This window comes from Pongo abelii, chromosome 3, assembly GCF_028885655.2.
Source record: "Pongo abelii isolate AG06213 chromosome 3, NHGRI_mPonAbe1-v2.0_pri, whole genome shotgun sequence".
Taxonomy (NCBI): Eukaryota; Metazoa; Chordata; class Mammalia; order Primates; family Hominidae; genus Pongo; species Pongo abelii.
Window position 1 is genome coordinate 41,328,705 of NC_071988.2, and position 131,128 is coordinate 41,459,832.

Below are 131,128 nucleotides of genomic sequence, written 5' to 3' on the forward strand. Positions count from 1 at the left end.
TTATGATAGTGAATAAGTCTCACTAGATCTGATGGTTTTAAAGAATGGGAGTTTCCCTGCACAAGCTCTCTTTGCCTGCTGCCATCCATGTAAGATATGACTTGCTCCTCGCCTTTTGCCATGAGAGTGAAGCCTCCCCAGCCATGTGTAGCTGTAAGTCCATTAAACCCTTTTTCCTGTATAAATTATCCACTCTCGGGTATGTCTTTATCAGCTGCATGAAAACAGACTAATACAGTAAATTGGTACCAGTAGAGTGGGGTGTTGTTGAAAATATACCCAAAAATGTGGAAGAGACTTTGGAACTGGGTAACAGGCAGAGGTTGGAACTGTTTGGAGGGCTCAGAAGACAGGAAAATGTGGGAAAGTTTGGAATGCCCTTGAGACTTGTTCAGTAGCTTTGACCAAAATGCTGATAATGCTATGGACAATGAAATCCAGGTTGAGGTGGTCTCAGATGGAGATGAAGAGCTTGTTGGGAACTTGAGCAAAAGTGATTCTTGTTATGTTTTAGCAAAGAGACTGGCAGCATTTTTCCCCTGCCCTAGAGATTTGTGGAACTTTGAACTTGAGAGACATGATGTAGGGTATCTTGTGGGAGAAATTTCTAAGCACCAAAGCATTCAAGAGGTGACTTGGGTGCTGTTGAAAGGCATTCTGTTTCAAAAGGAAAACAGAGCATAGACCTTTGGAAAATTTAGAGCCTGACAATGCAATAGAAAAGAAAATCTTATTTTCTGAGAAGAAATTCAAGTCAGCTGCAGAAATTTGCATAAGTTATGAGGAACCGAATGTTAATCACCAAGACAATGGGGAAAATGTCTCCAGGGCATGTCAGAGAACTTTGCAGTAGCCCCTCCCATCACAGGCCTAGGAGGAAAAAGTGGTTTCGTGGACCAGGCCCAGGGTCCTTGTGCTGTGTGTAGCCTGGGGACTTGGTGCCCTGCCTCCCAACTGCTTCAGCCGTGGCTGAAAGGGGCCAACATAGATCTTGGACCTTGGCTTCAGTTGGTGCAAGCCCAAAGCCTTGGCAGCTTCCATGTTGTATTCAGCCTGTGAGTGCACAGAAGTCAGGAATGGGGGTTTGGGAACCTCTGCCTAGATTTCAGAAGATGTATGGAAACACCTGGATGCCCAGGCAGAAGTGTGCTGCAGGGGTGGACCCCTCATAGGGAACCTCTGTTAGGTCAGTGTGGAAGAGAAATATGGGGTTGGAGCCCCCACACAGAGTCCCTACTGGGGCACTGCCTAGTGGAGCTGTGAGAAGAGGGCCACCATCCTCCAGACCCCAGAATGGCGGGTCCACCGACAGCTTGCACCCTGCACCTGGAAAAGCTGCAGACACTTAACACCAGCCTGTGAAAGCAGCCAGGAGGGAGGCTGTAACCTGCAAAGCCACAGGGGCAGAGCTGCCCAAGACCATGGGAACCCACCTCTTGCATCATTGTGACCCAATGCAAGGCGTGAAGTCAAATGAGATCATTTTGGAGCTTTAAGATTTGAGTGCCCTGCTGGATTTTGGATTTGTGTGGGGGGCCTGTAGCCTCTTTGTTTTGGCTAATTTCCCCATTTGGAACAGCTGTATTTACCCAATGCCTGTACCCCCATTGTATCTAGGAAGTAACTAACTTGGTTGTGATTTTACAGGCTCATAGACGGAAGGGACTTGCCTTGTCTCAGATGAGATGTTGGACTGTGGACTTTTGAGTTAATGGTGTAATGAGTTAAGACTTTGGGGGTACTGCTGGAAAGGCATGATTGGTTTTGAAGTGTGAAAACATGAGATTTGGGAGGGGCCCAGGCGGAATGATATGGTTTGGCTCTGTGTCCCCACCCAAATCTCATCTTGTAGCTCCCATAATTCCCATGTTTTGTGTGAGGAACCCAGTGGGAGATATTTGAATCATGGGGTTGGGTCTTTTCTGTGCTGTTCTTGTGATAATAAGTCTCACAAGATCTGATGGTTTTAAAAAATGGGAGTTTCCCTGCAGAGGCTCTCTTTTTGCCTGCTGCCATCCATGTAAGATGTAACTTGCTCCTCCTTGCCTTTTGCAATGATAGTGAGGCCTCCCCAGCCACATGGAACTGTAAGTCCATTAAACTCTTTTACCTATATAAGTTACCCAGTCTTGGGTACATCTTTTATCAGCAGCATGAAAATGGACTAATACAGTGCCATTTTGACTTCATTTTACCTTAATTACCTCCTAAAGACCCTCTCTCCAAATACAGACATACTAGAGGTTAGGGCTTCAACACAGAAATTTTGTGGGGGCCTACTCAGTCCATAGCATATGGGCTAGTGTTCAAGAAACATATGTAGAAAGTATTTTATAACTAAGAAAGTGAAACTTAGGTGATGGTGGAATCCTACTTCAGAATATAGTTGTGATGTAGCACTTTGTGAGTTACAGAATCTGGCTGTGTTCAAGGATGGATGTTAAAGTGCTTTGTAAACTCTAGTGCTATTTAAAATGTTTGGTGATACTACTAGATTACTATGTCTTGCACATAGTGCTGAAAATAAATACTTTAAAAAATGAGTTTGGCATGGTAATGATGATATATTTTATTACATGCATCAGATAGTGTTGACTCTAAAGTTCTATATCAATATATCAATGTTGGGGGTTTATAGCACCACTAATAATGTTTTAGTACATATTTCTGGCTTTTGATTCTTAGAAACCACATTAAATCATATATGCTAATTCTAGTTGTCAGAAGCATTAGGTCATCAGAATGTCCCCAAAACAATCCATGAACAAACTGTGTCAGTTATACCTTCAAAATATATTCAGAAATACCCAGGCACAGTTTGCACACATGTAATCCCAGTTACTTAGGAGGCTAAGGAAGGAGGACTGCTTGAACCCAGGAGTTCAAGACCAGGTAGGGCAACATGGTGAGACCCCATCTCAAAAAAACAGAAACAAAGAACAAACAAACACAAATCTAACATATATCCACAATCAGATTCTCTCTTCCCCCAGCTCAATTATCACTGTGAATAAACAACCTTCATGTCTTACCTCGATTATTCCAGTAGCTTCCTGACTTTTCTGCTTTTGCCTGCCTCTCCCCAATTTGTCTTGACACAGCAACCACAATAATTCTGTTAAATCATACATCAGAATATGTCTCCTTTGCACAAAACCCTTCTGTGGCTTCTACTCTCAGAGCTCTTGCAGTGACCAACAAACGCTTCTTGATCACACTTCTTGTTCCTCATCTCCTACTACTTATTCCCTCATTTGCTGTGTTCCAGCCACACTGGCTTTTTGCTCTTTTTTGAATTTGCCAAGTACAAAAGTACTCCTCCTACCTAGAATGTTGTCTTAGATATCAATTTGACTCATTCCTTTACCTCCTTCAGATCTTTATTCAAATGTCACCTTGGTGAGTCCTCTCCTCACCTCCCTATTTAAATACACTACACCCACTTCCACACTGACATTTCTTTTTTCCTGCTTAATTTTTCTCTATAGTACTTACTGCCGTATATTGCCTATCATAATGCACATAGCATTATCACACATTTGTTTATTTTGTTTCTCATTTGTGTCCCAACCAGAGTGTAAGCTTCATTAGGACAAGAATCATTTTTTGTTTTGTTCATTGTTAAAAACCAGTTCCTGGAATGTAGTAGGCACTCAATACATACACATTGAATGCTTGAAACAAAACTTACCTTAGTTAAACAGAAGAGGAATTTTTTTTAAAAGGATATTAGGTATTTAAAAGTCTGGACAGAGTAGGGAATCAGGCTTGGAAGCTATCTAACCAGGAATAATGCAGTTTCCATTGGGAACAGTCACCACTATTACTGGGACACTCCCCTGGACATGTGTCCTTACCACCTCCACTGGTTGCATTTTGCCTTACGCCTCTTCCCTTGCAGAATATGTTCCTTGAGATGCCTTACTTTTCCCATTACTTTATTTCAAATTGTAGCCTCTCATAGATATTCTGATGGTTGGTTGGTGGTTTGTCATATGCGTGGGCCCTTGCTCCAAAGGAGCCCAGGAGAGCAAGTTCCAGCCTTCTACTTTGGGGAGGTAGGCTCACAAGGTAGGACATTCCCCAGATATTGGAAGTATGTTCAAAATATGCTGTGCAGTCACAAAATATAAATGCTCTTCACTGACACGGAGTGCTATCATTAAAAAAAAAAAAAAATCTAGCTCAGGAGACCTGAAGTTATTTTAAAACTTTATGTGTAATCCAGAATCCATTTCCCATAGCAATTGTTAAACAATCTGTCTGCTTTCAAATTTATTATTCTTCATTCCTGACCTTGTTTCTAAGCTTAACCAATCACATATTTTCTCATTTGACATCCCAGTAATTAATAGCTGGAACCCATTGCCTGGAGAATGGTTTCCATTGTGAAGTGGTACTCCTTAGCTGGAAAGTGGGATGAACAGGCAACAGAATGCTTTATTTATGGAAAAGGAGTAAGAGTGTGAGTCCATTATCAGAAAATGCAGCAAGTGTGTAAAATATTGGGCTGCCATGTTAGAGCTCACCTGTTACCATAAAAACCTCTGTACTCAGCAGCTAGGTCAGTGGGAAGCCTGCTGCACAGTACAAATGGTATATTGAATTATATGACCAGTCTTGGCATCAGTTTACCATATTTTTAAATAACTTTTATTTTTTCTTCCTTTCTTTTAGTTCCTTTTTTTTTTCTTGCAAGTAGGAAGCAGGAATGACTGTTCAATTATTAGATATTCAAGTTTAGAATTCACTGTCATTACTGCACAATTCATTTGCTGAAATAACAAGTAGCAGATGCTACAGTGCAAGTTAATGAATAATTCTTATTTGTACTCTGGCCTTTCATTGCAATTCATTTGTTACATACATGTGGGCTTAGTAATTATTATTCTCACACTTTCTAAAATGTTTTTAGCTTTTTAAAAAGCATTTTGCTCATTTTTTATTTCCTTCTGTTTGTTTCATTCTATTTATTAAATTCTCCCATTTATCCCAATTGTTTGGGAAGTCTCACGGCTCTTTATGGTTCGCTTCTGAAGAGGAATATGAAATACTTCAATTGATTTGTTCCTTATTGCAAATAAGCCAAAGCCATGGCTCATTTACCATTACCGGGTTTGTTTACCATTTCACAGGCACACTTGAGGCCTCAGCTTTCAAGGGCATGTTTTCAGCCTGTTACAAACCATGCTTGGCCTTCCTTGTCTAAAGTCTGCTCCTTCCTAACCAGGAAACATGGCAGGAATGGAATTTTCTTCCCATTCCAGTTTCTCTTTAGTGCTTGTGTCCAGAAGTTGATATGGCATAGCTAAAATTAATACCTGAATTGACCCAGTTCACCTTCTGTTTAGAAACAACAACAACAAAAAAAATTGGCTAAAAAGTAAAGGCCTGGGTATTTTTAGAAAGAGCAATAATTAGTGTAAAATGTCACAGAAATATAATACATTTAGATTAATGTCAGACAAAAGTTATTTCCAGCAAGCTTCTCAAAGACAAGAAAAGGGATGTTGGAGATATTGGGAAAAAGTATAGTGAAATTGGTAAGAATAAATAAGCTGCAGTGAAGCCTGTCTGAAGCATTTGGAATATGACTGCAAGAGGCTCAGAATAGAATAGAGTAGGAATCTATCCCTGTTTATCTTTTTACCTCCCTATCCGTCTTGTATAGATATTGGAGTAAAAAGATGAGGAATGTTGCCCCTTGTTCCTCTCTCTGTGACTCACAACAGTAATGCTAACGTGAGGAAATGGCTTCAGACATGAACAGAGGTGGGGAATGGGAAAAATGGTCAGTATTAAGAGGCATGTGGCATGTGTGAAGATTTAGGAATTTAAAACACACACACACGGTGGAAGCTGGTAAGCCTTGCCTTTTATACACATTTCTGAATTTTAACTCTGAGAGAAGGAAGGTTTCTCAATAGTGGCACTATTGATGTTTTTTGGGGTATAATTCTTTGTCGTAAGAGGCTGCCCTGTGTGTTGTAGGATGTTTAGCAGCATCTCCAGCCTCAACCCACTCGATGCCAGTAGTATCCAGTTGTGAAAGCTAAAAATGTCTCCAGATATTGCCAACAGTTGTCCCAGGATGAGAACCACTGCTGCAAAGGTCACACGATGTGGTTGGGCAGGGTGAGTATGGGACCTTGAGCTGGGGTAAGACCTGAGGGGCAGAGTTGTGAGAGTTGTGGCGAACGTTTCCAATTTCTCCTATGGAGAAACGGGAAGAGATGGTGGATGAAGGAAATGGAGTGGCATGGTAGGAATGGAGTATGTAAATTCCTAAAAGAGAAGGAAAGAATCCTAAAGGCTGAAATAATTTTTTAAGACAGTAGATAAAAAGTCATGTAGCATTTAAGGAGACTTATTTTTTCTAGAAGGTTGATTTACATGTTTATTGAGAGGGAAGGAAAGTTAGTTAATCAGAAAAAGAAGGGGGAGGTGAGGATGGTAAATGAGTAAAAAAAAAAAAAAAAAAAAAAAAAAGTTAAATAATGAATAGGACTGGCCAGGCGCGGTGGCTCATGCCTGTAATCCCAGCACTTTGGGAGGCCAAGGCAGGCGGATCACAAGGTCAGGAGTTCGAGACCAGTGTGGCCAATATGGTGAAACCCCATCTCTATTAAAAATACAAAAATTAGCCTGGCATGGTAGCGGGAGCCTGTAGTCCCAGCTACTCGGGAGGCTGAGGCAGGAGAATCGCTTGAACCCAGGAAGCAGAGGTTGCAATGAGCCGAGATCGCGCCACTGCACTCCAGCGTGAGCAACAGAGCAAGACTCAAAAAAAAAAAAAAAAAAAACACACAAAAAACGAATAGGACCTACTATTTGATAGCACAACGGGGTGATTATGGTCAATAGTAACTTAATTGTATGTTTTAAAATAACTTAAAAGAGTGTAATTGGATTGTTTGTAACTCAAAGGATAAATGGTTAAGGGAATGGATACCCCATTTACCCTGATGTGCTTATTTCACATTACATGCCTGTATCAAAACATCTCGTGTACCCCATAAATATATATACCTACTATATATCCACAGAAATTAAAAATTGAAAAAAAGTGGAAATAGATTGAAAGCTCTCTCTGTAGAGTAGAAGTTGGATAGATTTTGCAGAAATAACCTTAATCCCTTATTCCTCTCAGTGAAGGAGCCTATGAAATAAAGGAGAATTAAACATGTAGTTCTTATAATTTTCATTCCTTCATTCACTTACCTATATCCTATGTCCCATGTACTATATTATACACTAGACAGTAAGGATAGAAAGATGGATGAGAAACAATCCCTGTCTAAAGATGTCCACAGTATACTAGGGTAGACAAAGATGTGTAATCAGTTTGATTGAGAATCTTACCTCAAGAGGCATAAGCTTGAAAGTCTCATCATTTCTACACTTGGTATTTTGTCAGATTTCATTGCTTCAAAGTATCAGCCTCCTTAGTTATTAAAACTTTCATTCTAGGTATTGAGATTAGGTTCTACTGATTTAAAATATTGGTCTCATATTTATTTCAAAAACTTCCTCCATGCCTTCCAGAGCAGACTAGACCTGTAGTTCCAACTTTCTTTACACACACCCCTCTTTTTTCCATGTGCCTGCTCTTCCGATGGTGGGGTCAGGAGGTTTAAGAAGGAAAACAGACAATGCCTTAAATGTCTGACTGCCGCCATGTTGCTATCTGCTTTCTGTAGGTCATTGTTAGTGAGAATGCATGGGGTTCCTAACAGCCCCACTGATAACTCAGTATCAAGCAGTCCTCTATGCTTTGATGGCCCTTTGCAAGACTTCTGCATCTGTCAGCTGACTTCCATTTGGCAGTGGTGAAACACATTCTTCTGATACATAGAAATCCCTTGTCCCATGTTATGTTCCATGGCAAGTGTGTGGGCCTTAATCTCCTGTGCTCTCTGTGATCCCAGCTCTGGGGCCTGTAGATTCCGACAAGATCCATAGTCCAGATATCACCGGATTTCTCTGTAGTCCCTACCAACTCTCCCCAGTCCTCCAAAATTCCTGGAAATTCATAGCGTAGGGGGAGTCAGCAAGCTTTGTGGCAGAGGAAACATCCAGATGGGGACTGGAGATATCAGTCTCCTCTTGAAGACACCGCAAAACTTTACTAGTATCATGTAATAGGTACAAATGTCCTGAACAGAACACGAAAGACACTAACCATTAATGAAACAAATGGACAATTTGGACAAATTCATAATTTATTTACTTATTTTTCTTTCTTTTTGAGACAGGGTCTTATTCTGTCTCCCGGCTGGGCGGGAGTGCAATGGGGTGATCACTGCAGCCTCAACTTTCAGGGCTCAGGTGATTTTCCCTCCAAGACTCTAGGCTCAAGTGATTTTCCCTCCCAGTCTCCTGAGTAGCTGGGTCTACAGGTGTGCACCATGCCCCGCTAATTTTTGTGTTTTATTTATTTATTTATTTATTTATTTATTTATTTATTTATTTATTGAGACAGAGTCTCGCTCTGTTGCCTAGGCTAGAATGCAGTGGCGCGATCTCGGCTCACTGCAAGCTCCGCCTCCCGGGTTCACGCCATTCTCCTGCCTCAGCCTCCCGAGTAGCTGGGTCTACAGGCGCCCGCCATGACGCCCGGCTAATTTTTTTTATTTTTAGTAGAGACGGGGTTTCACCGTGTTAGCCGGGATGGTCTCAATCTCTTGACCTCGGGACGCGATCCGCCCGCCTCGGCCTCCCAAAGTGCTGGGATTACAGGCGTGAGCCACTGCGCCCGGCCTAATCTTTGTATTTTTTTAGAGACAAAGTTTCACCATGCCGCCCAGGCTGGTCTCTAACTGTATTTTAAAAATACAGGCGGCCGGGCGCAGTGGCTCACGCTTGTAATCCCAGCGCTTTAGGAGGCTGAGGCGGGCCGATCATGAGGTCAGCAGATCGAGACCATCCTGGCTAACACGGTGAAACCCCGTCTCTACTAAAAATACAAAAAAAATTATTCTAAGCGTGGTGGCGGGTGCCTGTAGTCCCAGCCACTTGGGAGGCTGAGGCAGGAGAATGGCGTGAACGTGGGAGGCAGAGCTTGCAGTGGACCGAGATCGCGCCACTGTATTCCAGCCTGGCAGACAGAGCGAGACTCCGTCTCAAAATGAAAAATAAAAAAATAAGAAATACAGGCAGGGTGCGTGGGCTCATGCTTGTAATCCCAGCACTTTGGGAGGCTGAGGCGGACAGGTTGCTTGAGCTCAAGAGTTCCAGACCAGCATCGGCAAAGCAGGGAGACCCCATCTTTACAAAAAAATTAGCCTGGCGTGGTGTTGTGAGCCCATAGTCCCAGCTAAGTAGGGCAGAGGTAGGAGAATCACTTGAGCCCAGGAGTTCCAGGCTGCAGTGAGCCGTGGTCGTGCCACTGGACTCCAGCCTGGGTGAAAGAGCAAGACCCCGTCTCAAAAAGAGAAAGGAAAAAATTTAACATGAAGAACTTCCTTTCATCAAGACCCCACTGAGAGAATACGACAACCCAAGGAGTAGGAAAAGAGATTTGTAATACACATCTGCAACAATGAACTTCCTCCCAGAATACAGAGGATAAAAAGTAGCAACACTTCCGCTTGCACCCGGACGGAACTTCCTGTCACGGAAAAGAACATCCTGTCACGGAGAAGAACATCCTGCAGAATTTCCTGTCACGAGGAACATTCTGCAGGAGGAAATGGAGGCTGAAAGGCTGCGACTCCTCGAGGAAGAGGCCAAGCAGAAAAAGGTAGCCAGAATGGGATTTAATGCATCTTCCATGCTCCGAAAAAGCCAGCTAGGTTTCCTCAACGTCACCAGTTACTCCCGTTTAGCCAACGAGCTGCGTGTGAGCTGCATGGAGCGGAAAAATGTCCAAATTCGGAGCTTGGATCCCTCCTCTTTGGCGAGCGACCGATTTAACTTCATTCTGGCGAGTACCAACAGCGACCAGCTCTTCGTAGTGAACCAGGTCGAAGTCGAAGGCTCCAAGTACGGCATCATCAGCCTGCGAACTCTGAAGATCCCTTCGTTCCATGTGTACGTGCTCAGAAACCTCTACGTCCCCAACCGGAAGGTGAAGTCCCTGTGCTGGGCCTCGCTGAACCAGCTGGACTCTCACGTTCTGCTGTGCTTCGAGGGAATCACAGATGCTCCAAGCTGTGCAGTGCTGCTCCCAGCGTCGCGGTTCTTAAGTGTTCACACAAGAGTAAACCAGCCTGGCATGCTCTGCAGTTTCCAGATCCCAGAGGCCTGGTCCTGTGCCTGGTCCCTCAACACCCGGGCATATCACTGCTTTAGTGCAGGCTTGTCTCAGCAGGTCCTGTTGACCAACGTGGCGACGGGACACCAGCAGTCATTTGGTACCAGCAGTGATGTCTTGGCCCAGCAGTTCGCTAGTACGGCTCCCTTGCTGTTTAATGGCTGTCGCTCCGGGGAGATCTTTGCCATTGATCTGCGTTGTAGAAATCGTGGCAAGGGGTGGAGGGCCACTCGCCTGTTCCATGACTCAGCAGTGACCTCTGTGCAAATCCTCCAAGAAGAGCAATGCCTGATGGCGTCAGACATGACTGGAAAGATCAAGCTGTGGGATCTGAGGGCCACTAAATGTGTAAGGCAGTACGAAGGTCACGTAAATGAGTCCGCCTATCTGCCCCTGCATGTGCATGAGGAAGAGGGAATTGTGGTGGCAGTGGGCCAGGACTGCTACACGAGAATCTGGAGCCTCCATGATGCCCACCTGCTCAGAACCATCCCTTCCCCGTACTCTGTCTCCGAGGACGACATTCCCAGCGTGGCCTTCGCTTCTCGGCTCGGGGGCATCCGGGGAGCAGCACCAGGGCTGCTCATGGCTGTCCGGCAGGACCTTTATTGTTTCCCCTTCAGCTAATTCTGCAGGTTGCAGTGCGGCCGAATGTGGATTTGACTTAAGGAAGTTAAGAGTATCTTATTACCGTTTCTGTGAGAGCATTTTAAGAGACGGGTTGTATATAGATCCCATCCATCCGGCTGCCAGGGGTAAGGTGTTAAGAGTTTTATGTGGAGACATTTTTGTAAAGTTATTTCAGTTAAACTGTGGACTTAACTTGAAAGTCTTTTTCATAAAAGGTACCTGTTTCCTGTTGTTGAATGCCTTAGAACAGTTAACCACCTCCCCAACCCCCTTTTTTTTTTTTTTTTTAATAATTAAGACTTTTCTAAGGACTGAAGATTGGCAAAAACTAAAATAAATTAAAGCAGCTTCTTTCACTAGTAGCCCTTTAGAGAAGCATAATGGTGGTACCGGTAAGACTGTTTGACTAGTCATAGAGGGTCCCAGGCATCTGCGCTTGAGGAAGCCAGTGGGAGTGGAGACAAGGGAGAGGTAATTTCTCGGAGTCTCTACAGACATATTTAAGGCTGGAGTTTGGAATCATTAAATTAGGCCTACTCAAACTCAATAGCAGATCTCTTAAGATTCTCCTTTTATTGTTATCATCCATAGGCATTGGAAGGAAAAATGGATCTTTTTAAATACTTCTAAACAGTCCTTAATGTGCTTTTGTTGAGGTACCTTTCAGAATGTAAGGTACAGCAGCTCTGGTTTCTATTATGGTGACTTGAAGTTCAGATTCAAGGAATTGGCTTTGACTTTTTGTAATCTAGGAGCAGCAGTTTGTGAGAGATTTATTAAAAATGTTAAAGAGCCTGTTTTTCTACTAACAAGGAAGAAAAAAAAGTGTAATAATGTTAGTTGCTACTTCTTAATAGCCAAAGCCTGGAAATAATCTGAATTTCCAAAATGCTAAAATTCGTGCTATAATCATAAAATTGGATACTGCATAATAATAGAAAATAAGGCACACTTGTTACGTGAAACAGTATGGACCAATCTCAAAATGTTGATTGAAATTAGGTAGAAGTGAGTACAAACTGTATGATTCAATTCTAAAGTTCAAAAGCAGTAAAAACTTGTCTATGGTGATTAAAGGTAGAATAGTAGATACCTCTAGAAAGAAAGGATTTTTTTTTCTTTTTCTTTTTAGGATGTTTGAGAAGTGACATGGGGAAGCTTTAGGAATGCTGAGTTTTCTTTATCTTGACACTTGTTACAGACGTAATTCATATATCTATATGCTTCACTTTTTATAGTTTACTGTGTATATGTTATTCCTCAAAAAATAAAAATAAGCAATTAGGACACTATTGTAGTTAGTCAGGCAAGGGACAATGATGCCTTGGACCTGCATGTGAGAAGTAGAATGATCAGAAATGATTGCATTGGAAGATCATTCAAAGGTAGTATTATTGTTAAGGCTTGCTGATGAGAGTAAACTAGAAAGTGAAAGAAAAAAGATGGCAGCTTTTTTTTTTTTTTGAGACAGAGTCTCCTTCTGTCGCCCAGGCTGGAGTGCAGTGGCGCGATCTCGGCTCACTGCAAGCTCTGAGGATGGCAGCTTTTTTGTTAACTTTAGAACTGGTAGATGATGGTGTCGTTTACTAACCTGGGGAGGATGAGGAGAAAAACTTCAGGTGAAGGGAATGATGCTGAGTTTTAGACATCTACTAAACCTCCAATTGGAGATACAAAGTATTCTGTAGATCAGGGTTCATGTCACGGCTGGTAATACAAATTTGGTGACTTCAATACATAGAATTAAAATAGATGGGATAGATGTGTCTTATATGACATAGATGAGGTTAATGTAATTACATATTGATAGATGAGTAGATCAATAGAGAAGATATGGGAGTGTGGTTAGGCACAAATTTTTGGAATCCTTTCAGTCAGTTTTTGATACTAACTTGATATGTGACATGAGAAATTGTGTAAGCTTTACTTAATGTTGTTTCTTCAGTGTAAAATGTCTTAGATAATAAAACTAAATGATAAAGTAGATACAGGGTTAAAGGATATGTACCTTGTCCCTTTTACATTGTAAGCATTCAAAATAAAACAATTAATGAAGAAAAGACATTGTAATCATTCAGTAAGAACTAGCTGCAGACATATATATATATATGTCTGATACTGATATGTCATTTATTTGGCAATTGACAAAAAATGACTACATAACTTGATAAACTGTTTATCCTCATTTGCAAAGAAAACAAATGCAAAAAAAAAAAATCAGTAAGAAAAACACACCTAAAAGAAAGGTAGGCAATAGTCTTGAATGGGAGAAAAAGAGGAGATCCAAATGGCTAATATACATTTGAAAAAGGCATCCAACTTCATTTATTGTCAAGGAAATGCAAATTAAAACCACAGTGCCACACCACTTTCACTATAATGGTTAAAATAAAATAGATCAGGTGGAGTGACGGGAATTAAAAAAAGAGAAGCAAATGTTGGTGCAGTTGTGAGCAAGTAGAACTTTCATATACTATTGAGAGTGTATACTGGTACAAGCACTTGGAAAAGTTAGTAATTGCTAAAGCTAGAAGTTTGCATACTCTATGACCCAGTAATTTCAGTCCTAGGAATATATTAATCAGAAATGCATACCTGTGTCCACCGTAATTTGTTAATAGCTCCAACTGGAAACTACCCAAATGTTCATTAATAGTAGAGTGGATAAATTGTGGGATATTAACACAATGGAATCCCTTTTGCAATGAGAATGAACATAGCAGTATGGACAAATCCTGCAAACATAATGTTGAAATAAAGATGCCAAACACAAAAGAGCACATATTGTACAACTAATGCACATAAAGTCCCTAAACAGGCAAAATTAATCTATGTTCTTAGAAGCAGGATTAATGGTATAGTTGTAGGACAGAAGAGTAGTGACCAGAAGAAGATTCTAGGAAGCTAGCAATGCCCGTGTCATGCCAGACCCCTAGTGACTCCGATAGTAATGGCACTGTGTCCGAGAGTCCAAAGAAGATGCGTAGACAGCAAACAAGACTTGGGTTTATTGGGGGAACTTATATATAGGGATGGTCCAGTGGTAGTAGGCTGGACAGAAGAACCACTACTGTTTGTAAAAAGCATGCAGTTTATATAGCATTTTCATTTGCACACTCCACCTAGCAACCTCCATTTAACCCAAAGCAAAGGACCTTGATCCCCTATATTGCCTGTGTTGTAAGGGATGGGCTGGAGGTTCAGACGTCCTTCATAGATAAGGAGTGAAACTCAGGGTTAGTCGCTCCTGATTCCTTAGTTTGGGATTCTGAGCACACATTCGTTTTAGATCACAGGGTCATTTTCAGAGTATGGTTGTTATTGCTGTCAGGTGCATCCGCTGTATAGCGGGGTACTGGCTACACAGTTTTTGTTCACTAGTGATAATTCTTAGAGCTATGCCTTTAGTATATGTGTCTTGTGTGTATTATACTTCAATAAAAAGTTAAATTTTAAAAAACCTAGTAAGACTTTCTCTTGATGCCCCCACCTATGGCTTCGGGGAAGGAACTGACTCTTCACAAATGCTACCCTCTCTAAAAATATTACATCTCCATGCTCTGTCTCAGCTTAATTCTTCTCAAGGATAAAGGTTATCAAACAGTCTCTTGCCTCCAGGAGTATTTAATAACTCAATTATTCCAGCTGTAATATGAATCTTGTTCACTGCCCTCTAAGGAAAAGGTGTGTGTGTATGTGTAATTTTTTCTCCACCATACCAGGTAAGTTGCAGAAGGAGCTTTTATTGGAGAAGCTAAGAAGTGTTGAATAAGAGAGCTATGATCCAGGAATACAGTTATCATTGGAGAAATCATTCTCCTTTTCTTGGATGGAAGTGGCAAAGAGTGAACCTAAGTTTAATGGTAGTGGAATACTAAATGGCTATTTGACAAGATAATTGTGACAAAAAAAAATCCCACAAGTAATTTCATAGGATAATGTCAGGGAAAACCTGTAAGAACAAGCCACTCCTTCCTTCTCTCCTCCTCTGCAGTGCTCACTCAACCATGTAAATTGATTTGGAGTTAGAGGACCTGAGTCTGATTCCATCTTCTGTGACATTCTTGCTAAGTGAACTGTAGAAAAAACCTTTCACCTCTCTGAAAAATGGAGATGAGGATTAGCAACCTGGTCAGAAACCACAGCAGATGCTTGTTTCATTTCTTTTGCATGTTTACCTTTACAGGCCAAATGTGTCTGTGCAGACCCTTATTGCTTCTGACCATTGTTGTACAGGAGACGGGGTGTGACCAGATAATTCTTTTTACCCATGTATAAGCCACTTTTGTTTTCTGTTTGTTTTTTTGGTATAGATGGGATCTTATCGTGTTGCCCAGGCTGGTCTTGAACTTCTGGCCTCTTGCCTTAGCCTCCCAAAGTGCTGGCATTACAGGCATGAGCCACTAGCACCTGGCTATAAGCCATTTTCTTTCTTGCTTCTTTTTTTTTCAAGACAGAGTCTCACTTTGTTGCCCAGGTTGTAGTGCAGTGGTATAATCTCGGCTTGCTGCAACCCCCACCTTCTGGGTTCAAGTGATTCTTATTCCTCAGCCTCCAGAGTAGCTGGGATTACGGTGTGCGCCACCACGCTCAGTTAATTTTTGTATTTTTAGTAGAGAAAAAGTTTTGCCATGTTGGCCAGGCTGGGCCATTTTTTTATTGAAGTGTTCAGGTGGGCAAGCTCCTTCCTCCCCCACTCCTAGAGGCAAAGAAAAACAATCGCCAAAACGTAATGACAACAAATATGTCTGTGTTCAAAATTAAATTTGTGTTCTTGGTAAGCCTCATGATAGAGCCACTTACTTTATTTTGTAATGGATTATTGAAGTCAGTTTTCCAGATAACCAGACAAGTTTGTCTCAAGATCAGAATTATTTTCCCAAAGCTATAGACAGGATGAAACTAAGCAATAGTAGTTAGCTCAATTGCACAAGCAAATTTCTGAAAGATGTTGGAACTTCTTCAGAGTTAATGGAAAACCTTGCAGGAATTATGGTGTATGGTAATAATCAAATGACACTTCACTCCTTTCCCACTTCTATCTGACTTAATAGTTCCCTATATTTAGGCATCTATTTATATCATGAATCCTCATGAAACTTGGACAATTTTATACCATGTTGATCACATAAAATGAGTAAAAAATATCTGGGGAAATTCTCTCTTAACCTACATTCCAGGAAAAAAAAAAATAGAAACACCACATTATCATTCGAGTCTTTTGAGAAGACCTCACATTTTCTTCCAAAGGCAAGTACCCACTGACTTAGAAAGAGTGGTGTTTAAGAGCAAGATCCTTGTGCCTTGGTTTCTTCATCTACCTATAACTTATTTAAGGTATTATGAATGAGACAGTGTACACAGAGGGCCTGGCAATTAGTAAATGATTAATATTACTACTGCTGCTATTAGTTTTAAATTATCAATATGTTTGTTTATAAATTTGCTGCCTCTTCCAATAGAAATTAAGCCCTATGATACTAGAATCTTACCTGTTTTGTATAGGTAGGCAACGCTGAATGTGTCTCAAATGGAGCATAAAAGCAAAGTCTCTTGGTAAGGATGGGATTTAGGGTCAAAGGAAATTCCCCTGAGGAACTCTAAAACTGACATTATCTTAAGTTTTAGCACTTGGGAAGTTTCAAAGACTTTCCAAAAGGATAAGTGTATCATGATATGTAGGTATAAATACCAAGACAACCGCAGAGTTATTTTAATCCAAGTCTGTTGAGGCTTTATTATGTGATACAGCATTGTGAGTTAAGGTAACAGAAAATGATACACTTTGTTCTTCAAACTTATTTGGCAAATCAAGGGTACTGGAGGTTTATGACAATCAGTAGTGTCTAAGTCAAGTTACACCCCAACTATACCAGGAAAAAGGACAGGAAAGAACACACTGTGAAATTTTACTGTGCACCAACATTATATTTTACACATCAGGTGGGCTGTTATGGAAATTAAGAACTCTGCACAAAATGTATTTTTTTTTAAAAGTTAGAAAAGGAACATTTTCTTCTAAAAATTAGTACAGCTAAACAAAATAAAAATAATAATCCTATCACACAAATTAAAAATAAAACTTGGGAAGTTTTGATCAGGCTTGCCTAAAATGAGTTGAAACCAGAGCCATTTTAAGAATCCAAAATATGAGATTAGTTTTGTTCAAAAAGAATTGTCCATAAAAGTTAATAGATGTTTGCATAGTTACCATAAAATAAGAGGTAAGCCTTTATGTATTTTTACTTCATAAAGTTGAATTTCTATTAAAATCTATTACAAGAAAGGGAAAGTAACTTTCCAGTAATATTTAGATTTTTTAGTAATATTGAGCCTATATTTATGGGACATCATTTTTTAATGTTTGTTCACTGCATATTTTGTTATGTTTGTCATAGGAAATTAAATTTGCTTACCATTGTTAACGATAATTCTCTTTCCTCATTTGATTATGCTTATCTCAATTAGTATAAGAGACTTGTTGATTTTTTTAAAAATTAAGGACATACTAAATTTCCCCGAGATAGTTATTTTGCAGTAATATAGATAAGCGACTCAGATTAACTTTAAAACAAACCACCATACATTCCATTCAATTTATTTTTGCCAGGCATTGTTTTAGCGTCTTTATACAGCCATGTACAAAATAGACAAGATTCCAGCATCATGATGCTTATTTTCTATTCTAGGACACAAAATAGAAAAAAAAAATCTCAAATAGTGGTAAGCGTTTTGAAGAAAAGTATATAGGACAGCGGGGTAGAGAATGACCAGGCGTACCATAGCTAGGGTGGTCAAGGCAGGCCTCTCGAGTTTAAGAGCTGAATGAGCATGGCAGAGAGAAACAGTTAACGTGGATACTGTTCAGGTTTCTTTCTCCCTGGGACCAAAATGTTTCGAAGTCTCCATATCTCCGTTTACCCTAACTTGTCATGAACATAACCTCTTCTTATGTTACAGGCAAAAATCTGAGGTTCACAGATTAGTAGGGCAAGTAACTGATTACGAAGTGTGTACTTGCCTTTATGATACTGGATACACACTGGTGTTAAGGAGAACGATGTACGTGGCAGAGGTTCGGAGAGTACTGGACATGTTGATTCCAACTTGGGTTTATCCTGGCAGGCTCTAGGTAGAGAGGCTCAGAAAACCTGCGTCCATCCTTCCCATGTTTCCTCCCATTTCCGAAACCATGGCCCCGGTTTCGAGTCCAGAAAAAAGGAATAAGTAGACAGAACTCCCAAAGGACAGCTTTCCTGGCTGACCAAGATGTAAACAGTTTACGTGATGACTTCCAACCAAGCGCAAAAGTACAAGTGCAAAAGAAGACGGCAGACACTAAACTTCCCCTGCAGCCACGCCCTCCCCACTTTGGGAGTCTGGGTCCCCGGGAGGGAAGGCCTCCCTGTTGGTGTTCAACGTGTTACGTCACTTCCTCTACCTCCACGGCAGGCGTCGCTAAATGACGTTGCCGTTTCCGGGTCACCGAGGCAGCCTGTGGAGGCGAAAGCATCGGTGTTCGCTGATGTCCAGTCTATGGAGTCAGTTGGTACCGGTGGCGGCGCGGAGGCAGAAGGCGGTGTCCGAGTAGGGGCCTCTGCCCCACCAGGATGTTACCGGGCTTGGCCGCCGCCGCCGCGGCCCACAGATGTAGCTGGTCCTCCCTGTGCCGGCTCCGTCTGCGATGCAGGGCGGCGGCCTGTAACCCCAGCGACCGCCAGGGTGAGTGTCCCGCGCTGGCCGCTGGCTCCGTAGAAGCCGAACTGGAGGGCCAGGCTGGGTTCGGCGCCTCGCCTGGGGCAGTTCGCCCACTTGCCTTTCGCCAACCTCAGAATCTTCCTTTCTGGCCTCCGCCTTTCCAGTTCACCCTGCGCAGCCCGCGGGGGTCCTGACAAGTCTCTGACTCTGATGCCTTCTGCAGCCCTAGCATGGCCCCCGCGGGAACTTATGGGCACCTCGCGGGCCGGATTGCACCTCTGAAGCCCACTGCTTTGTACCAAACAAAATGTTACGTGCGCATCGCGGTGTCCCGCGGTTACTCACCTCCGCGGTGTTCCGCGGTTGGAAATTGCGGACTCCGCAAAGTTCCAGGGTCTTTGGAGCTTTCCAGCGCACCTTCATTTAGCGCTTGGTTGAGATTTTCTTGGCCGCCTTTTTCTTATTCTCCCAACTTGTTTTCTTAAATTTTCTAAAAGGAAGGAGGGGTGCTACTCAATACGGATCTTTCGGAAGAAGTACGAAAGTATCCGACAATCATTGAATGAACCCAGTTTGGGGCCGAAAAACAAAGGAACTTTCAGTTCGGCTGAGCAGTCTTTTTGGTGAAAAGGTGTCAGTTGTAATTGTAACCCAGAAAAAAAGGTGGTTGAAGAGAATTTTCGTCTCTCTCAACCTTCTTTTCTGACTCAAATTTCAATGGTTTCCAAAATAACATTGAACTTCTAATCAGGCTTACCTTCGTTTTTGCCGTAGTTTCCAAAATAACATTGAACTTATAATCAGGCTTACCTTCGTTTTTGCCGTAGCTTGACACACGTTGCTTGACACAGAACTGATAGGAACTCTGAGGGAGAAGACAGAATTAAGTCCACCCTTAATCTAATCCCTCCATTCTTGGGATGCAGAGTATTTACCGAAACATTCATGTTCGAAGCCAGGTGTGGTGGTGTGCTCCTGTAGTCCAGCTCATCGGGAGACTGAGGCAGGCAGAGCTTTTGAGCCCAATAGTTCTAGGCTAGCCTGGGCAATATAGTGAGCTGTCTCTAAAAACATATCATGTTTGAAAAAACCTGTAACATGTTTGTGACCTCCTGAAAGAAGTCGGAAGTTGCAGTCATTCGAGATTTTATGTAATATAAGCTATAGTAACTATGCTGTGGATATAAATTAGAATATATTCGTATCTTTTATTTGCAATAAATGTAAAAGCTGACTCTTAGACTATCAAACGGATAAGTTTTAACAGCACTATTCCCAGGGCTTTTTTGGTAGTGATAGAAAAGTGTTAACTGTTGAGTTTTTCCATATTGGCAATATACTGCCAGGTTCTCTTATGGACAAAATGAATCATCGGCTGGGTGCAGTGGCTCATGCTTGTAATCCTCAGGAAGATTGTAAACCTTAGGACGCTGAGGTGGGTGGATCGCTTCAGCCCAGGAGTTCCAGACTAGCCTGGGCAACATGGCAAAACTGCCTCTCAACAAAAAATTAGCCTGGTTTGGTGACGCGCGCCTGTAATTCTAGCCTGTACTCAGGAGGCTGAGGTGGGAGGATCGCTTGAGCCCAGGAAGTTGAGGCTGCAGTGAGCCTTGAGCATGCCAGTGCACTCCAGCCTGGGTGACAGAGTGAGACCTGTCTCAAAACAAAAAAAAAAAAAGAAAAGAAAAAGAAAAATGAATCATATGTTTATACTGTACTCCAGAATCCCCAAGTAAGTTTCTAACACAATTGTTTCTATTAACCAAGCAATTTTGGCATTTTACACTGAAGTTACAGTGGCTGTTAAATTTAGTCTAAACTGCCCTTTAAGTGTTGGCAAAAAGGAGTAGAAACAGTGTAATTTGTAATCCCTCTTCTGTGTAGCTGTCATCATGTTGAAAATTATATATTCTTTGTCTCATCTGTCTGTGAAACACAGATAATTATTACCTATCTTAGTGGTCAAAATGACTTTGCGAAGTTGTTTGGAATGTTTATTACTGCAAAAAATTAAAATGTTTTTTCACACTTAAAAATGCTTAGTAGGTTTTTAAAAATAACTGAAAATTTAGTTTCAGTAATGAAGCATTTCTTAAAAGGGCAACCATTATTATGGCAAAATTTAAAAATCATTTAGAAAAAGAGTACTATTTAAATTGGATGCATGTGAGAAGACTATTTGAAGAACTTTTGGAGAAAGAAAATCTAAAAACAGTTGTTTTCATTTGTCTAGAAGTAAGGTTTAGTTTATGCTTCTAAAATGCCTGTGGCTGGGAAAAGCTTGTAAAGCAGAAGAAGAGGAGGAAACCTTGAGGGATTGCTTGAATACTTAAAAATGAGAAATGCCTTTAAAGGCAAAATAGAAACTGTCTAAAAGAAATATGAGAGCCCTGTTTGTAATTTTGAGTTGTCTGATAGCCGTATTAAAAAAAGCAAAATTAAAGATGAATTAATTTTAATATATTCTAGAATTAATTTTAATAACGAAATTAATATATTTTAATAATATATAAAATTTTATACTATTTTATTAGGTATATTCAAAATATTTCAACATGTAATCAATATCAAAATTATTGAAGTATTTTACATCATCTTTTTGTACTGTCTTTAAAACCCAGTGAGTATTTTACACTTACAGCACATCACAGTTCAGACTAACCACGTTTTAAGTGCTCAGTAAACAGTGACTACTCAATTAGATAGTGTAGTTAGAGTTAGTATCTAAGTTATAAAGAATTTTTACAAACCAGTATACATTCCAGTAGGAAAATGGACAAAGGAATTGAATACAAAGTTCATAAAGTTGTTCAAGTGGCCAATAAAAATGCAAAAATGTTCCATACTTACTGAAAAACAGAGACTTTAAAGGGTTTTACTTCTCACTGCCTATTTCATTTTGGCCGAATTTTTCATAATGATGATACCTGATGTTGAGGGTGTGGGAAAACAGCAGCTCTCTTAACTACTGATTGAAAACATAAACGGTTTATGCCCTCTGACCTAACAGTTTTTACTCAGAAGGATTTACTTTAAAGAAATAATCAAAATACATATTAAAATGTTTGCATAAGTTTATTATAGTAATAAATTGGTAGTTCATAGTTATGGAGAGTTGGAAACTGAAATATATTGTGATACATTTATTATGGGCTGGTGATGTATACAACCATTTTTTTTTAAAATTATAATTCAGGGCCGGGTGTGTTGGCTCATGCCTGTAATCCTAACACTTTGGGAGGCCGAGGTGGGTGGATCACCTGAGGTCAGGAGTTCGAGACCAGCCTGGCCAACATGGTGAAACCCCATCTCTACCAAAAATGCAAAAATTAGCTGGGCATGGTGGCAGGCGCCTGTAATCCCAGCTACTTGGGAGACTGAGGCAGGAGAATCACTTGAACCCAGGAGGCGGAGGTTGCAGTGAGCTGAGATTGTGCCACTGCACTCCAGCCTGGGTGACAAGAGTGAAACTCCATCTCAAAAGAAAAAAAAAAAGAAGTTATAATTTAGAAGAATAGTGACATGGAAAATACTCTTGTGTTATTAGGTAAAAACTGTAGAAAAATACAGTAAAAATATATACTGTGATATTAACAGTGAGTTTCTCTAAAAATTTTTTTATTTGTGTTTTACAAATGATCTATAGTAGACATATACTTCTAAAGAATAAAAATGTTACTTAGTTTCTGTAGTAAGTATATCCTTTTTTATAAAAAGTTCTTTGGGTTAGGATAGAGCACATATTTCTTTTTTTCATGTATTTATACCTTGCCTCATTTGGCAAAAATTCGAGAGGGGAAGACACTTAAGTATACTAGATGAACACTGAAATTAATAAAAGTGTAATTTTTAAATAGAAAATAGAAATCAAACATACTCTGTTATTATTGTCTCTAATCTGCTAGTATTTATTGTCATAAGAAAAGTAGGCTGAGAATTTAACTTTTATCCCCAGCAGAGGTCCCTCCTCCTCCTCAACCTCTTTAAATAACTAAGAGTATTGACAGTTACAAAAGACCAGCCTCGCCAACATGGTGAAACCTCGTCTCTACTAAAAATACAAAAATTAGCTAGGCATGGTGGCGGGTGCCTGTAATGACAGCTACTCAGGAGGCTGAGGCAGGAGAATTGCTTGAACCTGTCAGATGCGGTCTCAAAAAAAAAGACCATTTAGACTGTCAATGCTCTTAGTTGTTTAAAGAGGTTGGGGAGGAGGAGGGACCTCTGCTGGGGATAAAAGTTAAATTCTTAGTCTGATTAAGAGCATTGACAGTTATAAAAGACCATTTAGGGCTGGGTGTGGTGGCTCACACCTGTAATCCCAGCACTTTGGGAGGCCGAGGTGGGTGGATCACCTGAGGCCAGGAGTTCTAGACCAGCCTGGCCAACATGGCAAAAACCTGTCTCTACTAAAAACACAAAAAAATTAGCTGGGCATGGTGGCAGGTGCCTGTAATCCCAGCTACTTGGGAGGCTGAGGCAGGAGAATTGCTTGAACCCAGGAGGCAGAGGCCGCAGTGAGCCGAGATCGTGCCATTGCACTCCAGCCTGGGCAACAAGAGCAAAACTCCGTCCCCTCACACCAAAAAAAAGACCATTTAGGCAGGCCGACAGGAAGATTCTATGCAGATCAAGTTCATGATAGAATTTATTGTACTTAAGTATAAAATGAAGCTAACTGTAGTATGTGCCTCCTAGAGTTTTTGTGAATGAGAATCATTCAGCATTAGATGCCAGGCATTATAGTTGCTGATAGTGTAGTGCTGAACAAGGTGGATGGTTTCCATCTTTCTTCCACCAGAAATAAATATATTTAAAGTGCCATAGAAGAGATAGGCAGGATGATGGGCTAGAAAGTAGCCAGGACGGGCTATTTCATTCGATAAGATGGCCTGGGACTCCAGCTTTTCTGAGGTGATGACTGAGCCTAGGCATGAAAGATGAAAATGAGCAAGCCATGTAAAGGTCTGGGAGAAAGAGCAATTTGGGAAGAGTAAAGAGGAACTGTAAAGATCAGACTAGTATGTATATATGTATGTGTTTTTGAGAAAGGGTCTTGCTCTGTCACCCAGGCTAGAGTGCACTGACAAGATCACAGCTCACTGCAGCCTTGACTTCCTGGGCTCCAGTGATCCTCCCACTTCAGCCTTCTGAGTAGCTGGGACCACAGGCTAGCGCCACCATGCCCAGCTAATTTTTGTATTTTTGTTAGAGACTGGGTTTCAACGTGTTACCCAGGCTGGTCTCGAACTCCTGAGCTCAAGCATTCCACCCATCTCTGCCTCCCAAAGTGCTGGGATTTTAGGTGTGAGCCACTGCGCCTGGCCCAGACAAATAGTTTTAAGAAGCAGAAAGAAACCTGTTGTGTCTAGGGTATGGTGGGGTGGTATGAAAATAAATTTGAATTTTTTTATTTTTTGTGGTTTTTTTTTGAGATGGAGTTTTGCTCTTGTTGCCCAGGCTGAAGTACAATGGCAGATCTCGGCTCACTGCACCCTCCACCTCCTGGGTTCAAGCAGTTCTCCTGCCTCAGCCTCCCAAGTAGCTGGGATTACAGGTGTTAGCCACCACGCCTTGGCTGATTTTTGTATTTTTAGTAGAGACAGGGTTTTACCATGTTGGTCAGGCTGGTCTCAAACTCCTGACCTCAGGTGATCCGCCTGCCTTGGCCTCCCAAAGTCCTGGGATTACAGGCATGAGCCACTGCACCTGGCCGAAATTTGAGTATTTTATGCCATAGGCTTAGAAAAAGAGGAGTGTTTTTAAAATATCACTCTTGCCCAGGCGTAGTGGCTCACGCCTGCAATCCCAGCAAAATTTGGGAGGCCAAGGTAGGTAGATAACTTGAGTCCAGGAGTTTGAGACCAGCCTGGGCAACATGGCAAAATCCCATCTCTACAAAAAAAATATTTAAAAATGTAGCCAGGTAGGGTGGCACACGCCTGTGGTCCCAGCTACTCAGGAGGCTGAGATGGGAAAACCACCTGAGGCCGGGGAGGTTGAGGCTGCAGTGAACCATGATTGCACTACTGCCCCAGCCTCGGTGACAGAGCAACACCCTGTCTCAGAAAAACACATCTGGGTGCGGTGGCTCACGCCTGTAGTCCCAGCACTTTGGGAGGCCAAGGAGGGTGGATTACCTCAGGTTAGGGGTTCAAGACCAGTCTGGCCCACATGGTGAAACTACATCTCTGCTAAAAATACAAAAATTAGTCAGGCGTGGTGGCACAAGCCTGTAATCCCAACTACTCGGGAGGCTGAGGCAGGAGAATCACTTGAACCCGGGAGGTGGAGGTTGCAGTGAGCTGAGATCACGCCACTGCACTCCAGCCTGGATGACAGAGTGGGAGTCCATCTCAAATAAATAAATAAATAAATAAATAAATAAATATGAAAAAATAGAATTAAGCAAGGCAGTAGAGATGTATGTCAAGATGCAGTCTAGGAAGTTGTCATCATCTCCTATTGTTTCCTAACTCAAAAAAAAAAAAAAAAAGATTCTCTGTTTCTTACTCTGCTCTGGAGAAAAGTTACATCAGCAGTGGTCTTCTAGACTGAGCTACTCCATCCAGGTCACACTTTTGCTTGCTACATGATTAAGGATAAAAAGGATTTTCCTGTAGTTTTGGCTAGCTGAAAGGATTAAAGTAAACCAGAGATAGTCAATCTGTTAATGGTAGACTATATTACAAATTGTGATGATGATGTTAATAAGACCTTAATGAAGTTCCAGATGATTTAGCCATGGATACATTCTTAGGGTTTTTTTTTTATTATTATGAGCATCTTTTTAATACAGGGAAAGTATAAGGTATAAAGTAAAAACTATGCATAATTCAGATATTTCACCACATTTTTAGTAGTTGAAATCATACTGTATAAGTCTCCTGCTTTTTTTCACGCAACATTATAACATGAGTGTTTTTCCTTGTTATTAAAAGTTTTTAATGAATACATAATAAAAGTATAGTTATCTGCCGTAACTTAATCATTCTTCTATTAGGGAACATTTGAGTTGTTTCTGTTTTTTCCTGTGATAAGTAATACTATGAGGAATCATCTTTGCATTCTATATTATGTATTTTAAATTCACACTTAATAACCTCTTTAAAAGGTTATATAACCTCTTAGTAACCTCTTTAACAGTTATTTAGCTTTCATATATTACTGCCTTAGAAATTTTGGGAAAGAATTATTGACATAGTCTCTTAAGTAAGGAGACTGAAATCTAGAAGACAGGCTGCAAGCTTGACTCTGGCTCTGAAATTAGCCAGAAATAAACTCACGTTGCAAGAAATCTTTTTGTTTATTTTTAGTTGTTGTTGCAGAAGCAACATATACAGTAGACTGAGTTGTCAGTTTGTATGAGAGAAAAGGAGTGTCTTTTTGTTGTTATTCGTAGCCTAAAAATGATGGCCAGATTTTCTCTGGAAGCCAGAGTAAGTGGTAGGTGACAAACCAGATTGGAGAGAGAGAGGACAAGTAGTGATCACTGGCAGTGGCCATTAGGTCACTAGCTACAGAGGCCATGAGAGAAAAATAAACATGGAGAAGTGTGGCTGTTCTGAGTAGACTGATGATAAGATACTAGTAACTCTGCAGTCTTGAAGACACAGCCCTTGTATACACAGCCATAAGAAAGTTCTTGTCCAGGCCAGTAGAATAGTAAGTGCCAGAGTAAAGACTTCGATGTGTAGCTTGTTTAGAAGTCACCTTGAAAAAACAATATTAATGGTGGGTAATATTTTTCACTATCTCTTTGCTTACTGGAATTAATGAATTCAGCAATTCTTTTTTTGTTGTTTTTGAGATGGAGTCTTACACTGTCACCCGGGCTGGAATGCAATGGTGCGATCTTGGCTCACTGCAACCTCCGCCTCCTGGGTTCAAGTGATTCTCCTGCCTCAGCCTCCCGCATAGCTGGGATTATAGGCGCCCACGACCACGTCTGGCTAATTTTTTTGTATTTTTAGTAGAGACGGGGTTTCACTATGTTGGCCAGGCTGATCTCGAACTCCTGACCTCGTGACCTGCCCACCTTGGCCTCCTAAAGTGTTGGGATTACAGGAGTGAGCCACTGCACCCTGCGGAATTCAGTAATTCTTTAACCAGTGGTTGTGTTTCTGTTGCTATGTGTTAGGTATTATATTTGTTTTATTGAGTTAAATGTGCTCCAGTATAGTTTTTATAATATACAGTATTAAAGGTGGTAAATGTATGTGCCATTTTCTGTCTTGTATAAATGCCAAATGTGTACTTTTAAAGTTGCTGTTACCTGAATTTCTACTGGTGTTAAAAATTAAGGACTTTTCAAAACAGCCAGCAAGAAAGCTATCAAAGATTGTGAAGATAGTGTCAAAAGCACTTAGGAGTCAATTTTAAGAGGCCTCTACTGGCCCAAAATAGAACAGTTTGAGCATTAGTCAGGATAATGACTAAACTAGATTGAAAAATGCCAAGTAATGTTTAAATTTATGAAGTTGTAATGATATACACACAAATTAAAAATGTGTCACTATTACAGGACCTTGGGTAATTAACGTATTATTTTGAGAACTGGTAAATAAAGGGAAAGAAGCATTTAGTCTGACTTTCCTATATGAACTACTTTTCTGAATAACCAATAAATGATGGATATTTTCTCTTTGTAGAAATATTCTGAGTAGTAAATGAAGGAGTAATAAAATTGGTATCATCATTTTGTAACCACCTAATGAATAAATGATTCTAAGCATTGAAGAACAGTAGACACTATTATCACAAATAAATCAACCAGTTACTGTGTGGTTCCTGATGAAAGAACTCATCACCACTTAACAAAGTAGTGTTGGCCTAATAAAAAGAGCCTGAAGTTAGATAAAGCCTTTACAGCCATTGATTTATAGAACATACAGAAGAATGGGCTAAACAATACCATAGGAATTCAGTCAGCAAAATTCAGCCTGGGAAACTACCAGGACAAAAATTCAGGACAAACAACCTGGCTTTTTCAACATAAAAATTGCAGTTAAAAAAGAAAAAAAGGCATTCTGTAGCTTAAAAGAGACTTAAGAGACATCTCAATTAGTCCCAATATGTGGACTTTATCTGGACCTATTCACGTAGAAACTGGAAAAAAATTGTAACATTTGTAACAAGTGGAAATTTGAAATTGAGAATATTTGATATTAAGGTTTTTTTTAAATTTCTGGTAATGGTGTTATGGTTGTGTTAAAGTTTTTGTCTCTTATAAATACATACTGAAATATTTATGGATGAAATTATATCTGAGATTTGCTTCAAATTAATATTGGTGCAGGTAGAGATGAGATGAAATTGTCCATGAGTTGATCATTGTTGAAAGTAGGCAATGGGTACGTGGCGGTTTATTGTGCTGGTTTTTCTACCTTTGCATACGTTTGAGATTTTCTGTAACATTTTAAAAACAAAAGAGAACACTGAAAAAAAATCTAGCATCAAGTCATGGAAATGGGTCGTCTTCCAAGGAAGGACTTTTAAACTGTGGAGTAATCCCTCTTTAAACATCTTAGCACAAATTCTATGAAAATATTTCATCAGTGTGTGAAAAAAAAAGTTAGTGGCATATTGTCTTTGTCAGGTAATAATTACAGAAGATATTTTGAATAGGGCTGAACAGTCAGAACACCAGTGGCCAGGATGAAGAAGATGCTTTTCTGGAGTGTGTTTCCTATGAAAATCTGCTTTAGCCCATATTTACTGTTTTTGCTAGTAGGCAGCATATTTTAATGTGTAGGAATCTTCTGCTGTTATATTTGCTTTACTGACCCTTTAAAAAATAGACACAAATGACCAAAAACATTATAGGGCCTTCCACAGTTTCCCAAATAAGTAAAAGAATCAGTTCACATCAGAAAGTTTTTCAAGAAAATAAGTTCTAGGCCTGAAACTTGAGTGAATACTTATGTTCCCTTATGCCCTTTGTGCTTTTCATATTATCTTCAACATTCACAATAATTTATGTTCCTGATGAATTCTCTCAGCCATTAAGAAATGGCTTTTCTTCCAGAATGCATATATCTGCACACACAATTCATGAATTAACATTTTTGGAAGATCATTATTAAGCAGTTAGAAAAGTTTCAACTCTTAAGTGCTCAACCCTCCATCCTTGGAAAAACTTGACTATCTGTAATGATGTAATTTGATTTCACCTAAAACTTTACAAAATATATGAATGCTATCTAGATAGGGTTTTTGGGTTCTTTCAAAAAGAGAAATTCTCAGTACTGACAGTAAAAAATAAAAGAGAAGGAGGGTCGCAGGAAGATAGGGACAAATTTGGTTTTCTAGTACTTGGGTAAATTGTGCAATATATTTTCCTTCTGTATTTGAGCCCTTCAAAGCTCGCAGTCAACCCAGATGAAGCAGCTGAAGTGCTTTGTAATTAGTCTTCTATTCTTCACTCAATTAAAATTCCCCATTTACTGAGGCATCTCACCAAATGTTGATCTAATTATCTGATTAAAAAATCGGTGACAGTATGAATGAATGATTAATATAATTCACTTATTGATTGTGAAATGAAAGAGGAATAAATCTTTAGCTAGTGGAAGAAGGACACAGGATAATTTTGTGTAGGAAGTCTTCCTGACCCAGAGTCCTTTATTCTGAAAAGTAATTATGCCAACATTTTTTTAGCTTGCAACCAGCATGCAAAATAAAGAGTATCTATTATGTACTATATACCTTTCAAAATACCTGAATAGCATAAATATTTTATTTGATTTTTTATATTTTTTAAAATTTCCAAATAAGTTTACAAGTTAGAGAAAATTAGAATGTTGTCACTAATTTTTCTTTACAAAATGTATTTCCTGTGTACCTAGAAGCAGTGAAACACCTCTGGAGAGGGTGGCTTGGCAATTAATTATGCAGCTAGGACTTGGTTTGAAATTAAAGTATATATATTTTTTCTTTTAGAGTGGCAGAATTTAGTGACATTTGGAAGCTTTTCAAACATGGTTCCCTGTAGTCATCCATATATTGGTACACTGAGTCAAGTAAAGTTGTACTCCACAGATGTTCAGAAAGAAGGACAGGGATCACAAACACTCAGAGTGGAAAAAGTACCATCATTTGAAACAGGTATGTGTAATTTTTTTAATGTACTTTTTTCTGTGTATTGGAATAGTTTGTGTAAAATTATTTGTTCCCTGGATGTTTGATTGAACTTACTTATAATACTGTCTGGACTGATGTTTTTTTTGTGGAAACTATTAAACCACTTATTTAATTTCTTTATTTTTTCTATTTCTTTTTGACTCAGTTTTATACAAAAAACTATCTACTTATCTACTTAAACTAAAATTTTAATTTATTGGTATAAAGTGTATAATAATATTCCCTGTTTACTCCCAATAGCATGTGTAGTTATGTCCTTTTTTCATTCCTAATATTTGTCTTATTTTCTTGGCTAGTCTTCCCAGAGGTTTGTCTTTTATTATTTTTCCAAGTAATTTTTTTTACTTTGAACCATTATATGTTTGTATCCTATTTCATCAATTTTCGCTTTTTAATTATAGCCTCCTTTCTGCCTTTTTTTGGGTTTGTTCAGTCATTGTTTTTTTCTTTGTTTTATTGCTTTATAACTTCAACTTTTATTTAGATTCAGGAGGGTACATGTGAGGGTTTGTTACATGGGTATTTTGTGTGATGATGAGGTATGGGGTACACTTGATCTCATCACCCAGATAGTCAGCATAGTACCAAATAGTTTTTCAACCATTGCTGCCCTCTCTCTCTCTCTCATCTAGTAGTCCCCAGTGCCTATTTTTGCTATCTTTATGTTCATGTGTACCTAGTGTTTAGCTCCTAGTTATAAGTGACAATATGTGGTACTTGGTTTTTTGTTTTCTGTGTTAATTTGCTTAGGATAATGGCCTCTAGCTACATCTATGTTGTTGCAAAGGACATAATTCATTCCTTTTTGTGGCTGCATGGTATTCCATGGTGTATATGTACCATATTTTCTTTATCCAATACACCATTGATGGACACCTAGGTTGATTCTAAGTCTTTGCTATTGTGAATAGTGCTGCAGTGAACATATGAGTGCATGTGTCTTTTTGGTAGAATAATTTATTTCTTTTTGATATACACTCTCTAATGGGATTGCTGGAGTTCTTTGAGAAATCTCCAAACTGCTTTCCACAGTGGCTGAACTAACTTACATTCCCACTAGCAGTGTATTAAGTATTGACTTTTCTCTGCAGCCTCACTAGCATCTCTTGTTTTCTGGTTCTGTCATTCTGTTATTAATTGTCAGTTAGATACTTAGTTTATTAATATTAACCTTTCCTTCCTTTCTGAAGTAGACATTTAAGCCATGATAACACATCCCACAGTTTTGATATATAATATTTTTATTATTTGTAATTCTAAATGTATTCTTATTTCTATTGTGATTCTTCTATACTTTTTAGTTGTTAACGTATCATTTTAAATTTACAGAGAGATGGAATTTTTGTTTGTCTTTTTGCATTTAATGTATTTCACAAAATGTGGTCTGTATTGATTCAGTCTTGAAATTTGTTGAGTGTAACATTTTGGTTTAGCAGTTGGTCAATTTTTCTGAATGGTTTTCCTGTGCTTGAAAATAACGTGTATTTTTAATTGCTGGTGTGGTGTTTATACACATCAATTCTTATTTTTAGTTGTTCAGTACAGATCTTTGTCCTGTTTTAAAAATTCATTATTACCAAGGGAGATGTTGGAGTATCACACTCTGATAGTAGATTCGATGGTCTTTTTTTATGGTTCTGTAAATTTTTGTTTTTTATAATTTGAGGCTGTCATTAGATACATACATATTTAGAATTATTACATAACACTGATGAATTATACCCTCTATCATTGTGCAGCTACTGTTTTTCTTTAGTGAGCTCTCCACTACATTTCTTTTGGTTACTATTTTCCCATCCTTTGATTTTAACTTAATTTTGTCATAATATGATCATCTCTGTCTTTTAACTGGAAGTTTAGGCAGTTTACATTTACTGTAATCACTGATATAGTTAAACATATTTCTACCATTTTATCATGTTTCCTTGTCCTGTTTTCTTAAATTCCTTTTTTGCCTTTAATTTTTTTCTCATTCCATCATCCTTTCTCCTCTATTCTCTTTCTCTTATTTGAAAGTTTTAGACCTGTGTCTGTACTTCAAAGCCTAAAGTTAATTGATAAATTTACTTTCCTTCTGAAAAACACAAAAGCTTTAGAGTGCTTTAATTCTGATCACCTCCTCCAACTTATGTGCTATTTGTTGGCTAATATTTTCTGTCTATTCTGCTCTTTCTCTGCTATAAAGTATACATTGTTGCTTGCTTAGATTTATTCAGAATCTTTGTTAGCCACCTTTTCTTATGTCTGATCTTCCTGTCTGATGCGCATCCTATAGAAGTTCATTTAGGTGAGGATCTTTTATGGGAAAGGCACATTTAAGATGTTACTTGATTGTTTTTTGGCTTCCACTAATTGTTGAGAAGTCAGATATTATGCCTTTGTTTGTATATTTTTTCTATTTGACAGCATTTTAAAATTTGATTAACTTTAATTTGAAAGTCTTTTTCTTCGGCATAAATGGCAGTTTTATTATGAAATAACTAGGTATGTATTTCTTTGTATTTATTCTACTTGAGATTTGTTGGGCTTCCTGGATCTGAGGATTGATATTTTTCTACAATTGTGGAATTCTACAGTTCTCTTATTATCCCTTCATATATTACATCTTCCCATTTCTGTATTATCTCCTTCTGGAACTTCAATTAGAAATACGTTACATCGGCCGGGCATGGTGCCTCACGCCTGTAATCCCAGCACTTTGGGAGGCCGAGGTGGGTGGATCACGAGGTCAGGAGATTGAGACCATCCTGGCTAACATGGTGAAACCCCATCTCTACTAAAAATACAAAAAATTAGCCGGGTGTGGTGGCGGGCACCTGTAGTCCCAGCTACTCGGGAGGCTGAGGCAAGAGAAGGGCATGAACCCGGGAGGCAGAGCTTGCAGTGAGCCGAGATAGTGTCACTGCACTCCAGCCTGGGCGACAGAGCCAGACTCCGCCTCAAAAAAAAAGAGAAATATGTTACATCATCTTATGTTTTTCATGTCTCTAAACCTCTCTATCATATTTTCTATTTCTTTACCTTTCTGGCCTGCATTCTGTATTATTTCTTCAGGTCTACCAGGATCACTAATTTCCTCTTTAGTTGCCTCTAATATGCTGGTTGATTATGTGTGTTGGGTTTTTAACTTAAATGATTATATTTTTCTTTTTTTTTGAGACCAAGTCTCATTCTGTTGCCCAGGCTGGAGTGCAGTGGTGTGATCATGGTTCACTGCAGCCTTGACCTCCTGGGCTCGACCTACCTCAGCCCCGTAAGTAGCTGAGAAAACAGGTGTGTGCTGCCATGCCCAGCTAATTTATTTTTATATTTTGTAGAGACAAGGTCTCCCTGTGTTGCCCAGGCTGGTCTTGAACTCCTGGGCTCAAGCAGTCCTCCTGCCTCAGCCTTCCAAAAACTGGCCATATTTTTCATTTCTAGAAATTGTTTTTTTACCTTGCTTGGTTGGTCTTTAATTCCTTGGTTGTATTTTCAGACTTAACTTTTATTACATTAGATACATTAAACATAGCTATTTTATATTTTTAACAGAAAATTCTGCTATATGAAATCTTTTTGTTTCTCACTATATGAGGCTTTTCTTCCCTTTTTTGCTCTTATTCATGATGTCATACCTGTGTTTTATAACTGTGAGTTGTTCATTTTCCATGATGTTTTTGTATCTTGAAAGTATTTGATGTTTATCTGGACTGAAAATGACTTTCTGCCTGGAAGGGTTTGTTTTTGCTTTTGTGTGCTACTCTCCAGTAGCATTATTGGGACCACATTAAATTCAGTTCTCTGCTTTAGATTTACATTGTGAATTCAGACTGTAACTTGTGTTAGGGTTCACTTGTCTGTAGGATTTTCAGAGGAGTATTTTTTCAGAGGAGTATTTATTTCTTCACCAAAATACAGATAGGCCAGTTTACTTGCTGTTCCCTTCTATGTGTATTATTTATTTCTAGTTCATAGTGATCCCATGGATGTGGCTTTTTACCTCAGTGTCCCCTGTTAGACTCCTTATCTTGGGCAGAACCTAGTCTTATTCTCTGGTCTTCCATGCCCCTTGTAGCTCTGGAGGTAGAAATAAGCTCAAAGAATCCAAGCTTCAGTAGAAATCGGGGGAAAGCTGGCTTTGATGTGTTCATTTATTCTGTAGAGGTTCTGCTTTCACTTCATTTTTGCCCTTTTCATGTCATTTTTTGCTAGACTGACAATACATTTAAAAAGATTTTGCTTGGGGTACAATAAAAGGAAGCATTAAAGGAAGTCCTTTATTCATTTATTCATTAATTTACTCAAGAAGTATTTATTGAGCATTTTTTGTATGGCAGCAAATGAGAATGACTCAGAGTTGATTACTGAAGCAGAAAATTAAGCAAACAAATATTGTATTGTAACATTTAGCCCTGTATTCATGTGTTCTGCATCTGTGGATTCAACCAAACAAGGATTAAAAGATTTTGGGGGAAAATGGATGGCTGCATCTGTACTGAACATATACAGACATTTTTCTTGTCATTATTTCCTAAACAATACAGTGTAACAACGATTTACTTAGCATTTGCATTGAATTAGGTATTATAAGTAATCTAGAGATGATTTAAAGTACATGGGAGGATGCGCATAGGTTATATGCAAATACTGCACCATTTTATAAGGTGGACTTGAGCATCCATGGATTTTGGTATCTACAGGGAGGTCCTGGAACCAATCCCCAAAAAATACTGAGGGATAACCATACTGTGATAGGGGAAATTCATTGTGCTGCAGGGGCACATAGGAGAGGCACTTAACCGAGTCTTGAGTGGTTAGCAAAGATTTCCATAAGGAAATGATACCTACTTGGAGACATGAAAGAAAAGTAGGTATTGGGCAGGTGTGGTGGCTCACGCCTGAAATTCTAGCACTTTGGGAGGCCAAGATGGGTGGATCACTTGAGCCCAGGAGTTCGTGACCAGCCTGAGCAAGGTGGTGAAACTCTGTCTCTACAAAAAAGATACAAAAATCAGCTGGGCATAGTGGTGTGCACCTATAGTCCCAGCTACTCAAGAGGTTGAGGTAGGAGGGTCACATTAGCCTGAGAAGTCAAGGTTGCAGTGAGCCATGGTAGTGCCACTGCACTCTAGCCTGGGCAACAGAGTGAGACCGTGTCTCAAAAAAAAAAAAAAGTAGGTATTGATATGTGGTGAATGGTGGAAAAAGGAGGTAAAATTCCTGCAATAGTGAATAGAGGATTTGGTGGTGGGGTTGGTAGTGTTGAAAGTACAAGAGACGGTGATCCAGCTTCCATATTCCTTTTAATTTTTTTCTACTGTTCTCTTGCTTGCTCATTATGTTTCAGCCAAAGCAGTCTCCCTTTTTCTCAGCCATGTTCTGAGAAAATGGCAAGAGTTAAGCAGTAGTCAGATCGGGGTCTTGTTTGGGAGTTTGGACTTGTTTTGTAGGTAGTGGGAATAACAGAGTATTATTGATACAAGTAGCGGAGGTACTTGATTAGATTTAAGGTTTTAGAAAGATAACTAGTTGCAAAATGTCAAACATATTGCAAAGGAGGGAGATTGAATGTAGTAATACAAATGAAGGTCTGGAGTAGGGTAATGATAATGCTTTTTTTTAAAGGAGTAGATGACCTTAAGAGATCTAGGAGCTGAATAATTAGGACTTAGTAATTGAATTTGAGGGATGAAGAAGAGGGTCAAGCCAAGGGCAATGCTTGGTTACTGTCTAGATGATTTCATTGATTTCTAAAATTAGGAGTACCAGAGCTGGAGGATATTTTAATGAGATGATGGCTTGGTTTGGACATCCGAATTATAGGTACCTATGGAAGGTCTTAACAGATGATGCAGTGACCAATAGGCAGTTGGTTATCCAGTGAATCTACTAGTCACTGCATCATCTGTTAAAATGTCACACATCAGGTCGGGTGCGGTGGCTCATGCCTGTAATCTCAGCACTTTGGGAGGCCGAGGCGGGCTGATCATGAGGTCATGAGATCAAGACCATCCTGGCTAACCCGGTGAAACCGCATCTCTACTAAAAATACAAAAAATTAGCCGGGCATGGTGGCACGCACCTGTAGTCCCAGCTACTCGGGAGGCTGAGGCAGGAGAGTCACTTGAACCCAGGAGAGAGAGGTTGCAGTGAGCTGAGATCGCGCCACTGCACTCCAGCCTGGGCGACAGAGCAAGACTCCATCTCAAAAAAATAAAAAAAGATGTCACACATCTTAACTACTATCCTACTTCAAGACATCATTATCTCTTGTCTGATTTACTGTGGTAGTATTCTCCTTGGGATCTCTGCTTCCATTCTTGTCCTTCTGTAGTTCATTTTTCATATAACAAGTGTGGTCTTTTTAAAAACAGATCATGTCACTTTTTTAATTAAAACTCTCCATTGGCTCTAGTTACCCACAGAACAAAGCCAAGACTGCTAGAATAAAATTAAAATTTACTATTCTGACTCTCTAAGTTCTCTCTAGCTGATCTGGCTTCCATATTCCTCTTTATTTTCTTCTGCTACTCTCTTGCTTGTTCATTATGCTTCAGCCAAAGCACTCTCCTTTTGGTTCTGAGAAAATGGCAAGCTTGTTGTTATAGGGCCTTTGCTTTAGTTGCATTCTCTTTCCAAGGTGCCCTGCTTCACATGGCTCAACCTCTTCTGGTCATTCATATCTCAGTTTAAATGTCAGCTCTGCATAGAGACATTTTAAAATCACTCAACCTAAGGTAGCCACCCAGTAAGTCTTTAATACTACTCTAATTTAATTTTTGGCCTAGGTAGCACTTACTCCTGATTGATGTTTTCAGTATTTTATTTCCTCATCACCTACATGTTTGCAAGCTCCATGACAGCATGAACCTCAGTGTCTTGCTGATAGCAGGGACATAATAAATATTTATAAGTGAGTGAATGCTTAGAGTTCTAACCTGGAACTAAAGATTTAGGAGTTTTTACCTATACATAGATGGTAACTGAAGCCATGGGTCTGTTTGAGACAGTGCAGGGAGAGTGTTTAGAGTGAGGAGAGATCTTCTAGTACAAAATCCCCCACATGGGTGAGGGACAGGTAGAAGAGGAGCCTGCAAAGAAGACTTGAGAAGGAGTGGCTGGAGAAAATCCAGACTATCTGGTGTCAGGAGAGACAGTGTTGGAAGAATAATAAACATTTCAGGACCATTTTTCCTTTAGTCAGATGTCTTTCACAGGGGAAGATTTTACAGATTCCTTGAGAAACCTGTATACATTTAATGGTTCTTTTTTTCATTCTTCTTCCTAAGCCTCATCCTCCCTTTGGGTTTACCTGTGCAATTTCTTCTCTTTCTTTTGTGGTGATGGAGAACTGCTGGGGTAAATATTGATTGAGAGTTTGATTTTGTGCAATGAAAGAATGCAGAGTGTAATGAGTCCCTAAGTTCCAGAAATAAGCATGTTTATTAGAACATAGTTAAGGGAAAAGAAATAGTGATGAAATAATATAATTAAGGGTAAAATATGTTATAATGCTCTGCAGAGGTGAACACAGACTCAGGGGAAAATATTTAATACGGTTCCACCATTCAGAATCTTTCAAATTGAAATCCATGATTAAGTTTCTTTTTTCTCTGCTGACTGGAATAAAAAGGTTAGTTTATTTTCTTATATTAGAAGTATATTGTTTATTGACAGTTTTATTTTGGGCTCAATTTTTCAGTACTTGCTTAGGCCACATTAGACCTTGTTAGCCATCAGATAGAGTGCAAGTAATTGCTTGATTGAAAGAAATTTGTATATTTAAGGATTTGAGATTGAGTTTTGAATAATTCAAATCCCATGATAAAGTCAGGAACAGCTCATTAAGAAGCAGAGACTTGCTAAGGAATCCTTAAGTTTTTAAGGAGCATTCAGATGTGTTAAATTTTAGTAAAATTAGTTTTAATTTTGCTAATGACAGCAGATGTGTGGCAAACAGCCAGGGTTTGAGCTTAAAACAAATGTCTGGAGATATTCATGGATAGAATGTTTGGTTACTGATTGAAATCATAAAGATTCTACTCCAGTGATGCAGTGTGAGTTTATTAAGTTGGTGCTATGTAAAATAAGTATTCATACATGTGTTTAAGCCATTTACTAGCATTCTTGTTTGTGCTGTATAACACTATATATTTAGTAACATCTAGACAGTTTGTAGTGAGAAGAATATCCAGAAATATACAGCTTAAAGCAACTCATTTTATATGATTAAGTTCAATAACTTTGAGCATTGTAGAAACTAGGGTTGTTTCTGAAACTTTTGACAGTAGATATCAGTTGTTTGGACATTAGGTAAGTTTTGAAAATATATTATTCCACCTTTTTCCCTTCACTCTTCTCTGCCCTGCTCTCTGTTTCCCAAAGCTAAATTGTAAGAAATGGATATGTAGGTTCTGTAGATAAAGATACTTTAGAATTTGCTTGCTGTGTAGTGAGACAAAAATAAAATCATGATAATTAAATTTTTTAAGGTCAAATGTAGTTACTAAATAGAAGTGTTTTTAAGCTTATCTTCAATTTACCAGTATGACATCGTAACCTACTTAGGATTTGGCAAACACTTAAAGCCTTTTTAGATTTTCTGTACATGCCTTAGATATCAAAACATAGTGTGTTTTGGTCAAGTGCAGTGGCTCACACCTGTAATCTAGCACTTTGGGAGGCCAAGGTGAAGGATCCCTTGAGGTCAAGAGTTTGAGACCAGCCTAGGTAACATGGGGAGACCCTGTCTCTACAAAAAATAAAAGAATTATCCAGGTGTGGTGGCATGTGCTTGTAGTCCCAGCTACTCAGGAGACCGAGACGGGAGGATCACTTGAGCCCAACAGGTTGAGGCTGCAGTGAGCCCTGATTGTGCCACTACACTCCAGCCTGGGCAACACAGCAAGATCCTGTCTCAAAAAAAAATAAAATAAAATAAACACACACACAGTATTTAGTCATTTTCCCAGTGGTTTTCACTGAAAAACAATTGCCAAGAAATATACTAAAAATTACCTGTAAAATATTTTGCTTTTATTTCAAATAGGGCTTTGCTTTTGTTAGTGCTGAATATATTGGCATTTAATTGCTTCGTACAAGCCTTGAAAGAGGTAACTCAATGGATAGGCAGAACTTCTGATCACAGTGGTATTGTGAATACATACTTTGAGGCACCTGTTCTACTAACCACTCATTGGAATAATAGATAAAGTATAAAAAGAGAAAATTGAAGACATAGTTGGACTAAAAAAAGACATGTTATATCAAAGAAATGGAACAGAAGCATCTGGACTCTGGGTCTGTAATCTGGGAATGGCAGCTAGGAGTTTGGCTTGTTTGGAGTAATATGCTACATGTGCTATTTGAATAGCAAGGTACTGGAGTCAGACTCACTATTTGAACTTATCCACCCACCCCATAGAAGGAGGCTGAAAATAGCTAATTCCAGTTGCTACCTGAGGCTGTGTCTTACAGGAAGCTGTAGGCCTAGGGAGGCAAGGAAAAGACCAGTGTACTAGTCCATTTTCATGCTGTTATGAGGAAATACCTGAGCCTGGGTAGTTTATGAAGAAAATAGGTTTAATTGACTCACAGTTCCACATGACTGGGGAGGCCTCAGGAAACTTAAAATCATGGCAGAAGGCACCTCTTCAGAGGGTGGCAGGAGAGAGAATAAGTGCAAACAGGGGAAATGCAAGACACTTATAAAACCATGAGATCTGGTGAGATTCACTCACTGTCATGAGAACAGCATGGGGGAAACTGCTGCATGATCTGATTACCTCCTTCTGGTCCTGCCCTTGACACATGGGGATTATGGGGATTATAATTCAAGGTGAGATTTGGATGGGGACACAGAGCCAAACCATATCAACCAGGAACTGAAACTTGCTGTTTCCTGGCTTAGAGACTGGATTGAAAGGGAAGGAATTTCAAACTGGCAATATGAGATCAAACTAGCAATATGAGTTTTGCATAGAGGTATTAGATTGAACTCTGAGCACAAGAATGTGAAGAGGAGAATGAAAGGATATACCCTATTCAGGGTAAGATGGTGAACTCTAAAATTTCAAAATACGTGAAGAATCCTAATGCTACGAAAGCCAACAGAATCAACAAATGTGAATTAATTCCAGTTGAAGCTAAAATAACAGCTTCAATTGCTTTAAAATAAGTTTAGTGTTCTCAAAAGGTTAAATGAAGGACTCATATTCATTAAAAATGACAGGGAGTTTTGAAACACAAACTTACAGAAATAAAACCAGAGCAAATAATTAGGAAAAGGAGACAATTAGAAATCTTAGAAATGAAAGTGTAGCCGCTAAAGTAAAAATGTAGTAGACTAAATAGTCATCATCAGTAGGAGAGTTAGTAAATTCAGATTCAGTCTGAAGGCACATAGGAAGGCAAAAAGATTTTCCAAAAATTGAAAGCATGTAAGAACATGCAGCTCTAGCCTACATTTAATAGGTAGAGAAATGGTGAGGAATCAATATATAAAGAGAGATGAGAATTTTTCAGAATTTTAGAAAAACAGGAATTCTCAGATCAGAAATATGTTTTGAGTACCAAGCAGGATAAATAAAAAGAAATCTACCCCTGACACTTTGTAGAGAAACCACAGATTTAAAAACTAAAACACGAAACAACCCAACTTAAAAGCTGACAAAGAGAAAAATCAGAATACTGTCAGCCTAATTGTTGTTCTACTGAAGTAGACTTTTTACCTGCAAAAATATGCAGAAAGCAAAGATGGGGGAGCGATTTGGAGTAATATCCAGGAAAGAGTAAGAGGAAAAATAAATGCTACTCTAGAATTCCATAGTAATCTAGATAATCATTGTAGATTATCTAGGTAATCTAGGTAATAGAAGGTAAAAATAGGAATGTTATCATACATATAAAGATGAATGTCATTTTTAAAAAAACTTATTTTCTAAAATTTTGGGAGGTACATAGTAGGTGTATATATGGAGTACATGAGATGTTTTGATACAGGCATGCAATGTGAAATAAGCGCATGATGGAGAATGGGGTATCCATCCCCTCAAGCATTTATCCTTTGATTTATAAACCAATTACATTCTGTAAGTTATTTTAAAATATACAATTAAGTTATTACTGACTATAGTCACCCTATTGTGCTATCAAATAGTAGGTCTTACTCTATTTTTTTAATCCATTAACCGTCTTCATCTCTCAAAGATGAGAGTCATTTTACTAATCAACCCCTCCGCATTAAAAAACAAACAAACAAAAAAACCTATTAAAGCACGTACTTCTGCAAGATGCAGAAGAAACCTGGAGTTACAGAAGGGATGAAATATCCAAGAGACAATGAAGAACAAGAAATGGATAAAATGCCCTGGTAAAACTGACTATTGATAATAAAGCAGTAAACTTTCTTTTAATATTAAGTGCTAAAACTATAATCAACCAGGCTCAGTGGCTGAGGCCTGATACTATAACCAGGCTCAGTGACTCAGACCTGTACTCCGAGCACTTTGAGAAGCTGAGGTGAGAGGATCCCTTGAGCCCAGGAGTTTGAGACCAGTCTGGGCAACATAGTGAGACCTCATCTCTACAAAAAATTTAAAAATTAACTTTGGTGTGATAGTGTTCACCTCTGGTCCCAGCTACTAGAGAAGCTAAGGTGGGATCACTTGAGCCCAGGAATTGGAGGTGGCAGTGAGCTATGATCTCACCACTGCACTACAGCCTGGGTGACATCGCAAGATCCTGACTCTTAAAAAAATAATAATAATAGTATGATGGAAGACATTTAGATTACTATGAAATTCTAAAGTAACATTTATTTTTCCTCTTACTCTTTCCCACATATTACTGCAAATCACCCCCTACCCACCTTTGCTTTCTGGGCAACAAGAAAAAAACTGTGGAGGAATATTACCAGACTTCAGATTATACTACAGGGCTTTAATAATCTAAACAGCATAGGTTTAGGTTACTAAACCTAAATCCTTTATGCTGTTTTCCTGGCATAAAGACAGACACATAGACCAGTGGAACAGAATACAGAGCCCATAAGTGAATCCATAGATAAACAGTGAGCTCATTTTCAACAGATGTGCCAAAAACATACATTGGGGAAAGGACTGTCTGTTCAGTAAATGATGCTGGGGAAAACTGGATATCCATATGCAGAAACTAGACCCCTACTCTCGCCATATACAAAAATCAAATCAAAATGGAGTAAAGACTGAAATCTAAGACCTCAAATGATGAAACTGTTTAAAGAAAACATTGGGGAAACTCTCCAGGACATTGGACTGGGCAAAGATTTCTTGAGTTACACAAGCATAGGCAACCAGAGCAAAAATGGACAAATGGGATCACATCAAGTTAAAAGGCTTCTGGACAGCAAAGGAAACAGTCAACAAAATGAAGAGACAACCCACAAAATGGGAGAAAATATTTGCAAACTATCGATCTCACCAGAATATATAAGGAGCTTAAATAACTCTATGGGGAAAAAATCTAATAATCTGATTAAAATGTGGGCAAAAGATCTCAAGAGACGTTTTCAAAAGAAGACATGCAAGTGGCAGAAAGGTGTATGAAAAAGTGCTTAACATCATTGATCATCAGAGAAGTACAAATCAAAACTATAATGAGATATCATCTCACTCCAGTTCAAAAGGCTTTTATCCAAAACACAGGCAATAACAAATGCTAGTGAAGATGTGGAGAAAAGGGAACCCTTGTACATTGTTGGTAGGAATGTAAATTAGTACAGCTACTATGAAGAACAATTTGGAGGACCCTCAAAAAACCAAAAATAGAACTACCAGCAATCCCACTGCTAGGTATATTCCCAAAAGAAAGGAAAACATACAAAAAATTAGCTGGGTGTGGTGGCATGCGCCTGTAGTCCCAGCTACTCAGGAGGCTGAGGCAGGAGAATCGCTTGAACCCAGGAGGCGGAGGTTGCAGTGAGCTGAGATCATGCCGCTGCACTCCAGCCTGGCGACAGAGTGAGACTCTGTCTCAAAAAAAAAAAAAAAAAAAAAGGAAATTGGTATATCAGAAGAGCTATCTGCATTCCCATGTTTATTGCAGCACTGTTCACAGTAGCCAAGATTTGGAAGCAAGCTAAGTGTCCATCAGCAAATGAATGGATAAAGAAAATATGGTCTATATATACAATGGAGTATTATTTAAGCATAAAAAAGAATGAGATCCTGTCATTTGCAGCAATATGGATGGAACTGGAAGTTGTTACGTTAAGTGAAATAAGGCAGGCACAGAAAGAAAAACGGCACGTTCTCACTTATTTGTAGAGCTAAAATTAAAACAAGTAAATTCATGGAGAGAGAGAGTAGAATGATGGTTACTAGGGGCTGGGAAGAATAGTGGGAGGTGGAGAGTGAGGATGGTTAATGAGTACAAAACGGCAGTTAGATAGAATGAATAAGATCTAGTATTTGATAGCACAACAGGGTGACTACAGTCAGCGATAATTTATTGTACATTTAAAAATAACTAAAATAGTATAATTGGGTTGTTTATAATACAAACGATAAATATTTGAGATGATCGATGCTCCATTTACCCTGATATGATTATTGCACTTTGTATGCCTGTTTCAGAATACCTCATGTACCCCATAAATGTATAAACCTACTGTGTACCCATAAAAAATTAAAATATAAAAGCAAATTTAAACAAAAACCCAAAAAATTAATAATAAAAAGTTTTTTTTTTAAATAATGTTAAACAATAGAAATATAGTCTTATAAATTCCAAATAGCAATTGGGGGATTGGATGGGAGGAGAATATAGAAAACTTTTTCAATCTAAGAGATGGAGATGGCAGGAAAAGCGAAATAAAAATAAAAGCAAAGAAAACAAGATGGTAAACTGAAAACAATAAGATGGCAGAAGTACAAATGTACCACAGTTAAGTAGTCAGACTTAGTGGTATTCCATATCATTTAAATGAACTCATAATCTAAATATGTGGAATTAGTTAATTTCTGTTTCATTCCATGTTTTCAGAGACTTATATTCTGAATCCCCTACTACCTCATCTGCTCAAGGACTTTGCTTTTGGGATTATCCTATTAGCCTACTTTATATTTTCTTTGTGGCTATTGCATCATTCCCATCTCTATGTAAAATGCAGTCAACCTTTCCTTGATTCATTCTCTTCAGCCCTGCTGAGAGTCCAAATACCGCTTCCATTTAATCTCCTATTTTCTCCTCAACTACTGTGTCCATTCCCATTCTTGTCCAGAAACCGCTGTTTTCAGGAGGTTCCAGTGATCTTCATGTTGGTAATCCAGTATCTACTCTTTTTTTACCACCTAGAAAATTACACAAATACCTACACATAAAATTAAATATTGTTTTAAACACAGGCAATACAGGAAAGTGGTTAAGAGTATAGAGTAATCAAAATAATTGTGCCTCCATGTTTAAAATACTAGCTGCGTGACTTTGGGAGAATTTACAAAATCTTTCTATGCCCCAGTTTCCTCATAATAAGGAAAACTGGCTCTGTGACTTTGGGGGAAGTTATAATAATCTCTGTGCTTCAGTTTCCTCATAAGATGAAGATAATAGTATTTTCCTCAGAGCAATTCTGTGACAATTAAATGAAATAATTTGTAAAGTGCATAGGACAGTACATGGCACATGTTAAATGCTTAGTAAATGTAGCCATTCTTCATAAACTCTGAAATGTTATTGAATGAGGATATAAATATAATGGAAAATGTTTTAAGGGTGAGATTTTTACAATATATTTGATACATACAAAAGGATATTATAATACATATGTAAGTTAAAAAACATAATAAAATCAAACCTTGGAATTTACTACTCAGGCTAAGAACTTCACTGTCTTGATCACATCCTCCTAATCTCCATTTGTCCTGTGTATCCATGTGAAAAAAAAGAGGAAATAGCTTTATACATTTGTATATAGCACTGATTGTTTACTTTTGCTTGTTTGTGAACTTTGTTGTGATAGCTTATTGTATGTATTCTTTTGTGATTTACTTTTTTCATTAAATTTAGTTGCTAAGATTTATCCTATTGATTGGTGTGTGTGTCTGGTTCATTAATTTTCTTGGAGACAATTATAGCACATACTGTTCAGGGATGTTGTATGAGTTAAATGAATTGATACGTGCTTAGAGTAGTACTTAGCACACAGTAAAAGCTCAAAGAAAGATGGCCATTATTATGTTGTTACTATTCACTGCTGTATGAAATGTTGTGTGAATATAACATGGTTTATCTATCTGTCTATCTATCTGTTCTCTTGCTAATGGGCATTTGGGTTGTTGCCAGTTTACAACAACAGAACAGAGTCCTGCTCTGAACACTCATGTACCTCTGTCCTTGTGCCCTCGTGCAAGAGTTTCTTGAAGCCAAATATATTGACCTAGAAGAATTGCTGGGTCATAAATTATGCTTGTGTTCAACTATAGTAGATAATGCCAACTTGTTTACCAAGGTATTGTGCCCGTTTATATTTCCACCAGCAGTGTATGCGTTTTCATTGTTCCATACCCTTGCCAACATTAGGTATTGTCATATTTTCCTTTGTCTTGATCTGATGGTTATAAAATAGCATCTTGTGATTTCATTTGGATTCTATTAATAATGGGGCAGACATTTTTTCAAATGTTTATTGGTTATTTGTATATCCTTTTCTCTGCAAGATTGTCCTTCCTATTTTTTTCTAATGGATTGTCATTTTTTTGATCTAGAGGACTTATTTAAATATTCTTGATTACTTTTGTTGATTCTATTTGTTGGAAATATCTTCTCTCAGTTTGCGGCCTTTTTTCTCTGTTTTTTTTTTTTTTTATGGGATTACTTGAACAGTTTTTCTGAGTTTTAATTTGGCAGAAATTTATCCAGTTTTTCTTGTGTTGTTTATATCTTGTTTAAGAAATCTTTCTGTATCATGAAAGTATTCTGTATTGTCTACCATGAGGCATGCAAATACCTTAACATTTAAACAATTAATTAATCTACTTGTAATTGTTTTTTCTTTATGGTGGGAGGTAGATTCAAATTTTTTTAATTTAATGTGTTTTTTGGTAGGTGTAGGGTTGTACAGTTGTCCCAGTCCCACTTAATAATCATTCTTTATTCATTGAATGGTATCTCTGGTACAGTTTTAAATGGAAGAACTGTGCATTCTTTTGTTCCTTAATTTAAAAATGCATTTAAGCATTCACCATTAAAGACAATGTTTGTTGTAGGTTTGTTTTACCCTTTAAAGAAATTCCTATTTGTCCTAATTTTCTAAAACGGTTTGAGATTTGCATGGATGTTGAATTGTATTAAATGCTTTTTCTTTAGCTTCTGAAATGATTGTATAGTTTCTCTTCTTTAATCTGTTAATGAGATAAATAGCTTTTGTAATGTTTAACTACTCTTACATTCTTAAGATGAATCCAACGTGGTCTATGATACATTGTCGATTTTATGCATTGCTATATTACATTGGCTAATATTAATTAAGTTTATAGATTTGTATGAAAGCAGTTGTTTAATGTAAACTTGTTTTAATAAACTTTACAGCAGAAGGTATAGGCGCAGAACTCAAAGCTCCCCTTAAGCAAGAACCTCTCCAAGTAAGAGGTAAATATATTTTATCCTTTTTTTATTATAAAGATGTTTTGAATTAAATATATAACATTGGTTTATGTAGAGCTCTTTATAGTTATATTATTCTAAGAGTATGGTTTATTTTTGCTTTTATTTAAATAGATTGACCATAAGGATTTATTCTCTTACATATAAACTAATTTTCTGTTAAATTTATTTTACATTTTTGTCACAAATTTTTTCAAAAGCCCAAAGAAAGGAATAATGGCAAATAAGAATCATCAATTGCATTATCATTTTCAGAAGAGTAAGGCAATTAAAGAACAAGAGGCCCACACTTTTCAGCTACTGCTTATTCAAATCCAGGTAGAGTTTGGCCGTTCTTGTCTGACTTTTCTTTTCTAGGAGAAATTGAAGGAATTCCTGTTTGTAGCTGTCTTCTGTGTAATAGGCTGTGGTTCCCATCTCCAAAGCAGCTGTTTCATGGAGGCAGCAACTCTATGATTAACAGCACTGTGGCTTTGGCATCAGACAAAACTGGATTAAATTTGTGGCCCCAGTGCTTACCAGCTGGCTGACCTTGGGCAATTTACTTGACTTCTCTGAGGCTTAGTTTTCTTCCCTATAATGTGGTGCTGAAAATGAGACTTCTTTTCTAGGGTAACTTTGATTAACACATGGTAGACAGTCAATTAATAATAATTAATGTTATAGCAGCCATCATTATCATTATCATCCTCATCTTCATCATTAATAAGCTGGATCAGGGTTTTTTAGCTATTTGGAAGAAATTTTTTTAAAAATTTTTTAAAAATTTAAAAGGCAGTTTAGAGACCTGAAACTCATGCAAAAAAAAAAAAATCTGTATTTCCCTATATGTTTTTTTCAGATAAGGTTTTGATTTTTTAATTGAACTTTATTTTTCAAATATTCTTATTACATAATATTTGTGCATTTAATGTAAGTATGTATTATTTTAGAAGTCTTTTTACCCACTGTAGTGATAGGTAATCTTAGGCTGAATTTGCTCTTTCAACTTGGAAGTAGAACAGAAAATTGTGAAATAATAAATATGAGAATAGAACATGAAGTGAATAGGTGACAATTTGAAATAGAACACATGAGTTTGTTATTTTGCTCTTGCACTTCAGGTATTTGCTTATTTACCTCTATCATATGACCAAAAGTCTCACCTTATAATGATTTATTAACATAGACCAATGTTCTGTAATTTTTAACTCACAGACTATAATTGATGCCAAATTAGTATTGGTATTGGTGTCGCTGGCCTTTTTATGAGCAGTTTGATACTTGACAATAGAAAAACAATTTATTAGAAGGCAATATTTAACCTATAATCTGTAATAATTTTTTTTGTAATTTTTAACTGATGAAATTATTCCGTACTTTTTTTCAGTTTTATTACATTATGTGAAATGGTCTAGTAGCTTTAAACTTTTTTGACTGTAACCCACATAAGAAATACTAATTAGCAACTAATATACATATAGATTAGTATATGTAAATGAAACAAAGGTTTTCACGAAAAAATACTTAATTGTATGTAGTAGTCTTTGATTACTTTATATTTCTACTTTGTATGAAATGCTGATTTCACCTTCACAGTTTGAAAAGCACTCAACTACTCTGTAATTTTTTTTTTTTTTTTTTTTTGGACAGAGTCTGACTTTGTAGCCCAGGCTGGAGTGCAGCGGCATGATCTGGCTCACTGCAACCTCTGCCTCCCAAGTTCAAGTGATTCTCATGCCTCAGCCTCCTGAGAAGCTGGGATTACAGGCACCCACCACCACACCTGGCCAATTTTTTGTATTTTTTTTTAGTAGAGACAGGGTTTCACCATGTTGGCCAGGCTGGTCTCAAACTCCTGACCTCAAGTGATCCACCTGCCTTGGCCTCCCAATACTCTGTAATTTTTTATCGAAACTTCAGTTCATTTTCATTTAGACCCTAAGCAATTTAAATTATACCAATATGATTTAGACAGACCAGTAATACCTATTCAAGGTGTTCATTAGACAAAGGTTGACATTTTGGGATCAGTTATAGATGACATATAGAGACAAAAGCTAGATGGCTACAAATGCAATTTCATCCTATTCTGCACTTGGATAATTTTTTCTCTGATGTCATTCAGTGAAAAAGATCAGTTTTCTGTGAAATTCATTAGTGAAGCCTCTTAAGTATCAGCCTATATTCATCTTCTCATGTGACTTTCAATGTGCATATTTATTATGTTTTCCTGTTTTTTGTTTAGTTAAAGCAGTCCTTAAGAAAAGGGAGTATGGATCAAAGTACACTCAGAATAATTTCATCACTGGAGTCAGGGCAATAAATGAGTTCTGCCTCAAATCCAGGTAATTTTTTTTAAAAATGTAGCCGTGTGTCATATCTAAATAATCTAAATAACTATTCCTTTCTTAGAGTGTGTTACCTGCTACCATCCATATATGGAAAATTTGCTACTGGATCCTTAAAATGAAGAAATATTTTTATTCAGTCAAAAATGTTAAAAATTGTTAGCAAACTAAACTGAATCCTGCCCCAGCATTAGCAATTCTAGTCTTTCTTAGTTTCTTAAACCCACAATGGTAAATTCTTCAAAACCTTTCCATCACACAAGAATCTTAGGAGTTAAATTGTTAAGTCATTGGTATGTGACAGAATTCTCAATAAGATTATTTGCATATTTGTATGTTTGACTTTTTTGGTTTTTTGGCCAGCAGAGTTGAGTACTCAATTTAGTGGGTTAAATTTATGTTCATGCTCTCAACTGTGATTTCTGTTGAGTATAAATTATTTTTACTACTTTCCAATATCTGTTATTATTAATTTTCTCATATTTATATTTATTGAAATTATGTTAGTCACAGATTTAAACTTTTCTCCCTCCTTTGTGTACCAATTAGAGAAATCAGATGATCTATCTATTTTTCAGTCTTCCTCACTGTCACAGCCACTTTGGTATATATCAAGAAATAGGTATTCTTATAATTTTTAACATTTGTAACTATTACATCAACAACCAATTATAATATTGATTTAGTTCTCACACAAATTTTGTGAATTAAGTGGATTAGGCATTGCTGTCTCCACTTTAATAGGCCAGGATGAACATAATATAAGATGTTAGTGATTGACCCAGCTAATTTAAGTGAGTCAGTGACAGGGAGAACTAGAATATATGTCTTTTGAAAGCTGATCCATACATTTTTACTAACATGTGATGGCTATTGATGTTTTTTAAATCTAGGTTTAATTTCTAGAACTTGATAACATTACATAGTCACAGACTTTTTATTTATAGGTTGTTTCATTGCTTTAACAAAATTTCCATAGGAAGATCCATGATTAAATATAGAATGACTATTTAGCAGTGACTTGATGAATATGTAAGCCTTTCAGAATTTAAGAGAAAGGAAAATAAATAACATGTAATTGACATATGCTCTTTATGACATCATACCTTTGAATGGATATTACCACTTAGTATTAACCTACATATAAACAAATAATGACTGTAAATTTTTAACTTAAATTCTTAAGTAGAGGGATGATATTCTAATCCATGTTCTTTCTTCTTTTCATTTTTTTTTTGTTTGTTTTTTTTTGAGACAGGGTCTCACTCTGCTGCCCAGGCTGGAGTGCAGTGGCACAATCATGGCTTACTGCAGCCTCTACCTCCCTAGGCTCCAGTGATTCTTCCACCTAAGCCTCCTGAGTAACTGGGACTACGGCTGTGCGCCACCACGCCTGGCTAATTTTTTGTATTTTTTGTAGAGACGGGGTTTTGCAGGTTGCACAGGCTAGTCTTGAACTCCTGACATCAAGTGATCCACCCACCTCAGCCTCCCAAAGTGCTGGGATTACAGGTGTGAGCTACCGCACCTTGTCTATTTTTCACTTTTTTTTTTTTTTTTCTTTATCTCCTAGGCCGAAGTACAGTGGCGTGATCTTGGCTCACTGTAACCTCTGCCTCCCAGGTTCAAGTGATTCTTCTGCCTCAGCCTCCTGAGTAGCTGGGACTACAGGCAGGCACCACCACACCCAGCTAATTTTTGTATTTTTTTTTAGTAGAGATGGGGTTTCACCATGTTGACCAGGCTGGTCTCGAACTCCTGACCTCAGGTGATCCACCTGCCTCGGCCTCCCAAAGTGCTGGGAGTGAGCCACCACGCATTACCTAACTTTTCACTTTTTTTCCCCATATATTAGAGATGGCAGTGGTGCGCCCATAGCAGATAAAAATACAAGCACTGGTGAGGGAATTGAATCTGTACATATTATATTGTGGTGTCTACACTGAGCATCAAGAGTAATTTTTTTTCACTGTCTCTATTTTTTGTATACAAAATGTCATCTTTAAACTGATCTTTAAAAGCCATTCACATCTATATTCCTCTAAGATGGGGATCAGTGTTGTTGCTTTTATCTGCCCTTAGTAATCCTCTTTAAGTATATAAACTATATGCACTTTGTCTGAATAAATTCAACATGTTTCTTTCTCTAGTGATCTAGAACAACTTCGAAAAATCAGACGACGAAGTCCCCATGAAGATACTGAGTCTTTTACTGTATACTTGAGATCAGATGTGGAGGCAAAGTAAGAACATAGTTCTTTCAGAATAAAAGTTCTAGCCAAATTTTGGATTAATAAAAATACATTTTAGACAGAGTCAGAATTTTTTAAATGACTTTTTAAAAACGTTATTTTTGTATTTGCAAATTTGTTTATTTGTGAGTTACTAATATGTACTCCTTAACTAAATATATGTCATAATGTGTAAGAAAATTTGCTGTTGAATTTACTCTAATTGTTTAGATTTCATTTGGAAAAGTTCCTTAAGTCCTTTATGTTTCTCTGAAAGCACCTTAGGCTTTGTTGTAAGATTCTCATTAGAGAATTTAGATTTAAATATGATGTCAATAAAGTCATTAAAATTGTTCATTGTGGTGACCATGTGTGTATGCACAGATCTTTGGAAGTTTGGGGAAGCCCTGAAGCTCTTGCCAGAGAGAAAAAATTGCGTAAGGAAGCAGAAATAGAATACAGAGAAAGTAAGTATATTCAATTTAAAGTCAAGTTAATTGAAAAATAACTTGTAGGTGAGAACTGTATCTGTAAGAACTCTCTAGTGCTAGCATACCTGTTGGCCTAGGCTCTGTTGCTTCCAACAAATGCTAGTTTCCGTTTTGGGATTCAATTATTTCACAAAAACAGGAACTGTGTTTTTGTTTTCTCCTGTATAGCTTTTTGAAGATGGTGAGAGGAAGAGAAGCTACAGTTTATAATTTTTATAAGACATATAACTATCGAAACTTATCTGATTTGAAGATTATACTTGTTATAAAAGTGATAGAATAGGAAGTAATTGCTGTATTAGTCTGTTTTCACACTGCTATAAAGATACTACCCAAGACTAGGTAGTTCATAAACAAAGGAGATTTAACTGACTCACAGTTCCGCATGGCTGGAGAGGCCTCAGGAAGCGTCCAATCATGGCGCAAGGGGAAGCAGGCGCGTCTTAACATGGTGTCAGGCGGGAGACAGCGTGTGCATAGGAGGAACTGTCAAACACTTATAAAAACCATCAGATCTCGAGAACTCAGTATCATGAGAACAGTATGGGGGAAACCGTCCCCATGATCCAGTCACCTCCCACCATGGCCTGTCCTCGGCACATGGGGATTATGGCTATTATAATTCGAGATGAGATTTGGGTCGGGACACAGAGCCAAATCATATCAATTGCTTTTTTACAGAAAGGTCTATTAACTCAGCTACATTAATTAACTCAGCAGATATTTATCCAATACCCGCTATGAACAAGAAGCTGGGCTTGGTGTTTGAAATGTATATGCAAGTAAGACTCTTAGGAGCCAGGTGTGGTGGCACATGTCTATAGTCCCAGCTACTTGCCTGTAATCCCAGCTACTCAGGAGGCTGAGGTGGGAGGATCACTTGAGCCCAGGAGTTTGAGACCACCCTGGGCAACATAGACATAAATGGGATGATAGCATACATATTGTTGTACATCTTGCTCTTTATAGATAGTGGTATAATCATAACCGTTTTCCATATCTACATATACAAATCTACCTCATTCTTTTTAACAGTTGTATAGTACCCCATTGTATGGATGTAGCAAGATTTATGTTCTTCAATTTTTCACTGTTAGAAAGAATACATCAATAAATATTTTTTTTTTAATGTGAGATAATTGTGAATATTTACATAGGATTGAGTGTTAATAATATAATTTTAGGATCAAATGGCATAGGCATTTAAAAATTTGATAGATCCTAAAGAATTACTCTCTGAAGGAAATATGATACCAATTTACATTTACAATCACAGTGTATGAGGGTGACTATTTTTTCATACCCTTGCCCATGCTGGATATTAACAAGATTTTAACTTTTTTGTGTATTTGATGGGCAACAGATGGTACCTTGTTTAATTTTGAATATCTCTGACTACTACTGAGGTTATCTTCTATGTATATTGGTTTTTCTTAGTTCTTCTGTAATAATTTTTATATGTTTTGTTCACTTTTCTATTAGATTGTGTGTCTCTTAAAATTGATTTAAATAAGTTTTTGGTGGATTTTAACCAAAATCTAACCAAGTCAGTTTCATATGTTCTAAATATTTTCTAACAGTCTATCTTGAAATTTGGTTTCCCCTCTTTTTAGTAGGGAAATTTCAAACATATTCAGAAGTGCAGAGAAAAGTATAATAACCTTTTAATGCCCATCATCTGGCTTTACAGCTACCAACACATGGCCAGCCTTGTTTAATGTATATCCCTCTCACTAACCTTCACTCTACTGGATTACTTTGAAACCAGGTCCAGACATTGTATCATTTTATTTATAAATATTCCAGTATATATTACAAGGTCAGGATGTTTGTTTTAGTCAGTTCATGTGATGGTGATGGTTGAACTGTTTTAGAAAAGTTAACTATCCATTGCCTGTAGTAAGCTGTCAGTCTTAATAATCCTCTCATTTGCCCTTTGGTTGAAGGTCTAGGATGTTCTCAAATAGCTTTAATTCTGACAAAGAAAGTGATTGACCTGTTGATGATTCCTTTTCTTGACAAAATTGAAAATAGTATGTCTCTTTTCAGCCAACCTAGTCAGGAGGAATAAGGAGTATATTTGAGATTCTTGTGACCTGGAATATATAATATTAAATCATCTAGATGTTGAATAAGTATAGTTTTCCTTGTAAAATCCAAGTTCTTTAAATCATTGGTTTGGCATTTTCAAAAGTTTGAAGGAGACAGTGAATCCTAGTATCAAAGGATTTTTGGCTTCAGAAAAAGTTGTTGCTTATTTTTATTTTATTTTATTTTATTTTTTCGAGACAGAGTCTCACTCTGTCACCCAGGCTGGAGTGCAGCGGCGCAATCTCAGCCCATTGCAAGCTCTGCCTTCCAGGTTCATGCCATTCTCTTGCCTCAGCCTCCCAAGTAGTTAGGACTACGGGCGCCCGCCACCACGCCCAACTAATTTTTTGTATTTTTAGTAGAGACGGTTTCACTATGGTCTCGATCTCCTGACCTCGTGATCCGCCCGCCTCAGCCTCCCGAAGTGCTGGGATTACAGGCGTGAGCCACCGCGCCTGGCGATTATCTTTTTTTTTTTTAAGAGATGAGGTCTCACTATGTTGCCCAGGCTGGAATACAGTGGCTCTTCTCAGGTGCAATCATAGTGAATTATAGCCTTGAACTCCTGGGCTCAAGTGATCCTCCTGCCTCAGCTTCCTGAGTAGCCAGGACTACAGGTGTGTGCCACCGTGCCTAGCTGACTATCCACAGATATTATAAAAAGGGCTGCACTTAAATTAACAGAAGTGAAGTATTTACTTTCAATGGAAGAAATTACATACTGGGGACAGATAGTCCTGGAAATTCTGGTGTACTATTCAGTTAATGGTTTCCATTGAGTTTCTTTATAGGTAATACAGGTACTAATACAGGATACAATCAGATAGGGCATATTCCACTGGGGAATTAGATATTGCCAGTGCAGTTATATAGTTCTTTTACTCTTGGGCACTTACATATGGTAATGTATCAGGATTAAAGTAGAGATTGATGTGCTAGTATTTATGAAAAATGGATACATATTTTTCTTTGATAATCAGGCTGACTTTATTATCTGTTAAACAACTAACAGATTTTATTGAGCATTGTGAGGTTTCTCAGAAGAATATCATTGCTGCTATTCCCTTTCTGGTTTGATAGAACAATTTATTTTTTAGTGTTCATACTTCTTATCAATGACACTAATTTTTATTAGTATTAGAAAGGGACTGCACTTGCTTAGGGTTTGAGAAGTTAATAAATTTTGCCTTGTATGGCTGTTTTAAAAGCCCTAAGTTTGTTCCTTTTTTTTTTTTTCATCTTCTCTTTTGATTTCTTGACAATGCATTGCAATTTAGTTTTTCCAACATGAACTAACTGCCAGTTCATTTTAATCTTTCTTACCACCCTATTTTTAATTTAAGGCCCTTTAACCAAAGAGAGCATAAAGGGTCCCTTGGCATTCTACATCAGGGTCAGTGTCCACATATTGTTTATTTCTAGAAGTCTAATTCTAAAATTACCTATTAATTATGTGGGGTTTTTTTTGTTTATAGTTTTGGATCTTAGTGTAATCAGTTTTAATAGAGGATGGCTTCCTGGATAGCTTACAACAACCTGTGTCCCTGGCTCTTAATAAATAACTTTTGCCGGTGTTGTGGAATCCATCTTCAGTAGCCAGAGTTGGCTAACTATGGCCCGTGGAACAAATTGGTCCGCCGCCTGTTTTTGTATAGTTTATAAGCCAAGAGTGGTTTTCATATTTTTAATGACTGACAAAAAAGCAAAAGAGTAACAGTATTTTGTGACAGATGAAAATTAAATGAAATTTAAATTTCAGAGTCCACAAATAAAATTTTATTGGGACATAGCCATGATCTTTTATTTACATATTGTCTGTGGCTGCCTTTGCACTACCAACAGCAGAGTTGAGTAGCTCTGACAGAGACCGCGTGTGGTGCTCCTGTCACTTTGCACTGCTACTCAGTTACAATTCAGTAACAGTTATAATTCAACAGTATTTCAAATGTCATAGGTATCCTTGTACATGACCTTTTTTTTTTAGTATGAGTGCATACCTATCTGGTGAGTAAGAAAAGTAGACATCTAGTGTTGTGCTTTTAAGTCACAGTTGAGCATGGATTATTTTTTATTGAATTAGATGGCAAAGTACTGTGTCTACTATGCAGTGACACCATAGCTGAGTTAAAAGAATACAATATATGTTGACATTACTAGATTAATCAATCATCACAGTATTCCCAACTCACAGGAGTGTAACAATCAGAAAAACTAGAAAATTTAAGATGGAATCTATTACAGCGGAATTTGTTCACAAAAATAGAAAATGAAAATGAGGCTGCAACCAAAGTTTGGTTTCTGAATGGCTTATTAGTCAAGCAAAGAAAGTGGTTTTCTAATGGTGAGTAAATTAAGTCCTGTTTAATTTGAGCAGCTGAAGAAACGTATCCAGGACTAGTAGTCTTTAGGCACGACTAGTTGCTTCAAGAGTTGAGGACACTGGGGACAGACATCAGTAGTCAATTAAAAAGCAAGGCAAATGATTTTGAATGATATTCCTTGGCTCTTGCTAAGTTGACCTATGTACCAATACTATTTGAGGCGTGAGTGCTGAGTTTGAAGAGACTGAAGAATTACCCTTTGTGAATATTCTGTGTGGAACAACCACAAGCAAGAATTTTTTTTTTTTTTTTTTTTTTTTGAGACGGAGTCTCACTCTCTCACCAGGCTGGAGTGCAGTGGCATGATCTCAGCTCACTGCAACCTCCTCCTCCCAGGTTCAAGTGATTCTCCTGCCTCAGCCTCCCCAGTAGCTGGGATTGCAGGTGCGTGCTACCACGCCCAGCTAATTTTTTTTGTATTTTTAGTAGAGACGGGGTTTCACCATGTTAGCCAGGATGGTCTCCATCTCCTGACCTTCTGATCCTCCCTCCTTGTCCTCTCAAAGTGCTGGGATTATAGGCATGAGCCAGTGCGCCCAGCCACGTGAGAATATTTTCAAAGAAGATGTGAAAATACTAATTCAGTAAACCTGATGTGGAATCTGCTAAGATGTCTTATATAGATGATGGTGGTAAAAATACGTGTGGAGCAGAAAAAGCCTTAGTTGGACAAATTTATAAAGGTTGTGAAAACATAATATGTTTAAAGCCTTTTCATCAGTAGATACTTCCCAGAAAATATTTGTCATGAGTAGGAACTTTGTGGAAAATACTTAAATCTCATTTGCTATTGAACCAGTAGTATCACCTTTGAACTTGTGGACTTAACCACTGAAAGAAATAGAAGCTGATTATCCTGACTTGTCCTTCTACACTGCATTTCAGTGGTTTAGCAGTTTTACTGCCATTTTTTGAGCTCAGGATTGAAAAATTCAAAATGGAAATTTTTCTGAACAAGAAGACCCACCTGTCAACCACTAGTATCAAACGCTGAATGGCTTAGAAAATTAGCTTTTGCTGCAGACATTATTTTTCTTAATGCATTCAGTGTAAAATTACAGGGGAAAACAGTGCTTAAATACAAAACTTACTCTGCTGTAAAGTCATTTCAACAGTAGATTCATTGTTTGAATCAAAGTAATGTCAGTCAGCTTTATGTACTTCCCATGCTGTTAAAAGTTTAACAGAAGCACTCAGATCCACAGTGGCAGTGGCGTGTCCTGTCTGAGGAGAGCCAGGCCAGAGACAATGAGCAACACCTCAGAGAACACCAGGGCGTGCCCCGAAACCGCCCACCCTTCCGACTGCAGCAGCTGCTGACCCGCTGTTGCCATGGCCTGCAGGAAAGCCAATGAGGAGGGCAGTTGGAAGAAATTCTTCTGGAACTCAGAGAAGAAGGAGTTTTTAGGCAGGACTGGTGGCAGTTGGTTTAAGATCCTTCTATTCTACATAATATTTTATGGCTGCCTGACTGGCATCTTCATTGGAATCATCCAAGTGATACTGCTCACCATCAGTGAATTTAAACCCACATATCAGGACCCCACCAGGATTAACACAGATTTCTCAGATCCAGCAGACTGAAATTGCCTTTCATCCTAATGATCCCAAGCACTGTGAGGCGTATGTGCTGAACGTAGTTAGCTTCCTGGAAAAGTACAAAGATTCAGCCCAGAAGGATGACATGATTTTTGAAAATTGTGACAATGTGCCCAGTGAACCCAAAAAACAAGGAGACTTTAATCAAGAATGAGGTGAGCGAAAGGTCTGCAGATTCAAGCTTGAGTGGCTGGGAAATTGCTCTGGATTAAATGATGAAACTTACGGCTACAAAGAGGGCTCAAGTGAGTTCTAGGCTTCAAACCTAAGTCTCCCGAGAATGAGTCCTTGGAGACTTACCCAGTGATGAAGTATAACGCATCTGTCTTTCCTGTTCAGTGCACTGGCTAGCGAGATGAAGATAAGGATAAAGATGGAAATGTGGAGTATTTTGGACTGGACACCTACCTTGGTTTTCCTCTGTAGAATTATCCCTACTATGACAAACTCCTGCAGCCCAAATACCTGCAGCCCCTGCTTGCTCTACAGTTCACCAACCTTACCATGGACACTGAAATTCGCCTAGTGTAAAGCGTATGGTGAGAACATTGGGCACAGTGAGAAAGATGGTTTTCAGGGATCCTTTGATGTAAAAATTGAAGTTAAGAGCTGATCACAGGCACAAATCTTTCCCACTAGCCATTAAATAAATTTTAAGAAAGATACAAAAGCCTGTTAGTCTTGAACAAACTGTCATATGTATGGGACCTACACTTAAAGCATAATCTATATGCTTTACACTTGCTTTCTGCATTTAATCGGTTAGAATGTAATTAATGTAAACTAAAGTGTAGCAATAGCAACAAAATATTTTACTGTAAGTGACAAAAGAAAAATTGAGCCTTGGGATGTGTTCATTTTTACTGTAAATTATGATTCTATAAGTGACTTGTAAGCAATGTTTCTGGCCCCTAAGTATTGCCTCCTGTATTTTATTTAATGTATAGTACTATAGGTGCATACTCTGGTCGTTTTTCAAGCCATGTTTTATCGTATCTGTTTTGTACTTTATGTGAGCAGGTTTTGCTGTCCAAGGTGTAATATTCAATGGGAATAAAACTGGCATGGTCTTTTTTTTTTTTTTTTTTTTTTTTGGCTCTTTCAAAGATAATGGCCCATCAATGAGCATCTTTAACATATTCCATAGTCTTTTCCTGTGGTGTTAGGTCTTACTTTATTATTATTTTTTCTCCTGGGACTGGGACGAGGTTTTGTCATGGGGGAACTGCCCTTTAAATTTTAAGTGACAGTACAGAAAAACACGAAAAGGTGATGGGTTGTGTTGTGCTTGTTTTCAATGCTGTCTTGACATCTCTTCCCTTGTCCTCTAGTATGTTCTAAAGCTGTGTCTGAGATCTAGATTTGCCCATCACTTTAGCTAGTGACAGGCCTAATAAATTTGCTTTGTACATTTTCTTTTACTTTCCTTTTTTCCTTTCTGGAGGCATCACATGCTGATGGTGTGTCTTTATGAATGTTTTAACCATTTTCATGATGAAAGAATTTTTTATTTATGCAGTTGTACAGTTTTTTTTTTTCTGCAAGAAAAGATGTAGTGTATGAAATAAACCACAGTCACTTGTTTGAAAATAAATCTTTATTTTGAACTTTATAAAAAGCAATGCAGTACCCCATAGACTAGTGTAAAATGTTTTCTACCATGCAAAGTCCATGTTCTAATAATTGCCAGGAGTACAGTGCTCTTGTTGATCATGTATTCAGTCAAGTTAAAACAATGGACAATAAAAGAATGAATACATGAAAAAAAAAACAGAAGACATCTGCAGCAGATATATTTTCCAAGCCCAACCTATAGTTCCAGAAGTGTTTTTCAGATTTCCATGCAAGTGCAGAGGAAATTTACATACTTCAAAATCCGTTAAATAGTGCAGTTGAGCAGTTTTCTGCCGACTTCAATTGGAAGTGATTAGTCCTCAATGTAAGAAGATGCTAAAAGGCAAATATCAACAAGAATTTCATAGAATTCTATAAATGCTTCCAAAGCAATGAATATAGTTATTTAAAATCACGTTTATAGATTTATATCAGCATTTGGCAGTACCTATGTATAAGATTTCGAATATGAAATAGTAAAATATCAGATCATCATCAATAGATGAACATTTGCAATTAATTTTGATGATAAGGAATACTAACTGAATCCCAATTAAGTGAAATATTTTATCCTATTCCCCCAAAAAGAATTCTGTTCTTCTCATTAGTAGACCTGTATTACAAAGAGTTGCACTCACATATTTTTATTATATTTTAAATTTTGTCAAAAAATTTCATGGAAATTTGTAGTTATTTCTTATTATACTTTCATCATATCCTTTATATTACCTCTTGGCCTCCAAAGCATAAAATATTTGCTATCTAGCTGTTTAGTCAGTTCTCGCATTGCTATAAAGAAATACCTGAGACTGGGTGATTTATAAAGAAAAGAGGTTTAATTAGTTCACAGTTCTGCAGGCTGTACAGAAAGCATAGAAGCTTCTGGGGAGCCTCAAGAAGCTTCCAGTCTTGGCGGAAGGCAAAGATGGAACAGGTGTCTTACATAGCAGGAGCAAGAGAGAGATGGGGGAGGCGCCTCACACTTTTAAATGACCAGATCTCATGAGAACGAACTCACCAGTCGTGAGGACAGTACCAAGAGGGATATTGCTAAATCATTCATGAGAATTCACCCCCATGACCCAGTTACCCCCCACCAGGCCCCATCTCCAACAGTTGGATTTCAATTTGACATGAGATTTGGATGGGGACACAGTTCCAAACCATGTCACCAGCCCTCTTCGAAAAAAGTTTGCCAACCCTATTTCAATGGTTTCGTTAGGATTCCACCCCATTTTATTTATTTTTGTTAGTAGTAACCTGGAAAGAAGTTATGAAACTGGAAGGATGTAACTAGAAGCCTTGGAGTATAAATATTTAGGAGGATTCTAAATTATTTGACTATCTCAGTTCTGCACAGGACCAAGGCTTAGAAATGACAATATTTCCTTCTCCAGATGAGTTGGCAAAATTTCAAAGTGGAAACTGTGAGACAGTTATGGTCAATAACCCAGGGAGAAAAGGGATGGAGAGAGTTTCTTGAGAGTACAGGAGTTCATTACCAGGAGGGGAGCAGTGGGATAGGAAGATCAGGGAAGATGGAAGAGGGAGAAGAAGATATGCAAGGAAAGAACAGAGTAGCAGTGCTCAAACTGTCCTAATGTTGGTCAATGGAAGCACCTCAGTTGGCTCCTAAGTCCCTTTGTCATAACTGTAGTATCATGGCGTCCTCACTTTCAGGAATAATATGTTTCAGACTCATCTTGTACATTTCCTGTCCTGGGTTGGTAATCAACTATATCTAAAAGGAGCCACTTTTCCTTTTACTGGAAAATGAAATCAAGTTAAAGTAATTACATACTTGATTTATTCTATGTCTCTACACACATAGAGAATAACGTGTAGTTTCAAATAACAGTATTAATACTAACAATGTAATTTAAGATTTCTTTGCTTTTCTTTGTATCTTTAGTATATATATCCCACTAGAGATGTATAGTTCAATTTCTGTGTGTTAAAGTCACTTAAAATTTTTCTATGTAGAAATATCATCAGTAGATATACAGTTAGGCTCATTTGTTTCATTTTGCTTCTGATTTTTAAAAATAATTTTGTTTTTATTTTATAATTGCCTAAAAATTTACATGATTTCTTAGTCAAACCTACAGAACAGATATTTCAGAGAACTCTAGCTTCCATCTCTGTCCTTTCCACTCTAAGTCCTCTCTCCTATATAAGTAACTGTTTTAAAGTTTTGGGGTTTTTTTTTAATACTTAAAATATAAGAAGATAAAGCCAGGCTCCGTGGCTCATGCCTATAATCCCAGGACTTTGGGAGGCTGAGGTGGGAGGATCACTTGAGACCAGGAGTTTGAGACCAGCCTGGGCAACATTAGCGAGACCCTTTTCCTTACCAAAAATTTAAAAATAAAAATAATATTTTTAAAAAAGCATACATATTTGTATTAAACACCATACCCTTTATAAATAAGGCATACTATACATACTTTCTGCTCTTGCTTTTTTTTGAGGCGGAGTCTCACTCTGTGGCCCAGGCTGGAGTGCAGTGGCACGATCTTGGCTCACTGCAACCTCTGTCTCCCGGGTTCAAGCAATTCTCCTGCCTCAGCCTCCCAAGTAGCTGGGACTACAGGCGCATGCCACCATGCCTGGCTAATTTTTTGTATTTTTAGTAGAGACGGGGTTTCACCATGTTAGCCAGGATGGTCTGGATGATCTGACCTTGTGATCCACCCGCCTTGGCCTCCCAAAGTGCTGGGATTACAGGCATGAGCCACCACGCCCTGCTGCTCTTGCTTTTTTTACTTAACTCTGTCATGAGGATTATGCCATAGCAGTAAATAAAGACATTTCTTCATTTATTTTATAATACTCTGTTTTTTGATATACCGTAATTTATTCAATCATTCCCCCATAGGACGTTTCTAGGCTTTTGCTATTAAAATGATACCATGAGAAGCCTTGTAAATAAAAGTTAAAGGAATTTTTTATAATGCAAAAATTTGAGAAAACACAGTAATAGAAAAATACTCTCTCATTTTTTCAACTTTGAGGCAAAAATGAAGGACTTGTTTTTATATCAGGCTTAGTTAACTTTTATAAAGGTAATATTGAGAAAAGAATCTTACCAAACTGTCTTTATCTCATTGCAAATCCAGATTTTCCTGCCTCCTTTTTTATTGTGGTAAAAAACACATAGCCCAAAATTTACCATCTTAACCATTTTTAAAGATACGGTTCATAAGTGTGTAAGTATATTCACATTGTTGTGAAACAGATCTTCAGAGGTTTTTCATATTGCAAAACTGAAACACTATACCCATTAAATAACTACCCCCCATTTCCCTGCCACCCCCCCGGTCCCTGACAACCACCATTCTGCTTTTTGTTTCCATTAATTTGAATACTTTAGATACCCCATATAAGTGGAGTCATACAGTGTATGTCCTTTTGAGATGGGCTTATTTCACTTAGCATAGTGTCCTCAAGGTTTATCCATGTTGTTGCATGTGACAGGATTTCCTTTTTCAAGGTGAAATAATCTCTATCATCATATGTATATACCACATTTTGTTTATCCATTCATTCATCCATCCATGGACATTTGGGTTGCTTCACCTCTTGACTGTTGTGACTACTGCTGCTATGAACATGGGCATGTAAATAGCTTTTTGAGGCCCCACTTGATATTCTTTTGGACGTATGTCCAGAAGTAGGATTGCTGGATTATCTGGTAATTCTATGTTAAAATTTTTTTTAGGAACCTTCATATTTTTTTCCATAGCAATTGCACCATTTTATATTCCTACCATCAGTGCAAAAAGGTTCCAGTTTTGACACATTGCCAATCCTTGTTATTTTCTGTTTATAGTTTTTTTAATAGTAGCCATCCTAATGGATGTGAGGTGATATCTCATTGTGGTTTTCATATGTATTTCTCTGATGATAAGTGATGTTGAGCATCTTTCCATATGCTTGTTGGTGGTTTCTATATAATCTTTGGAGAAATGTCTATTGAAATCCTCTCCCCATTTTTCAATCAGGTTACAAATCCAAATTTTTTATAACTTAATATTTTTGCTGTTAGCTAGTAGCGCATATTTAACACAGTCCTAAAGAGAATATCATGTTAATCTAGACTGTGACTGATAAGAATATCTATGACCTAAATTTATTTTGTCATTCTTACAGGGCTATTTAGAAACCAAAAAATATTAAGAGAATACAGAGATTTCTTGGGAAATACCAAGGTAAGGATATCTTTGTAATAATGTGTATGTTTGCGTTGCACAGCAAAATTCTAATATCAGTCCACTGTAAAATTCTAGCATGTCTGTGATCTCAATCTAAGATTTTCTTGAATACATTGTAGTTCACTGAATTATAGTCTATTCATTCATTTCCGTCTGATTTTCCTTTTTTTTTTTTTGAGACAGAGTTTCACTCTTCTTGCCCAGGCTGGAGTGCAGTAGTGTGATCTCGGCTCACTGCAATCTCTGCCTCCCGGGTTTGAGCGATTCTCCTGCCTCAGCCTCTCGAGCAGCTGGGACCACAGGCACGCCACCATGCCCAGTTAATTTTTGTGTTTTTAGTAGAGACGGAGTTTCACCATGTTGGCTAGGCTGGTCTTGAACTCCTGACCTCGGGTGATCCGCCTGCCTCGGCCTCCCAAAGTGTCGGGATTACAGGCGTGAGCCACCGTGCGTGGCCTGATTTTCTTGAAATTTAAAACATTTGTACATAAGTTTTCTTTAAAGTCATAACCATGTTATGAACCTTAAGCATGTAGATATAGATGAGGAAGACTTTATTTTCTTAGGTTTTAGTGAGATTTATATCTGTCATACACATTCGTAATTTTCTTTAGCCTCTCTCTTTCTGTTCCTAACTCTGGTTCAGCATTCAGACTGCCAACTCTGTGCTTGTATCCAAGAAGCTTAGCCCTTGGAGAACAAAATTACACAGCCAGTGTGATTGTTCTTTCTTCATTATATGACTATACAAAATCAATGGATACTCAATATTATTTGACAGTCTTACTAAACTTCCAGAGTATGTTCATCTTCCCACTCTTTGAAATAGCTATTGCGTATCTTTTTCTTTCTTCCCAACAGCCTCACTCTTTACCCTTCAGCTGTTGACTTTACTTCATATTTTATTGAAAAAATAGGTGTAATTTCATAAAAGTACCTCATCTTTTTCATCACCTCATCTTTTCATCACCAAATTTACTAACTCATCTACACATGTGACAAAATACTCTGCTTTCCTTCCTACTAGAAGGAAATTAATATTGGGACACATATAGAAAGTTGGCCTCTACTGTTCTACCTCTTATTTTCTCCTGAACCTAATCCAATTGGGCTTTCAACCCCACCACCCCACTGAAATGACTTACCAAAGTCCCCAGCACCTTTAAGATGCCAAGCAGTCTATGGCCAAGTTGACTTTCCATTTAAACTTGGCTGGGAGGAATCTCCTGTCAAGAAGTTAATGTCATATTTGGATAAAAGGCTACCTATGCACATTTTCTTCTCTCTGGTGGCATTTGAGACATTGCACCCGTTTTGCAAAGTTTAGACATTGGCAATGATGATAATTTTAGCCAAATCTTATTTGATATGCTTTCCTTTTCCATTTATATTCTTCAAGACCTCTTAATTTTCATTTCACCTTTGATCCCTGCATTTCTGGCACCCCAGTACTGCCCTGAAGATGTGGACTCTCCTCAGGTAGAGCCTTCATATGTCTTGTGAGCCAGCATTTTCACTCTCATGCCTCAAGGGCTATTGCCATTGCCTCTTGTGCTGGGATAACTTAGGCTGGTGAGACCTGCCTCCTGGGAAGATTCACTCCTCGCCTTCACAACTGTTTCACATGGAGAATCATCCTCACCAGATTTTCTAATAGTAGCTGTTGACTAATGAAATCTTTGTTACTTTAGAAGATTAATACTGGTCAGCTTTTGAATATTCCATGTTTTGAATTGATTTTTTTTGCTATTACAACCTTTTTTTGCTGGGACATTAGGATAAAACTAGTATTTCATTTCCCTCTACTGTACCCCTATTCCCTTTAGGAATGGTTGTTCTCCCACTGAAAATGGTTGCTTTCCTTCTCTAAAACATAGGACTAATCCTGTTTGCAAAAATTAATGCCTTTTTTTGTTGTTGTTGTTATTTCTGACCCAGACACTTGTTTTTCCAATATATTCTTATCTCATGAGAACTCCAGTAATGAGATATATGAAATCACAGTGTTCTGGGTCTGCTCCTCTGGTATTTAATTTCTTATATAATAATTTCCCCTTTAATACATTTCTACTTTCCCATGCCTTCCCTTCTATTTCTAATTCATGGGTTTCTTGATATAGTACTTCAGAGAATTGGAAGTACCTTTATCTCTGCTTAATATATTTAACTCCACAATAGTATCACCTTGAAATGCACCAATAATGCTTTGAACAATTTATGCTCCTTTTCCTGGTAGTTGTCTCTGAAATCTATCCAAATTTTCTGTACTTGTCCCAATATTAAAGAACCTTGTTTATTGTGAATGTTCTCAAAGATATATAAAAATAGAAAAAATAGATATTGGCTATCTAGTTTCATTAATTTCTAACATTTTGCTGTCCTGGTCTTCAAAAAGGGGCAGTTCTCCGATTGCTCTGATTATGGAATTTTTTTATATTTTATTTTATGTTATGTTATGTTATGTTATTTTTATTTTATGTTATTTTATGTGATGTGATGTGATGTGATGTGATGTTATGTTATGTTATGTTATTTTATGTTATTTTATTTTATGTTTGAGACAGAGTCTTGCTGTGTTGCCCACGATCTCAGCTCACTGCAACCTCTGCCTCGTGGGTTCAAGAGATTCTCATGCCTCAGCCTCCTGAGTAGCTGGGATTACGGGCACCCACTACCACACCTGGCTGATTTTTTTGTATTTTAGTAGAGACGGGGTTTTACCATGTTGCCCACACTGGTCTCAAACTCCTGAGCTCAAGCAGTCTGCCCATCTTGGCCTCCCAAAGTGCTAGGATTACAAGCGTGAGCCACTGCGCCCAGCCTGATTATGGAATTTTTGAGTAGCTTTTACAGGAAGCTTCCCAAGTGGGTTGTGAATCCTGGCTCCTTGTGATCTCTTATTTTTCCAGATTTTTATTCTCTTGTTAGAGTTCCTTGGGCCTTATCATTATTTCTAGTTTCTACCAACACATCTTCCCATTTTCTACAGCCTTCTTTATTAGAGTGGTTTGAGCCCAGTGAATCTTTTTCCTTATTTTTCTTATTATTTCTTATTCTGATCTTAAAGATCTCATTTCCTTTCCCTGTTTTGCCCCTCCCATGAGTTCCCAAACCTTTCTTCTAAAGAAATCTTATTTTTCACCGTAAGCAGCATTCTATTGTTCCCATAATAATTTCATTGAATTTTTTCTCTATTCAACCAAATAATACAATATATTCTTATTTTAATAAAACATACATTCTGTTTGTTATCAATAAACAGTATAATTCAGAAATCTAGACCCATAGTCAGAGTTTATGGCTTACAAATTGAAGTAAAAGTTGAGATCACATGGACAAGGTTTATCCCTGTGTAGTTCCTTCTCTTAGCTCTGAAGGCAGGTCAGTACAGAATTTGGGGTGTCTGATTTCACACATTCTTAGAGCATATGAATTTCAGCTCAGTGCACTTTTCTACTTTATTACTAGTTTTTATATAGCCAACTCAGATCCTTTCTGGAAGTAGGCAGGACATGAATTACAAGGAAACAAAACAAACAAGTTTCTGGAAAGAGAGCCAGATATGCTTTCGGTTTTAATCTTTCCACTTTCTAAACAAGAACTTCTAGAGAAAAATAAGTAAACCTAATTCAGAAGTTTTGATAGAGGAAAATGTTCTGGTCTGTCAAAGCCACCAGTTATAGTGCTTCTCTGCAAAATTTTGGAGGTATTAAAAAAAGTTTTTGTTTTTTTACAGCCACGCTCCAGAACGGCATCAGTGTTTTTTAAGGGACCAGGAAAAGTGGTGATGGTTGCAATTTGCATGTGAGTACTGAAAAATAAGCTTTGCGAAATAGAATATATTCTTTTAAATATGTATATCCTTAAATATATAAATTTATTACATGGTAGCTAGCTATAGAGTTTGAGGTTTATTTTGTTTTAGGAGGAAATTGAAGAAGTCTTTATTATTGTCAGTAAAGTGGTGGGGAAAGAGCATGAATTCATATAGACACCCATGCTCATTCTCTGTATATTTTTGATGTAGTTAGATCTAAGAATAGTTGCTATCTGAAAATCCTTTCTTATTTTTCTTGGAGTTGATAGAAGTCTTTTTTAAAGAAGTTAGCTAAACCAACCTGGGTTACAGCTACTGAAGAATATCTTTGTGCTTATTATCTTTATTCCACTTATCTTGGAAGAACATAATTGTTATTTTTGCCGCCTCTTTTTTTTTTTTTTTTTTTTTTTTTGAGGCAGAGTCTTGCTCTGTTGCCAGGCTGGAGTGCAGTGGCGCAATCTCAACTCACTGCAATCTCTGCCTGCCGGGTTCAAGCAATTAACTGCATCATCCTCCCAAGTAGCTAGGATTACAGGCGCACGCCATCATGCCCAGCTAATTTTTGTATTTTTAATAGAGATGGGGTTTCACTATGTTGGCCAGGATGGTCTCAATCTCCTGACCTCGTGATCTGCCCGCCTCGGCCTCCCAAAGTGCTGGGATTACAGGTGTGAGCCACTGAGCCCGGCCTTGCCTCCCCCTTTTTCCCTCTATCTTCTTGATTCCTATTGTTTTGTTCACCTTTTATCTGTTTTTCTGACTAGTCTATTTTAGGATGTATGAAATCATTCAATAATTCATTAGTTCTTTTATTCTTAAATATATATGTAAAATATGTATCAGATAGTGTGATATGATCTGAAAATATAAAGATATAATACATAATTCTTTAAGGACTGGAGGGACACTAAACTAGAGGAAGGCATTTATAATACAGACAAGGAATAATGATGTCATAACTATCATAGTGGTGGTACAGATAGACATAGTTTCAACTTCTTAGAAGGTATGTTCAAGGATAGTGACCAGGTTTCTGGCTTGTACAGTTGTGTAAATAATGTACCATTCACTGAGGAGAGCACTGGAAGGAGGAGCAGGGTGGGAGCAGAGAAAATGATGAGTTCATTTTTGAGCTGGTGGTATGTTTAGGGCACCCAGGTGGAGATAGTCAATAGGGTTCTTTTCACCAATAATACAGGGATAGTGATTATAGCTTTTCTTATTGGAGGGATGTATGTGTGAAAAGTGCTTAACATAGTACCTGCTCTAAGATATGTACTTAAGAAGTATTGTTGTTAATATATATTGGTCTGAAGCTCAGGAGAGAAATCTGAGTTAGAGGTTTGGAGTTGTTAGTTTTTAGTATATAGATGATAACTAAAGCCATAAAAGTAAAGATCACCTGAGGAATGTATGTATATATAGTATCAGGAATAAAAAGTCCTCAGGAAAAATTCCTTGAAGAATGTTAACATTAAGAAAAAGGTGGAGGCTTTGGGAGGCCGAGGTGGGCAGATCACGAGGTCAGGAGATCGAGACCATTCCGGCTAACATGGTGAAACCCTGTCTCTACTAAAAATACAAAAAATTAGCTGGGTGTAGTGGTGGGTGCCTGTAGTCCCAGCTACTCAGGAGGCTGAGGCAGGAGAATGGTGTGAACCCGGGAGGCGGAGCTTGCAGTGAGCCAAGATTGCGCCACTGCACTCCAGTCTGGGCAACAGAGCCAGACTCCGTCTCAAAAAAAAAAAAAAGTGCCTGCAGAGGAGATTGAGGAGGAGTAAGGAGAAAAGTAGAAAGAAAACCAGGGGTGTATTAGTCCATTTTCACACTGCTGATAAAGACATACCCGAGACTGGGCAATTTACAAAAGAAAGAGATTTAATTGGATGTACAGTTCCCATGGCTGGGGAAGCCTCACAATCATGGTGGAAGGCAAGGAGGAGCAAGTCATGTCTTACACGGATGGCAGCAGGCAAATAGAGCTTGTGCAGGGTAACTCCCATTTTTAAAAACCATCAGATCTCGTGAGCTCATTCACTATCACGAGAACAGCATGGGAAAGACCCACCCTCATGCTTCAGTCATCTCCCACTGGGTCCCTCCCAAAACATGTGGGAATTATAGGAGGTACAAGATGAGATTTTGTGGGGGACACAGAGCCAAACCATATCAAGGAGTGTCAAGAAAGCCAAGGGAAGAAGCGTTTGTTTTTTTTGTGAGACGGAATCTTGCTCTATCACCAGGCTGGAGTGCAGTGGCGCAATCTCGGCTCACTGCAACTTCTGCCTCCCAGGTTCAAGCGATTCTCCTGCCTCAGCCTCCTGAGTAGCTGAGACTACAGGCACACATGTTTTAAGAAAATAGCAGGCCTGCTACAGGCTCACACCTGGAATCCCAGCACTTTGGGAGGCTGAGGCAGGAGGATTACTTGAGCTCAGGAATTTCAGACCACCTTGGGTAACATAATGAGACCTTGTACCTACAAAAAATTTTTTTTAATTAGCTGGGCATGGTGGGTGATGTGCGCCTGTAGACCTACTCAAGAAGCTGAGGCAGGAGAATCATTTGGGCCCAGGAGTTTAAGGCTGCAGTAAGCTGTGATTACATCACTGCACTCCAACGTGGGCAAGAACAAGACCCTGTCTTTAAAAACTAAATAGCCAGCTGGGGGGGTGGTGGGCAAGATGGCTGGATTGGAACAGATCCTGTCTGCAGCTCCCAGCGAAATCCATGCAGAAGGTGGGTAACTTCTGCATTTCCAACTGAGGTACCCGGCTTATCTCATTGGGACTGGTCAGACAGTGGGTGCAGCCCACGGAGGGTGACCCGAAGCAGGGTGGGGCATTGCCTCACTGGGGAAGTGCAAGGCGTTGGGGAACTCCCTCCCCTAGCCAAGGGAAGCCATAAGGGACTGTGCCGTGAGGAACGGTGCATTCCAGCCCAGGTAGTACACTTTTCCCATGGTCTTCACAACCTGCAGACCAGGAGATTCCCTCAGGTGCCTACACCACCAGGGCCTTGGGTTTCAAGCACAAAACTGTGCGGCCATTTGGGCAGACACCAAGCTAGCTAGACTAGTCTTTTTCCAGTGGTGCCTGGAATGCCAGTGCAACAGAACCTTTTACTCCCTTGGAAAGGGGGCTGAAACCAGGCAGCTAAGTGGTCTAGCTCAGCAGATCCCACCTCCAGGGAGCCCAGAAAGCTAAGATCCACTGGCTTGAAATTCTGGCTGCCAGCACAGCAGTCTGAAGTTGACACGGGATGCTTGAGTTCGGTGTGTGTGTGGGGTGGGGGTTGGGGGCCACCATTACTGAGGCTTGAGTAGGCAGTTTTCCCCTCACAGTGTAAACAAAGCCATCAGGAAATTCGAACTGGACAGAGCCCACCATAGCTCAGCAAAGCCACTGTAGCCAGACTGCCTCTCTAGATTCCTTCTCTCTGGGAAGGGCATCTCTGGAAGAAAGGCCCAGCAGGCTCGGTCAGGGGTTTATAGATAAAATTCCCATCTCTCTGGGACAGAAAACTTGGGGGTAGGGGCGGCTGTGGGCGCAGCTTCAGCAGACTTAAATGTTCCTGCCTGCTGGCTCTGAAGAGAGCAGCGGATCTCCCAACACAGCGCTCGAGGTCTGCTAAGGGACAGACTGCCTCCTCAAGTGGGTCCTTGACCCCATGCCTCCTGATGGAGAGATACCTCCCAGCAGGGATCAACAGACACCTCATACAGGAGAGCTCCAGCTGACATCTGGCAGGTGCTCCTCTGGGATGAAGTTTCCAGAGGAAGGGACAGACAGCAGTCTTTGCTGTGCAGCCCCTGCTGTTAATATCCAGGCAAACAGAGTCTGGAGTGGACCTCCAGCAAACTCCAGCAGACCTGCAGCAGAGGGGCCTGACTGTTAGAAAGAAAACTAACAAACAGAAAGGAATAGCATCAACATCAACAAAAAGGATGTCCACACAAAAACGCCATCCAAAGGTCACCAACATCAAAGACCAAAGGTAGATAAATCCATGAAGATGAGGAAAAACCAGTGCAAAAAGGCTGAAAATTCCAAAAACCAGAACACCTCTTCTCCTCCAAAGGATCACAACTCCTCGCCAGCAAGGGAACAAAACTGGGCAGAGAATGAGTTTGACGAAGTAGGCTTCAGAAAGTGGGTAATAACAAACTCCTCCAAGCTAAAGGAGCATGTTCCAACCCAAAACAAGAAAGCTAAGAACCTTGAAAAAAGGTAAGAGAAATTGCTAACTAGAATAACCAGTTTAGAGAAAAACATAAATGACCTGATGGAGCCGAAAAACACAGCATGAGAACTTTGTGAAGCATACACAAGTATCAGTAGCCAAATCAATCAAGCTGAAGAAAGGATATAAGAGATTGAAGATCAGCTTAATGAAATAAAGCATGAAGATAAGATTAGAGAAAAAAATGAAAAAGAATAAACAAAGCCTGCAAGAAATATGGGACTATGTGAAAAGACCAAACCCACATTTGGTTTGGTGTACCTGAAAGTGACTGGGAGAATGGAACCAAGTTGGAAAACACTCTTCAGGAGATTATCCAGGAGAACTTCCCCAACCTAGCAAGACAGGCCAACATTCAAATTCAGGAAATACAGAGAACACCACAAAGACAGTCCTCAAGAAGAGCAACCTCAAGTCACATAATCATCAGATTCACCAAGGTTGAAATGAAGGAAAAAATGTTGAGGGCAGCCGGCTGGGCACAGTGGCTCACGCCTGTAATCTCAGCACTTTGGGAGGCCGAGGTGGGCAGATCACAAGGTCAGGAGATCGAGACCAGCCTGGCTAACATGGTGAAACCCCGTCTTTACTAAAAATACAAAAAGATTAGCTGGGTGTGGTGGTGGACGCCTGTAGTCCCAGCTACTCAGGAGGCTGAGTCAGGAGAATGGCGTGAACCCGGGAGGCAGAGCTTGCAGTGAGCTGAAATCGCGCCACTGCACTCCAGCCTGGGCGACAGAGCAAGACTCCGTCTCCAAAAAAAATAAAAAATAAAAAAATAATGTTAAGGGCAGCCAGAGAGAAAGGTCAGTTTACCCACAAAGGGAAGCCCACCAGACTAACAGTGGATCTTTCTGCAGAAACCCTACAACCCAGAAGAGAGTGGGGGCCAATATTCAACATTCTTAAAGAAAAGAATTTTTAACCCAGAATTTCATATCCAGCCAAACTAAGCTTCATAAGCGAAGGAGAAGAAAAGACAAGCAAATGTTGAGAGATTTTATAACCACCAGTCCTGCCTTACAAGAGCGCCTGAAGGAAGTACTAAATATGGAAAGGAAAAACTGGTACCAGCCACTGCAAAAACATATCAAATTGTAAAGACCATTGACACTATAAAGAAACTGCATCAACTAATGAGCAAAATAACCAACTAGCATCATAATGACAGGATCAGATTCACACATAACAATATTAACCTTAAATAGAAACGGGCTAAATGCCCCTGTTAAAAGACACAGACTGGCAAATTGAATAGAGTCAAGACCCATTGGTGTTCTGTATGCAGGAGACCCATCTCATGTGCAAAGACACACATAGGCTCAAAGTAAAGGGATGGAGGAATATTTACCAAGTAAATGGAAAGGGAAAAAAAAAAAAAGCAGGGTTGCAATCCTAGTCTCTAATAAAAAAGATTTTAAACAGACAAAGATCAAAAAAGACCAAGGTCATTACATAGTGGTAAAAGGATCAATGCAACAAGAAGAGCTAACTATCCTAAATATATATGCACCCAATAGAGGAGCACCCAGATTCATAAAGCAAGTTCTTAGAGACCTACAAAGAGACATAGACTCCCACACAGTAATAGTGGGAGACTTTAACCCCCCCATTGTCAATATTAGATGGATCAATAAGACAGAAAATTACTAAGGATATTCAGGACTTGAACTCAGCTCTGGACCAAGTGGACTAATAGACATCTACAGAACTCTCCACCCCAAGTCAACAGAGTTTACATTCTTCTCAGCACCATGTCACTCTTATTCTAATACTGACCACATAATTGGATGTAAAACACTCCTCAGCAAATGCAGAAGAACAGAAATCAAAACAAACAGTCTCTCAGACCACAGTGCAATCAAATGAGAACTCAGGATTAAGAAACTCACTCAAAACTGCACAACTACATGGAAACTGAACAACCTGCTCCTGAGTGACTACTGGGTAAATAAATTAAGGCAGAAATAAATAAGTTCCTTGACACCAATGAGAACAAAGACACAGTGTACCAGAATCTCTGGAACATAGCTAAAGCAGTGTTTAGAGGGAAATTTATAGCACTAAATACCCACAGGAGAAAGTGGGAAAGATCTAAAATTGACACCCTAACATCACAATGAAAAGAACTAGAGAAACAAGAGTAAACAAATTCAAAAGCTAGCAGAAGACAAGAAATAACTTAAGATCAGAGCAGAACTGAAGGAGACAGAGACACAAAAAACCCTTCAAAAAACCAGTGAATCCAGGAGCTGATTTTTTGAAAAGATTCACAAAATACATAGACCACTAGCCAGACTAACAAAAAAGAAAAGAGAGGAGAATCAAATAGACAACAATGAAAAATGATAAAGGGGATGTCACCACTGATCCCACAGAAATACAAACGACCATAGAGAATAATATAAACACCTCTATGCAAATAAACTAGAAGATCTAGAAGACATGGATAAATTCCTGGACACACACACCCTCCCAAGACTAAACCAGGAAGAAGTTGAATCCCTGAGTAGACCAATAACAAGTTCTGAAATTGAGGCAGTAATTAATAGCCTATCAACTGAAAAAAAAAAAGCCCAGGACTAGACGGATTCACAGCCAAATTCTACCAGAGGTACAAAGAGGAGCTGGTACCATTTCTTCTGAAACTATTCAGACAATAGGAAAAGAAGGACTCCTCCTCAACTCGTTTTATGAGGCCAGCATCATCCTGATACCAAAACCTGGCAGAGACACACAAAAAAAAGAATTTCAGACCAAAATCCTTGATGAACATCAATGCAAAAATCCTCAATAAAATACTGGCAAAGCAAATCCAGCAGCATGTCAAAAAGCTTATCACTACCATCAAGTTGGTTTCATCCCTGGGATGCAAGGCTGGTTCAACATATGCATCAACATATGCAAAATAATAAGTGTAATCCATTACATAAACAGAACCAATTACAAAAACCACACGATTATCTCAGTAGATGCAGAAAAGGCCTTCAATAAAATTCAACACCGCCTCATGCTAAAAACTCTCACCTTAAACTAGGTATTGGTGGAATGTATCTCAAAATAATAAGAGCTATTTATGACAAACCCACAGCCAATATCATACTGAATGGGCAGTAGCTGGAAGCATTCCGTTTGAAAACCGGCACAAGACAAGGATGCCGTCTCTCACCACTCCTATTCAACATAGTATTGGAAGCTCTGGCCAGGGCAATCAGGCAAGAGAAAGAAAGAAAGGTATTCAAATAGCAAGAGAGGAAGTCAAGTTGTCTCTGTTTGCAGATGACATGATTGTATATTTAGAAAACCCCATCATCTCAGCCCAAAATCTCCTTAAGCTGATAAGCAACTTGAGCAAAGTCTCTGGATACAAAATCAATGTGCAAAAATCACAAGCATTCTTATATACCAATAATAGACAAACATATAGCCAAATCATGAGTGAACTCCCATTCACAGTTGCTGCAAAGAGAATAAAATACCTAGGAATACAACTTACAAGGGATGTGAAGGACCTCTTCAAGGAGAACTACAAACCACTGCTCAAGGAAATAAGAGAGGACACAAAGAAATGGAAAAACATTCCATGCTCATGGATAGGAATAATCAATATCACGAAAATGGCCATACTGCCCAAAGTAATTAATGGAATCAGTGCTATCCCCATCAAGCTACCATTGACTTTCTTCACAGAATTAGAAAGAAACTTCTTTAAATTTCATATGGAACCAAAAAAGAGCCTGTATAGCCAAGATAATCCTAAGCAAAAAGAACAAAGCTGGAGGCATCATGCTGCCTGACTTCAAACTATACTACAAGGCTGCAGTAACCAAAACAGCATGGTACTGGTACCAAAACAGATATATAGACCAATATAACAGAACTGAGGCCTCAGAAATAACACCAAACATTACAACCATCTGATCTTTGACAAACCTGACAAAAGCAATGGGGAAAGGATTCCCTATTTAATAAATGGTGCTGGGAAAACTGGCAAGCCATATGCAGAAAACTGAAACTGGACCCTGTCCTTATACCTTATACAAAAATTAACTCAAGATGGATTAAAGACTTAAACATAAGACCTAAAACCATAAAAACCCTAGAAGAAAACCTAGGCAATACCATTCAGGACATAGGCATGGGTAAAGACTTCATGACTTTCACACCAAAAGCAATGGGAACAAAAGCCAGAATTGACAAATGGGATCTAATTAAACTAAAGAGTTTCTGCACAACAAAATAAACTATTATCAGGTAACCTATAGAATGGGAGAAAATTTTTGCAATCTATCCATCTGACAAAGGGCTAATATCCAGAATCTACAAGGAACTTAAACAAATTTACAAGAAAAACAAACAACTGCATCAAAAAGTGGGTGAAGGATATGAACAGACATTTCTCAAAAGAAGATATTTATGCAGCCAACAAACGTACGGAAAAAAGGTCATCATCACTGGTCATTAGAGAAATGCAAATCGAAACCACAATGAGATTCTATCTCACACCAGTTAGATTGGTGATCATTAAAAAGTCAGGAAACAGCAGATGCTGGAGAGGATGTGGAGAAATAGGAACACTTTTACACTGTTGGTGAGAGTGTAAATTAGTTCAACCATTGTGGAAGACAGTGTGGCGATTCCTCCAGGATCTAGAACTGGATTTGCCATTTGATCCAGCAGTCCCATTACTGGGTATATACCCAACAGATTATAAATCATTCTACTATAAAGACACATGCACATGTATGTTTATTGTAGCACTATTCACATTAGCAGACTTGGAGCCAACCCAGATGCCCATCAGTGATAGACTGGATAAAGAAAATGTGGCACATATACACCATGGGATAATATGCAGCCAAAAAAAAGGATGAGTTCATGTCCTTTGCAGGGACATGGATAAAGCTGGATACCATCATTCTCAGCAGACTAGCACAAGAACAGAAAATCAAATACCACATGTTCTCACTCGTAAGTGAGAATTGAACAATGAGAACACATGGACACAGAGCGGGGAATATCACACACTGGGGCCTATTGTGGGGTGGGTGGCTAGGGGAGGAATAGCATTAGGAGAAATACCTAATGTAGATGACAGGTTGATGGGTGCAGCAAACCACCATGGCACATGTATACCTATGTAACAAACCTGCACATTCTGCACATGTATCCCAAAACTTAAATTATAAATTTAAAAAATAAATAAACATTGTTTAAAAAAAGAAGAAAATAATGTCAGATGCTCCCAGGAGGTTAAGAGAAATACTAAAATATTTCTAGGAATTTAGTAGTATGGAATGGTAGGTGGTATTGATAAGATGAAAACGGTGACAGCCAGAATAAATGTGATGTTTTTAAGAAGTTATCTGAGGTGGAGGAGATGGGAAAAGGGTAGCTAAAAGGGGACATACAGTTCTCTCATTTATAAAATGGGGGTGTTAATATTTGTATAACAGACTTGTAATACAACATGGTAACTCACCAGCATAACGTCTGAGATAAATCATGTTAGTCATTACTGTTGGTATCTGAGCAGCTAGTTTCCTCAGAGTTAACTGTGTTTATTTTGGCATCTAGCTGCTTCTAGTATGACTCTGAGACTGCTTAGAGTCACCTCTGGCATCTGCCTCCTTAAGTAAACAGACTTTCACTGAAGTCTTGCCTTTGACATTGGCCCAATGGACAGTATCATGTGCAGATCTGCTTTTATCTGCCTAAAACACATAATTTTCTTTTAAATTTTATCTTGTCCACATATAGAAGACCCTCTTTTCTCACCAGTTTTCAAAATATATTTAAGTAATTTGCTTACACATAGCATGCCTCTTAACAGTACATAATCTATATTTTTTCAGATTTTTACTCTTGTTACCTAAACAAAGTTTTTTAAGGCTGGGAATTCTTTTAATTGTACTTGTTTTTTGTTGTTGTTGTTGTTGTTGTTGTTTTAGCGATGGGGTCTCACTCTCTTGCCTAGGCTGGAGTGCAGTGGCACAATCATAGCTCACTTCAGCCTCAAACTCCTGGGCTCAGATGATCTTCCCACCTCAGCCTCCCAGTAGCTGGGACTACAGGCGTGTACTGCCACACCAGACTAAGTTTTTAAAAAATTTTTTGTAGAGATGGGGTCTTACTTTGTTGCCCAGCCTGGTCTTCAACTCCTGTCCTCAAGCCATCCTCCCACCTCAGCCTCCCAAAATGTTGGCATTGTAGGTGTGAGCCACTGTGCTTAGCCTAATTTTACTTTCAACAGAATCTAGTATAGAGGTAAACAGCTGATTGAGTATGCTTTTGGCTTAAATTTTTATCCAAACCTATGCTAAATTGTTTTCTCTTTCTCTTCTAGCAATGGATTAAACTGCTTCTTTAAATTTCTTGCCTGGATTTATACCGGTTCAGCAAGTATGTTCTCAGAAGCTATACACTCATTATCTGATACTTGTAATCAGGTGAGGACTAAAGCTTTTTTATAAATCAATTTTAAAGTAATAGTTGTAGGCTTTAATCTAAAAGTTGATCTATTTTAAAACTGAATGATTCCAGTAGTTGGCTTGTGGGAGAAAATAAAAGTTTGCTTTTCAGCAATGAAGTGCATAGAAATTTAATCATAGTATTTTAAAGCAGATTGTTATGCTTTAAGAACCTCTGACAATGGAATGTGAAGTATAACATTGTCAGTCACTGAGCAGAAATCTGGTCTCTGAATATGAATTCTTAATGACTGTAATAGTCAATGAATTTAAACTTTTGGAATATGTAAAATCATATGTAATTGGTTAAAATGCTTTCACATTAGATTCATAATTTGAATTACTTTCCTTGGCTTTGCAAATGGAGAAAAATTTTTGTATTAATAAAATTAAAATACCTTTTAAACCCCCTGTGGCCCAAATTGTGAAAACTAGAAACCCAAACCTTTTGTAAGAATATAATAAGAATTTCTGTGTGTGCATCCTATTACATTTTAAAGAGTGTGGTATATTAAGAGGATACCTTTTCAATATATACTTATTTTTAGTCCTGTTATGTAAAAACTGATTTGGGAGAACTTCAATGAAAGACATAGGTAAAATAAGAATATTTAAGACAAGGATAGAAATAACATGAAGATAAGGAGCAAGGAGAGCAATATTAATTAAAAATTAAGCCTGAGAACTTGTCTCACTCACTGTCAAATCAGATGGATTAAAACCCTTCATAAAAGTAAGGAAAGAAGACAAGCGTTTGCCATTAGTACTAAGTATTTACCTTGAGCTTACTCTTTATACTCAATATATACTTAATAAATACTGTCTCTATAAAATTTTACCATTCAACTGTGGCATGCAGTGGGAGGAGAGGGGATAGGGAGAGATATGTAACTTACAATCTCTATTTTCTTGTAAGCTTATCAAGGAAAGTTGAAATACAGAAATATTTGTCCATATGGCAAGGAGATATGTATGATGTTATTAGTTTCAATATTTTTATTTCAATCATTGAAGACAATGTTTAAGTGTTCATACTCTATGCTATTCAGGCATTTAAAAAGAATGTAGTAGATACCTGTGTACTGACCTGGAATGATAACCAGGATAAATTGAGTAAAAAATCAAGTTGCAAAATATTATGTTCAGAACTTCTGCTTTCACCCATGACAGACTAACAGGGATTGAATTTAATCTTTTGCCATAAACAACTAAAAAACTAGACAGTATATTGGACAATAGCGGCATAAGACCATGATCTCTGACAGATAAGAAACAAATCATTTGAACTCTATGATCTCTCTGGCTTTTTGCTTGAACGCATATTTGGGATAGTGGAGCAGGATGGGAAATAACAGTCTCATTAAGTTGAGAAGACAGAAATCAGTGTTCAGGGCATCTGAGGTGGCTAGAACTTACAAGGCAGAGTTCCACAGAGGAAGGAGCTACAAAGACAAAAAGCTATAGAAGTCTACATGGGGATTTCCTTGAATTGAATGTTTGCTGAATGTTAAGTTACACATGTGTAAGATGTGAGCATCAATGTGGGCAGAGAACCGGCAAGGAGCAATAACTGACTAATTCCCACTGCTCACACAAAGCTAGGATACATTCAGGTTCTGACTAGCTGAGGTAAGAGAGTTCTCATTGATTATCGAGGCCAATAGAAGGCTCGCCTTAGGAGTAGGGATAAATTATTCTTAACGTAAAGGCTGTTCTAAAACCCTCCCTAACAAGTCTTCCTAAAAATTCTAAGGGATCAAGCTGATCTTCAAATAATTTAATCACTTGCCAGAACAAAGCCTCACATTCTTTAATAAAGGCAGCAAAATCCAAATACTCAGTATAACATTCACAGTGTTTAGCATCCAATAAAAAAGACTAATCGCCAGTGTAAGAAGCAGGAAAATTTGACTCATAACCAGGAGAAAAATCAGTTGGAAGCAGACTAAACAGATGATAGAATTAGCTGACAAGGATATTAAACAGCTATTTCAAGTACAGTCATGTATTGAAAGGAAAATATGAACATAAGAGAAATCAAAGGTATAAAAAATAAACCAAATGAAACTTTTAGAGCTAAAAAAATATATCTGATGTGAAAAATTCACTATATAGAATTAACAGCAGATTAGACACTGCAGGTAAAACAGTCAGTGAACTTGAATATGTAACAGCAGAACATATCCTTACTAAAGCCACAGACAAAAAAGATTGAAAAAAATGGAGGAAGCCTCAGTAACCTATGGAACAATATCAAGAGTATTCTGTCAAGCATTTAGGGAAGAAACAGTACTGAGTACACAGACTTTCAGAAATAGAGAATGAAATGTTTTTCTACTGCTTTAATGAGATGAGTATAACCCTGATCCCAAAATTTTACAAAGTCATTATGAGAGGGAAAAAACCCTACAGACCAGTTATTCCTCATGAACACAGATATAAAACTCCTTAAAATATAATCAGATTGAATTATAAATATATAAATATGATATATATAAAAATGATATTATATCATAATTAAGTGAGTAAGATTTCAGGAGTGTAAAGTTGGTTTAACATTCAAAATCAGTAAGTATAGAAGGTTAATATGAAGAAATTAATTGCATTTCTACTATCAGCAAATAAATGGAGAAGGAAATTTTAATAAATTCCATATAAAGTATTATCACAAAATATTAAATACTTAGAGATAAATCTAGCAAAAGACACACAAGACCTTTACACTGAAAATCATAAAATGTTGCTGAGAGAAATCAAAGAAGACCTAAATAAATGGAGAGATACAATACCGCATTCATAGATTGGATGTCGTAGATCTGTCAAATCTCCCTAAATTGATTTACAGATATAATGGAATCCCATTCATAATATGAACAGACTTTTCTGTACTATTGACGAACCGAATAAATTCCAAAATTTATATGGACATGCAAAGAACCTGGAATATTCAAAGCAATCTTGAAACAAGAAATTTGGAGAACTTCAAGACATTATAAACCTATAGAAATTACGACAGTGAGTTACTGGCATAAGGATTGACAAATCAATGGAACAGAGTTGAGGGTCCAACAACAGAGCCACATTTACATGGCCCGTGACTTTTGGCAAAGGCATCAAAGCAATTGAGTGAAGAAATGAAACTTTAAAACAAATAATGTTGGAAAAATTGGATCCATATGGGGAGAAAAAGGACCTTGACTCCTACTTCACACACTGTATACAAGTTTGAAATGGATCATAGTCCAAATATAAAAGTTAAAACTATGAAGATTCTGGAAGAAAACCTAGGTGAATATCTTTTAGACCTGGTAGGCAAAGATTTCATAAATAGGACATAGAAACAATATCATAAAATAAGATTTACAAATTCAACTTCATCAAAATTAAAAACTTTAGCTCATTGAAAGACATCGTTAAGGAAATAAATAGGCATAGATTGGGAGAAAATAGTCACAAGCATTCTGACAAGGGACTGGTATCCAGGATTAAGAACTTCCACGATTCAGTAATAAAATGAGAACCCAGTTTTTTTCCCCCCAAGGATAAAGATTTGGGCAGGTACTTCACAAATAAGGAAACATGAATGGTGGCCAGTGGACACGTGAAAAAGTGCTAACACCATTAATGATCAGGAAATGTATATTAATACCACAAGACATCTCTGCATATCCACTATAATGGCTACAGGTAAAAACCTGACAGCCAAATGTTGGTGAAGATGTAGAGCAGCCAGATCTCCCAGTCATTGCTTGTGTATTAATAAAATGGTACAACCACTCTGGAAAATATTTGGCAGCTTCCTATAAACATATACTTACCCTGTGACCCACCAATTCCACTTCTAAGTATTTACCCAAGGGAAGTGGGAATGAATGGTCCCAAAAGATTTGTATAAGAATGTTGGCTGGGTGCGGTGTCTCACGTCTGTAATCCCAGCACTTTGGGAGGCCAAGGCGGGCAGATCATCTGAGGTCAGGAATTCGAGACCACCCTGGCCGAGATGGTGAAACCCCATCTCTGCTAAAAGTACAAAATAGCTGGGCGTGGTGATGGGTCCCTGTAATCCCAGCTACTCGGGAGGCTAAGGCAGGAGAATCGCTTGAACCCGGGAGGCGGGGGTTGCAGTGAGCCGAGGTTGCACCACTGCACTCCAGCCTGGACGACAAGAGTGACTCGGTCTCCAAAAAAAAAAAAAAGGAATGTTTATAGCAGCTTTACTTATAATGGCTGAAAAAATTGGAATCAACCCAAATGTTTATCAGCAGTACAGCAGATAAACAAATTGTAGTATACTCATACAATGGAATATTATCTGGCAATAAAATGGAATGAACTACTTTTCTGACTGGCAACATAGATGTATCTCCAGCAAGGAACTTTAATTTTTAATAGTTTAAAAAACTGGGAAAAATGGTTGCGTCTGATGTCGGGGAGGAAAGAGGCACAGGGAGCTTTTTGGGAATGATGGAAAGGTTCTGTGTCTTCATAGGAGTATATGTTTCAAGGGTATGTGTATTTGTTAACAACCAGAACTGTACATTCTGGGCCAGGTACGGTGGCTTATGCCTGTAATTCCAGCACATTGGGAGGCCGAGGCGGGCAGATCACTGGAGGTCAGGAGTTCGAGGCCAGCCCGGCCAATACGGTGAAACCCCCGTCTCTACTACAAATACAAAAAAATTAGCTGAGCATGGTGGCACATGCCTGTAATCCCAGCTACTCAGGAGACAGAGACAGGAGAATCACTTGAACCGGGGAGGCAGAGGTTGCAGTGAGTCAAGATGGCACCACTGTACTCCAGCCTGGGCGACAGAACTAGACATCTCAAAACAAAAAAACAAAACTACATTCAGGATTTGTGCATTTCATTGTATGTGAATTTTACCTCAAAAAAATTCTCCCTATGCGGAAATATGATTACTTAGTAGATATTTGATAATAGTAAGGAATTAGTATTGATTTTTTTTTTTTTTTTTTTGAGATGGAGTCTCACTCTGTCGCCCAGGCTGGAGTGCAATGGCATGATCTCAGCTCACTGCAAGCTCCGCCTCCCCGGTTCAAGTGATTCTCCTGTCTCTGTCTCCTGAGTAGCTGGGACTACAGGTGCCCGCCATCACGCCCAGCTAATTTTTTGTATTTTTAGTAGAGACGGGGTTTCACTGTGTTAGCCAGGATGGTCTTGATATGGTCTTGATCTCCTGACCTTGTGATCCGCCTGCCTCGGCCTCCCAAAGGGCTGGGATTACAGACATGAGCCACCGCACCCAGCCAGGAATTAGTATTGATTTTTAAAAGTCTGATAATAGTCTTGTGGCTGTGTTTTCTAAAAAGCCTAGTTTTTAAAGAGATTCATCCAAAATATTTAAAGATGAAATGGTACAATGCTTGGAATTTACTTCAAAATATTCATGAGGGAGTAGATATGGATGAAATAAAACATATTTGGTTACCTATTTATAATTGTTAAAGCTTAATGATGGATGATTTGAGTTTTTCAAAATGTTCTATCAGTGCCGGGCATGGTGGCTCATGCCTGTAATCCCAGCACTTTGGGAGGCCGAAGCAGGCAGATCACCTGAGGTCAGGAGTTCAAGACCAGCCTGACCAACATGGCAAAACCCTGTCTCTTAGAGTTTTCAAAAAGGCTTCAATGAAAAATATTTCAACTGGACCTTTCTGAATAGATGGAAATTGTATTTCAGAAAGTTGTTTCTTTCGAGACCTATAATGTTTTAAAAATTTTAATTCATTGTAATATTTTTGTGCCATATGTTTTCCCTCACTTCTTGAGAGACTTAAGTACCTCCAACTTTTAAATTAGACCTGTGTCTCTAATTATAATGTAGTTTTTTATTTATTTATTTACTTATTTTTTGAGACAGAGTCTCACTGTATTGCCCAGGCTGGAATGCAGTGGCACGATCTCGGCTTACTGCAAGCTCCACCTCCCAGGTTCACGCCATTCTCCTGCCTCAGCTTCCCGAATAGCTGGGACTACAGGCGCTCGCCACCACGCCCGGCTAGTTTTTTGTATTTGCAGTAGAGACAGGGTTTCACCGTGTTAGCCTTACAATTTCTGTTACAGTTCATTTTGGAAAACTTTTCTGTTAAATAATGCACTTCATATCATTTAATATCAACTCAGATGAATTTGTTGAGCACCTGAGTTTGCAATGTAGCAAGTGTTTAGAAGAAGACATGGTTCTTTCTCTGTCTTCTTTAAACAGGTTATATGCACATAAAACAACTAGAAAGATCTTCTAAGGTACCATTTATGCAGGTGCTAGATAGTATGATACTTAAGGAACACCAGAAACGTGAAGGGTGATCATGGAGTAGAGAGCATTTACAGTACTTCTTAGCCACTAGATGTTAATGTTCGTTATGCTGCAAACTAAACAAATGCTCTGTAGGTTATATATACGTAACTGATAGAGATTTATGTTGTAAATGTGTAGAAAAAGGTCTGGAAGGATACATATCAAATACAACTGTGATTCTGTCTTACCTCTGAGGAGAACTGGTTGGGGTGGTCTCATTTTTGTTAGAATTAATAAATGTGGTCCATATTCAGTTTATAAAATAGTTGATGGTATCTTGCACTTAATTGCATAGCCAACTGAATATTAATGATTTTTTAAATAGTTGAATGTTTATTGAATATTTTTAAAATAATATAAATACATATCTATGTATACATATATACACATAATATGAAGTAATAATGACTGTCACTTTTAATGTACAGGTGTGTATTAGTCCATTTTCATGCTGCTGATAAAAACATACCCAAGACTGGGCAATTTACAAAAAAAAGAGGTTTAATTGTGACTAGGGCAGGCTCACAATCATGGTGGAAGGTGAAAGGCATGTCTCACATGGCAGCAGACAAGAGAAGAGAGCTTGTGCAGGGAAACTCCCCTTTTTAAAACCATCAGATCTTGTGAGACTTATTCACTATCACAAGAACAGCACAGGAAAGACTTGCCCCCATGATTCAGTTACCTCCCACTAGGTCCCTCCCACAACATGTGGGAATTCAAGATGAGATTTGGGTGGGGACACAGCCAAACCATATCTTTCCGCCCCTAGCCCCTCCCGAATCTCATGTCCTCACATTTCAAAACCAGTCATGCCTTCCCAACAGTCCCCCAAAGTCTTAACTCATTTCAGCATTAACTCAAAAGTCCATCCAAGGTGTCATCCAAGACAAGGCAAGTCCCTTCTGCCTATGAACCTGTAAAATCAAAAGCAGGTTAGTTATTTCCTGGATACAATGAGGGTACAGGCATTGGGTAAATACAGCCATTCCAAAAGGGAGACATTGGCCAAAACAAAGGGGCTACAGGCCCCATGCAAGTCCAGAATCCAGTGGGGCAGTCAATTCTTAAAGCTCCAAAATGATCTCCTTTCACTCCATGTCTCACCTCCAGGTCATGCTGATGCAAAAAGTGGGCTCCCACAGCAATGGGCAGCTCCACCTCTTTAGCTCTGCAGGCTATAGCCCACTTTTGGCTGCTTTCAGGGGCTGGCATTGAGTGTCTGTGGCTTCTCCAGGTGCACTGTGCAAGCTGTCAGTGGATCTATCATTCTGGGGTATGGAGGGCAATGGCCCTCTGCTCACAGCTCCACTAGGTGATGCCCCAGTAGGTTTTCTGTGTGGGGGCTCCCACCCCACATTTCCCTTAAGCACTGCCATAGCAGAGGTTGTCCATGAGAGCCCCTCCCCTGCAGCAAACTTCTACTTGGGCATCCAGGTGTTTCCCATACATCCTCTGAAATCTAGGCAGAGATTTCCAAACCTCAGTTCTTGACTTCTGTGCACCCACAGGCCCAACACCACGTGGAAGCTGCCAAGGCTTGGAGCTTCCACCTGCTGAAGCAGTAGCTGGAGCTGTACCTTGGCTCCTTTTAGTCACAGCTGGAGCAGCTGGGATGCAAGGCACTAAGCTCCCAGACTGCACACAGCAGAGGGACCCTAGGCCCAGCACACAAAACCACTTTTCTTCCTAAACCTCCAGGCCTGTGATTCAAGGGGCTGCCACAAAGTTCTCTGACATGCCCTAGAGATATTTCCCCCCTTTTCTTGGTGATTAACATTCAGTTCCTCATTACTTATGCAAATTTCTGCAGCTGGCTTGAGTTTCTCCTCAGAAAATGGAATTTTCTTTTCTATTGCATTGTAAGGCTGCAAATTTTTTAAACTTTTATGCTCTGTTTCCCTTTTAAAACTGAATGCCGGGGCTGGGCACAGTGGCTCATGCCTGTAATCCCAGCACTTTGGGAGGCTGAGGTGGGCAGATCACGAGGTGAAGAAATCGAGATCATCCTGGCCAACATGGTGAAACCCCATCTCTACTAAAAATACAAAAATTAGATGGGTGTGGTGGTGCTTGCCTGTAGTCCCAGCTACTCGGGAGGCTGAGGCAGGATAATCGCTTGAACCTGGGAGGCAGAGGTTACAGTAAGCCGAGATCATGGCACTGCATTCCAGCCTGGCGACAGAGTGAGACTTTGTCTCAAAAAAAAAAAAAACTGAATTCCTTTAATAGCACCCAAATCACCTCTTGAATGCTTTGCTGCTTAGAAATTTCTCCTGCCAGACACTCTAAATCATCTCTGTCAAGTTCAAAGTTCACAAATCTCTAGGGCAGGGGCAAAATGCTACCAGTCTTTTTGATTAAAACATAACAAGAGTCACCTTTGCCCCAGTTTCCAACAAGTTCCTTATTTCCATCTGAGACCACCTCAGCCTGGACTTTATTGTCCGTATCACTGTCAGCATTTTGGGCAAAGCCATTCAACAAGTCTCTAGGAAATTCCAAACTTTCTTACATTTTCCTATCTTTTTCTGAGCCCTCCAAACTGTTCCAACCCCTGCCTGTTACCCAGTTCCAAAGTTGCTTCCACATTTTCGGGTATCTAGAGCAGCACCCCACTCTACTGGTACCAATTTACTGTATTATTCTGTTTTCATGCTGCTGATAAAGACATACCCAAGACTGGGCAATTTACAGAAGAAGGAGGTTTAATGGACTTACAATTTCACATGGCTAGGGAAGCCTCACAATCATGGCAGAAGGTGAAAGGCACGTCTCACATGGTGGCAAGACAAGAGAAGAGAGCTTGTGCAGGGAAACTCGCCTTTTTAAAACAATCAGATCTCATAAGACGTATTCACTAGCAGAAGAACAGCATGGGAAAGACCTGCCCCTCTGATTCAGTTACCTCCCACCAGATCCCACAACACTTGGGAATTCAAGATGAGATTTGGGTGGGGACACAGCCAAACCATATCAGGGTGTAAGAGAGTTATATCTTCCTTTGAATTTCTTCTCATTCTCTTAGTTTAATTCCCTGAAAAATCATATATATTTTAGGTGGTTTGCTCCCTTTTCCCATGGAATCCAGTGGTAAAAGCTTGTAATATTCTGTGTATTTAGGGTAGGGTTTCCAATATTAAGACCTAAAAATATATTTGTATTAAATATTTTCAAGTTTGTTTAATCTCTATTTTTTATTAGAAAAAAAATGTGTCTATTAAATTTCTTGTAACCTAAGGGAAACCTCATCTATGAAGAAGTCATTATCTAGAAACTTTACTTATCTGATTATTTGTGTGATGCTGAAAAAAGGAAAAGCCTCAGATTAATCAACTAAAATTACATAGGGAATTCACTCAGAGGCTTTATATTTTTATGAAATAGTTCTAATAAGGTAGTCTTATGATATGATTTCTAGATTCACATCAAATTAGGATGGAAAGGACTTACTAGGGACAAGCATACTACTATTGAGAAGTTCCAGTGGATAACTCTTTAACAAAGGACAAAACTTTAAAAACCACCTAAGTGGAAATGAAAGAAAAAAGGAAGAAATGGTGAAGGCAAGTGAGACAGAGGAGAGGGAGTAAGAAAGAAAGGAAAAAAACGAATGTGATATATAATTCCTGTGCATGGTTTTGCAGTTTTAATAGAAATGTATGTGCCCATACACAATATATATATTGTTTAAAGTTTTTATTATCTTTTACTTGTACAGCTATACAAGTTATTCTTCCTGTAAAAAGTCAAATATTACAGACTACCTTAATTCTGCCTCTCTACAGAGATACAAACGTAGTTACATGCATGTTCTTTTTAACCTTTTCTGTGCTTTACATTATATGTAGTTTATAAAAACTACAAAGCGTAAGTTCTGTACTGTACATACTGTTCCTAACTTGCTTTTTTCTCTTCTTCCACTTAATGGTATGTCTAGGAGCTTTATCCATGTCAGTATAGAAAGCTCTACTCTAACTCTATTTTTTTAACCTACTGTAGAAGTAATTTATGGTTTATCATTTATTTTGTCATTCCCAATTGCTGGATTTTTTTTAGGTTGCTTTCATGTTTCTCATCTTTATAAACAATGGTGTTTTGAACCCCTTTGAGTTCATCTTTATTTTTTAAGGTAAGTACTAGAAACCAGAATTGCTGGGTCATTGGACATGCATATGTTGAATGTTTCTTTGTCATTGTTAGCCTGCACCCTCCACATTGGCTTTACCGTATTATACTCTCCATCTTGCTAATGATTATTCACCTTTTTTTCTTCTTCTTCATAGGGTTTACTAGCATTGGGCATCAGTAAGTCTGTTCAAACACCAGATCCTTCTCATCCGTAAGGACATTCCCTTATTTTGTTTTTGTTTGTTTTGGCAATAAGTCATTGAAATAACTAAATTTCAGAAATCTCCTGCAATTTATGTACCTGCAGTTCGTTAAAGATTTGGTCATTTCTTCCACTGTAGTATCTAAAATGCAGAACTTCCCACTGTGTCAAAGTAAATTCGAGGTATAATTTGAAAATGGAGTTCAAGTTATTTTTATGCTTTGTAACACAGCACGGAGATCTTGTTTTCTCCATATTTGATAATAATAAAGCACATATTTTGATCTTAGAGGTCTGTTTTATTTTGGTCCAAGGAAACATATATTCTAGATTTAGACTCATAGGCTGCCCAATCTAAAATTTTGATGATAACTTGTATTAGATACACACTTATTTTAATCCTCCTGTTGTGATTTGGAAATAGTATTTTGTTAATATTTCAGAATTATTTATTTGTAAAATGAGTATACTTTTTAGAATGTATTATTTTGAATCATAGCCATTATTTGATAGAGATTTTTTCTATTGCTTCTATTAACATAACCATCTAACACTTTTGAATTCCACAAGCATCATTTTAAGACTAGCTTCAGTAATATAATTTGATAAATCTTAAGACCAGAAAAATTGCACTTTTATTTCTGTAAAGGAGTCTACCTCTATTCTTTAGAAATGCCTTTCTTTACTTGAAAGCAATACTACTGTTTTCCCAAAAATAACATATTTGAATGTTGTATAACTGTCAAGCTAGTATAGAGAATAGCTCTCTAGTGTGTTAATTACACATCATTACAGTGTTTTACCATCTTAAGAAAAAAATTTTTTTTCTTGGCCAGTTTTATGTACAAAAGATTTTAAAACAGAAGGTACAAATTTTAAATTTTAGGTTGTGAAGATTTCTTTTCAAGGTATTTTTATAGTCTACTTTAGTGCTGCCCAACAGAATTTTCTGCAGTGATGGAAATATTTTATATCTGTCCAGTATGGTAGTAGCTAACTGCATGTAGCTATTGAGCACTTGAAATGTGGCCAGTGCAACTGAAGAACTAGATTTTAAACTATATTTAGTTTTAATTTATTTAAATTTAAATTGCCACATGTGGCTAGTGGCTCATCATATTGGACAGTTTAGACCTACATGATCAAAATTTTCAATAAGAAGTTAATAATTCCTTGAAATCACCTGAAGTGTAATACCATTTATTTTAGATCTTAATTTACTTTAACGTGAATATATATTCATGTTACTTTAGAAGAAAGTAAATTTTTCTGAGTGAGCTGATTGTCACATTGTCACATCTATAAACTGGTGGGAATTCCCCATGGCAGGATTACTCTTTGCAAAAAGGAATTCCAAGAGCAGTTTGATTAAGAATTCTTGTTGAAAGCCGGGTGCAGTGGCTCATGCCTGTAATCCCAGCACTTTGGGAGGCTGAGGCAGGTGGATCACCTAAGGTCGGGAGTTTGAGCCCAGCCTGACCAACATGCAGAAACCCCGTCTCTACTGACAAAACAAAAAAATTAGTCAGGTGTGGTGGCACATGCCTGTAATCCCAGCTACTCAGGAGGCTGAGGTAGGAGAGTCGCTTGAACTCAGGAGGCGGAGGTTGTGGTGAGCCAAGATCGCGCCATTGCACTCCAGCCTGTTCAACAAGAGCGAAACTCGGTTTAAAAAAAAAAAAGTCGGGCGCGGTGGCCCACGCCTGTAATCCAGCATTTTGGGAGGCCAAGGCAGACAGATCACCTGAGGTTGGGAGTTCGAGACCAGCCTGACGAACGTGGAGAAGCCCCGTCTCTACTGAAAATACAAAATTAGCTGGGTGTGGTGGTTGCATGCCTATAATCCTAGCTACTTGGGAGGCTGAGGCAGGAGAATCGCTTGAATTCAGGAGGTGGAGGTTGCAGTGAGCCAAGATCCTGCCATTGCACTCCAGCCTGGGCAACAAGAGCAAAACTCCATCTCAAAAAAAAAAAAAAGAATTCTTGTTTAAATTTGTATTTCTCAGAAGAGTGCCACTGAGTTTGGGTTTGGGACTAAATTTTCCAGGAAATATTTTTATTAATGAGTGATTCTTTTCCTCCTCTAGTATGTTATTAATATATTTTTGAGCACCTTTAATACTAAGTATTGTGTCAGTACTTATAATAATACAAAATAATGTACATATTGACGAAGCATGCTTGAAAAATAATTGAGATTTTAGCACCATGAAAACACCCAGAAAACTGAAGGTGTTAGTTCTAGTAATAGTTGAAAGTGGCTGTGTGCTAACCTATTCAGAACCAGCAATAAATTATGTGTTGTAAACTTCTGTATCCAGCATCAAATTATAGGTATTATAAATAATAGACTGGCTGCACACAAAGATGAAAATATTCAATTAGAAGCTGCATTACAAAGAAATTTAAATGTTATCCTGTTCATTAAACATCTGAATGCATTTTTTAAAAGATTAATTTTACCAGGATCTGTGGTACATAATAGTAAAGTAGCTCTCTAAATCAAAATAGGCTGTTTGGAAAAGAGATCAGAAAATACCTGAATTAAATGGTATTCACTTTATTTTTATGTATTTTCAAACTTCTTACAGTTTCTTCCACTTTACATATTGCTTTTCAAGTTTGGCACTTAACATCTTACTTAAATATAAAATTATAACATCTTGATATTCTTAGTCTTTTTCATTGACCTATTAAGCACATATATTTTAAAAGAAACCATTTGTATTTCTTGCAAACTATATTCTTTTCTATTTTTCAGGTACGGATTTTCAAATATGCGCTATATTTCTTCGCTAATTAGTGGTGTTGGTATTTTCATGATGGGTGCAGGACTATCTTGGTACCATGGAGTCATGGGATTGCTTCATCCTCAACCAATAGAATCCCTTCTATGGGTAATCTTCTTTTTTTCTCCTCAGTTTTGATGTCTTATGACATAGTGATTGTGTACACTAGAAGGCCTTTGTCATATTGGTGTTAAAGAAGGGGAATGACATACACCTTCTTGACTGTGTATTGTAGGGTTATATATCTATAGTTTAATTTTTAGAACGTGACTGGACATAACCTCTAAATCCATAAGATTCAATGATGTTGAACAAGATCTCTGTAGGTACCAATTATCAAGCCCTGCTCCTTGGTTAAAATCTTGGGCAGTTCCACTAATTTCTCCAGTTACTGTTGAAGAACAAGAAAACCTCTGTTCACTTTTGGTCCCAAGAATAGTCTCATTTCAGTAATTAAAATATTCAGACCCATGTAATAGTCATAAGTTGGATCTATATTTGAAGTTAAAGCTTCTCTTTTCCCGCATCCTGGGCTTCCTTCAGGTAGGAAGCCTGCACTGGGGGAATGGGAGGATAGCAGGATGATCACCCGTATGATCCCCTCTAGGGCTTCTGCCCCTCTCTCCTATTCCCTGGGAAGTGTTGAAGGTTTGGATAGGGGATAAAAACATACCACTTTACTGACTACAGTGTTATTTTGCATTGGTTTCCTCTGGCCTTTGTAGATGTTTAAAGCTGTCTTTTTTTTTCTCATGGGCACTTCTTGGAGATTACCCTGCTTGGCTGCTCTGGCTATGGCTGCCCAAATTGATCACGTAGCCTACCCTCTCAGCTTCTGCATCTCATGGTGTGGTTTCCAGACAGTGCTGAAGTTGTCTTGCATTTGGAAAGAATGCCCTTTGAGCAGTTGATCTCCTTATAAAAGACTCCTAGGGACCTGTGTGTTAAAACAGACATCTTTAACACACTTTCTGTGGGAGTGCAGGTTTTTTTCTCAAGCCCAATGATCTATTCTGCTGATACAGCCAATATCAGTTAGTAGGCTTGCATATGGATGTATCACTCAGGTATGCATCAGACAGTTTGCTGTGATGCATATATCCCGGGGGGACACACATCAAGGCTACTGAACAATCTTGGTAGCTCAACAGCTTTCACCAAAGAAATCTTCATTTTTGGCCTCCTCAATTTCAGGTCTTCTTATGTGGTCTAGAGGATGTGGAGCTAGCATGTAGTCTAGTGGGTAGAGGCCCCAGGTTTGGGCTACCTTCTGTGCGAGGCCTGAATAGATGGTATAACACCTCCTTTTGGAATGTGGGGATACTTGTACCTATTTTCTTCTCTATTTTGGATTGTAGTCAGAACTAGACAGAATCAATCTGTCTACTTTTTTAATATCCTGTTATATCATGCAAATCTACTTAATAACAAGTGCATTAAACTAGGCTTATTTGTTATTCTCTAGTTTTCTGTAGTTTTGATTGACTAGTTTCTTACCATAATACGTCTCATATAATTAAAACAAACAAATATATTTCCTCCATTCTGAAAAGATTTGGCCACTTTATGGGTACTTCATTGTTCTAGCATTCTTCTAATTTGTATAGCATCACTTTATAGAGGCAAAGCACTCTCTGGAGTTAGAGATTAGGTAATTAGTTAAATTTTCAGTTGAGTATAAGTTTTAAAACTTCTAAAAGCTCTTGTGTCTTTCAGTAACTAAATGGGTTTCCATGAGACTATGGCCCTTTTTAAAATTGTGTTGGACTAGGTTCAAAGTTTTCAGACCTCTATTTTAGGAAAGCCTAGGGTTCTAAACATTGTTGAAAATTCTGTAGATGTTTGGTTTGAATTTCATTAAAATAAAAAAATGTGTTGCTAGGTTAACTCTTTTTTTTTGTACACCCCTGTCTAAAGCTTTTCTTACCATCTTTAATTGAAGAGTGTCCTGGGATTGCAGGGAATGTGGTATTACCGAAAAACAAAAATTGGTTACTGTTTATAACTACTTATCTTTCTGAATCAGGATTTTCTTGGTATTAGGCATGGAAGCAAAATCCAGAAGTTACTTGAGTTTGGGTGTGGATCTTACTGTATCTGGTGTCTACAACTCCTGATATCAAATATTGTATTCATATCTCATTGTCCTCCTCATTTGAGTTGTTTCCCATTAGTAACCTTACTGTCTGGCTTAAATTTGAATTCGTGTTTTTGTTTTAGACATTACGGACTTTATATATGAACAATTGTGATTGGAAGTACTTAATTTATGCTTTATTTTAATATTTCTTTTTTAGGCATATTGTATTTTAGCAGGATCATTAGTATCTGAAGGAGGTATGTACTGTCACAAAGTATGTCTCTATTCTTAATTTAGTAATATATATTCAGCTGTCCATTATTATAGTTTGCTAAGTTCTGTTGATTAAAGAAAAGCAAGTGTGGGAATAGGCATCTAAGCTTTCTCTACTTTTAGGGAGTAAAGTCTTTGTATAATGTACTGTGGTTGTTCCTGTAATGGATAGCTGTGGGGGGTTGTGTAAGTGTGCCCTGCCATGGGATGGCATCCTGGCTAGGCCTCATTTCTCTTTGTGTCCTGAGCTGCTAGGATAGGCTCAAGTAGGTGACTATCAGATAGATGCAGGACAATAACTGATGTGGCATGAAAGCGCTTAGCAAGCCCACCATATTTGTGGTTATTTTTAAACTATGTGGTGGTAAGAGGTGTTCCTTACAATTTTCACTTTGCAAACGTTATTCCTTTTTTGAACCCACTACCACTACTATCGCTGTTACTTGCTGATTCACTAAAAATTGGATAAATAATTATTTTACTTATTTAAAAGGGAAAGTATGTTTCGTTTTTGAGTATCATATCACAATACTCAAAACATTTGAAATGGAGTATAAAAAACATAATTAAACTGAACTTTTAAAATTAGAGTTTAATAATATTCACCAGAAGAAGCCTGGCTCTTGTGATACAAATATTTCGAAGTTTTTGAAATACACAGCTATAGCAGTATGATGACAGAGAACTGCTAATATCAGTATAAAACTGCCTGATTCACTGCTGTGCTCATGTTTACTTCTGAAACATTGTAACTTTCTATGTATAATGTTCCCTTCATCTATTTTTAAAATTAACATTTTTTATTGACAGATCCTAATTATATATGTTTATGGGGCCCCTCATCTTTGAAAGTCTATGAAATGGTTATAACACAACCTGCTTCAAAAGATTGGGAGGCTCAGAAATGAATGTGGTTAGTGTGGTGCTGCCAAATAGCAGCTCCTCAATAAGCTAAAGCTGTTGTTATTAGTAATTATATTTAATTATTATGGTTTAGAATTATGGGGTTCATTTTATTATAATGATTAATTGATAATAACTAATTAACATAGAACTTGTCCTTATTGCCAACCCTAGTTTTAAAATGTTGTGCTTATTCGTTTATCTTTTGAGATGCCATCTTTAAAGTTTGGAGGCATGAAGTTTCTGTCTTGCTGATATGAATGCTTTTCTTTTAGCAACACTTCTTGTTGCTGTAAATGAACTTCGCAGGAATGCTCGGGCTAAAGGAATGTCATTTTACAAGTATGGTATGTATTTTAGAAACCAAGTGTTTGTTTCACCTCCCTTATTTGCTTAAAATTACTTAGTACTGTTGTTGCTTTGTTCCTAATAGAAATGTACAAAATATATCTGAATATCATCCCTGTGTGGCTCTTACATATCCTTCAGCCCTTATTAAAAAGAAATGTAGTATAGAAATTTGAACATGGATACTTTATATTTGGATTTGACTTAAGTGAACTAAGGTATTTCTTTATATGGTTATATAACTTGAGAAAGTAATTTGACTTTATCAGTTATTGTTGACATTTAAGCCAAGAAATTATGTTTGCATTGAACAAGGTTTTTAAAATCATAATCTCTCATATACTTTTTTATCTTAATTTATATCTTGATTTTAAATGGATACTTATTAAAATGTTACCTGATAGTATCAAGTTAAGATTTTAGAAATTTTCTTTTCTTGTCTCTTCCCCAATGACTAGTAATGGAAAGTCGTGATCCTAGTACAAATGTGATATTATTGGAGGATACTGCTGCAGTCTTGGGAGTTATAATAGCAGCCACTTGCATGGGCCTTACTTCCATAACAGGTAAATATTTCTTAAATTACAGATGATTTATTTGTCCTACTTAAATAATTCTCTAATATGTGCTAATTTTCTCTCATATCATTGAATAATATTAAACCAACAAATTGTTAAATATTAATTCCATCCTAATCATTGACTTATGTAAGACATTTGGTCAGCAGAAGTATTCAGGTTTATTTGAATTAAAAATGTCTCTAAATTAGAAATAAGGAAGGCTATTTGTAGAGGATTTCTGTAATGCTGTAAGTCTTTCTAGCTGTGACTTAAAAAATTGTGCAATCACTCTGAACTTTTTATTTACCTATAAAAGTGTGGATAATATTTACCTTGGTAACCTGTTAGGTTTATTAAGAAAATATGAGAGTTTTAATAAACTCTAAAGTTCCAAACATATATACATAGGTCCTCAAATAACATTGTTGTGTTCAACTTGATTTTGTTATAATATTGTTGCGAAAAATATCAATTCCTAACTGGAGCTACCATCTCTGTGGAGTTTGCTCATTCTCCCTTTATTTGCGTAGGTTTTCTTTGGGCACTCCAACTTCCTCCCACATCACAATGCCATGCATGGTCAGTGAATTGGGGTGTCTATAAATAGTCCCAATCTGAGTGAGTGTGGGGGTGTGTGTAAGTGTGCCCTGCCATGGGATGGCATCCTGGCCAGGTCTGGTTCCTTCTTGTGCCCTGAGCTGCTAGGATAGGCTCAAGTAGGTGATAATCCAGACAAATGCAGGACAATAACTGATGTATGAAAGCGCTCAGCAAGCCTACATATTTGTGGTTGTTTATTTTTGAATTATGTGGTGATAATAGGTGTTCCTTACAGTTTTCACTTTGCAAACATTTATTCTTTGATTTAACCCACCACCCTACTATTGCTGATACTCACTGATTCACCAAAAATTGGGTAAATAATTATTTTACATAGGTTTTATTAGTTTTTAAAAATGTATATGTAGCCCACATTTATTTCAGTGTTCAATATTAGACATGTTTTGGGTCTTAGAAGTTCAGTGATGTTTTTGTGACCAGAAATATGCCATAGGAACTTAACTCTTTTTTTTTTTTTTTGAGACAGAGTTTCGCTCTTGTTGCCCAGGCTGGAATGCAATGGTGCCATCTCGGCTCACTGCAACCTCCACCTCCCGGGCTCAAGCGATTCTCCTGCCTCAGCCTCCCGAGTAGCTGGGATTACAGGCATGTGCCACCACGCCCGGCTAGTTTTGTATTTTCAGTAGAGACGGGGTTTCTCCATATTGGTCAGGCTGATCTCAAACTCCCGACCTCAGGGGTGATCCTCCCACCTTGGCCTCCCAAAGTGCTGGGATTACAGGCGTGAGCCACCACGCCCGGCCGGAACTTAACTCTTGTTTATATCAGTTAGCTTATGGTAAAATTGGTTTTCTTATATGTTGTTCCCTATAAAGTCGCAGTTTCTAAGAACCTATTGACAACATGAATGAGGACTTAACCATATATTGTGACTCTTGTTCATTTGTCTTTTTCCACCCTTAATGCCAATAATAACTACTGTTGCCTTCCTATTTCTTTAATTCTAAGTTGTTTCTGTCCTCATTTTGGTAGCTAATTAAGTGTTTTGAGGGCTAATAAAATACAGGTAAATGAAAAGACAGAAATTCTATTTTATTTTTATTTTCGAAAACAAAAGAACCATTTAGCATGAAAAGACTCAATTTATGAAGTTGGAATTCTCTTGGAAAGGAACTTCTTCCATTCTTCTCTATTTGTCCTTACATATTTAAAATAATTTTAGGTGACAAGCTTCCACAGTTCTGCAGTGTTTCTTCAAATAGTCTGAAATATGAATACTTCTCATTCTGAGTGTGCATTTTAATACCAAACCAGCATTCTCTGATGTTTATTGTGATCCAAAATATTTGTAAAAGTGTTGATTGTTTTTCTGGTTGACCATATAGTTTTAGACTGTTTTTGAACATAAATTACTAGCAAAATTTTAGGCTTAAGAAAAGTGTGACTTGATGCAGACGTCAACTTTGAATAATTTATTTTCTTTTACATAATAATAGAAACCAATCAAATCAAACTTACAAAAATATGTAATGTATTTTACATGAATTAAATTTTTCTTAATTAGCTAATTTATTCAAATTAAATTAAATAACATGCCAAGAAATAAAAGTTTTCTTAAAAAAGGTATTTTCTTTCAGCTAATATTCCTGTGATTTCTTTAAGAGTACATGAATGTATATATTTAAATAAAAATAACTCTTTACATTTGGATTTCTAAAGAGCAGTATTTGATTTTGAGCTCTATAATTACAAAACTTCTAATGGATAATGTTTTACAAGCAGATCATTTTTAACACTTAGTATAGATAAATGAGTTTGCTTTTTAGTGTTATAGCTTAGCAAAATATATGTTTTATCAAGCATTAAAAGAGTTAAATATATTGATGACATTTCATCTTTGGGATAAAAAGACTTGTAGTCATAAAAGCCATGTGTAAAATTTATTATAAAGATTTAAAATGTATTTATTGGTGTCTATTATATAAATATTACCTATACATTCATAGATGATAAATCAGCCTTTCTCATTGGTTCTGGGAGAGAAGCCCTGACAACCTAAGGCAAATATTAGAATCAGAATCACCTGAAGGGCTTGGGGAAACACAGAATGCTGAAACCCACATCCAGAATTTTTTATTCAGGGGTCTGAAATGAGGTCTGAGAATTTGCTTTTCTACCAAGTTTTCAAGTGATGGCTGCTGGTCCAGGAACCACACTTTGAGAAGCACCACCTTGAGGCACCTATGGCATGTAATGAATTAAGTTCTCTCCTTTTTATCTAGAATGATACTAGCTATATATCATCCTTGGTTGGATGAGAAGAGAGTCACCCATATTATTTTCTGTAGGGCTTAATTCTCTTACAGAACATTAGTAGGAAGAAGATACAGGAAAAGGTTTCTTTCAGCTTTTGATTTCACTGTTATTTTGTCTGTCTGGTGTAGGAAAATTGCTATGGATATATCTAAAAGAAACGGACTCTTCATTATGTCATTTTTTTGTATTGGTGTCTCTAACCTAAATGTGCTCAGAAACTTCACATATGTAATGACAGGTACAAGTAAGAGATGTTAATTATGTCACATAATACTCTTATGAAAGCAAGTTGTAGCATCCTCATTTTGTAGTATATTAAAACTATTAGGAGTCATTAAAGGAAGTAATTAAAGAAATTAGGAATAAATTTCAAGTGCCTTGATTTACTGGTTCTGGTTCTTTGCTCTCTATAAAGTTCACTGAAATAATATAAACTGTTAATTTATTGATTTTTTTATGTGCTTTATTTAGGCAATCCACTGTATGACAGCCTAGGTTCTTTGGGTGTGGGCACCTTATTAGGCATGGTCTCAGCATTCCTCATCTACACTAACACAGAAGCACTCTTAGGGCGGTCCATCCAGCCAGAACAAGTACAACGGCTCACTGAACTCCTGGAGAATGACCCATCAGTAAGGTCAGCCTTATTCCAGTAATCCTGTTAAGGCTTACAAAAACATATTAAAAAACAGAAATGCCTGGTTTGTAAATACTTCCAGAGGAAGTTTTGGATTCCTGGTCTTCAGAACGTTTTAGTCTGTAACTTTTCAGAATTATAATCCTGGAAGGAAGAAAGAATACACTTAGGAAACTCCTTCTAAGTTTCCTTTTAAATTTTCGATACTTCTAATTTTTAGAGTAAGGAACAGTCAGTTGATATAATGAGAATAGAAGTTTGCAAAGTAGTTGTCTTCTTAGTGAAAATACTTAATATGGAACCTGTAGAGTTGCCTTATATTCGCATTGCAATTACAAATTGAATATATTAAATTTAAAAAGATTTTTGTTCATTGGGCAATGATTACCAAATTAAATATAATTTATATTTATTTTGAAAATAGACTTTGTTTTAGCTCATTTTAAGTATTTTTCTTATAATCTTTATCTTTTAAATTATGTAAAACTAAAGAACTGGAGACTTAGGAGATAATAAGCAGAAGAGATACAGAATTCTAATAGTGCTTTTCAGTGAAATTCCAGCAGCATTGTGGTTTTATAATGAAATAAAAGAACAAACCTTTAAAAACCCAGTTTTTTACTAACTCGCTCTGTATTTTTTCAAACTTTAAAATAAGATTTTTTTGTGTATTGTACTTGAAGTCTTTAAGTTAAATCTTTTTAAAATGACCTGTATATCTGAATTAGTAAAATATATTAATGATTACTAGATTTATATTCTATGCCCTATATGTTTAATCTTGAAAAGTAACTATCTCATTGGAACAAGATTAGAAATTGAGAGATGGGCACAGTGGCACATGCCTATAGTTCCAGCTACTTGGGAGGCTGAAGCAGGAGGATCACTTGAGGCCAGGAGTTTGAGGCTAGTGTGCAATGATCATGTCTGTGAATAGCCATTCACTGCACTATAGTCTGGGCAGCATAGCAAAACCCTGTCTCAAAAAAAAAAAAAAAAAAAAAGATTAGAAGTTGAGCATTATGAAAATCGGTATTAGAGTTATTAACATAATGTGAGATAATCCAAATTAATATCCTTTCCTTGTGATGTTCTTGTCTGGTTTTGCTATTAAGATAATACTGGCTTCAGAGAATGAGTTGGGAAATGTTCTCTCCTATTTTTTTGGAAGAGTTTGTGAATAATTGATGTTAGCTTCTTTAAATGGTAGAATTCAAGTATCTGGATACGAGCTTTGCTGTGTGGGTAGTTTTTTGATTAGTAATTATATCTCTTGTTATGGATCTGTTCAGATTGTCTGTTTTTTCTTGACTTAGTTTAAGTAGCTTGTATTCTAGGAATTTGTCTTTTACTTCTAATTTACCTAATTTATTGGTATACAGCTCTTTATAATATTCCTTTGTAATCCATTTTATTTCTTTAGTGTTGGTACAAATGTCTCATCTTTCATTTCTGTAATTTGAATCTTCTCTTTTCTTGGTCAGTGTAGCTAAAAGTTTGTTCATTTTCTTGGTCTTTCTAAAGAACCGGCTTTTGGTTTAATTGACTTTCTCTGTTGTTTTTCTATTTTCTTTTTCATGAATTTCTGCTTTAATCTTCATTATTTTTTTCCTTCTGCTTGCTTTCAGTTTAGTTTGCTCTTTTTCCACTGTCTTAAGGTTAAGCTTTTAATTTGATGTTTCTTCTTTTTTAAAATAGACAATTACAGCTACAAATTTTCCTTTAAGTATTGCTTTCTCTGCATTCCACACATTTCCATATACTGTGCCATTTTCATTCATCTTATAGTATTTTCTAATTTCTTTTTTTATTCTTATCAGTTATTTAGGGGAGTATGTTACTTAATTTTTACGTATTTGTGAGTTGCACAGATTTCTTTCCATTATTGATTTATTGTTTTGTTCTATTGTGGTCAAAGAATATATTTTATATTAGTTCTGTCCTTTTAAATTTACCAAGGTTTGTTTTATGGCCTTACATATAGTCTTGGATAATATTCATGTGCACTTGAGGAGAATATATATTCTGCTGTTGTTGTAGAGTGTTCTGTAGATGTTTGTTAGGTTTAATTGGTTTATAGTGACTTCAATTTCCCTAATTATCTTCTTGCTGTATTGTTCTATCCTTTTTTTTTTTTTTTTTTTTTAGATGGAGTTTTGTTCTTGTTGCCCAAGCTGGAGTGCAGTGGCATGATCTTGGCTCACTGCAACCTCCGCCTCCCAGATTCAAGTGATTCTCCTGCCTCACCCTCCCAAGTAGCTGGGATTACAGGTGCTCACCACCATGACCAGCTAATTTTTGTATTTTTAGTAGAGACAAGGTTTCACCACTGGCCACGTTGGCCAGGCTAGTCTCAAACTCCTAAGAGACGAGGTTTCATCACTGGCCATGTTGGCCAGGCTGGTCTCAAACTCCTGACCTCAGGTGATCCACCCGCCTCGGCCTCCCAAAGTGCTAGGTGTGAGCACTGCGCCCGGCCTCTGTATCTGTTATTGAAAGTATCGAAGTCTCTAGTTATTGTTGTTGTATTATCTGTTTCTCCCTTCATTTCTTCTCGGTTTTGGCATCATATATTTTGGTGCTCTGTTGGTACATACGTGTTTATAATTTTGTATATATTGTTTAATAAGTAATGTCTAAAAAAGAGCTATAAACTGAAAGACTGGCAAATTCGAAATTTTCTGGAAGAGTGAAAATCTGTGGATTCAATTATTGGAAAAAATACATTAGTAATCCAGAAAATTCATACAATTTTTTAAACAGTATATTAGTTACCTACTGCTGTGTGACAAATTGGCCCAAAACTTAGTGGTTTAAACAACATATTACCATCTTACAGTTTCTTTGAGTCAGGAATCAGGGCACAGCTTATCTGGGTCTTCGACTTCAGGGTTTCTCATAGACTGTAATCAAGGTGTTGACTGGGATTATAGTCATCTCCTGGGGAAGGAGCTGCTTCTAACCTTACTCACAGGATTGTTGGCAAGATTTAGCTCCTTGCCAAATGGGCCTCTTCAACATGGCAGCTTGCTTAATCAAAGCATGCAAGTTGATAGGGCAGTAGTGTGAACAAGACAAAAGTCACAGATTAGTCACCTGGTCTTGGAAATGACATCTCATCACTTTGCCATATTTGGTAGGTATAGCCCACATTCAGGGAGAGGAGATCACACAAGGGCTTGCGTATAGGTGGCAGGGATTGATCATTGGGAGCCCTCCAAACAGTTTTCTGTCTGTAGTTAGTTATATGTAAGAACATAAAGAAAAAGTATATCTGAATATATTTATTAGTTGCTACTTACATACCAGCCAAATAATGAAATGTGTTAATACTCTGTGAAGACTAAAGTAGAAATGATTTTTAAAAATGAATAAATATGTTCTGTGAGTTACCAGGAGAGGAAAAAAAAAAAGAATAAATGATATAGCCTCTTGCCAATCTGAAAAAGTTTTAACTTGAGCACATGTAACTATAAATATTAAAACATTAATTCTTATTTCACCCTTGATGGTTGATTAAAATATAGCTTCCTTACATGGATAAAAAATTTTGGACTCAGTGTTTAGTAACCTGCTCAGGATCCCTCAGAAATTAGGGTCTAATGTTTTAAGAATACTTGGAGTCTTTACGTAGGCTTGTTTTTCTAGTAAATCTCCATGTCCTCAGAATTCAGAGTGTTTTGTTATTTCTTATATATGCTGTACAGAAAAGATCTTACACTGATCACTGTAGAAAGAAGAGAATTTCTCAACAGTTTCTAGGGAAGATTGATTACTGAGGGTTAGAGCAGGAGGGGTGAAAAGTAGTTATGCTTGAGTATCTGCTTTCCTGTCTGGGAGGCAAAAGGGTATGATGCAAAGACCACTGGGCTTGGATATCTGAAGAGCTGGGCTGGGGAGTCCTAGTCTGCTGTTTACTAGCTGAATTACCTTGAGCAAGTCACTTATGCCCCTCTAGGATGGTTTTATCATGTGTAAAATAAAGATGTCACCCTATCCACTTATGAAAGCCATCCATTAAATGCCTGCCTTATAGTTCTTACTATATTAAACATTTTATATATGTATTAGCTCATTATTCCTCACATCAAGTCCCATGTGGCAGTTATTATTAACCTCATTCTAATAGAGAACTTCACAGCATTGTATGAAAACTTTTAAAGAAGCTAGTGAACATACAATTGGTTAATATACTCTAAAACACCATTATAAATTAAAACAAATTTTTATATGGCATTTAGGAAATTGATAAGTGGATATATGGGGACAAAGGCTTATGAGATAACATGACATTTTAGAAAATTGATTTAGAGTTAATGAAAAAAAAATATATATATATATATATATTTTTTTTTTTTTTGAGACAGAGTCTTACTCTGTTGCCCAGGCTGGAGTGCAGTGGCACAATCTGGGTTCACTACAACCTCTGCCTCCCAGGTTCAAGCGATTCTCCTGCCTCAGCCTCCCGAGTAGCTGGGATTACAGGCACGCACCACCATGCCTGGCTAATTTTTGTAGTTTTAGTAGAGACAGGGTTTCACCATATTGGCCAGGCTGGTCTCAAACTCCTGACCTCAGGTGATCCTCCCCCCTCGGCCTCCCAAAGTGCTGGGATTACAGGCATGAGCCACTGCGCCCAGCAGAGTTAATGAATTTTTAATACACGAGCTTTATAATTCATATATATAAATTACCATAAAATAATATTCGTTAAGTTTGCACCTTTGTATGATATCATGCCAAAAAAAAGCTAAATGGACGGGCCTTGGAAAATGATAGGTGGTACTTAATGGTGAATACTCTGAAGCCATCTTAGTCCATTCTCGTAACTAGTGGGGAATAAACAATAATTCAAGCCTTTGTGCTATTAAAGTATATATATGTGTATGTATGTATAAATAAATTTGTATGCATTGTTATTGATTGCAGGGCAATTCATGATGTTAAAGCCACAGATCTGGGATTAGGTAAAGTAAGATTTAAGGCAGAAGTAGATTTTGATGGGCGAGTTGTTACAAGATCATATTTGGAAAAACAAGATTTTGACCAAATGTTACAAGTAAGTTTATTTATTGTTTTCTTACATAACTGAGGGTTAGAAAAATGCTTTTAAGGTAAACAAAATGAATTTTTTTTTTATAGATCTTAAAGGCACTTTAGCTCTCCAACTTCTTAGGTTCCAAAATTTAACAGAGACCTTTATATTTACTATGGAAGGGTTCAGAGGAGACAGCGGAAGAACAAACTTCTGCTATTACATGCTTGCTATGTGCATTTAATCTTTTTTTATCTAATTTACCCTCAACAACCCTGTTATTTCAACAATGAAATAACATTTTTATTTTAACATATATAGAAATTGAAACACAGAGAGATTAAGTAACTTGCCTTAAGTTGTAGTGCCATAGAGATGGAGTCATATATGAATCGAGATCTGCCTGACTCCAGAATCCATTTTTTTATTAAGAATAGTTTAAAAGATAATTTATAAAACAGAATATAATGAACAGCACAGATGTTACCACTTGCCCCTGTCAAATCTTAACATTTTGCTATAGTGTGTTTGCTTAAGATCTTAATAAAAGAAATAATTACAAAAACAGTTCAAGCCCCCATTTTCTCTTTCTATATTTCATTCTTCTTCTTCCATCCCTAGAATTAAACATTATGCTGGATTTGGTACCTGTCTTTTCCATTCAGATTTTTATACTTTTCAGCATTTTTTAGTATAATATGTAACATTTTGAATGTTTAAAAATTGGTATAAATGGTATCCTACTGTGTGCATCTCTACAACTGACATAACAACATATTTTTTAGATTCTTCCATGTTAATTTATATATCTCTAGTCAGTTTACTTTCATTGTTTTAGAGCATTTCATCCTATGAATATGCTGTAATTTATTTATTTTGTCTCCAGTTGATGGACATTTATATTACTGTTAGAAACAATGCCATGGCCGGGCGCAGTGGCTCACATCTGTAATCCCAGCACTTTGGGAGGCTGAGGTGGGCAGATCACGAGGTCAAGAGATCGATACCATCCTGGCCCACATGGTGAAACCCCGTATCTACTAAAAATACAAAAATTAGCTGGGCGTGGTGGCGCGCGCCTGTAGTCCCAGCTACTCGGCAGGCTGAGGCAGTAGAATCGCTTGAACCTGGGAGGTGGAGGTTGCAGTGAGCCTAGATCGTGCCACTGCACTCCAGTCTGGGCAACAGAGCGAGACTCCATCTCAAAAAAAAAAAAAAAAAAAAATGAAAGAAACAATACCATGATTGCATTCTTACATGTTTCCTTGTTCACATATATGAAAATTTCTTTAGTATGGTGTATATATAGATAGCTAGATTTTAAATAGGTGGGCCATTGGGTGTACTTACCTTCAGCTTGCCTAGGTCTTACCAAGTTATTTTCCAAAGTGTGTCAATTTAACTTCCATCATTGTATATCAAGGTTCTTGCTTCATATTCTTACATGATTGTATTAATAGAGTTATTAAATTTTTGCCAGTTTGATAGGTGTGAAATAGTATCTTGTTGTAATTTTATTTCTTGGAGTATTGAGGTTAATAAATATTGAAGTTCATTGACCAGTGGGATTTCCTCTACATTGCTCCCTGGTTTTTCATGTTTTAAGTTCATTTGTATTACACTTACAGATTTGAAAGGTCTTTATTTTATTGTATTGTATTGTTATTTTTTGAGACAGAGTCTCGCTCTGTTACCCAGGCTGGAGTGCAGTGGCGTGATCTTGGCTCACTGCAACCTCCGCCTCTCAGGTTCAAGCAATTATCTACCTCAGCCTCCCAAGTAGCTGGGATTACAGGTGCCTGTGACCACACCCGGTTAATTTTTCTATTTTTAGTAGAGATGGGGTTTCACTATCTTGGCCAGGCTGGTCTTGAACTCCTGGAAAGGTCTTTATTTTTAATATCTTGGATGCTAATTCTTACTTGCATATATGCAATTATTTTTTTCTAGTTTATAACTTCCTTTTCTTTTTGTTGTTATACAAAATATTTAATATGATTTTTAATTTTAATGTCAGATTTGTAATCTTTTCCTCTGTGCTTTTTATTCTTTTGCATGAAAAATCCTTCCATATCCCATTATCATAAAAATATTCTCTTCTCGTCTACTAGTTTTGTGGTTTGTTTTTTACCCTTATGTCTTTCATCTACTTCGAATTATTTTAATGGTCTTACATAGGGATTCAATTTTTTTTCTTAAGGGAAAATATTCTAACACTATTTATTGACTATATTATTTCCCCAGTAATTTTGTAGTGCTACCTCTGTGTAGTATTATACTCAGTTTTCTTGATCTGAATTGTTTTGGAAATAGGTAATCCATTGCCTGTGGCTTAAAGTTTTAAAAATGTTCATTAAACTTAATGGTGTTTGTTATAGGTTTTTTTTTTTTAAGGAGTCATAAGTGTACCACTATGGTTTTTAAAAAATTTATTTTCCTGTTTTCATTTTCTTTATAGGAAATTCAAGAAGTGAAAACTCCTGAAGAACTAGAGACCTTTATGCTTAAACATGGAGAAAATATTATTGATACTTTAGGAGCTGAAGTAGATAGACTTGAGAAGGAACTGAAAGTAAGATGTATTCATAAAAATAACATAATGATAATGGCAGCTATTTTTTTGAGTACTTACTCTACAGCAGACACTAAGTGCATCCATCACATGCATGCTTTAACCCACTCATAACTCCACAATGTGTAGGTATTTATAAGCAAGAAAATGACTGGGTTAGATAAGTTGAATAATTTACCCAAGGAAATAGGGAAATTGTGATTTGAACCAGATTCTTTACTTTTAAACACTACTTTATGCAGCCTGCTTAGTTTCTAAAATAGTCAAAGGGGGTTTTTCTGTTTGTTAATAAATAAGCATTTTCAAAGTTCCTAGAGAAAGATGAAAAGGAAACTTTAGACTCTGGTCAAAAGTTAGAAAAAATAGAATGTGTATCTTGCTTTTAGTCCATTTGAAATTATTTTCTGTTTTTGTTTGTTTCTATTCAGTTGGAGGTTACTGTAATTTATTGATTATGTTACTGAAATATTACCTGATCCTGATCAGGTTGTCTTTTAAAATGTCTCAGTGTTCTCAAATTGCCATTTATTGGCATTTGAATTCTGTTTGCAATGAATAAAAACTTGTAAATGTTCTTTAATGTATATAATTTGTTGAAGGCAGTGCTTTTTCTTCAGTTGATATTGACCATTCTTTAATTTTGTAAAAAATTGAAGAAAAAAAGGTCCATCTCTACTTTACAAGTTTTCCTTTGAGAATCTGGATATCTGATTAGATTAATGCAAGTACTTCAAATAAGATTTTGTTAATATTATAGTTCATGAGCTTTATCTGACGTAATTTTTGAATTTTCTAGATGAGCATTTCTCAAATATTTTGGTCTTAAGACTCTTTCATTCTTAAAAATTATTGCAGACCCCAAAGAGATTTTATTTATTTGAGTTATAGTTATTGATATTTACCAAATCATGCATGAAAGTAGGTAAATTTTAAAATATTTATCATTTACTTTTAAAAACATACACCTATTTAATATAAATAACTTTTTTTTTTTTTTTTTTAACTAAGATAGAGTCTCACTCTGTTGCCTAGGCTGGAGTGCAGTGGCACGATCTGGACTCACTGTAACCTCCGTCTCCTGGATTCAAGCAATTCTCCTGCTTCAGCCTCCTGAGTAGCTGGGACTACAGGCGCCTGCCACCATGCCTGGCTAATTCTTGTATTTTTAGCAGAGATGAGGTTTCACCATGTTGGCCAGGCTGGTCTCAAACTCCTGACCTCAAGTGATCTGCCTGCCTTGGCCTTCCAAAGTGCTGGGATTACAGGAGTGAGCCACCCCACCCAGTCACTTTTTTTTTTTTAATTGAGACAGAGTCTCGCACTGTCGCCCGTGCTGGAGTGCAGTGGCGTGATCTCAGCTCACCGCAGCCTCTGCCTTCCAGGTTCAAGGGATTCTATGTACAGTATTACTCTCCTGGCAATGAAGTGTGACAGTAGCATGACATGTTGCCAACCAGGAAGCTCATCTGAGACTTGGTGACCAGAGATTTTATTGAGGCTCCATAGTTGACTGCCTAAGTGGCTGACCTTTTGTCTCTAGCCCTTCTAGAGGTAGAGCAGATACTATGTGGCCAAAGGCCCCCATCATATATCACATTCTAAAGTTAATGCCCCCAGATAAACAAAGACACTCTTAGGCAGGACATGTCAAGGGCCTAGAAGTTCCCTCCCAGTTATGGAGAACAAAAGCCAAACCTCCCTTTGGGTAAGATTAATTCTCTACTATACACTGTTATATTTAAAATCTGTTGGTCTGTCTTTATACTCTGAATGAATCTTTTACCCATGCATGATTCTATAACATTATGAATTAGTATTTTGGAAAATACTGGTTCACAGAAGTATATAGATCTTTCAGATGTTGATACATTTCTAAATATGGGTACACTCTCAGGCTGATGGGGTGGATATGTTTTTCAACTTAAATTTCCACTTAAAAGCTTGCATTTTATCATTAGCAACAAATACTGTTGTTTTCCTTGAAATAAGACTCATTTTGTTCATTTTTTAGGAGATGCCTGCCAAATACCCAAATTTGAATAAACCGAGTTTGTTAATCTTTCAAATAAAAATGTACTCTAGATTAAAAAGCAGTTTATTCAGCTCACAACTTAAGCAATCAAAGAAGTACTTTTACATACTTTCCATTTTGTCACAGTATTTTTAAAAGTGAACTCAAGGGTTGAGGTTTAATAAAATGGATACATTTGCTATTTCATGAAAGACTTTTTAAAATGAAACTGGCTTTTTTTTTTTATGTCAAGTGTGGGACAGTAGAGACAATGACTACTGGTATTGTTTGATGCCATTTGCGTTGAATTGTGCAAAGGTGCAAGCAGTTTTACCCACCATTGTTTTTATGCCATCAGGAAATGTCAGCATAGTGAAAAAAACAAAGAATGTGTCTTACAGTTACTGTGAAAATAGTTCTGACCTTAGAGTCCCCCTAAAAAGGTCTCAGGACCCCAGCAGTCCTTGAACCGCACTTTGCAAACAACTAATCTATATAAAATGTGAGATGATGGTTATTTTTGTGCAAGGTAGCACGAGAGTGAATAAACTTTGCTCTTTATTCTATTTGTTTTTATTTTGCTGGCAAGGAGAATAATGGACTAAATATTTGCTTTACATTTTAGTAGATACAAGAAATCAGAAGCCAGATTTAAGAATAATCAACAAATTGGTCATTGTCACCTACATTTACTCTTACAACAATCAGACCTTATTGTTTTTGTTTAGCTAACTTTGAATTTTAACTAGAGGCTATTAAATCATTAATAATGTTTTTGAATTATGTAAGTCTTTCAAACCAGGAAGCTAAGTATAATCCATACATTCAGGTGGAAACATCTTTGGCTAAGATAATAAAGCATGGCCGGGCGCACGCGGTGGCTCACGCCTGTAATCCCAGCACTTTGGGAGGCCGAGGCGGGTGGATCATGAGGTCAGGAGATCGAGACCATCCTGGCTAAAATGGCGAAACCCCGTCTCTACTAAAAATACAAAATATTAGCCAGGCGTGGTGGCGGGCGCCTGTAGTCTCAGCTACTCCAGAAGCTGAGGCAGGAGAATGGCATGAACCCAGGAGGCGGAGCTTACAGTGAGCCGAGATCGAGCCACTGCACTCCAGCCTGGGCAACAAAGTGAGACTCCATCTCAAAAAAAAATAAAAATAAAAATAAAAAAATAAAATAAAGATAATAAAGCATAATTAATCTTAAGTCAAAGGACATGTTCATAGTTGAGGTGCCAAACCAAAAGGGAATGCATGAATGTAATTGTTTTTCTTAGTCATGAAAATAAGCTGATTTTCTTTTGAAAACTAAAACTTTGTTCACTGGCATATTCCTTCATTTTTAGTATCTCAGTTTAAATTGTAATTATTATTGGATTATTTTGGAAGGTCACACTCATTTATATAATTCTGTACCAGTGGAGTCATCTCTGATGAGTAATGCCATTGAGTGTTGAAATAGATTATATTTTTGGCTTAAAATTCCAGAACTTGTGGCTGGGCGCAGTGGCTCACGCATGTAATCCCAGCACTTTGGGAGGCCAAGGCGGGTGGATCACCTGAGGTCAGGAGTTCAAGACCAGCCTGACCAATATGGTGAAACCCTATCTCTACTAAAAATAGAAAAATTAGCTGGGCGTGGTGGCGGGTCCTTCTAGTCCCAGCTACTTAGGAGGCTGAGACAGGAGAATTGCTTGAACCTGGGAGGTGGAGGTTGCAGTGAGTCGAGATTGTGTCACTGCACTTCAGCCTGGGCGACAGAGCAAGACTCCATCTCAAAAAAAAAAATCTAGAACTTTTGTATAGTTATTTGTAAAGGTGTTAAAAATAATAGAGACTAATTCATAGATTCCCATATTACAAGATAGGAACTACAAAATTAATATAAAATATATCTTTGACCTGTTAAACATTTTTTTGTCTTATCTCTGTATTTCAGAGTATAGATAAACCTTTCTCCCATCCCTTCATTAAGTTTTTTGTTTATGATGATCAATAGAATTAGTTCATTGGGAGGCTGCTGTAGCATTCATAAATTCCTTATAAATAATGTCTGAATTAAATGCTCTGTTCTTTACTTTGCCTTGGTTTCTCCAGTTTCTCTTAAAGCATTGTTTTTAATGAATCTGCAGCATTGTAAAATAAATTATGTAATTTGGGCTTTAACTCTCTGCAAGTATTGGAATAAAATCCTCATGGTGTGTAAAATAGCCTAATCGGTATTGAGCAATGCAAGGAATATAGATTTTAAAGTACTTGTTGAATAAGTGGATGAAAATTTTAAGTTGCATACCAACTACTGATTTTCAGTTCTGTTCAATAAATATTAGTTTCTACTATACACATGATATCTTGTTAGGCGGTAAACATTGAATTTTAAGGATATTAATCATATATACTCATTCATTCAGCATATATTGTGTGCTTTGTATTGTGCACATATACTTTTACAAATTTGATTAGTTCACTCTCAAAACTTGATTTTAAAAAGCAGAGCAAATTTTTAGGCTTTTTTTTTAGATAAAGCTTTTATTAGTACACATTTGTTTATATCATGCTTTTTAGACAGAATAATGTCAAACTTTTAATGAACAGGTAAATTTTTCAAGTCATATTAGGATAGGTAAGGGTTGATTGGAGTAGGAAGATACAATTTAGTTTCATTTCTGTTTGGAGAATTTTTTTTTAATTCCATATTGAGTTTAAGGAGTTCTAGAGACGGGATAGTTTTAAATAAGGAAAAAGTTGGGAACAAAAGTGTGCCCTCCTTGTTAAAAGGTCCCTGGTCATTCCCACATTAGGATCTAAGAGGAAAGTACCCCCAGGCACACCTGAGCGACACTAGTTATAAGAAAAATCCCTGTGTGCACTCAGTAGAGTGTTCTTGCTGGAGCAAAACTCCAATATTCTGCCAGATTTTGTTTTTATAACTGGATGCCTTTAATACGAGTAATATGCATATGGTCCTAGGATATTTTTAAGCTAGGAATCCTAACTGAATCATTTACAGGAACTTTTCTCCCCTTTTGATTTATTTTTGCAATTTTTATCAATAATGCACAAAGTTTATAAAGTCAAATAGAACTGAAAAGATTGTAACAGAAATAACTATCACTGCCTCACCTGCCTCAGTACTTATATTTTAAGAGATAACCATTTTTAATACTTTTAGTATGTCTTTATTTACTGCCATATTTCTGCATAAAAGTCTTATACTACTTCTCTTGATTTAACAGTATTTCCTCTATGATAGGTGTAGATTTAGTTCTTTTATACACTACTTTCTGTCCTCCCTTCTCACAGTATTAATATATTACATTTTATTATATTTGTAATTCCCCTCAAGTTGATTTAGGTGCCCTTCCTTTGTGCACTCACAGGAAAAAGAAATCCAAAATCTTTACTTTGCTCTGTGGTAGCCGAGTGTTGTAATTGCCTACTTAATTTACCTATATCACCTCACTACCAAACGTAAGTCCACTGAAGGCAAATACTGTTTGTTCCCAGCTCATTGTCATATACACTTCAATGCCTGGCACAGAGTAGGCATGTAATAGTAGACAGTATTGGTTGTTATTGAATTGAAGTTCCCTAAGCTAGCATATAAGATTTTTAACAACCTGATTTCTGCCTGTCTTTCCAGCCTCATTACCAACCCTACCCTTTTTGCAGCTTCTGTGCTAGCTATACCATAGTGCCAGTGCACACTTTGCAGGCTGTCTGACTTTGCTGATGTTGTGTTTTCTGTCTAGACACTCTTCATTATCTACCTGGAAGGCTCACCATATGCAGACTTAGCTTAGATATTATATCCTCAGTGAAATTTTCTAGATCTCATGAGCAAAATGGCTGTCTCATTTTTGCTCCCAGTGTTATTATTTAGTACAGTGTAATAGGAGCTTGGGGTCTGGAATCAGGCCTGGAGTCAGGCCTGGAATCAATCCTGGCTCCATCACTTACTAGCAGTGTGACTTCAGACAGGTTAGTTAATTTCTTCATACTTCAGTTTTCCCATGTATAAGATGGAAATAGTAATTAGGTTATGAGGCTTTTAAAACACACATACATGTGCACATGTAACACAGTACTTGATAAATGAGTGAGTAAGCAATAAATGTTAACTTTTTATTATTAGCTCTAATACTTTAACTTGTAGATGGTTACTGCTATGCTTGTCTCCCTAGCTAAACTGAGTCACTCAGGGTCAGGAACAGAGTCTTATTTAATAATCATAGCTCTGTTTTCTAGCATAGGGCCCAGCCCACGAATATATGGATTGTTGCTAAAGTATATAAAATGAGTGGTTGTCAATTTACTCTTTTTGATTATTATTGTTTTGCAGTGATTTTCTTTTCACCACACAAAAATGTGTATTTCCAGTGCTTTGCAATGCTTGGCATGTACTAGATCCTTAATGCACTTTTGTATTAACAAACACATGAACAAACTTAGGAATGTGGGACTACTTATTGTACTGTTTATAGTATGTCTATTTACCTATTGATCTTATTTTTTTTCTTATGCAACTATTTCTCTCATTAGTATGCTATAGTGAAATAGTTTGCACATGTTTTCATTGGCTCTAATGATCAAAAGGAATAAAAAGAAACAAGATTTTATTTTGCTACAAATAATGTGGTGGTGATTTTTCTTTCCAGAAACGAAATCCTGAAGTTCGACATGTAGATTTGGAGATACTGTGAGTTTGATGGAATGAATCACCTGGGTGGGGACCTTGGAAACAAGTTTGTCCGTCCACTCTACAAAATTTCCTCCTCTCCTACACTGAAGGACTCAGTGCCGTGCAGAAGCCTTTTTTTTAAGATGAAGGAAATATTTTATGTAAAGAGCAACTCAGTAGGACACAGAACTAAAACTACTACTTACATCTAAGAGACACACTACAAGTTGAATCAATTTGAAAATCATGTTTTTATGCTTCCATAGGGAACATTTTGGTTATTTAAATTGTTCATAATATCCCATATTTCACCTGTTCAGTGTATACTGTACTTTGCAATCATCTTTCCTTTTTTCACATTGGTAAAAATAAGTGGCATCCATAGGATCATGATTTTTAATTTGTTGCCTCTGAAGATTTCACTCCATCAAGATCTGCCAATCTTGAATATTCTGGCTAAATCTTGGTATGTGGTTTTTAAAGTCACTCCGTTTCAAAGTCTGTCTTTCCTTATACAATGTGGAAATTATTTCTCCATACCTTGTGATTTTGACCTGAGTGCTAAGAGAATCACTCTCCTTACCTAGTTATCTACAAATGTTCATTCCAGAAATGTTTAGTTACTGAATTGAATGAAGACATCTCAGTATACTCTTTTAGGTCATAGTAGTTGCCATTTTGTAAAATTTATTTTTTCTTCTTTGCTCTTTTCCCCTTATTTGGTTTAATTTTTCTAATGTTAGGAGATATAGTCCTAGATATTTCCATGGGCCAGTGTGATGACTTTTTTTTAAATGAGGTTCAGTACCATAATGTTTATTTACTGGGAGATAATGCATTTATAAGCATTTTAAAATTCTGTAAAATGGGTTAGAAATATTTATAATTTTACAGGCAGGACAGCATTTGACTTTTATTTAAAAGGCGGCACTACTTATGTAAATCTGAGCTGTGGGATATTTCTGGCTTTAAGAGAGAGACAGAATCTCTTACTGAAACTCATGGTCGTGATTTTGTATAATATAGTTCATACTGTGTCTGTGAGTTTCTTCCAGTTACAAATGGGCATTTAGCATAGTTATATTGACTATAACATGTAAGTAAATAGCTTTCTACTGACCCTAAGTTATCAAGGTGAAAAAAACATGCAATTCAGTAATTGAAAATGTGGTGAAAAGCTGCAGCTGTCATCATCAAAACAACTCATAACGTACTTTAAAATGTTCAGGTAGCAGTGAGCATTGTTCATATGAGAATGGCGGCTGGGTGATCTCTTTGCTGAATAAATGAGTTGTTAACATGTGGACCCAACTGCGTGCGTGAGATCTGTCTTAAAACTTACTGAAATGGAAATTTATGAATTATTGCAAATTGTAATGCTGGAAACAAAAAATAAATCCTTGGTTAAAGGGTTTGTAATGGTGATTTCTGATCCAGAAATCTCATTTACTGGAAAATTGTGAGACTTTACGTTGGTGTATTTTTCTTTTTTCTGTTTTTTTTTTTTTTTTTTTTTTTTACTATTACAGAGTATTTTGCATGCTGTACATTTTAAGTGAAGTAACATTCCAGTTTTATTTTTAAGATAGAAAATTGTTTTATATATATATAATTTGATACTCTATTCTTACAGTTTCAAATTCCTTACCCCTTCTTTACAAAAAAAACTTTGTTTTTTTACCTGTTATGATTCACTCTATACTTTTTTCTTCTTCCTTCCCCTTTCCCACTTGCCATTTGTTACTTCATGTCATTGCCATATGAGAAAGTACCAAATTATATCCAGTTTCCTCCTAGTGATATTACTCTGAAAAATTTCACAAAGCCAGACAATAATAATTAACTCATTTTTTTTTCCCAAGACGACCCTCAAAGTTAATGTGCAGCGGGTATTCCAAATGGTAATTTTTTTTTTAGGATTCCCTAAAAAAAGCCAATTTCTGATATTTCTTTTTAAATCTGATTTTGGTTGAGGTCATACCATTCTTAAATAATAATTGAAGGTTTATGTTGGCATCTTTTCTAATTCTGTCTTGCACTGATAAACTTACATAAAGTTTGTTTATGTAAAATAAGACATAAAGGAGTACAACATATCAAGGAATTTGAGTATTTATGTGGAATCAGGAAATTTTTCTAGAGTCATTGAATTTTAAAATCAGAGAATTTGGGCTGGATGTGGTGGCTTATGCCTGTAATCCCGGCACTTTGGGAGGCCGAGGCAGGAGGATTGCTTGAGCTCAGGAGGTCAGGACCAGCCTGGGCAACACAGCGAGACCTCATCTCTAGTAAAAAAAAGTTAGCCATGTGTGGTGGTGCTCGCTTGTGTTAGTCCATTCTCATACTGCTATAAAGAAATACCTGAGACTGAGTAATCAAGAAAAGAGCTTTAATTGGCTCATGGTTCTGCAGACTGAACAGGAAACATAGCAGCTTCTGCTTCTGGGGAGGCCTCGGGAAACTTCATTCATGGCAGAATACAAAGGGGAAGCAGTCATAGCCAGAGGAAGAGCAAGAGGCGGGGGGTGGGGTGGGGGGGGGTAGGTGCCACACTCTTGTGAACAACCAGATCTCATGAGAACTGACTATACAGTACCAAGAGGGAAAGGTGCTAAAGTATTCATGAGAACTCCGCACCTGTGATCCAGTCACCCCCCACCAGGCCCTACCTCCAACATGGGATTACAATTTGACATGAGATTTGGTGGGGACACAGATCCAAAGCATATCAGCACCTGTAGTCCCAGCTACTTGGGAGGCTGAGGTGGGAGGATCACTTGAGCCCCAGAGGTGGAGGCTGCAATGAGCTATGATCATGCCACTCCAGCCTGAATGACAGAGTGAGATCCTGTCTCAAAAAATCAGAATTTGGATCTCTTTCTCCAAAAATAAGGCTATATTTAGTTTTTCAGGTATCTTGTTATTTTAGCAAATTAATGTTTCTTACTTTTATCTACTTTGGCATATAGCACTTGAGTATTAAAGCATATAAATCATTTTTAAGGAAAATATTCTCTGCAGGAGAATAATCACAAAAATAATACTGGACAGAGGAGGGGCAGTCAAGGGTCTATGATTGATTCCTTCTTGACCAAAACTAAAATCTAGGATTTATCAAAGGTGAGGTATACAGTGGTGCCTGACTTACAATGGTTGCACTTAAGAATTTTTATGATAGGTTTATTGGCACATAACCCCACAATAAGTAAAAAGCATCTGTACCTACTTTTAGCTTTGGGTGAGACTGGATCTCTAATTCACTGTGAGTAGCAGGCCCCAAACTATATAAGGGGGCACAGTTTTCATCATGGCAGTGGGAGGATGAGGGGTGGAGATTTTTTTTTTTTTTTTGAGACGGAGTTTCGTTCTTGTTGCCTAGGCTGGAGTGCACTGGCACAATCGCAGCTCACCGCAACCTTCGCCTCCCGATTCAAGTGATTCTCCTGCCTCCTGAATAGCTGGGATTACAGGCATGCGCCACCACACCTGGCTAATTTTGTATTTTTAGTTTAGACAGGGTTTCTCCATGTTGGTCAGGCTGGTCTTGAACTGCCGACCTCAGGTGATCCGCCCTCCTCGGCTTCCCAAAGTGCTGGGATTACAGGTGTGAGCCACTGCTCCGGTGATCTGTTTTTAAGTGGAGTATCCTGGGGGCCTGGAGTATCCAACTCCAAAGAGGTAGGTTCCTGAACATATACTAAAGAACCTGTGAGAGAAGATCAGATGGAAAAATTTTCAAATTTTTTCAAAAGCAAAGGTAATCCCTGCATACATCCTCCTACACACACACACATACTGCAAAGTGAATAATAAAATGTCATAAGGCTTGAGTTTTTGGTATATGGCTTTCAGTGTTACCTTATCTCATAATTTAGGTAATGATTTTTGCTAAAATGATACCATCTAAAGAGTGCCTACGTTTTAAATCTCATAACTTTTTGAGGAAGAATGCTGGGAACTACAGAAAACTGCACAGGCATTTAGAATTTGTATTATCTTCTTAGATTGCATTTGTCAAGCTTTGGCAGCATTTCTTTTAAATGTGATGACCCCCAATTTGCCAAACAGTCAGAAGTCAGTGAAGCAAAGAATCGAAGGTAAAATGTTGATTCAAAGATTGTCTCCCCTAAATCCTTCATTCCTGTCTCTGAAATGGAATTTTGGAAGGCATTTGTATAGAAGATTAGTCTGACAGCCTTTATGTTTGCATGTAAGTTTACTTGCATCCTTAGACTTGGCTTTATGCAAAAAGAAAATTTTTATTCGTTATATTGTATTTCATCTGTCTGATTTCCCTGGCACATTAAGATGGTCCTGGTCCCTCAGGATACTTTTTCTCTTAATAAGTGTCATATGTAAATAAAGGCAACTCATTTATTAGTTTGGGATTTTTTTTCCCTTGAGAAATAAATGTTCGTTGAACATAAATTCTTCTTTACCTCATGTGCTAAGAACTAAACTGTATAATCTGATATATTTTTTATGCCTATGTTTTTGAACAGAATTTGTTACTCATTCAGTGTGCCTGTTAAGTTTTTTTTTTTTTTTTTTTTTTGAGACGGAGTCTCGATCTGTCGCCCAGGCTGGAGATCGGCTCACTGCAAGCTCCGCCTCCCAGGTTCACGCCATTCTCCTGCCTCAGCCTCCCGAGTAGCTGGGACTACAGGCTCCCGCCACCATACCCGGCTAATTTTTTGTATTTTTAGTAGAGACGGGGTTTCACCATGTTAGCCAGGATGGTCTCGAACTCCTGACCTCGTGATCCACCCACCTCTGCCTCCCAAAGTGTTGGGATTACAGGTGTGAGCCACCGCACCCGGCCGCCTGTTAGTTTTTAAGTTTTTTTTTGGTCGTACAAAACCTAACTATAATAACTCTTAATCATTTTATAATCTGTTTCACTTTAAAGAGAAATACTAATTTTTTGGTTTCATAAAACCAACCTATAATAACTTAATCATTTTATAATCGGTTTCAGTTTAAAAAGAACTATTAATATACTGTTTATTAACATTAACTATTATTAATATGTTTGGTAAAACAAAATCTGGAAAGTTATATTCCTTAGTGATATATATTATCAGTACATTTTGACATAACTAGATTATTAAACATTTAATTAGGCTGTTTTGTTTCAGATGTGTCTACAAGAGTATATTTAGAGAAAAAAATACAAAGCATGGAAACATCAAAACCCTAAACCTAAGGCCAGCCTGCACTGTGATCTAAATTGAACTCTATACTAATCCTGTAGGAATTCCAACTGTATTTTCTTTTTCATGAGAAACTAAACCAAAGTAATTTGGTATTTTGAGAGGGTAAAATTCCCTCCCAAAATTCAAAACCTATTGAAAGTAGAACCACTACAGTTCATGATTTGCACAGGAAAATAAAGAATTGTATGTGTCATTAGGGCCCAAAATAAAACCCTTTTAAAAGGTTTTTAAACGGCCGGGCGCGGTGGCTCACGCCTGTAATCCCAACATTTTGGGAGGCCGAGGTGGGCAGATCACGAGGTCAGGAGATCGAGACCATCCTGGCTAACACAGTGAAACCCCGTCTCCACTAAAAATACAAAAAATTAGCCGGGCGTGGTGGCGGGCGCCTGTATTCCCAGCTACTGGGGAGGCTGAGGCAGGAGAATGGCGAGAACCTGGGAGGCAGAGCTTGCAGTGAGCCGAGATTGTGCCACTGAACTCCAGCCTGGGAGACAGCAAGACTCCGTCTCAAAAAAAAAAAAAAAAAAGTTTTTAAATAGACTGAAATATATACTTGTTAGTATTATAATAGCTATTAACAGAATATTTTGAGGTCTGTTTGCCAGGTACTGTTTTACAAGTACACTTTTTTGTTGTTGTTTTTGAGATGGAGTCTTGCTCTGTCGCCCAGGCTGGAGTGCAGTGGCGCGATCTCGGCTCAGTGCAAGCTCCGCCTCCCGGGTTCACGCCATTCTCCTGCCTCAGCCTCCTACCTATGACTACAGGCGCCCGCCACCACGCCCGGCTGCTTTTTTTTTTTTTGTATTTTTAGTAGAGACGGGGTTTCACCGTATTAGCCAGGATGGTCTCCATCTCCTGACCTCGTCATCTGCCAGCCTCGGCCTCCCAAAGTGCTGGGATTACAGGCATGAGCCACCATGCCCGGCCTACATGTACACATTTAATCCCCACAAACAGCCAGTGAAATGTGGTCTGTAATTCACATTTTTGCAGATAAGGAAACAGATACAGTAGTTAATATTAGTGTCTGAGACTACTCATCCAATAAAAGGCAGAGTCAGGATTTCAACTCTCAAGGAAGCATTCTGCTGAACAGAAAAGCCCAAGAGAAGTAACACTGTATAAAAAGTAGAAAGGAAATATTCATTATATTGTTATACAGTAACCTAATTTATATTCAGTAGTCAGAACAATTAGCTAAATCTAACTCAGACTGCTTGGGACAGGGGGATGACGGGTAGGGTAGGGCATGGATCAATGAGTTGTTTTTTTTTGAGGGGGGGGTGGTGTTTGGGTTTTTTTTGTTTGTTTGTTTTCTTTTGAGACGGAGTCTCACTCTGTTGCCAGGCTGGAGTGCAGTGGCACGATCTCGGCTCACTGCAACCTCCGCCTCCTGGGTTCAAGCCATTCTCCTGCCTCAGCCTCCTGAGTAGCTGAGACTACAGGTGTGCGCCACCACACCCAGCTAATTTTTGTATTTTTAGTAGAAACAGCGTTTCACCATGTTGGCCAGGATGATCTCGATCTCTTGACTTCATGATCCGCCCCCTCGGCCTCCCAAAGTGTTGGGATTACAGGCGTGAGCCACCATGCCTGGCCCTCATTAAGGTTTTTATGGACGCTGAGGTCTTGTCTGTTACATTAGGCTATTTTTCTTTTTTTTTTTTTTTTTTTTTGAGATAGAGTCTCGCTGTCTCCCAGGCTGGATTGCAATGGCGTGATCTTGGCTCACTGCAACCTTCGCCTCCCAGGTTCAAGCGATTCTCTTGCCTCAGCTCCCCAAGTAGCTGAGACTAACAGGCACCTGCCACCTTGACCAGGTAATTTTTGTATTTTTAGTAGAGACGGGGAGACGGGGTTTCAACTTATTGGCCAGGCTGGTCACGAACTCCTGACCTTGTGATCTGCCCACCTCGGCCTCCCAAAGTGCTGGGATTACAGACGTGAGCCACCGAGCCGGCCTATTTTTTAAATGATATTTATTTTTAACTATTACTACCACTGGATAAACATATCCAGAGGATAATATTTTGTTCAAATGTCAGTCATTGATTTGAACCACGCAGGAAAGAAATTCAGGGAGCGGTGTGAAAATTAGAATTAGTCAGAAGTTTTAAAAATATAGTTATCCCAGCCAGGCGCGGTGGCTCACGCTTGTAATCCCAGCACTTTGGGAGGCTGAGGCAGGTGGATGATGCGGTCAGGAGTTCAAGACCAGCCTGGCCAACATGGTGAAACCCTGTCTCTATTGAAAATACAAAAATTAGCTGGGCATGTTGGCGGGCACCTGTAATCCCAGCTACTCGGGAGACTGAGGCAGGAGAATTGCTTGAACCTGGGAGGCGGAGGTTGCAGTGAGCCGAGATCCTGCCACTGCACTCCAGCCTGGGCGACAGGGCAAGACTCTGTCTCAAAAAAAAAAAAAAAAAAAAGAAAAGAAAATTTATATATATAGTCATCTCTTGGTATCTGTGGGAATACCCTGTGGGGATATCCCTGGGATACCAAAATTCAAGGATGTTGAAGTGTCCTATATAAAATGGCATATTTGCATATAACCTACACACATCCTCAAATATACTTTAAATAATCTCTATTATAATACCTAACACAATGTAAATGTTATGTAAGTAGTTGTCATACTGTATTGTTTAGGAAACAATGACAAGGAAAAAAGCCTGTTCACGTTTAGTACAGACACAATTTTTTATTTATTATTTTCGATACGTTGGTTGAATCAGAGATGCGAACCCATGGATACGAAAAGCTGACTATATTTTAAAATTGTGCTTGAATAGATAAAACATTCACATGATTCTAAATTCAGAATGTTCAAACAGATTTATAGGAAACATTCTCTCTCTCAACCTTGCTCCCAGCTATCCATTTTCTTTTCCCAGAGGCAACTAATGTTATAAGCTTGTGATATATCCTTATAGAGATATTTGATGTATATATTCACATATACACACGTTTATTATATGTATTTCCCCTGTTCTACAAAGATGATAAAATAGTATATATATTAATGAACCTTCTGATAATGTAAGTACACAGCCATTTTCCAGAGTTGTGTTTACTGAAAATTACTACATCAACAGGACATAACACATAATGTGCTTTACCATATGGTAGCCACTAGGGACATGGGGATATTTAAATTTGAATTAATTACATAAAATAAATTCAGTTCCTCAGTTGCATTTGCCACATTTTCATGTGCTCAGTAGCCACATGTTGCCAGTGACTGTGTTGTACAATTCAGATATAGAACATTTTCATTATCACAGAAAGTTGTTTTGGACAGTCCTAATGTGGTGGATTAAAGTAATCCTAGTCTCTCTTTAATATTTGAGAGTGTCTTTACAGTGTACAGCATAAGAGTGCCTGGTTTCTGTTGTTGGAGGCAGGAGGATAAAATTCTGGCTTAGCTCTTAGAAATGTATCAATACAAATAGCTCTTGGGCTATAACTTAAGGCTACCAACTGGTAAGTGTTACTTTCAGCAGATAAATTTCTCATGTTCAAAATGAAGAGTTTGAATTTGACTTCCTGTCATTCAAATGCATAATATACATTCTGAACATTAGGGAACAACTGAACCATACAAAAGTGTTCTTGAGCCATCAAAAATTCTTACCTAAGTTGATAAATTATGTTTCTGAATGTTCATGTCAGTTTATCTTGTGGCCCAGCAAAGGGCTAAATAAGTATGATACCATTCATCACACAAAGGTCTCAGAGATCAAAATATGGGATTCGGTGGGCCCAGGTGGTGAGAAAGGAAGGAGTTGCGGGTTTGTCACACTTTATACAAGAAATAAGTTCCTGGGCCAGGCGCGGTGGTTCACACCTGTAATCCCAGCACTTTGAGAGGCCGAGGAGGGTGAATCACGAGGTCAGGAGATGAAGACCGTCCTGGCTAACATGGTGAAACCCCATCTCTGGTAAAAACACAAAAAATTAGCCGGGCATGGTGGCACGTGCCTGCAGTCCCAGCTACTCAGGAGGCTGAGGCAGGAGAATCGCTTGAACCTAGGAGGCGGAGGTTGCAGTGAGCCGAGATTGCGCCACTGCACTCCAGCCTGGGTGACAAGGCAAGGCTCCGTCTCAAAAAAAAAAAGAAAGAAAGAAAAATAAGTTCCTGGACATTGTGTAAATTAAATATTTCTAAATCTATAAATTAAATATTTCTAAATCTATTTTTAGATGCACTAGAAGAGTTCACAATTTAAAGAACTCCTCCTGTAATGTATGATTATTTAAATTATGTTAAATCCTATTCAAAAGAGATTTTATAAAATGACTTCTAGATTACTCCTGGAACTATGGCAGATCATGTTGAGGTTAAAAGAGCATTAAGGGATTGGGTGATAGATGGTCTAATATCATCACTGCTTGAAGTTCCAAGGAATTACTCAAATTGATCCAATTTCCTTATGACATTTTCTATATGGATTGACAGCCCATGTCAATTATTGAATACTTACTATATACAAGCTATGATATACTAGATGCCCGTGAGGGCCTTCTTAGAAGAAGGAAGATGATGGCAGTGTTGTCAACCAGATAATCATTCCTGATGATCAAGGTGGGGGATGTCCCATCCGGATAATCCCCTCATCCAATAACCAGGACAGAATTACTCATGGTTGTGGCATCTTGTCCTTCTTGGGGTCAATAAGGCCTGCCTTGATCAGAACCAAGCAATTGTTTACCCATCATGGGCCAGTGATTTCAAGTATAGAAGATGCTGGGACCCTAATCTGAGTCCACTTAATGGGAGGTATCCTGGGAAATGTCCATAATTAATTTGTGTTTACTTTTCCAGGTTTCCTTAAGCTTCCTAAGTTTCATAATGTATAAGATATTTACGGAATTCCTAAATTTTTGTAAACATGTTGTTATTTCTCCCATCTTAGAAAAACAGACTAAAACATCACAACCACACCCCCACACATAAAATGCATAAAAACAAAAAAATCCTTCACTTACTTTCTTATTTCTTTACTTCCCTTCACAGCAAAACTCAAAGGAGTTGTCTGTATTTGCTGCCTCTCTTTCCTTTTCTCTGAAACCCATTCCAATCAGGCTTTTGTCACTCTCTCCACTAACCCTGTCCTTGACTTCCATACCACTAAATACAATTGTCAATCTTAGGTTGTCATCTTACTTGATCTGTCAGCAGCATTTGACACAGTGAATCTGGCTTCCAGAATTCTACTTTCTGGGTTCTCCACCAACCTCTGTGGCCACTCCTTTTCAGTCTTTTTTTTTTTTTTGAGAGAGAGTCTCGCTCTGTTGCCAGGCTGGCTACAATGCAGTGGCATAATCTTGGCTCACTGCAACCTCCACCTCCCGAGTTCAAGCGATTCTTCCACCTTAGCCTCCCTGGTAGCTGGGACTACAGGTGTGCATCACTTAATTTTTGTATTTTTAGTAGAGACGGGGTTTCACCATGTTGACCAGACTGGTCTCGAACTCCTGGCCTCAAGTGATCTATCTGCCTCGGCCTCCCAAAGTGCTCAGATTACAGGTGTGAGCCACCATGCCCGGCCTTCAGTCTCTTTTTGTAGGCTTCTCCTCATTTCCATTACCTCCAAACATTGGCATATCCCAGGACTATGTCTTTTCTTTGTCTATATTCATTCACTGAGTGATTCAGTCCCATGGCTTTCAAAAAAAAAAAAAAAATTTATTGAAACCTTGATTCTCTACTTTGAATCCCAGACTCAAATGTCTAGTTGCCTACTTGACATCTCCAGGTTTGTGAGATAGGCATTCCAATATGCTGCTGATGGGAGTGTGAAGTAGGCCCAGCTATGTAGGGGGTACTATAGCTGAAGATATTAAGAGTCTGGAAAAATATGTCTGGGAGTGGTGACCCATGCCGGCAGTTCTAGCACTTTGGGAGGTGGAGGTGGGTGGATTGTTTGCTTGAGGCCAGAAGTTACCAGCCTGGTCAATATAGCAATGCTTTTTCTCAAAAAAAAGAGTCTGGAAAATAGCCATGTCCTTTGACCTATTTATTCCACTTCTAGAAATACAGCCTAATAATACAGTCTTTGGAGGCATTTTTTGCAGGATATTTAATACGGTAAAATGCTTATGATAGAGAAAAATGTAAAAATATACATCTTGGTGCTGGGCGTGGTGGCTCACACCTGTCATCCCAGAAGTTTGGGAGGCCAAGGCAGGAGGATTGCTTGAGCCCGGGACTTCGAGACCAGCCTGGCCAACATGGTGAAACCCGGCCTCTAAGACAAAGAAATACAAAAATCAGCCGGGCATGGTGGCACACACCTGTAGTCCCCCAGCTATTTGGGAGGCTGGGGTGGGAGGATCGCTTGAGGTGGGAGGAGGTGGAGGTTGCAGTGAGCCAAGATGACACCATTGCACTCCATCCTGAACGACAGAGGAAGACCCTGTCTGAAAAAAGAAAAAAGAAAAGAAAAGAATGTACATCTTGCAGTTCAAGTTGTTACTGCTAAGGTTTGAAATTGGAGTGGGACATAAAAAACATTTTTATGAACAGGTATTAGTTTTTTAAATTTTAAAAAGTGCTTAAGATTCATTTTCTAGTGAAAAAACAGGATACATAACTATATTCAGAATAATTTCAATGTTGTGTACATAGAAAAAGGATTGAAAGCAAATACACTAAATATTAATTTCATACGTGGATAATTTTTATCTTCTCTCTTTTTCTGTCATTTACAGATTTTCTACAATGAGTTTGTCTTTTATAATAAAAAGTTAATTTAAAAGGACAAGCAATTCAGGCTGGGCACAGTGGCACACACCTGTAATCCCAGACCTTTGGGAAGCTGAGGTGGGTGGATCACCTGTGGTGAGGAGTTCAAGACCAGCCTGGCCAACACGGTGAAACCCCGTCTCTACTAAAAATACAAAAATTAGCCGGGCATGGTGGTGGACACCCGTAATCCCAACTACTCAGGAGGCTGAGGCAGGAGAATCACTTGAACCCAGGAGGTGGAGATTGCAGTGAGCTCACACCACTGCACTCCAGCCTGGACGACACAGCAAGACTCTATGTCAAAAAAAAAGAAAAGAAAAAAAAAGGACAAGCAATTCTTCAATCTTGGGATAACTGAAGACATTGATTGGAGTGTCATAAAACTAAGGTGTGAGAATTTTTGAATTAGAATTTTAATTTTAATACCTACTTTCAAGAGGAGGTAAGAACCAAAAGTTTTAAAGGGAAAAGACTGAAGATGAGCATGTTTCTTTGAATTATAGAACTTGGGTTTAATACCACTAGACTCTAAATTTCCAACCCTAGTAATATGGCATATGCTGTTGGAACTCAACGTGGTCGTTTGCGTAACTTTTTGTTGATATAATCTGAAATGATCTTAAATCTCACTGTGGAGCATCATAAAAACAACCTATTTGTCAGAGAAGAGTAGGACAATTGTCCTATTAAATTGGAAAACTGAAAAAATTTAAAAACAGACTTCCATTATTGCATTCACATGACAAATACTTTTTGAGTGTCTGTGTCACTGGGCACTGTACTATCTCGTAACAACCTAGGCAGTCGGGGTAGGGAATCCTCCTTGGGGAAGTACGCTTTGTAAGGCCAGGCACAGAGAAAAAGGAGGGTAAAGAGTGTGCTAGGTAGTAGGTAGAGGACATGTACAAATAGATGGCTACTGATTTTCAGTTGATAACTATGTCTAATTAGGTGAATACCATCTTATTCTAGTAAGAGTATCAGAGTGCATTCATTCCTGAGGACCCTTTCCCTGGTGTTGAAACAAATTATCTCTAGCCATCAATATGAAATAAATTCCCTTTTGCTACATTCCTGCCAAATCTGAAGAATCACAATGGATGAGTCTCATGCCTATTTCAAAATGGTATAGACTCTCTGGGGGTTCAGTATATTTAACTTGTTTCCTCATAAGTGTGACTTCAACATATTGTTTCATGCTGGAATTGTAAATTGTGATTTATCCATTCTCTGTAGAAATATTAAATAAATCTGAGAAAACTCCAAAACCCATTTTTATTGTAATTTTTCTTACTGAATTTTAGATACAGCTTTAAGATTATTTGGTAAGAGATGAAAGGAAAGGTGGATGTTAAACTCAGACTGAAGCAATTTAAAATTTTACAGGCAGTTATATTTGATATAGAACTTCTCAGTTTATTATAAAGTGGGAAAAGGTTGGATCTCTAAAAGGAAAAAATATATGTTGCAGCTGTTTCCATCTTATTTGTTCCATGGGACTCTCTTACGGCCCCAGCCCTGCAAGATTCCTCCAGGGATCTCCAGCTACCTCCACTCCTCTGAGGACTTTCTGTGTACAGAAGACAGGCCCAATGTTGCAACAGGACCTCCTATCGAGGCTTGGCAGTGTTTTCAGATTAGAGTTCAATTTTCTTTACTTAATTTCTTGATACCTATCTCCAATCCAAATAAACTTAGCTACAATATTTTTGAAGATTTACATTCCTAAACACTTAATTCCGGAATTAATTTTTCCTTAATAAAATAAGCTTCACTATTTTTTAAATTTTTATTTTTAATCAACTCATAATTGTACACATTTATGGGGTACTATATGATGTTTCAATACATGTATACATTGTGTAATGATCAAATCAGGGTAATTACCTTACCCATCACCTCAAACATTTATTGTTTCTTGGTGGTGAGAACATTCAAAATCCTCTTCTAGCGATTTTGAAATATACATAGCTAACTATAGTTATCCTACTTGCAATAGGACACCAGAACTTATTCCTCCTATCTAACTGTAACTTTGCATCTGTTGGCCAATTTCTCCCCATCTCCTCCTCTCCTCTACCTTCCGCCCTTCTCCCCCCAGCCTCTGATAACCATGGTTCTACTCTCTACTGCTATGAAATCAACTTTTTTAGATTCCACATATGAATGACATCATGTGGTATTTGTCTTTCTCTATCTGGCTTATTACGCTTAACATAATGTCCTCTAGTTTCATCCATGTTGTTGCAAATGACAGCATTTCCTGTTTTGTTATGGTGAAATAGTACTCTATTGTGCATATATACGACATTTTATCTATTAATCTGATGATGAGTACTTAAGCTGATTCCTTACCTTGGCTATTGTAAATAGTGGTGCAATAAACAGAAGCATGCAGATGTCTGTTTCACATACCGATTCCAATTCCTTTGGATAAACAGCTAGTGTTGGGATTGCTGGGTCAGGTGGTAGTTATATTTCTATTTTTTTGATAAACCTCCAAACTGTTTTCCATAATTACTATAATAATTTACATTCCCACCAACAGTGTGTAAGGGTTTTTTTATTCTCCACATCCTCACGAACACTTGTTATTTTTTGTCTTTTTGATAATAGCCATTCTTACTGGAGTTAGGTGATATTGTGATTTTGACTTGCAGTTCCCTGATGACTAGTGATGTTGAGTATTTTTTCATATACTTGTTGGCTATTTGTAAGTCTTGTTTCAAGAAATGTCTATTCAGGTTTTTTGCCCATTTTTAATTGGATTTTTTTTTTTTTTTTTTTGCTATCGAACTCAATAGTTTGAGTTCCTTATATATTCTAGATATTAACCTCTTGTCACAAATGTTTACAAATGTTTTCTTCCATTCTGTAGGTTGTCTCTTCACTCTGTTGATTGTTTCCTTTGCTATGCAGAAGCTTTTTAGTTTGCTTTTGTTGCCTGTACTTTTGAGGCAAAAAAAAACTCCTTGCCCAGACCAATGTCATGAAACATTTCTCCTGTTTTCTTCTATTAGTTTCATAGTTTCAGGTCTTACAGTTAAGTCTTTAATCCATTTCGAGTTAGTTTTTACACAGTAATCCCCTTTTCCATACGGGATACATTCCAAGACTCCCAGTGGATGCTTAAACCATGGATAGTACTAAATCCTATTTATACTAAGCTTTTTCCTATATTTACATGCCTATAATCAACATTTAATTTATAAATGAGGCACAGTAAGAGATTAACTATAATAAAATCAACCAATTATGAAAATATACTGTAATAAAAGTTATGTGAATGTGGACTCCTTCAAAATATCTTACTGTGCTGTACTCACCCTTCTTGAGACGATGTGCAATGATAAAGGGCCTACATGATGAGATGAAGTGAAGTAAATGACATAGGCATTGTGCCGTAGTATTAGGCTACTACCGACCCTCGATGATAGGTCAGAAGGAAGATCATCTGCTTCACTGATCCTGGATCATTGAGCCACGATGATTTTGATGACAAATAGGCAGGTAGCATATACCATACAGATACACTGGACAAAGGGATGATTCATGTTCCTGATGGATGGCATGAGATTTCATCACACTACTCAGAAGGGTGAGCAATTAAATCAAAACCACAATGAGATACCATCTCACACCAGTTAGAATGGCAATCATTACAGAGTCAGGAAACAAGATGCTGGAGAGGATATGGAAAAACAGGAATGCTTTTACACTGTTGGTGGGAGTGTAAATTAGTTCAACCATTGTGGAAGACAGTGTGGCGATTCCTCAAGGATCTAGAACCGGAAATACCATTTCATCCAGCAATCCCATTACTGAGTGTATACCCAAAGGATTATAAATCATTCTACTATAAAGATGCATGCATACTATTTTTATTGCAGCACTGTTTACCATAGCAAAGACTTGGAACCAACCCAAATGCCCATCAATGATAGACTAGATGAAGAAAATGTGGCACATATATATACACCATGGAATACTATGCAGCCATAAAAAACAATGATTTCACGTCCTTCAGGGACATGGATGAAGCTGGAAAGCATCATTCTCAGCAAACTAACAAAGGAACAGAAAACCAAACACCGCATATTCTCACTCATAAGTGGGAGTTGAACAGTGAGAACACATGGACACAGGGAGGGGAACATCACACAAAGCCTATCGGGGGGTGGGGGGCAAGGGGAGGGATAGCATTAGGATAAATACCTAATGTGTGCGGGGCTTAAAGCCTAGATGACAGGTTGATGGGTGCAGCAAACCACCATGGCACATGTATACTTATGTAACAAACCCGCACGTTCTGCACATGTATCCCAGAACTTAAAGTATAATTTAAAAAAAGGGTGTGCAATTTAAAATTTATGAATTACTTATTTCTGAAATTTTCCATGTAATATTTTCAGACTGTGGTTGACCGCGAGTAACTGAAAGCTCAGAAAGGAAAACTGGAGGCTGGGCGTGGTGGCTCCTGCCTGTAGTTCCAGCACTTTGGAAGGCCAACGCGGGTGGATCATGAGGCCAGGAGTTCAAGACCAGCCTGGCCAACATGGTAAAACCCCATCTCTACTAAAAATACAAAAATTAGCTGGGCATGGTGGTGGCGCCTGTAATCTCAGCTACTCGGGAGGCTGAGGCAGATAATTGCTTGAACCCGAGAGGCGGAGGTTGCAGTGAGCCAAGATCACACCACTGTACTCCAGCCTGGGCGACAGAGTGAGACTGTCTCAAAAAAAAAAAAAAAAAAAAGGAAGGAAAACTGGGATAAGGGGGGGGACTATGTTATATGGTGAGAGATAGGGGTCTAGTTTCATCCTTCTGCATGTGGGTATCTAATTTTCCCAGCACCATTTATCGAAGAAACTATCCTTTCCCCAAGGTGTGTTCTTGGCACCTTTGCTGAAAATCAATTGGCTGTAGATATGTGGATTTATTTCTGTACTTTGTTTTTATGCAAGTACCGTGCTGTTTTGGCTACTATAGTAGCTTTATAGTATATTTTGAAGAACATGAAGTAAGAACATTATCTTAAAAATGTTCATAGAATGGTTAGGGCTTCTACAAAATGTACTGGTGAGTCACAAACAAAAAATAAATTTTATTACAGTGTTCCTTATTTTTAACCCAAAATAATAATAGCCAGTTTATCAATCTACCATATTCATCAGTTGTCAATCCAACTAGTTTTAACTGCTTCCAAAAAATCAAATTTATCTTCAAAAGATAAAGATATCCATTATTCCATCAAGCCTATTTTAAAAATTGGTCCCACATACCTCAGGTAACTCGCAAGCAGTATTTCAAACATATCCTAAAGATGATGATATTGTTAGAAAAAGATGATAGTCTCGTAAGAGATTATTTTTAAAGGAATACTTAGTTGCTCTTCAATGTTTGTTAAAAATACTACTGATGTTATTTTATGATCATACTTTGGATACAATTACAGATTTACCCAAAAAATAAAGTAGGTAAGAATGTATTCTTTTACAAGATAATTCATAGTGATCTTTCTTTAAAAAGTTGTTTCCATTTTACAACCACAATAACTATCCCTACATCTTTAGAGATGCATCTATTATAAAAGATGAGCTTTTCTTGAGCCAGCAGGCTGGATATCCACACATTTGAAAATAATCTTAGTTCTTAACACTCAGTGAATTTGCCAGAAACATAGGATCTCAGACTCCACTCCACACCTATTGAATCAGAAAATCTGCATTTAACAAGATTTGCAGGTGATTTATAAGCAGGTTAAAATCTGAGGAGCAGAGCTCTTGCTCATCTTATGAAGAGACATAATTTATAACACCAATGAAACAACTATTGAAGATGAGAAAACTTTTTTCTGATAGAATACACGATGACCTTAACAAAGCCATATAAATATAAATTT

General features: G+C 37.8%; 2 protein-coding genes and 1 pseudogene across 3 annotated transcripts; all 3 read left to right on the forward strand.

Moving 5' to 3' along the window:
• The first annotated feature begins 9,064 nt into the window (after positions 1 to 9,064).
• On the forward strand, positions 9,065 to 14,345 carry DCAF4L1 (DDB1 and CUL4 associated factor 4 like 1). Its single transcript, XM_002814705.6, has one exon. It carries the CDS (start codon positions 9,692 to 9,694, stop codon positions 10,880 to 10,882), a length of 1,191 nt encoding a protein of 396 aa, XP_002814751.2. The 5' UTR covers positions 9,065 to 9,691; the 3' UTR covers positions 10,883 to 14,345.
• Positions 14,346 to 15,339: 994 nt separating this feature from the next.
• On the forward strand, positions 15,340 to 114,556 carry SLC30A9 (solute carrier family 30 member 9). 2 transcript variants are annotated; one of them, NM_001131669.1, is given in 18 exon segments: positions 18,368 to 18,607; positions 29,525 to 29,689; positions 46,271 to 46,330; positions 48,573 to 48,672; positions 50,826 to 50,918; positions 51,291 to 51,373; positions 63,235 to 63,293; positions 67,033 to 67,100; positions 77,705 to 77,807; positions 88,435 to 88,490; positions 91,243 to 91,378; positions 93,568 to 93,607; positions 94,802 to 94,873; positions 95,333 to 95,440; positions 98,783 to 98,948; positions 103,878 to 104,007; positions 106,442 to 106,555; positions 113,228 to 114,556. In NM_001131669.1, coding segments are annotated over 18 exon segments (1,710 nt in total). In that variant the 5' UTR covers positions 18,368 to 18,495; the 3' UTR covers positions 113,273 to 114,556.
• LOC129058957 (sodium/potassium-transporting ATPase subunit beta-1-like) lies at positions 51,383 to 63,228 on the forward strand (annotated as a pseudogene).
• Positions 114,557 to 131,128: the final 16,572 nt, after the last annotated feature.

Bases quoted from the DNA above. Each gene is read 5' to 3' on its own strand.
- SLC30A9 (XM_063722642.1), top strand. From the start codon at position 18,496: ATGTTACCGGGCTTGGCCGCCGCCGCCGCGGCCCACAGATGTAGCTGG. The intron at 46,331-48,572 runs GTAAATATATTT...TTTTTTGTTTAG, and splicing joins AGAACCTCTCCAAGTAAGAG to TTAAAGCAGTCCTTAAGAAA. The intron at 94,874-95,332 runs GTATGTATTTTA...CCCAATGACTAG, and splicing joins AATGTCATTTTACAAGTATG to TAATGGAAAGTCGTGATCCT.
- DCAF4L1 (XM_002814705.6), top strand. From the start codon at position 9,692: ATGGAGGCTGAAAGGCTGCGACTCCTCGAGGAAGAGGCCAAGCAGAAA.